The sequence below is a fragment of the Piliocolobus tephrosceles genome, chromosome 7 (genome assembly GCF_002776525.5).
Source record: "Piliocolobus tephrosceles isolate RC106 chromosome 7, ASM277652v3, whole genome shotgun sequence".
NCBI classification, from domain to species: Eukaryota; Metazoa; Chordata; class Mammalia; order Primates; family Cercopithecidae; genus Piliocolobus; species Piliocolobus tephrosceles.
This window is the reverse complement of record NC_045440.1, coordinates 126,823,112-126,951,170: the sequence shown is the minus strand read 5'-3', so window position 1 is coordinate 126,951,170 and position 128,059 is coordinate 126,823,112. Positions and strand designations below refer to the sequence as shown.

The 128,059-nt window shown below is 41.0% G+C and overlaps 1 protein-coding gene and 3 pseudogenes across 2 annotated transcripts; 2 read left to right on the top strand and 2 right to left on the bottom strand.

Annotated features, from left to right (window-relative positions):
• Positions 1-10,474: 10,474 nt before the first annotated feature.
• Positions 10,475-11,990, bottom strand: LOC111549862 (annotated as a pseudogene).
• A 4,849-nt stretch (positions 11,991-16,839) lies between these two features.
• Positions 16,840-94,987, top strand: ATAD2 (ATPase family AAA domain containing 2). The gene is made up of 28 exons (XM_023224399.1): positions 16,840-17,118; positions 31,005-31,153; positions 38,459-38,508; positions 39,324-39,489; positions 40,149-40,251; positions 40,501-40,588; positions 41,422-41,622; positions 42,101-42,218; positions 49,539-49,646; positions 51,505-51,613; positions 51,865-51,980; positions 53,777-53,951; positions 55,049-55,137; positions 62,084-62,243; positions 63,253-63,343; positions 64,106-64,420; positions 64,760-64,892; positions 65,239-65,425; positions 66,443-66,628; positions 74,852-74,987; positions 76,809-77,005; positions 78,146-78,305; positions 80,329-80,451; positions 80,630-80,773; positions 86,026-86,418; positions 88,883-89,016; positions 91,775-91,903; positions 93,670-94,987. The coding sequence occupies exons 1-28, from the start codon at positions 16,948-16,950 to the stop codon at positions 93,709-93,711; spliced, it is 4,173 nt and encodes a 1,390-aa protein (XP_023080167.1). The 5' UTR covers positions 16,840-16,947; the 3' UTR covers positions 93,712-94,987.
• Positions 94,988-104,470: 9,483 nt separating this feature from the next.
• LOC111550802 lies at positions 104,471-105,728 on the top strand (annotated as a pseudogene). The gene has a single exon (XR_002734177.3). The product of XR_002734177.3 is annotated as a 60S ribosomal protein L3 pseudogene (transcript).
• A 6,182-nt stretch (positions 105,729-111,910) lies between these two features.
• Positions 111,911-114,363, bottom strand: LOC111549607 (annotated as a pseudogene).
• Positions 114,364-128,059: the final 13,696 nt, after the last annotated feature.

The window sequence follows — 128,059 nt, the reverse complement described above, 5'->3', positions numbered from 1 at the left end:
GTCTTTACAAAAACAAATTTTTTAAAAATTAGCCAGGCATGGTGGTGCCTGTAGTCCTAGGTACCAAGGAGGCTGAAGCAAAAGAATTGCTTGAGCCCAGGAGTTTGAGGCTGCAGTGAACTATGATTGCACCACTGTAGTCCAGCCTGGGCAGCAGAGTGAGACCCGCATCTCTTAAAAAATAAATAAGTAATTTAAAAAAAAAACTACACAAATTTGCAGTGATGATTATTATCCTCACATAGCTCTGAGCAGGGTATAAGCATTGTAGCTGGCATAAATCCTTGTTGAATTGATATTTTTATTCGAATACAGCTGACATTGCTGTAACAAAGAAACCCAAAAATATTAGTAACTTAGATATTGCATCTCTCATGCCACAGCCTGAGCATATACATTCCAGAGCTGATACAGTGTCTCTGCAATATCTGTTACCCAGGCTCCTGATGTCTTACTGGGGGCCATAACTAGAGTGATGCCCTAGTCCCCATGGCTGAAGATGGCTTGCCACCCTACCTGCTGATTGCATTCTGACTGGTAAGACCAGGGAAAAGGAGTAGTGGGAGGTTCAAGGACAAAATCGGCAAGTTGTGCACATCACTCTGCTCACATTACACTGACCAAAAGATGCTCACGTGATCACATCCAGGTGTAAAGGAGATCAGGAAACATACAGTTTATTCTGAGCAGCGCAGGTATTATTTGAGTGTCTCAAGGAAGAAGGGGAGAATGCATACTGAGAGAGAGCCAGCAGTTTCTAAACTGCCATATTGTGCTTTTTTTTTTCCTGTTTCTAAACTTTCTCTTATAAGCAGGAATTACTTTTTAGATTGAAAAAAATAGATCATAAAAAACATACAGGCTGGGCGCAGTGGCTCACGCCTGTAATCCCAGCACTTTGGGAGGCCAAGGCGAGTGGATCACTTGAGGTCAGGAGTTCAAGACCAGCCTGACCAACATGGAGAAACCCCTGTCTCTACTAAAAATACGAAATTAGCCAGGCATGGTGGTGCATGCGCATAATCCCAGCTACTTGGGAGGCTGAGGCAGGAGAATCGCTTGAACCTGGGAGGTGGAGGTTGCGGTGAGCTGAGAGGGCACCATTGCACTCCAGCCTGGGCAACAAGAGCAAAATTCTGCTAAAAATATAAATAAATAAATAAATAAATAAATAAATAAATAAATAAATAAATAAAATGATCCTACAATAGAAACTATAAAAAGGGATATGGTTTCAGAAGAGTAGGAGGTGGTTAGAACCAGATTCTGACCTACAAATTCCAATGATCTGGTTAAGGAAGAAATATGAGATGCTGCTCAAAGAAACCTGTATCCAGTGAAATTAAGATATTAAAGGGCAAGGATTTAGAAGAGAGATAAATAACAAAGGAAATTATAAGAAAGGCCACAGACATGTAAAAGGAGATCCAGGGAATCTACAGCACACAGTACACTGAGCTTTAAGGGTTTTTTTAAACTTTTTTTTTGGAAGGATGTGCTTTTAATGCTTTTTTTTTTTTTTTTTTTTTTTTTTTTGAGACAGAGTCTTACTCTGTCACACCCAGGCTGGAGTCTACTGGTGTAATCTCGGCTCACTGCAACCTCCACCTTCCAGCTTCAAGCAGTTCTCCTGCCTCAGCCTCCCTAGTAGCTGGGACTACAGGTGTGTGCTATGACACCCAGTTAATTTTTGTATTTTTAGTACAAAACTAAACCAACCCCAGGTGATCCACCCGCCTCAGCCTCCCAAAGTGCTGGGATTATAGACGTGAGCCCCCGTGCCCAGTCAAGGATTATTATTAAAAAACAAAAACTAGAATGGGTGTAGTAGCTCAAGCTTGTAATCCCAGCACTTTGGGAGACTGAGGCAGAAGGATCACCTGAGCCCAGGCGATCAAGGCTGCAGTGAGGTATGAGTCAGCCACCGCATTCCAGCCTGTGTGACAGAGTGAGACCCTGTCTCAAAAGAAAAACAATTTGGCAAAACAAAACAACCAAAACCCTGACATTCCCACTTTACTTTAATTTGCATTTATCTGATTTGCGTTATACTATTTTCCCAAGTTAAAGCGATCATTTCAATCCAAAGCAGTTTGTGCTATGGCAGCAAGGTACTATGTGAACTGAGAGGGTAGAGTCCTGATCGCTGGGGGTGGGAAGTTGGCTGGGTTGAAACACAGTATACGACCCATCCGAATTAGATTGGGGTGGAAAGCAGGTCCATACTTGTGGTATTAGACTCACTGCTGTGTACCATACCTTACATGGGAAAACTGAGAAATTGAACTATACATATTCACGAGAGGTCAATAGAGAGGTAAGGCTTGAAAACCACATTGTAAGAATATATCAGCAGGGCGCCGTGGCTCACACCTGTAACCCCAGCACTTTGGGAGGCAGAGGCGAGTGGATCACCTGAGATCAGGAGTTAGAGATGAGCCTGGCCAACACAGCGAAACCCCATCTGTACTAAAAATACAAAAATTAGCCAGGCATGGTGGCACACGCCTGTAGTCCCAGCTACTGGGGAGGCTGAGCCATGAGAATCGCTTGAACTTGAGAGGCAGAGGTTGCAGTGAGCTGAGATGGTGCCACGGCACTACAGCCTGGGTGATAGAGAGGGACTCCATCTCAAAAAAAAGAATATATTTTCCAGGCTGGGCACGGTGGTTCACGTCTGTAATCCCAGCACTTTGGGAGGCCGAAGCTGGTGGATCACTTGAGGTCAGGAGATTAAGACCAGACTGATCAACATGGTGAAACCCCATTGCTACTAAAAATTCAAAAAATTAGCCACGTGTGGTTGTGGGCGCCTGTAATCCCAGCTACTCGGGAGCCTGAGGCAGGAGAATTGCTTGAAACCAGGAGGCAGAAGTTGTAATGAGCCGAGATTGCACCATTGCACTCTAGACTGGGCGACGAGCAAAACTCTGTCTCAAAAAAACAAAAAACAAAAAACAAAGAATATATCTTCCCTTCTCACTTCCTGTTCCCTTCCTCTCTCTCCTGATCCTCCAACCCCCAAATCTGAAAAGGGTATCTGCCTCACGTGGCCTTCCACCATTAGTTTTGTGGGTGTCTTTTCTAGAAAATACTGGTAAAATTCCTCTTGCAGCCTGAGGTCTCACACTAGTGTTCCTTTTTTTTTTTTTTTTTTTTTTGAGACGGAGTCTTGTTCTGTTGCCCAGGCTGGACTGCAGTGAGGTGATTTCAGCCCACTGCAACCTCTGCCTCCCGGATTCAAGTAATTCCCCTGCCTCAGCCTCCCGAGTAGCTGGAATTACAGGTCCCTGCCACCATGCCCAGCTAATTTTTTTTTTTTAATCTTTATTAAAGATGGGATTTCACCATGTTGGTCAAGCTGGTCTTGAACTCCTAACTTTAGGTGATCCACCTGCTTCAGTCTCCCAAATGTTGGGATCATAGGTGTGAGCCACCATGCCCAGCCACCAGTCACTGTTCTTGGTTGCAAACAACAGAAAGCATTTCTGGCTAACTTAAGCAGAAAAAAAGTTTACTGGAAGGTTGAGGAGGGGAGAATTTGGGTGTGACCTAGAGGAGAGGAAGCACAGCCCAGGTTACACTGAGATAATGCTCCAAACATCTAAGAAACAGTTGGTTAAGATGCCACCATTTGGCATGTGCCTGTAGTCCTAACCACTCAGGAAGCTGAGGCAGGAGGATCTCTTGAGCCCAGGAGTTTGAGGTTACAGTGAGTTATGATTGCACCAGTGGGCTCCAGTGTGGGCAACAGAGAAACACCTTGTCTTTTTTTAAAAAAGAAGGAGGCCGGGTGTGGTGGCTCATGCCTGTAATCCCAGCACTTTGGGAGGCCAAGGCGGGTGGATCGCCTGAGGTCAGGAGTTTGAGATCAGCCTGGCCAACATGGTGAAACCCTGTCTCTACTAAAAATACAAAAAGTAGCCGGGTGTGGTGGCAGGCACCTGTAATCCCAGCTACTTGGGACGCTGAGGCAGGGGAATCGCTTGAACCCTGGAGGCGGAGGTTTCAGTGAGCTGAGAACATGCCATTGCACTCCAGCCTGGGCGACAAGAGTGAAACTTTTTTTGAGAAAGAAAAGAGAACTTTTCTTTCTCAAAAAGAAAAGAGAAACCACCATTAATGCCAGGCCTCTGTATCCTTTGATCTGCCACCAGAAATAATCTCTGTCCCCGCATCTTTGGGTCATTCCTCCCAGAAGCAATAAGTGCCTCAGATAGGAGCAGCCCATTGGCTGGTCCAAGGTCACATGCCTGAGTCCTCATTGCCAGGATTCCAGGGAAATGAAGTGTATTTCCCTGTAGGATTTCCACAGAAGGAGACTGGGCCCTGCCTAAACCAAACCCACCCAAAGAGAAAAATCTTCCAGATAGAAGGGGAATCTGGGATATAGCTAAACATGGAATAGAATAGCTAATATATGGCAAATGTCAATAATGTCTCCCCACCTCCATTCAATTAATGTTTTTTCCTCTCTTGTGGGAAATCAGTAAGATTCGGTATACAATTTAAGTAAGCTCACATCTGCAATATTCCTGAAAGAAATCCCCGTTCCAAACTAATGTGTACTTTCTAATTTTGCTACCAAAGAACAGAGAGGGACCCACCTAGGACCTCATCCCAAATGAGGTAGTGGAATCATGATTAGCTCTTACCTGAGCCTCTTTTCTGTGGCACATGAAGTAAGAACACTTGAGTCTTTTTGAAGCAGTCAGGGGTTGTCAACAAGAACCTCCGTTTTTGTTTTGTTTTGTTTTTTCTTTGTTTGTTTTTTGTTTGAGATGGAGTCTCCCTCCGTTGCCCAAGCTGGAGTGCAGTGGCGCAATCTCGGCTCATGGCAACCTCTGCCTCCTGGGTTCAAGCAATTCTCCTGCCTCAGCCTCCCGAGTAGCTGAGATTATAGTTGTCTGCCACCACACCCAGCTACTTTTTGTATTTTTAGTAGAGACGGGGTTTTGCCGTGTTGGCCAGGTCGAACTCTTGATCTAAAGTGATCCACCTGCCTCGGCCTCCCAAAGTGCTGGGACTACAGGCGCCCACCACCACACCTGGCTAATTCTTGTATTTTTAGTAGAGATGGCGTTTTACCATGTTGGCTCAGCTGGTCTTGAACTCCGACTTCAGATGATCCACCCGCCTCAGCCTCCCAAAGTGCTGGGATTGCAGGTGTGAGCCACCACACCCAGCCTCTACTACCTTTTTTTTTCCCCCTAAATCAAGTCACTCCTAACTAGAATAGTTAAGATTAGAAAAGATAAAATTGGTCACCAACAGAAGACTAATCCCAGACCAACTGTACTGTATACATTTCCCAGGGCTGCTATATGTAACACATTACCACAAACTTGGTAACCTTTAAAAACCAGGAATGTATTCTCTCACAGTTCAAGAGTCCAGAAGTCTGAAATCAAAGCGTCAGCCAGTTGATTCTTTCTAGAGATTTGGAGGAAGAATCTGTTTCATGCTTCTCTCCTGGCTTCTGGTGGTTGCTGGCAAACGTTGGCATTTCTTGGCTTATAAACACATCACTGCAATATCTGCCTGTGTTCACATCACTGCCTTCTCTGTGTCTGTATGCACCAATCTCTCTATCCTTTCCCTTATAAGAACACTAGTCATTGGATTTAGGGTTCATCATAAACCAGAATGATCTCATGTTGAGATTTTAATTACATCTGCAAAGATCGTATTTCCAAATCAGATCACATTCACAAGGGGAGGTTTATATCCTTTATGAGGGCACAGTTCAACTCTCTAATCCAACCAAAAGCTGAAGCCAGTGTGGTAATTTTATTTTTTACTTTTTATTTTTGAGACAGGGTCTTACTCTGTCACCCAGGCTAAAGTGCAGTGGCGAGATCTTGGCTCACTGCAGCCTCCACCTCCCAGGCTCAAGTGATCCTCCTGACTCCGTCTCCCAAGCAGCTGAGAGTACTGGCATGCACCACCACAACCAGCTAATTTTTATATTTTTAGTAGAGATGGGGCTTCGCCATGTTGCCCAGGCTGGTCTTGAACCTCTGGCCTCAAAGGATCCTCCTACCTTGGCCTCCCAAGATGTTGGGTGGGCTAAAGCCACCACACCTGGCCCCAGTGTGGTAATTCCTTAATGTTTAATATTATACAGAGAGAATAAAGGAATAGAAAAAAGCTTTTGGCTGACCATCTGTTAGTGTTCTGGAATTTTGATTTGTTTGCTTAGTTGTGTTTTTTTTTTTTTTTTTTTTTTGAGACAGAATCTCACTCTGTCCCCCAGGCTGGAGTGCAATAGTGCAATCTTCTCAGCTCACTGCAACCTCTGCCTCCCAGTTTCAAGCAATTCTCTTGCTTCAGGCTCCCAGATAGCTGGGATTATAGGCGTGTGCCACCACACCCAACTAATTTTTGTATTTTTAGTAGAGACAGTTTCACTATGTTGACCAGGCTGGTCTCGAACTCCTGGCGTCAAGTGATTCACCCACCTCGACCTTCCAAAGTGCTGGGATTACAGGCATGAGCCACTGAGCCCCGCCTGCCTTCATGTTTGACAACCCCAAGAATAATCAATATTCTCACTTGTAACAGCAAAAGTTAGTTTTATCTGTTTCTGCTTAATATAAAAGGAATTATACATTTTAAAAATCAGGCTCCTTTGGCTTAATATTCTGTTTGCAAGATTTATTCATATTATTGCATCTAGTTGTTGTACATAGTTTTTGACCTAGCCATTGCACTTCTAGAAATTTATTCTACAGATACAATGTAGAAATGATATTTGAACCTATTTATTCATAGCAGTTATGCAATAGCAAGAGAACAGAAACAAATGTTCAGCAAGAAAGGTCTACTTGAATAAAATACAGTGTGTCCACAAAGTGGGCTATGATGTTGCTGAACAAAGGGAGGAAGTTCTTTATGTACTCACAGGGAAAGATCACTAAGACTTAGATAAAGAAGCACAGTACAGAACAGAGTGTACAGTATGCTACATTTGTGTAAACAAGGTGGAAATGAATACCCATGCAAACACATGCTCATACTTACTTGTATAGTATAAATCAGAGGTTAGAAAACTAGCCGGATGTGGTGGTTCATGTCTGTAATCCCACACTTTGGAAGGCCGAGGCGGGCAGATCATCTGAGCTCAGGAGTTGGAGACTAGTTTGTCCAATATGGTGAAACCCCGTCTCTACTAAAAAGACAAAGAAAAAAAAAATAAGCCAGGCATGATGATGCTTGCCTGTAATCCCAGCTACTCAGGAGGCTGAGGCAGAAGAATCACTTGAGCCTGGGAGGCGGAGGTTGCAGTGAGCTGAGTTTGCACCATTGCACTCCAGCCTGGGCAACAAGAGAGAAACTGTGTTTCAAAAAAAAAAAAAAAGAAAGAAAGAAAAAGAAAACTGTGACCTCTTTAGGCCAAATACAGCCTGAGACCTGTTTTTGTCAATAAAGTGTTATTGAAATACAATCATGCCCATTTGTGTCTATATTGTATGTGGCCACTTTTTCACTACTATGGGATTGAGTAATTGCTACAAATATCATACATCCACAAAACCTAGAATATTTACTCTCTGGCTATTTACAGAAAATGTTTGCCAGCCCCTAGAGTAGTGGGTTAAACAGTGGCTCCAAAAAGATATATTCAAGTCCTAACCCCCCTCTTATCTGTCAATGTGATCTGATTTGGAAACCAGGGTCTTTGCAGATATAACTAAGATCTCAAAATGAGCTCATCCTGGATTTAGGGTGTGATCTAAATAGTTCAATGACTGATGTCCTTATAAGAGAAAGGGGGGGCTGGGTGCAGTGGCTCACGCCTGTAATTCCAGCACTTTGGAAGGCCAAGGCAGGAGTTCGAGACCAGCCTGGCCAAGATGGTGAGACCTCATCTCTACTAAAAATACAAAAATTAGCCGGGCATGGTGGCAGGTGCCTATAATCCTAGCTACTCTGGAGGCTGAGGCAGGAGAATCGCTTGAACCCAGGAAGCAGAGGTTGCAGTGAGCTGAGATCGCACCACTGCACCCCAGCCTAGGTGACAGAGTGAGACTCCATCTCAAAAAAAAAAAAAAAAAAAAAAAGAAGGGAGAGATTTGAGTATAAGCACAAAAAGACAGGAAAGAAGGACATATGATGGTGAAAGCAGAGTGTGGACTTACACTCCTACAAGCCAAGAAACTCCAAAGGCTGTCAACAGATACCAGCAGCTGGGAGACAGGCATGGAATAGATTCTCACTCAGAGCCCCCAGAAGGAAGCAACATGGCCAACACCTTGAGTTTGGATTTCTTGCCTCCTGAACCATCAGAGAACAAACTTCTGTTGTTTTAAGCCACCAAGTTTTTGGTAAGTTGTTGCAGCAGCCTCAGGAAATGAACATGCCTGGTATAGATGATCTCTGGAAGGATAACCCAAGAAATGAATAACTTTGGTTGTTGATGGGAAGGGTGACAAGATGGCTAGCAAACGGGCGTATGAAGGAGACTTTTAATCCATATGCTCCTTTGTAACTTAAAACACAACCATGTGAATATACTACATCTTGAAAAATAAATACAATGTAAGTAGAAAAGTTAATAACTCCTAATTGGTCTAGCCCAGGGAAGAGAGTTACCTCTAATTGTAGCAGGTATCTAAAATAATCACTGTAAAGCATGTTGCCTTTTTAGTCTGCTCAGCTCTGACCAGCTAAAATAGCCTCCTGCTGGTGTGGCTTCCTGTGGATGGCCTCACAAGGTCACTTTATGTCAACAGCACACCTAGACAAAGTCCTTCTGCTGAAGGCAGACAGGATCTTCTGTAGGCTGTGATCTGAAATAGATCCCCCATCTGTGTCCATTTCCCTTCTGCTCACTGCTACTAGTCCAGGCCACCATCTTCTCTCACGGGGACAGTGCAGTAAGCTCCTAGTTTTTCATTCTACATCTGTTCTTGCTGCTTCCAATCACTCTCACCAAAGAGCGAATCATGTGACTTCTTGCCTTTGCTGTCCTTTCACAGTTGCTCTTTGCAAATGGATCAAAACAACACTCCCATCCTGGCATGGTAGCGCTTGCCTGTAGTCCCAGCTACTCAGGAGGCTGAGGTGGGAGGATCGGTTGAATCCATGAGTTCGAGGTTGTAGCAAGCTGTGACTGCGCCTGTAAATAGCCACTGCACTGCATCCTGGGCAACGCAGGGAGACCCTGTCTCTAAAATAAATCAATGAATGTTTAAAAAAGAAAAGAAAACCCTCCTGGCTGGGTGCAGTGGCTCACGCCTGTAATCCCACCACATTGGGAGGCCTAAGTGGGCAGATCACCTGAGCTCAGGAGTTCGAGACCAGCCTGGGCAACATGGCAAAACCCCGTCTCCATGAAAAATACAAAAAATTAGCTGGGAGCAGAGGTGTGCCCCTATAGTCCCAGCTACTCCCAGCTACTTGGAGGCTGAGGTGGGAGAATCTCTAGAGCCTGGGAGGTGGAGGTTGCAGTGAGCCAAAATCCTGCCACTGCACTCCAGCCTGGGTGACAGAGTGAGACCCTTTCTCAAAACAACAACAAAACCCCTCTCTGTTGTGCTCTTGAAGCACGCCATCTGGCCTATGCATACCCTTGTATTGCTACTTCTCTAGCAATCAACGCTTTCCTCACCATATTCCAGAACAGCACGACACAAATCACTCTGTGGATAAGAATCACCAGGAGACTTCCTGAAAGCAAGTTTCCAGGCCTTATCTCAGACCCATGAAATCAGGCTCTTTAGAGAAGGCACCTGAAGCTGTGTGTAATATGTTGTTTTTATTATTATTATTATTGGCATTGAGACCTGCTTGATTTATTCTGATTATTTAATATACAATGACGCAACTGTGATCCCAAAGTGTGCAATGTTAAAGCCTTCAACTGCAGCTGAGGAGAGGGCAGGAATGGTACACCTGGGGACGGTGGTGAGTCAGGAATGAGGGGCAGGCGGCCATGACCAGGGCAGCCTTCTCCCCAGGGCCAGAGACGGAAGTGACCTGAGGAGCAGGACCCAAGGGTAGCGCAGGGTTGAGGAAGGGGACAGAGACCTCCCCTTGGCCAAGGTCAGGAGCTCAGAAGTGCCACATGGCTGAGGGAGCAGCGGGCCAGAGGCAGGGCCAGGAGAGCACCATTTTCTGGGGGACTGGGGGCAGGGAGGTGCCCTACAGGAGAAGCCAGTAGGGGCTGCCTGCCCCTGGGGTGGAGACCAGGCTGGAGCAAGACCTGAAGCAGGTGCAGGGCCTGAGAGCCCAGCTGGCTGGGCTCTGGGGGGCTCCCAGGGCAGCCTGGCCCAGGGAACAGTCCTGACTCTGCAGGGGATGCCCAGTGAGGGGCCACAGACCCCTCAGAACTTCCCCCACTCTCTCCCTGGAAAGGAGCTAGGGAACCCATACTGCAAATCTGTGGACCACTCAGTGATGGAGGGAGGCTGTGCCTGAAGGTGGACACTGGGGTTTGCCCCCTCCACCACCTCGGCCTCCACCGCTGTCCTCAGTACAGCCGCTTCTCCTAAGAGTGCAGGCCATGGACGCCACCCTTGATCACACGCTTCTCAAACTTGAGCTCTCCTGAGTACATCATGGACCGAAGGACAGACAGGTTGCGGGCCCTGATATCATGGCAGCCATGCTGGATACCCGCCGTGAGGTAGGGCACGAACTTCTGAATGGACCCTTTGTCCTGGTGGAGCCCAAGACACCCTGTGTGATCTTCACCTTATCCCCCTCGCTGAAGTATCGTTTCTGGCTGCTGCTGCTCTTCTCCATGGCATCCAGGGAGCCTGTGCCCCAGTATTTCTTGAGCCGCACCCCGTCTGAGAAGAAGTACTCACGGGGGGCCTCCAAGGTGGCAGCCAGCAGTTAGCCCATCATCCCTGTGGAGGCACCAAGGACCAGCGCGTTGACGTGCCCCATGGTCAGGATGCCACCATCGGCTACGATGAGCACACCAAAGCGCTGGGCTCAGCCACCTGGTACACAACAGTGCCCTGGGGCCAACCTCAGGCCATCACTTCCTGGGTGATGCAGAGGGAGTCATGGCCCATGCCCATGCGCAGCCTGTCCACACCAGCGTCAGTCAGGTTCTTGGCCTGGGCTGCTGTCACCACGTTCCCCCCAATCACCTGGAGATGGGGTACTTCTGTTTGATGTAATGCACCATGGCAATCTGATACAATGAGTCCCCTTGGGACGAGTCCAAGACTATGACGTTGATGCCCGCCTGGGTGAGCAGGTCCAGGCAGTATTTGTCATCCTCACAGGTGCCCACAGCTGCCCCGCAGAGCAGCTGCCAATGGGAATCCTGGGAGGCCACAGGGTAGTCTCGGTTCTTCTTCAGGTCAGTGCAGGCAATGATGGCCACCAGCTCATCGTGATCATTGACGATAGGCAGCTTCCCTTTCTTGCTATGCTGCAGGATCTCATTTGCCTGTTTCAATATCACTCTTGCTGGAGCCACCACCTGCTTGATCCTTGGCATCATCACCTCACTGAGGAGGGTGGTGTGGTCCTTCTCAGCAAGAAAGTCAATGTCTCAGGAGGTGACAGTGCCCACCAGCTTGCTGCCCGTGGTGCCTGTCTTAGTGATGGGGATGCCAGAGAAGCCATGCCGCATCTTGGCCTCCAGCACATCACCCACAGTGTGCGAGGGTCTCAGCACCACGGGGCCCGTGGTGAAGCCCTGTTCAAACTTGACCTTCCGCACCTCGTTGGCCTGGAACTCTGGGGTGCAGTTGTGGTGAATGAAACCAATACCTCCCATCAGAGCCATTGCGATGGCCATGTTGGCCTCTGTCACAGTGTCCATGGGGGAAGAGGTCAGCGGTGTCTTCAGCGTGATCTTCCGGGTGAGGGCTGAGGTCAGGTCTGCCTCATCAGCTAGGAAGTCTGAATCCTGGGAGAATCAGGAACTCCTAGGTGAGGCCCTGGGCGCTGGTGAAGAGCTGCTGCGCGGTGAGCCCGTCCTTGGGGACATAGCCGGTGCCTCCGCTCATCAGGTAGTCCGCCATGCTGCCGGAGACCCCGTGACCCAACATAAGGCCATCAGCCCGCTGGCGCGGGCCAGGGATGGACTATTTTTATTTTTTGAGATTTTTATTTTATGTTCCTCTGACTGGTTTGTAACTGCTGGGCTCAAGCGATCCTCCCACTTCAGCCTCCCAAGTAGCTGGTACTACAGGCCCGCACCACCACACCTGGCTTTGTGTAGTGTGTTTAATAAGCTCCGTGGGGAATTCTATCTTTGAAGTTCTGGAAGCATTTTCAACTATTTTGGACTTCCTACCTCAGGGCCTTTGTACTTGTTCTTCCCACTCCCTGGAAAACTCTGCCAATTTTTTGAAGGGCTGATTCCTTCTCATGTTTTATGTGTCATCTAAAATGTCACCTCCTCAGACTGACCTTTCTTTTTTATTTATGTATTTTTGAGGCGGAGTCCCACTCTGTCGCAAAGGCTGGAGTGCAGTGCCATGATCTCGGCTCACTGCAACCTCTGCCTCGCTGGTTCAAGCAGTTCTCCTGCCTCAGCCTCCCTAGTAACTGGGATTACAAGCGTGTGCCACCAAGCCTGGCTAATTTTTGTATTTGTAGTAGAGACAAGGTTTTGCCATGTTGGCCAGGCTAGTCTTGAACTCGTGACCTCAAGCAATCTGCCTGCTTCGCTCTCCCAAAATGCTGGGATTACAGGTGTGACACATGCCTGACCTCAGACCCTCCCTTCCTTCCTTCCTTCCTTCCTTCCTTCCTTCCTTCCTTCCTTCCTTCCCTCCCTCCCTCCCTCCTTCCCTCCCTCCCTGCTTCCTTCCTTCTTTTTGAGATGGAGTTTCGTTCTTGTTGCCCAAACTGGAGTGCAGTGACGCGATCTCAGCTCACCACAACCTCCGCCTCCCGGGTTAAAGAGATTCTTATGCCTCAGCCTCCTGAGCAGCTGGGATTACAGGCGCCTGCCACCACGCCTGGCTAATTTTGTATTTTTGGTAGAGACGGGGTTTCTCCAGGTTGGCCAGGCTGGTCTAGAAATCCCAATCTCTTTATTTTTTTGTTTCTACTTTTTTTGAGATGGAGTCTCGCTCTGTCACGCAGGCTGGAGTGCAGTGGCGTGATCTCAGCTCACTGCAAGCTCCGTCTCCCGGGTTTACGCCATTCTCCTGCCTCAGCCTCCGGAGTAGCTGGGACTACAGGCACCCGCCACCTCGCCTGGCTAGTTTTTGTGTATGTTTTTAGTAGAGACGGGGTTTCACCCTGTTAGCCAGGATGGTCTCGATCTCCTGACCTCGTGATCCGCCCGTCTCGGCCTCCCAAAGTGCTGGGATTACAGGCTTGAGCCACCGCGCCTGGCCAGAAATCCCAATCTCAGGTGATACCACCTTGGCCTCCCAAAGTGCTGGGATTACAGGCGTGAGCCACCCTGCCTGGCCTCAGATTGACCTTTCAAGTCCACTATATGTTTCTCTCCTCTTCTTTCAACCACTCTCTGTCACATGACCCTGTTTCATTTTCTTTGTACCACTTGCTATAATGAACTTACCTTGTTTATTTATTTGTTTATTCACTGAGTACCTCTTAGAATGTAAGCTCCATGAAGCTAGGGTTTCTGTTTATGTTGTTCACTGCTTTACTCCTTGCACCTCTAACTATGCTTAGAATAAGATGGGGGCTCAATTAGAATTTCCTGAATAAACAAATCAAATGAGATGGTATATACAGTATATAGTCTTGTGTTTTTTGTTGTTGTTGTTGTTGTTGTTTTGACAGAGTCTCGCTCTGTCGCCAGGCTGGAGTACAGTGGCGCCATCTCAGCTCACTGCAACCTCTGCCTCCCAGGTTCAAGCAATCCTCCTGCCTCGGCCTCCCGAGTAACTGGGGCTACAGGTGTGTGCCACCACGCCCAGCCAATTTTTTGTATTTTTAGTAGAGACGGGGTTTCACCATGTTGACCAAGATGGTCTCAATCTCTTGACGTTGTGATCTGCCCGCCTCGGCCTCCCAAGGTGCTGGGATTACAGGCGTGAGCCACCATGCCCAGCCATATATAGTATTTTAAAACCAAGTAATAGTAAACTCTGCAACTTTTTAATTTTTTAAACTGTGCTACTTTAAATATTTTTCCTTCCTTTTTCACTTGTTGGTTAAACAATTATTTTAAAGTTTTTTCTATTGTAAAAGTGAAACATATTCATGCAAGAAAAATCAGAAAAATTTTGTTTGGGCATAGTGGCTCACACCTGTAATCCCAGGCTTTCGGAGGCTGTGGTGGGAGGATTGCTTGAGACCAGGAGTTTGAGACCAGCCTGGGCAACAGAGTGAGACCGTCTCTAAAAACATATTAGCCACGTGTGATGTGGTCCCAGCTACTAGGGAGGCTGAGGTGGGAAGATTGCTTGAGCCCTGGAGGTCAAGGCTGCAGTGAACCGTGGCTGCGCCACTGCACTCCAGCTTGAGTGACAGAACAATAATCTGTCTTCCTGGGGACAGAGGCTCGCGCCTGTAATCCTAGCACTTTGGGAGGCCAAGACAGGTGGATCACCTGAGGTCAGTAGTTCAAGACCAGCCTGGCCAACATGGCAAGATCCCGTCTCTACTAAAACTACAAAAATTAGCTGGGCATGGTGGTGCACGCCTGTAATACCAGCTACTTTGGAGGCTGAGGCAGGAGAATCACTTGAACCCGGGAGGCAGAGGTTGCAGTGAACTGAGATCATGCCACTGCACTCCAGCCTGGGCAACAGAGCAAGACTCTGTCTGGAAAAAAAAAAAAAAACAAGAACCTGTCTCAAAAAAAAGCAGGACTCCCAGTTAAATGCAAAGTTCAGATAAACCACGAATACTTTTTATATGTCCCCAGACATTGCATTCTTCATTAAGCAGCCACACAGATTATTTTTAAAGTTGGAATAAGTCAAACCTCTGTTCAAAACCCTGAGATGTCTTTTCATCTCAGGGTTTTGAATGGGAATTTGGGGGCTATAATAAAAGCCCTCAAAAGTTTCAAACTAAGACCCAGAGTCCCGTAGGCTTTGCTCCCAGTGGCTCTGTTCTCATTGGCCTTGCCGCTCTCCCCTTCCTGCTTTCCGCTTCTCTCTTCTCCCAGAACCATCTAACCTTTAGGCCTTTGTCAGACTTCTCAGCTAGACCTTCCCTAATCACCCTATTTTAAATTGCACTCTTCCCTCCCCCTTCCCTACTTTATATTTCTCTGTAATGCTTGCCACTTTAAAACTTTTACATTTAGTTTATTGTCTTTCTCCTTCCACTAGAGTTTAAGTTTCATTAGGTCATTTTTGTTCTTTTTATTCACTGCTGCATCCCCACTGCTTAGAATAATGCCTGGTACATAATAGAGTCTCAATATGTATTTAACAAATATTAAATTAATGAACTGCAGTTATCCAAATCAATAAACAGCTTTCATGTATTTCACTAGGATCCCTCGGACATTCTGATCATTCAGCGCGTTATCTATTTCTTTTTTTTTTTTTTTTTTTTTTTTTTTGGAGCCGGGGTTCCCCTTGTCCCCCCGGGTGGAGTGCAGTGGGCTGATCTCAGGCCACTGCAAGCTCTGCCTCCCGGGTTCACGCCATTCTCCTGCCTCAGCCTCCCGAGTAGCTGGGACTACAGGCGCCCGCCAACACGCCCGGCTAATTTTTTGTATTTTAGTAGAGACGGGGTTTCACCGTGTTAGCCAGGATGGTCTCGATCTCCTGACCTCGTGATCCGCCCGTCTCGGCCTCCCAAAGTGCTAGGATTACAGGCTTGAGCCACCGCGCCCGGCCCACGTTATCTATTTCAAAGTAGTCAAGTAACTGCCATCTTAGAGGAGCCATCTTCTGTATTCTATGATAATAGCAAACGCTTATTGAGCACTTATGATGTGCAAGCATGGCTCCAAGGTATAACAATAGTATTTTAGGGCCTTAGGTATTATAATCGGAGTTACTTTCCGAGTATATATACATTCTGAAATACATCTAAAAAGTATTTGTTGTATATCAGAATCACATTTAACTGGGAGTCCTGCTCTCTTTTTTGAGACAGTTTCTTGGTTTTTTTTTGTTTTTTTTTTTTGTTTTTGTTTTTTTTTTTTGAGACAGAGTCTTGCTCTGTTGCCCAGGCTGGAGTGCAGTGGCACGATCTCGGCTGGCTGCAACCTGTGCCTCCTGGCTTCAAGCAATTCTCCTGCCTCAGCCTGTGAGGAAATTAGAACCTGGAGAGGTGAATAATTTGTTCGAGATCTTCTACGTGGGATGTTCAATGGCAAAGATGAGTGCAGAACCCGCGTCCTTAACTAAACGATGGCACTCTGCTGACTTGCTTTTAGCTCCTTGTGTTTTCTTTCTTTTTGGTAGTTAACTTGTTTTCGTTAAGCCCTCAATTAAAAAAAAAAAAAAAAAACTCTTAAGTCTCAAAGTCAAAACCTGTCAAAGGCCAAGTGCTTTATTTACCTCCTTTCAAGGAGTGGGCATTTTGCATTTGAATCCTGGATGGCGGGAAGCAGCAAGCAGGTGTCAACAGGGGTGGGGAGGAGACGCCGGGCCCCGCCAGCCAATCAGGGCGCGCGGAGGCCTCCCTTCCCCCTGCCTCCGTCCCCGCGCCAAAATTCCAAACGGGCTGCGCACCGCTCTCGCCGTCTCCTTCCGCCGGGCTCAGCGAGCCGGAACTATGTGAAGAAAAAGAAGTCAGCGTTGTCCGCCGACTATCTGCTCAGGTCCTCTATACTGTCGGCCTGTGTTCCTCTCCATGTTGGCCCGGCCTCCTTCGCTCTACAAATGGGAGGAGAGTTTCGAGCCTGCTGTTCTATGGTGGCGGCGTGGGCGGGACAGGCGGCGGAGGGATCTTGGGCGCGCGCGCTGCGGCCGCTGGCGCGGAGCTTGTGGCGCCAGAATTCGGAGCGCGGAAGAGCCAGAGCTGCGGCCGCCTGGAGCTGGAGCCCTCTGCAGTCGCGCACACCGAGGCCATTAGGGAGAGAAGATGGTGGTTCTCCGCAGCAGCTTGGAGCTGCACAACCACTCCGCCGCTTCGGCCACGGACTCCTTGGACCTGTCCAATGAGTTCCTCAGTCTGGAGCAGATCGGCCGGAGGCGGCTCCGCTCGGCTGGCGCGGCGCAGAAGCAGCCCGTGGCGACCACAGCCAAAGCGGGCGTGAGTACCGGCCTGAGGCAGGCTCCCTGGGCGGTTCCCGTGGGGACTGCCCGCAGCCCGGCGCCCGGAGGGGCCTGGGGGTGGGCGGCGCCGGTCGGGGTGACAGTTGTCGGGGGAGAAGTGTGATCGAGGACGAGTAAAATGGAAGCTCTGGGGATCGGAGGTGCGGGTCGGGTCGCAGAGCTGAGGCTGGCCGGGAGAGGACTAAGCATTTGGTCACCACCTACTTTTACGCAAGAGGAAATCGAAGCCTGCCACAGCGGAGTGCAGTCTGGGGCCAAGCGGCAGCTGTTCGGCCGCCCCCAAGATCCCCCTCCCTGGCCGATCGATCGCCCAGGCTCCTGCCCTAGGTTTGCATCAACCTGGAGGCAACACGCATCCTCTGACTGCTTTCTGTCTGCGCCATAAACGTTGGGGGGTGGGAGGGAGCACAGGGACGGACAGGTTGTAATTCAGGTTCTCTGACCTCCATTAACGATCCAGAGGGGTTCCGTAATAAGAGCGCAGTGAATAATACCAGGTTGCGTAATGTGGAGGGATGAGGACCAACATTTCCTGTACCCCCCCCCCAAGCCTCATCATAACCCTTTGAGAATGCATAGTTGTGATATCTCTTTGACAGATGAAGAAACGGACTCAAAAAGGTAAACAGTGAGGGGTAGATCTAAAATTGGAACTCAGATTGCCAGCCTCCCAAATCGTTCCCTTTCTCTTCCGTCATGCTGCAGTTACAAACAGTGTCTATAGGGGAAGTTTGGAAGGGAGGAGGGTCCTCTTGAAAGAAGTGCTGCTTCTAGGTCTGAAGTACGGTGAAGGTTTTTGCAGGCCAGAGTTAAAGCTGAGCAGAGTTACTCTCCTCCCATCCACCTCCCCACCCCAGCTGCTGAAAGAGGCCTAGGTGGAAGGGTTTCAGCATTCACAGAAGGTTGAAGAAGTCGAGGAAGCTCGCTAGTAAATTTAGTTAAAGCAGCAAGTAATATAGTTGGATTCAAGGTGTTGAAGTGAGTGAGGGTAGGCATGGAGTAGCAAAAATAGGACCTGAGAGAGGGTTGGGAACTTGGGAGTGAGAATGAGAGGCTCAGGGGAAGTGTCTGGTGGAAGTGACAATGTAATCCTCTTCAGTTCAGCAGACGATTTCAGGGTCTTGTATTAAGTCTCCTATTAAGATCTTGTATTTAGATAACTGTATAAAATTAGTTGCCGGTATCTTTTCTGGGCATCCCATTCTGGTTGCTACTCTGCTGCGGGGAGTGGGTTAAAAACTATAGTCCCTTCCATCTCCGAAATTGTGATTCTGAATTGAAAAGACAAGTAATTTCCTGAGTCAGGATTTGTTTCTCAATCATGTGCCAGGAATTGGCAGAGACCTGGAGAGGCCAAACACTTCCGCACTGAAATTGGTTACTGGACTTATTAACCTGTGTTCAGAAAAGCTATTTCAATACTGATTGATTATTTATGTCCGGGATAACACTAGATCCTATGAACATAATGATACATACTGATGTATTGAATACTGGTTAAATACATAGACTTTTTTTTTTTTTCTTGGAGATAGAGTCTCGCTCTCTCATCCAGGCTGGAGTTCACTAGTGCGATCTCAGCTCACTGCAACCTCTACCCTCCTGGGTTCAAGCAGTTCTCCTGCCTCAGCCTCCCAAGTAGCTGGGATTACAGACTTATTCCTTCACGCCGGGCTAATTTTTATATTTTTAGTAGAGATAGGGTTTCTCTATGTTGGCCAGGCTGGTCTCGAACTCCTGACCTCAGGTAGTCCACTCGCCTCAGCCTCCCCAAATGCTGGGATTACAGATGTGAGCCACCCTGCCTGGCCAGATATACAGCTTCTTAAGAAAACAGTTGTCCAGGCGCGGTGGCTTATGCCTGTAGTCCCAGCACTTTTGGACGCTGAGGTGGGCAGATCGTGAGGTCAGGAGGTTGAGACCATACTGGCTAACACGGTGAAACCCCGTCTCTACTAAAAATACAAAAATTAGCTGGGCATGGTGGCGGGCCCCTGTAGCCCCAGCTACTCGGGAGGCTGAGGCAGGAGAATGGGGTGAACCCAGGAGGAGGCGGTTGCAGTGAACCGAGGTCGCGCCACTGCACTCCAGCCTGGGGGACAGAGCGAGACTCCATCTCAAGAAAAAGAAAACTGTCACTTAGGAATTTCAGTTTCTGCTTCTCAGGTTTACCAATAATCAGCAGGTTTCTACACTTGTTAATTGGGGTGATACCCACCACATTGGTAGTGAGGATTAAATGTGATCATGCATGTAAGGAGAGTAATTGAACAGTTAGCATATAGTTAGGACTCAGTCGTTGTCAGTTATTAAGACCATCGTCAGTTTTAGTTAATGGCCACTCCCGTTTTTTTCAGTTCCTCGGGGAAAAAAACCTTAGGTTATTGTTGACTCCTCACATCCAGTGCATTAGCAAATTCTGTTGGCTCTACTTTCAAAATATATTCTAAGTCTGACCACTTTATATGTCCTCCAGTGTTGCCATGCTGGTTCAAGACATAATCTCTTTCCTGGATTATTTACTTATTTATTATTATTATTTTGAGACAGAATCTTGCTCTGTCACCCAGGCTGGAGTGCAGTGGCATGATCTCAGCTTGCGGCAATTTCCGCCTCCCGGGTTCAAGTGATTCTCCTGCCTCAGCCTCCCAAGTAGCTGGGATTACAGCGCACACCACCACGCCCAGCTAATTTTTGTGTTTTTAGTAGAGATGGCGTTTCACCATGTTGGCCAGTCTGGTCTCAAACTCCTGGTCTTAGGTGATCAGCCCACCTCAACCTCCTGAAGTGCTGGGATTACAGGTGTGAGCCACCACACCTGGCTATCTTTCCTGGATTATTGTAATTCTTGATTGGCCTCCTTCCTGTTTTCTACTGTTTGATGTATATATTATGCCCCCGCCTTCCCTCAACAATCAGTTCTCTTTATGTATTTATTTGTTTTTGAGACAGAGTCTTACTGTGTCACCCAGGTTAGAGTGCAGTGGCACCATCACGGCTTACTGCAGCGTCAACCTCCCAGGATCAAGTGATCCTCCCACCTCAGCCTCCTAAGTAGCTGGAACTACAGGTGCACGCCACCACACCCAGCTCATTTTTAAGTTTTTTTGTAGCGATGGAGTCTCACTGTATTGCTCAGGCTGGTCTCGAACTCCTGGGCTCAAGCAATCCTCCAGTTTCAGCTTCCCAAATTGCTGGGATTAAAGATATGAACCACCATTCCCCACCAATAGTCAGTTCGTAATGCAGTGAATCTTTTTTATTTTTTATTTTTTTTGAGACAGAGTCTCACTGTGTCTCCCAGGCTGGAGTGCAGTGGTGAGATCTTGGCTCCCGAGGTGGAGGTAAGCTCCACCTCCCGGGTTCACGCCATTCTTCTGCTTCGGCCTCCTGAGTAGCTGGGACTACAGGGGCCCGCCAACACACCCGGCTAATTTTTTGTATTTTTAGTCGAGACGGGGTTTCACCGTGCTGGCCAAGGTAGTCTCAATCTCCTGACCTAATGATCCGCCCACCTTGGCCTCCCAAAGTGCTGGGATTACAGGCGTGAGCCACTGCGCCCAGCAAATGCAGTGAATCTTTTAAATTAAAAGTCAAAACAGTTGATCACTCAAAACCCTCTTGAGACTCCCTATTTAAGTGAAAGTCTGTAAGTTTGGGAGCAGCCCTAAGCATCGCTGCCTCCTTTATAATGACATCTTTTTCTACCTCTTTACAAAACCCACTCTTGCAGCCACACAGGCATAGCTACTCCTTTAATACCAGGGCCTTTCCATTTGGTATACCTCTCCTGGAAGTACTCTTCCCTTGGATATCTGCATGACCAATTCTTTTAACCTTGTTTTTTTTTTTTTTGAGACGGAGTCTCGCTCTGTTCCCCAGGCTGGAGTGCAGTGGCCGGATCTCAGCTCACTGCAAGCTCCGCCTCCCAGGTTTACGCCATTCTCCTGCCTCAGCCTCCCGAGTAGCTGGGACTACAGGCGCCCACCACCTCGCCCGGCTAGTTTTTTGTATTTTTTAGTAGAGACGGGGTTTCACCGTGTTAGCCAGGATGGTCTCGATCTCCTGACCTCGTGATCCGCCCGTCTCGGCCTCCCAAAGAGCTGGGATTACAGGCTTGAGCCACCGCGCCCGGCCCCTTTTTTTTTTTTTTAATGTTATTTTAAACCAAAAAACAAAACCTCAGGAGTTATAGTATTTTAATGTGGTCCAGAAATTGTACAAATAAATAACTCAGTCCTTATAACCTTACGTGGTAGATAAGATTTTTTTTTTTATATGAGAAAACCGATGCACAGAGACTTAAATAACTTGCCCAAATTCACCTTATAGTAAGCTGTGTGACTATGATTCAAATTTAGGAGTCTGTCTACCTCAAGTCTTTGCTAAAATTTCACCTTTGCAATGATGCTTACCATAAGCACCATATTTAAAATTACAAACCACTCACCTGACATGCGTCTTTATTCTGCTTTATATTCTCCTAGCACTTACCACCTTTCAACATAATCTATACTTTTGTATTTTTAAATATTTTTCTTCCGGAATCAGAATGTAACTGCACGTGGACTTGGATTTTGACTTTTTGTTTGGCAATGTTATCCCAGCACCTAGAACAGAACCAAGCAGGAAGTGAGTGTATATTAAATATTTGTTGTTGATTGTTCTTACTCTAAAGAGATGGAAGTCTAGCAGAGGAGACCTAACAGCAATATACAGAGACTTTTTGCCATAAATCCCATATTTGTGGTATATGGTGGTTGAGCAATTAGAATGCACTCTGCTGGATGTTGTAGGGTAGAAAGGATTCCCCCCAACCCCCACCACAGTTCCCAGGAGGCATTATACCTTTTTGAGACAAACTACTCCTTCCTTTTATACATCAAGGTGTCTGTGTACACCAAATTATAATCTCAGTGTTACTTCGCATGGGAGTGGGTTAAAATAAATCAGTGGTCTTTAGGGGTAATACATTCATACTGACAAGCCCATCAGTACCAAAAATGAAACATGTCTCTGTAATTGGAATATTTTCTGATTTGGGGACTTTACATTCAGTACATTTGGTTGGATTTCACCTTGCTGTTTTACATCAACCATGCATTTCAGAGACTTCATTCCCTGATCACCCTGATTATATTTGGATATTTCTTAGTTTCCTCAGCCATATATTTATTGACAGAGCATTTCTTAGACTAGGTTACTTTTATGGGTGGTTACATTTATTCATATTAATTCATTAACTTGAATTTTTCCTAATCTCAGGCTGACCTTTCTTTTCAAAACTTCTCCTTTCATTACCTCTGATCAGGCTGACATTATTTTCAAGTTCTGAAGTTACCTATAGTCACCTATTTATTAACAACATTCTGTTTTTACATTTTGAGTATAATCTCATTCAGCTGGGCTTATGGATTTGTGTTTTTGTTTTTTCCTGACTTGTATAGGTTCCCTGAATATTGTGGTGGTAGTGTTCTAAGTTTGTTTTTTGTGGTTTTTTTTTTTTTAACTTTTATTTTCATCCTACCAGCTTTATGACTTTGGATATCTTTTCTGTAGTTTCTTTTTCTTCCAGAATCAGATTAGCCATTGTCTATTTTTGTACTTTCTTTGTTTTCTAAGGTCTAAGGTTTTTTGGTTTCTGTAAATTTAGGGTTGTTTCTCATGTTGAAGAGTCACTTAAGGATAGATAGTAGGGTGTTTTTTGTTAATAGATGATGATCATACTTTACTTTTGGTTTTTTTTTTTCTTTTGAGACTGTGTTTTGCTTTTGTCGCCCAGGCTGGAATGCAATGGCGCAGTCTCCACTCACTGCAACCTCTGCCTCATGGATTCAGGCAATTCTCCTGCCTCAGCCTCCAGAGTAGCTGTAAGCACCTCCCAATTACAGGCGCCTGCCGCCACACACAGCTAATTTTTGTAGTTTTAGTAGGGACAGGGTTTCACCATGTTGGCCAGGCTGGTGTCAAATTCCTGACCTCAGGTGATCTGCCTGCCTCGGCCTCCCAAAGTGCTGGGATTACAGGCATGAGCCCCTGCACCCGGCCTACTTTTGGGTTGTTTACCTACCTTTTTATTTTTCCATGTGTTAGGTAAAATAAAACATTCTTCAGTATGTAGAAGGTACTGTTTTAAACATTGTATGTTTATTTGAAAGTCTGGAAAGATACTCAAAAGTCAGCATGAATATGTGTAACATACAGGAGATTTTAAAAACGTAAAGCATAACACAATACAGAAAAATGAAAAGTATACAGCTTAATGAAGTATCACAAGGCATAGATAGCTTTTGGGTGTGGCAGTGAGTGGTGCTCCCTGGAGTTGGGTGACATGTCAGTTCTGTATTCAGTCATAAGACAGGGCCCTTGATTTTAGGTTTAGAAGTTACAGCTTTGTTTGGGAGACAGTGAAGAGCCAGAAGAGGGATCTGATGAGACAGTGTTTAGGACGGATTATAGTTAACAAATCTAGAGTTAAGGAAGACCAGTTAAAAGATCATAATGTTAGGCTGGGCGTGGTGGGTCATACCTGTAATCCTAGCACTTTGTTTGGGAGGCCAAGGTGGGCAGATCACCTGAGATCAGGAGTTCGAGACCAGCCTGGCCAACATGGTGAAATCCCGTCTCTACTAAAAATACAGAAATTAGCTGGGCATGGCGTTGCACACCTGTAATCCAAGCTACGTGGGAGGATGAGGCAGGAGAATTGCTTGAACCCTGGAGGCGGAGGTTACAGTGAGCCGAGGTTGCACCATTGCACTCCAGCCTGGGCAAGAGAGCGAGACTCTGTCTTTAAAAATAAAAGGATTATAATGATAATAGCTACCACTTACATAGCAGTTGCTATGTGCCAGGCATAGTACTTGATAGATACATATATTTCTCCTGTTTATAAACTATTGTTATCCTCATTACAAGATTCTTAGTATCTAGTATCCATATACTAAGTATTCTAGATTACTAGATCCTTAGTAAATAGAGACTAGATACTAAGGATACTTAGTATATTGATATCCTTAGTATATGGATACTAAGACACCTTATGTAACCTGCACAAGATTACACATCTCTAAGTGATGTGCCAAGAATCAAATCCTAGGCACTCTATCTCTAGAGTTTGGGTTCTTAATTAATGCATTGTTACCACATATACCAAAATAGAGAAAACTAGAGTTTAAATGAAGGTGATATTAGTAGGAATGGAGAAAAATGTCAAGAAATACAGCGCAGGATCTCTGAGAGTTGAACACAGGGAGGGAAGACAGTGTTGTTTCCAGCTAAAGAAGTGAGCAGTAGACCATTGGGAGGTTTTTTTTTTTTTTTTTTTGGTGATGGAGTCTAGCTGTGTTGCCCAGGCTGGAGCAGTAATACAATCTCGGCTCACTGCAAGCTGCGTCTCTCAGGTTCATGCCATTCTCCCGCCTCAGCCTCCCGAGTAGCTGAGACTACAGACGCCTGCCACCGTGCCTGGCTAATTTTTTTTATTTTTAGTAGAGACTGAGTTTTCACCATGTTAGAGGATGGTCTCGATCTCCTGACCTCATGATCCGCCCCCCTCGGCGTCCCAAAGTGCTGGGATTACAGGCATTAGCCACCGCGCCCAGCCGACCATTGGGAGTTTTATGCCAGAATTGCTAAGAGGTTGGGACTGGTTATCTTTGAGGATGAACAGAAAACAGCAAAGCACAGGCCCGGCGCGGTGTAATCCCAGCTGTTGTGGTGGCGGGCACCTGTAATCCCAGCTGTTTGGGAGGCTGAGGCAGGAGAATGGCATGAACCCAGGAGGCAGAGCTTGCAGTGAGCCGAGATCGTTCCACTGCACTTCAGCCTGGGCGACAGGACGAGACTCCGTCTCAACAAAAAAAAAAGAAAACAGCAAAGCACAAAAAGAATTAAGGAGGTCTGAAGCAGTGCCTATATTTTAAAGGTGAGAAGTTGAATCATGGAACCAAGAGTATTATGTAAACCAAGGGATCGAAGCATTTTAAAAAAGTAGAGGCCAGGCACAGTGGCTCACATTTCTAATTCCAGCACTTTGGGAGGCCAAGGTGGGAGGATCACCTGAAGCCAGAAGTTCGAGACCAGCCTGAGCAACATAGTGAGACCCCTCCCCCACCTCTAAAATAAAAAATAAAAATTGACTGAGCACAGTGGCTCACACCTGTAATCCCAGCAGTTTAGGAGGCCGAGGCAGGTGGATAACTTGAACCCAGGAGTTCAAGACCACCCTGGGTAATGTGGCGAAACCCTGTCTCTATAAAAACTAGCTGGGTGTGGTGGCGCCTGCCTGTAGTCCCAGCTACTCAGAAGGCTGAGGGAGAGAATCGCTTGAACCCAGGAGGCAGAGGTTGCAGTGAGCTGAGATTGTGCCGTTGCACTCACTGCACCCCAGCCTGGGCGACAGAGCAAGAATCGTCTCAAAATAATAAAATACATAATCATTAGCCAGGCGTGGTGGCACATGCCTGTAGCCCCAGCTGCTACTGAGGAGGCGGAGGCAGGAGGATCTCTTGAGCTCAGGAAGTTGAGGCTGCAGTGAGCCATGATTGTGCCACTGTACTCCAACCTGGGTGACGGAGCAAGACTGTATCTCCGAAAATAAATAAAGAAGTGATCAGTTCTGTAGAAGTCAGTGAGGTTGAGCAAAGGCTATTGGATTTAGCTATTGGGAGATAGTTGTGAATGTACTGAAAGAGCTGTAGAGGCAGAAACTAAATTGGAGTTTACAGAGTAGATGGTGAGGTGATTTAAACTCATGTTTAAAGACAAAGCTAAGGAAGGATATCACAACTATAGTGTTATAACATGTATATCATTGGGTATTAGAATATACTGCTGTTTAAGTTTTCAAGGAGCCCTAAATTTGTGTTGAGCACATCCTATTTAAAGCTCATTTGTTGATATTTGAATTGACTCATACAACTGACCCCCTGCACCCCCAAACATACTTTTAAAAAAATGAATTTAAAGCTTGAGTAAGCTTGGCCTTCTGTGAAAAATAACGTGGAATATTTTTATTTTGCAACTGTGTCTACACTATGAAAACTTTTTTTTGTCGTTCTATTGCTGCTTTTTCTCTATGCTAACTTACTGATTCTACAAGGTCATGAGAGACTTAAAATTTAACAAAATACTAACATTTCCTCTCTTAAAACTTCACTTTTAAAGAACTATCAGTGCTCTCAATATTTAAGTAGATTTTAGCCAAAGAATAGATGAGAATACTACATCTCTAGGTTAAAATTTCAGATTAAGTTTGTCTTCTCTGTTTTTTACTTTTTAGGAATTTTTTTCTGGTAGTGCATGTGAAAATGTGAAAGATAGAAAGTGAAAGTCCCCATCTCTGTCATCCAGTGTTAATTACTGTTAACAGTGTTGAACTTACCTCTTGGAGATTAGATGACTTCGATTTAATACCTGTGCTAGTCTTCCTTAGGAAATAAGATATATGCAAGATAATTCATCTGGAGATGTTTATAACATCAGAAAAAATTGCAGGCAACCTAAATATAATAGATTCAGCAATTTGTTAAATAGATTCATGTAATGGCTGAAATACTATTCATTAAATTTTTAGAGTAATATTTAATGACATGAAAAATGTTGATATTACCAGAAAAAACTTATAAAACATATATAGTATTATCTCAGTTTTTAAATCATGTAAATATGTTTGCACAGGAAAAAAAATGGTTTTTGCACCAAGAGATTAAAAGAGGTTGTCTGTGGATGGCTGAAATTAAGGGTGACATTTTCATTTTTCCAGTTATAATGGGCATGTATTGCTTTTATTTTTATATTGCTTTTGTTAGAACTGTTTTTGAAAGATACATTTAAAAATTTTTTTAATGTATACTCTATATAGGGGACTCCCCCAAAACATTTTTTTTTCTCCCACATTGTTGAGTCTTTCTTGCTGCCTAGTGCTTATTTGGAGAGAATGATGAGGCATTCACTATGCAAATCAAAGATTCTCTTATATCACTTACAAGATTGTCTTCCAGGTTTCTTAGGAAATGTTTTTTCCTAGTATTATCCCCGCCCACCCCTTTTCTTGTTTTGTAAGGAAACAAAATCTTTTTTTATCCTCAGGAATGTGGTAGCATTTATTTTCTTTTTTAATGTACCAAAATATACATAACATAAAATTGACTGTTTTAACCATTTTTAAGCATATTGTTCATTAAGTACATTCACATTGTTCTGCAACCGTCAGCACCATCCAGCTCCAGAACTTTTTCATCTTCCAGAACTGAAACTCTGTACCCATTCAGAGTATTGAAACTCTGTACTCCCAGTTCCTGTCTCCTTCTAGTCCCTGATAACCCTATTCTTTCTGTCTCTGAATGTGACTGTTCTGTGAATCTCATATTCCTAGACTAATCATATTTGTCTTTTTTTTTGAGACGGAGTCTCGCTCTGTCACCCAGGCTGGAGTGCAGTGGTGCGATCTCTGCTCACTGCAACCTCCGCCTCTCGGGTTCACACCATTCTCCTGCCTCAGCCTCCCGCGTAGCTGGGACCACAGGCGCCCGCCACCTCGCCCGGCTAATTTTTTGTGTTTTTAGTAGAGACGGAGTTTCACTGTGTCAGCAAGGATGGTCTCGATCTCCTAACCTCGTGAACCACCCGCCTTGGTCTCCCAAAGTACTGGGATTACAGGCATGAGCCACCGCACCCAGCCTTGTCTTTTATGACCTGCTTATTTCATTTAATGTATCTTCAGAGTTCATCCATATTATAGCATGTGTTAAAATTTACTTTTTTTAAAAAAAGGAATGATACTCCGTTGTATGGACCACGTTTCGTTGGTCTGTTCATCTGTCAGTGGACACTTGGGTTGCTTCCCCTTTTGGGAATTGTAAATAATGCTGCTATGACTGTGAACATGAATGTACAAATATTTGTGCAAGTCCCTGCATTTGCTTCTTTGGCTATATACCCAAAAGTGGAATTGCTGGATCATATAGAAATTCTGTGTTTAACTTTTTAAGGAATTGCCTTACTATTTTACATTATCACCAGCAACACACAAGGATTGCAGTTTCTCTGCATCCTCACCAGCAATTGTTACTTTCTCCTTTTTTTGTGTGTGTGAATAGCCATCCTAATGTGTGTGAAGTGTTATCTCAATGTGGTTTTGATTTGCGTTTCTCTAATGACTAGTGATGTTGAGCATCTTTTCATGTGTTTATTGGCTATTTGTTTATCTTTGGAGAAGTCTCTAGTCACATCTTTTGCTTACTTTTTGTTTGCTTGTTTTGCAAAGGAGTTCTTTAAATATTCTGGAGACATATATATATATGTATGTGTGTGTGTGTGTGTGTGTGTGTATATATATAAAACCCTGTATACCTTATCAGTATATGATTTGCAATTTTTTTCCTATTCTGTAGGTTGCCTTTTCACTCCATTGATAGTGTTCTCTGTGCATAAAGGGTGCTCATTTTGATGAGGTCTAACTTAACATACTTTTATTTTGTTGTCTGTGCTTTTGGTGTCATCTAAGAAATCATTGCCAAATCCAATGCTGTTTTCTCCTAAGAGTTCCTAAATTGGTTTTTAGTTCTTTATTCTCTCATACAGTTTTAAGTTATCATCTCAACTTCCCCCTCTTTTATTTCTTTCAAAGGATGTAATTTCTGTCATCTTTTGATGTTGATATTAAAAAGAATAAAACTATTATGTCAGACTTTACTTGTATCCACTGCATTCTAAAAACCGGTTAGTTGATATGTTGTGGAACATTTAAAAATAAGAACATGAACAAACTCTTAGCAGACAAAGTTTACCTTCATTCGTTTTTTCTCTCTTTTAATTTGCATTTTCAGTCGACTTAACCCGCTGCATTTTATGTTGATGTGAAATTTTTTTCCATACAAGCCGTTTATTTGAAATGCCAACTATATGTAAGACAGTCAGTGTAAGCATGCTTATCAATAACAATGGAAAAATAGAACCAGTGAAAACATCTGTTTAGCTGTAATGGTACTCAAAAGAGAATTGTATCCTTTAAAAATGTTTTACACAGGTGAATTCAAGTTTGGAGGTACCTAAATAAAAATACTACATATTTCTTTAAAAACTTTTATATGCAAATAAAGTATAAGCAAGTTGTACAAAGTACTGGTTATGCAGGTTGTAGACGACACCTGAATAGGACCTGAAATCAGTTTAAGAAAAATTTCTGAGCCTTAAAGGGCTTCTGAGTGCCAAGAAATAAAACATTTGTGGGTGGAGTTGTTAGAATTAATGCTCTGTCAATCAAAACAACAAGAACATATTATCTACTTGGATTTGAAATGATAAAACATAGAAAGTAAGATTTTTAAAATTATTTCACTAATCTCTGTATCATTCCAATTTTGTGAGCAAGAAAAGTAAGATTTTATTAGCTCTCACATGGTTGAAGTTCCCTTACCCATCCAATTAGTTCCTGTATCTGTGGATGTATCGCAGTTATTGCTAAAGACAGTGCTCTCTTGAAAATGCCTGGCATGGGCCTGGCACATGGGTGCTCATTACATACTCTTGCTTTCTTGCCTCTGGGTTGGGGAGGCACTGCACTGCAAAGGTAGCCCCTCTATTCTGAAGACATTGCTAGGAGAGAATCTGGACTTCTACCTGTGACCAGGGTGAAGGGAAAATTCTTGCCTTGTCAGAGATGGATCAATGACTACGAAAAACCTACCCTGTGATCTTCTTCAGTCTAAGCATTAAAAGCTCCTAAAGCAAAACAAACAAAAAATCAAGACTGTGTTTTTGTGTATCATTTCCATTGTTTTTATAAATGTAAGTATTGTTCATATAAATAAGTAGACAGTAATGAAAGGAGTTATGCTTAGCAGTGCCACTCAGTTTTTTTTTTTTTGTTATGCATCAAAAATCACTTGCCAAAAATGATTTTTAATGTTCTTTTAGCTTTATTAGGTCTCCTTTCAATTTTATTGAAAGCAGAGAATTGAAAACCACCTAATAAGGGAAGGTATTTGTTGCCTTTCTTTAGTCATTCAATTTTTTTTTCTTTCTTTCTTTTCTTTTTTTTTTTTGTGATTTTGTTTCGCTGGAGTTTCACTCTATCACGAGGCTGCAGTGCAGTGGCGTGATCTCAGCTCACTGCAACCTCTGCCTCCCAGGTTCCAGCAATTCTCCTGCCTCAGCCTCCCAAGTAGCTGGCACTACAGGCGTGCGCTGCCACACCGAGCTAATTTTTGTATTTTTTGTACAGATGGGGTTTCACCGTGTTAGCCAAAATGGTCTCTATCTCTTGACCTCGTGATCCGCCCGCCTCAACCTCCCAAAATGCTGGGATTACAGGCATGAGCCACCGTGCCCAGCCCCTAAACAGTTTTTTAATTCAGCTGTTGCATTATCTGGGTTAAACTGGGCAAAATATATAGTAATAACTCTTTTTCATTGTTCAAGCCAAAATTATAAATCTGATGGACCAGTTATTTTGAGGTTGCTGCTGGTGATTAGGTGGCAGTATTTTGTTGAGTCTGTATCTTTCTTAGGTCTTTCTAACTTCTATAGCCTTAAAATAAATGAGTACCTACTATAATAAACTATTACAACTTTTTGTCAGTGGTGGAAAACTTTACTGTCAAGACTACTTTTTATAAAGTGGTTATGAACTATAAACCAGTAAATCTTATATTAGCTGCTTCATAGACATTGCTGATACTTGTTTATCATGAAATAGTTATTCTAGATACTAACTTGTAGTTTCTTGGGGAGATGCAAAATGATTCTATACAAAAAGCAGCTGTTACTAACTTGTAATCAAAGAATACTCTTTGGAGGAATTTAAATTGGGAGTTTCGTAAAGAAAAACTTAGATGGCTTTCTTAATTTTTCTTAAAGGATGGGTCGTCAGTTAAGGAAGTTGGAACCTACCACCAGACACGTGCCTTAAGATCTTTGAGAAAAGATGCACAGAATTCTTCAGATTCTAGTTTTGAGAAGAAAGTGGAAGTAACGGAGCAACTTGCTAATGGCAGGCATTTTACAAGGTAATACAAGATGGTTGAACACTAATTCAAAATAGTTTTAAAGCAGTAATTTAGGATTTGCATTTAATTTTTGAACTGTATTTTTGACTGGTCATCAAGGTTCCAGGGCTATAACATGTAGTTTATTTGAAAATAAATGATCACAAGTGAGTATTACTAAATAAAAAATTAATATGTGACCGGGTGCTGTGGCTCACGCCTGTAATCCCAGCACTTTGGGAGGCCGAGGCGGACGAATCACCTGAGATCAGGAGTTCGAGACCAGCCTGACCAACATTGAGAAACCCCATCTCTCCTAAAAATACAAAATTAACTGGTGGCGCATGCCTGTAATCCCAGCTACTCGAGAGGCTGAGGCGGGAGAATCACTTGAACCCAGGAGGCAGAGGTTGCAGTGAGCTGAGATCATGCCATTGCATTCCAGCCTGGGCAACAAGAGTGAAACTCAGTCTCAAAAAAAAAAAAAATTAATATGTGGCCGGACACAGTGGTTCACACCTCTAATCCCAGCTTTGGGAGACCGAGGCAGGCGGATCACGAAGTCAGGAGTTTGAGACCAGCCAGGCCAATATGGTGAAACCCCATCTCTACTTAAAAAAAAAAAAATTAACTGGGCATGGTGGCACACACCTGAGGTGCCAGCTACTCAGGAGGCTGAGGCAGAAGAATCGCTTGAACCCAGGGGGCAGAGGTTGCAGTGAGCTGAGATCGTGCCACTGTACTTTAGCCTGGGCAACAAAGTGAGATTCCATCTCAAAAAAAAAAAATTTAATATGTACACATTCGTACTTTTATTATTCAAATATGATACTTGTGATATGTATGAGTACAGCTAACAAGGTTGGCTGATGTAGGATCAGTTCTCAGGTATTTGAGTATCTAAAGAGACCTTTTGTGGCTATAACTTAGCTCGTGATTTATGGCTCCACTTAATGGTCTGTACAAAGCCTTCATTCATAATCGTAGTTCTGTTTCTGATTGCTTGCTATAAAGTATTTTTTTTTATCAATTCTGAGTCATTTATGAATTTCTATGTGTTGGTGTAATTTCTAAAGCAGTCTCTACATACGGTTTTTTGGTTTTGTTTTTAGTCTAATGAGGTGGCATGAAATCCATTTTAAACTCAAGAAATCAATTTTAATGGATCAGGTAGTTTGGCTAAATTCATGAAACTGGAATATCTTTGGTTCAGGGCAAAAAGCCCCAGTTAAGAGTAAAGTTTGTTTGATGAAATAATTGTTTTGGCTGGGCACCATGGCTCACACCTGTAATCTTAGCACTTTGGGAGGCCAAGGCAGAGTTTGATACCAGCCTGGGCAACATAACGAGACCCTATCTCTACAAAAAATAAAACAATTATCTGGGCATGGTGGCACACACCTGTAGTCCCAGCTACTGTGGAGGCTGAGGCAGGAGGATCACTTGAGCTGGGGAGTTCAAGGCTGCAGTGAGCTATAATCACACCACTGAGAGTGAGACCCTGTTTCCAAAAACAAAGAAAGAATCGTTCTTAGATTACTTCTTATAAATAAACAATTTGTAATGACTTAGAAGACTGAAATCCTCCTGCTCTTAAATGGAATTTTGATTTTTTTTTTTTTTTTTTTTTGAGACAGAGTCTTGCTCTGTTGCCCATGCTGGAATGCGGTGGCATGATCTCAGTTTACTGCAACCTCCGCCTCCCAGGTTCAAGCGATCCTTCTGCCTCAGCCCACCTAGTAACTGGGATTATAGGCACACACCACCGTGCCCAGCTAATTTTTGTATTTTTAGTAGAGATGGGGTTTCGCCATGTTGGCCAGGCTGGTCTCGAACTCCTGACCTCAGGTGATCCACCCACCTCAGCCTCCCAAAGTGCTGGGATTACAGGCGTGAGCCACCATGCCAGCCTGGAATTTTGATTCTTTTATTTTGTATGCCATATTTTCTAGATAAGCGAGGTTATGCCCTTTTGAGTTTTTGATTTTTTTCTCAGCTATTTCATCATTCTTTTAATACATATTTTTTAATTTGCATCTTATTTCATCCATTATTTAGGGAGTGTTTTATACTGTATTTTATGAAATCAGCAGTTAAAGCATATGACAATGTTTATGGGACACTAAAAAAAAAAACACAGTTGCCATCAATAAGACGCATTCCAATTTCAGAGATGTTAAAATGGGGGAAATGTACAACGATGAAGTACAATATAAACTAGCCCGGTATTTCTGAAATTTGAAGTCTTAAGGTTTATTCTTCTGGGGTAAGGTAGTGGTCCATTAACTGCCTCTGAGAACTTAAAATTGTTTTTCACGATCTGAAGAAAAAAATAAACATTTTAGGCCCCCTAAATTGTTACCTTATAGAGAATTGCCATAAAATTTGATGCCATACATTTGTGTTTACAGTTGAATTGGCATCAAGTAGTACTACATTAGTTATCTTAGATTAATGAGATAAGAACAGAATCAGACTTGAATACATAAATGATCATCTGCTTCTGTATGAAAGGCAATGTGATGTGATAGCATGACATACTATTTAAATAAATGTTTGGCACACTTCCAATAAAGAGAAGTGGATGAGTTGCCTCATCATGGTACCAGCAGTATATAGCAAGTATGATACACAACATGCCAAACTCAAGAGAAACTGATAGCAGTCAATACCACATTCATACACCAAATGGTTATTTCATTTTAGCAAAACCCCTTATTACATTAATTTTTTTATGGTTTTATAGTTTTATTTGTATAAAACTTATAGATGAACTTCTATTTAGTTTGGTTTACATAGTCATACAAAAAAATTAATGTTGGAAGTCCTGTTTTTACTTTTGGAAGGATCTGTACATTATTCAAGTTTATAAAACATTGTGCTTGGCTTTATGTTAGAAAGGTTTTAAGGGAGTATAATAAAATAAATGCTTTCGATCTGGATTTAAAGAGGAATGACTTGGTATTTTTAATTAGATTACTTCTAAAATATAGAATTTCTATCTTTTTTATTAATTATTTTTTTCTTTGTGAAACTATTACCTTGCTCTGTCACCCAGGCTGGAGTGTAGTGGCACGATCATGGCTCACCGTAGCCTCAACCCCCCAGGCTCAAGTGAACCAGTGGTCCTCCCACCTCAGCCTACCAAGTAGCTGGGACTACAAGTTTACACCACCACACCTGGCTCTTTTTTTTTTTTTGGAGACAGAGTCTCATTCTTTTTGCCCAGGCTAGAGTGCAGTGGCACAATCTTGGCTCACTGCAACCTTAGCCCCCTGGCTTCAAGTGATTCTTCTGCCTCACCCTCTGAGTAGCTGAGATTACAGGCATGCCCTACCATACCCAGCTAATTTTTGTATTTTTAGGAGTGATAGGATTTCACCATGTTGGCCAGGCTGGTGTAGAACTCCTGATCTCAAGTGATCTGCCTGCCTTGGCCTCCCAAAGGGCTGGGATTACAGGCGTGAGCCACCACACCCTGCCTCATTTTTAAATTTTTTGTAGAGATGGAGTCTCACCATGTTACCCAGGCTTGTCTTGAACTTTTTTGGACTCAAGCAATCCACCCTGCCTCAGCCTCCCAAAGTGCTGGGATTACAGGCACTAGCCACTGTGCCTGGCCATATTAATTTCTTAATAACAGCTTTATTGAGATATAATTTATACACCATAAAATTCACAATTCTAAAGTGTACAATTCCATGGTGTGTGTGTGTGTGTGTGTGTGTGTATTTTTTTTTGAGATGGAGTCTCGCGCTGTCGACCAGACTGGAGTGGAGTCTTGGCTCACTGCAACCTCTACCTCCCAGGTTTAAGCCATTTTCCTAACTCAGCCTCCTGAGTAGCTGGGATTACAGTCATGTGCCACCATGCCCAGCTTTTTTTTTTTTTTTTTTAGACAGAGTTTTGCTCTTGTCGCCCAGGCTGGAGTGCAATGGCATGATCTCGGCTCACTGCAACCTCCGCCTCCTGGGTCCAAGCGATTCTCCTACCCCAGCCAACCAAGTAGCTGGGATGTGCCACCACGTCCACGGTACAGATTTCCTGTACAAAAATCCTCTCCCTACATTCAGGTCATTATTACAAATAGTGTTGATTATTTTGCATAGTGGTAACATCAGTATCTGTTTGCATAAGGCTTATATAAAAGAGCCTACAGTATTTTTGAGTCCTTTTTCATATACTTTCCCTGTTTCTTTTTCACTGTTGTCAGCATGCCTGACTATAGAAATCTCTTTATTTCCTTCCTTTTCATTCTTTTTTTTACTCTTTGCTTTCAATCTACTTGAGGCTCAAAGACCAGAGGATCAAGATTCTTAGAGAAAGACAGAAGGATATGAGTAACTGTGTCATGAGGGCAGGATCTACATACGTACTTGATCCTGGGGCTCAACTAGGGTACAGTGATTATGTATAGTCTTCGCAGAGGGTACACAAAACCTCTGAAGTAATGTTTAAACTTGTGTATACCATAGCTTTCATCAGATTTGCAGAGGCTGACAAAGTCCAGCTGCATAGTTTTGTAAATAGTTTCCTTGGAACACTGCCATGCCCATTCATTTTGTGTGTGGCTCCTTTCACCCTGTAATGTTAGGTAGCTGTGACAGAGGAGACTGTATGGCTCACAAGCTTAAAATATTTACTGTGTAGCAATCGAAGGAGAAGTTTACCAACCCTTGGAAGGTTGCTTTCCTCCTGCAGGCAAAAAGAAGGCAGTGGGGTGGGTGGTTCAGAAAAATAGTGCTTTAGTCATTCTATTTCTAGCGTCTGAAAGGGGCCTGATTTATAAAATGTATAGACCTACATGGTATAAAGGGAGGAGCTCCTTTATGAGACGAGTCTGTGAGCCTTTGAAGAAACTAAGCCTTTACCTACTCAAAAGTTTGTTTGTTTGTTTGTTTGTTTGTTTTTTGAGATGGACCCCGTGCTCTCGCCCAGGCTAGAATGTAGTGGTGCAATCTTGGCTCACTGCAGCCACTGCCTCCCAGGTTCAAGTGATTCTCCTGCCTCAGCCTTTTGAGTAGGTGGGACTACAGGTACCTGGCTGACCCTTTTTTTTTTTTTTTTTTTTTTTTTTTTTTAAGTAGCAATGGGGTTTCACCATGTTGGCCAGGCTGGTCTTGAACTCCTGATCTCAAGTGATCCACCCACCTCAGCCTCCCAAAGTGCTGGGATAACAGGCATGAGCCAATGTGCCCAGCCAGAAGTTTTTATTTTCTTCTTAATTCTTACCTGTCTTCCAAGAGAGATGAGGAATTAATGAAGACTTACTTTGTTAACGAGAATATATAAGTTAACTCATCTGGGAAAGATGGTTTTATTTTACTTTAAGTTGTAATATTTGAAATTCCACATATAAACCAGCTCACTTGCAAATAGCTTGATACATAGGTCGATTAACAGGTGCAGCCTAAATATGGAAAATTGAGTCACTAAAAACAAATTAATGGCCCATACTGTTTTGCTTAGATTTTTTTTGTTTTTTCCTTTTTTTGTGTGTGGCGGGGTCTCACTATGTCGCCCAGGCTGGAGCGCAGTGGCACAATCTCAGCTCACTGCAAGCTCTGCCTCGCAGGTTCACGCCATTCTCCTGCCTCAGCCTTCCCAGTAGCTGGGACTACAGGCGCCCAGCACCACGCCCGGCTAATTTTTTTGTATTTTTAGTAGAGACGCGGTTTCACCTTGTTGGCCAGGATGGTCTCGATCTCCTGACCTCATGATCCGCCCATCTCGGCCTCCCAAAGTGCTGGGATTACAGGCATGAGCCATCATGCCCGGCCCCCTCATCTTTTCTCTAAAACTCTACTAAGCAGCTGGGTGCGGTGGCTCAGGCCTGTTATCCCAGCACTTTGGGAGGCCGAGGCGGGTGCATCACGAGGTCAAGAGATCGAGACCATCCTCGCTAACACGGTGAAACCCCATCTCTACTGAAAATACAGAAAAAATTAGCCGGGCATGGTGGCGGGCGCCTGTAGTCCCAGCTACTCAGGGAGGCTGAGGCAGGAGAATGGCATGAACCTGGGAGGCAGAGCTTGCAGTGAGCCGAGATCGCGCCACTGCACTCCAGCCTGGATGACAGAGCGAGACTCCGTCTCAAAAAAAAAGATGAAGGGGATATTTTTTATAGGGCTTGGAAGATGTTTCCAGTTCACAGATTGTGTTTGCCAGTTTGTAGATGGAATAGATCATTTATAAATGGGACTATTTCTACATGTGAGTGAAAATCATGCATATAAAGATTGTAGCCAGCAGGTGTTTTTAAAAGACAATTAACATATCACTAAGAGGCATTAGTTGTGTTTATATAGTAATAAATTTCTCAAGGATATGGGACCACTATACCCTTGTGTCATAAAACAGGTCTTGATTTTGCTCGGTTTAGTTCAATGTTTAGTTCAGCTCTACTTAAATATTTAAGGATTTCATTTCATATTTCAACATACTTTTGATACATTCTGTTTAGCTAAGAGTTATTACATATATCATTGAACTTCAAATCAGAGTTCTTAGGCTTTGTTTAAATGTATTTAACCATAACTTATATAAGCATACAGATTGTCAAGCTTTTTTTTTTTTGAAACAGAGTCTCGTTCCATCACCCAGACCAGAGTGCAATGGCGCGATCTCGGCTCACCACAACCTCCACCTCCTAGGTTCAAGCGATTCTCCTGCCTCAGCCTCCGGAGTAGCTGGGATTACAGGCACCAGCCACCACGCCCAGCGAATTTTTGTATTTTTAGTACAGACAGGTTTTCACCATGTTGGTTAGGCTGATCTGGAGCTCCTGACCTCAAGTGATTCACGCACCTCGGCCTCCTAAAGTGCTGGGATTACAGGCGTAAACTACCATACCTGGCCTGTTTTTTTCAGTATATTTTAAGTTTTTAGGTGTCTTAGTATTTGTTCTCCAGGCTGATTTAACTTTTTGTGTTGTTTGTAGTATTATGGAATATAAGAAATACAGTTATGTCAGTTATAGCCAGGTGTGGTGGCTCATGCCTATAATCCTAGCACTTTGGGAGGCTAGGGTGGGAGAATTGCTTGAGGCAAGGAGTTCAAGACCAACCTGGACAAAAAGGCGAGACCTCCCTATCTCTACAAAAAATGTTAAAAGTTAGCTGGGTATAGTGAGGCATGCCTGTAGTTCTACCTACTGGGGAGGCTGAGGTGGGAGGATTGCTTGAGCCCAGCAGTTTGGGGCTGTAGTAAGTCATGATTGTGCCACTGCACTCCTGTTGGACAACGGAGTGAGATCCCATCTAAATAAATAAATAAAAACAAAGTTATGTCAATTGTTTTGAATTAATCTCATTTTTTAAAATATAGGCAGTTGGCCAGACAGCAGGCTGATAAAAAAAAAGAAGAGCGCAGAGAAGGTAAGTACTGTTAAAGGCATTTCAGATCTTAAAATGTGTAATTAATATTCTGTTTACCAGTTTCTTGAGGTACATACAATAAATGTTACATGTTTAAAGTGTATAATTTGTTAGGTTTTAACATAAGTATATGCCATGAAGCCATCACCACAATAAGATAGTGAAGGTAATTATTACCCCCAAAAACTTCCCCAGGCCCTTTTATAATTCCTCCTGGCTCTTCTAGCTTCTTTCCTCACTCTTTGACACTACCCCCCACCAGATTCCTGAGCAAGTAATTTCATTGGAATATAGCTGTGACCATTCATTTTAGAATCTGTTCTCCGTTATTATAGCTTAGTTTATATTATCTAGAGTTTTACATAAATGGAATCATACAGTATTCTTTGTTTGGCTTCTTGCACTCATTGTAATTACTTTGAGAATCCGTGTGGTCGCTTTTTTGTTGCTGAGTAGTATTCCATTATATGGATATTCCATTATATGGATATACCACAATTTATCTCTTCACCTTTTGAAGGACTTGGGTTGTTTCTGGTTTGGGGCTATCACAAAGCTGCTTTGAACATTCATGTACGAGTCTTTGTATTACATATCTTTCCTCTTCTCCTGGGAGTAGATAGGCTCAAACCTCTTATGGTAGGTGAATGTTTTAACTTTATTTTTGTCTTCTAATGTTTTTAAGAAAGCTAAGTTTAAGATACTGTAATTTTGTTACATGAAAGTATAGCTTTTCAATTGTTCATTTCAGAATTGTTTTATAAATACTATTACTTCAAATGTTTCTATTTATTTTTATGTATGCATTTGTGAAGACAAAGTGATTCCAGTTACTCGGTCATTGAGGACTAGAAACATCGTTCAAAGTACAGAACACTTACATGAAGATAATGGTGATGTTGAAGTGCGTCGAAGTTGTAGGATTAGAAGTCGTTATAGTGGTGTAAACCAGTCCATGCTGTTTGACAAACTTATAACTAAGTAAGTAAAAATTCCTTAGATCAAGATGATTTATCTGTCAGAGACTTTTTGTTGGGGAAGAATCATGGATTTCAACCAGCTCAAGCATTTAATGCATTCTACTACGTAAAGCATAGAGGAAAATGATTATTTGTGGTTTTTTGTTTGTTTGTTTGTTTTTGAGACGGAGTCTAGCTCTGTCGCCCAGGCTGGAGTGCAGTGGCATGATCTCGGCTCACTGCAAGCTCTGCCTCCCGGGTTCAAGCCATTCTCCTGCCTCAGCCTTCCGAGTAGCTGGGACTACAGGCACCCACCACTACACCTGCTATTTTTTTTTTTTTGTATTTTTAGTAGAGACAGGGTTTCACCGTGTTTGCCAGTATGGTCTCGATCTCCTGACCTCCTGATCCACCCGCCTTGGCCTCCCAAAGTGTTGGGATTATAGGCGTGAGCCACTGCATCCAGCCCGAGAATGATTATTTGAGGTCTTTTTGACAATTCTATATATGTCTCTATTCTTGGAAAGAAATTTAAAAATATTTTTATACAAGTAAATCAGTGCTTTTTATAAAAATATTTAAAACCTTAGTGCCAAAAGATTGCAGTGGAAGAAAATAAAGGTTTTTAAATTCTGCTACTCTTTTACAATTTTCACTTATATTTGTTATCTTTTTTTAAAGCACTGCTGAAGCTGTACTTCAAAAAATGGATGACATGAAGAAGATGCGTAGACAGCGAATGAGAGAACTTGAAGACTTGGGAGTGTTTAATGAAACAGAAGAAGTAAATATATTCTTCTATTAAGGGAATGATTTAATAATATCCAGTTAAATTTTTTTTTTATAGTACCTAATCTATTTTTGCTTAAACATGACTTTTTCCAGCATTTATTTGATCAGTCAACAGTTACTGCTAGAAATTCAAGAGTTTATGGCTGTAAATATCTTCATTTTGAACAAGATTGGAGGATCCAACTTAATTTTTTTAATAAATAGATTCCAAATGTTAATGGCTTTTATTTAAATATTTTAGAGCAATCTTAATATGTACACAAGAGGAAAACAGAAAGATATTCAAAGAACTGATGAAGAAACAACTGATAATCAAGAAGGCAGTGTGGGTTAGTCTCTTCTCTTATTCTGTCTTCTGGGATTGAATTTAAGAACTTTTTATTTAGTAGAAAATAGCCTTTTTATTTAGAAAGTGTGACATTTATGGTAGTTTGTGAGAGATCAGAGGATTGGTAACTTAAAAGTGGGAACAGGGGAGAGCTTAAAAGGATAGTATATTTTGTTTGGGAAAGTAACTGAAATCAGCAATCTAAAGCAAATAATATTGGTTTGCTTATGTAATACATCTGCTATGGACAACACGCTGTATATCTCTTTTTTAGTTTAAAGGTGATGAAAATTATGTTTTGCTATTCCATTTAGAACTTATTACCATAGTCTGTTAGAACTTATCTTGAGTGAAAATCAGTTTTCTGAAATGCATTTTAAATTTTTGGTGAGCATGTTTTACCATAATCATAAGTAGATTGAGTTATGCAGCATGTAACTCTATGACAGCCAGATGGGCTGGGTGAAATGTCAAACTTAAGTTTAGAAAGCAAAAGCTTAATGAGGAAATTCGAAAACTTGTCAAAAAGTTATATTAACTTGGATGCTTAAGTTTAGTCACCTATATTAATGAAATTCATAGAAAGACTGTAAATTTTAGTTTGGTACTTGCTTAACAGTAGTCTTCAAACTTCTTTCTCTGCTTCTTTTTTTCCTTCCTCTCGTTTTTCTACAGTTTTTTAATGTTGGAAAAGAATTATAAATTCTCCCCATCAACAATCTAGGAGTAGATAAGCTTTAAAAGGGTGGATCTTTCTCTCCCAACTCACCTATGTTAAAAATTGTTAACATTTTGCTGAGTGTCCTTCTGGAAGTAAGTATCTCTTAATCGTAGAATCATCTGAAGAGGGTGAAGACCAGGAACATGAAGATGATGGTGAAGATGAAGATGATGAAGATGATGATGATGAAGATGATGATGATGAAGATGATGATGATGAAGATGATGAAGATGAAGAAGATGGAGAAGATAATCAGAAACGATATTATCTTAGACAGAGAAAAGCTACTGTTTACTACCAGGCTCCACTGGAAAGTAAGTGCTATACATACTCTTTCCAGGAGATGTGATTATATTAGCTTTATATTTGCTGTTTCTCCTCTGTTATTCTTGTCTTTTTGGTATTTTTCATATTTTCATTTTGTTGAATACTCATTACTGTTGTCTTTACCTATCCTAAGTTTGTAACAAATAATTTCTCTGAAGAAAGTTAAACGTTAAGCCTTGACAAAAGCAAATAATTGGGCTGTTTTTGAATTTTAGATCTGTCTTTATTTTAAATTGCACAGCTTTCTACCTTTTGATTTATGTTAATACTATACCACAGTACTTGTGAGCGTGAACATGCAAGGCTGATAATCACCTGTTACACATCTCTACAGTCACAATGGTTGTTTGTGGCCAGTGTGTGTTTTTGGTTGGTTGGTGTCTGTGCTATACATGTTATCAGCTGCAACCCTCTGGACATAAATGACTTAAAATATGAACAGCAAAATATTTTCTTTTTTTTTAGAACCTCGTCACCAGAGAAAGCCCAACATATTTTATAGTGGCCCAGCTTCTCCTGCAAGACCAAGATACCGATTATCTTCTGCAGGACCAAGAAGTCCTTACTGTAAACGAATGAACAGGTTTGGTTCTGAAATAGTGATTGATTTATGACAACATAATTGTTTTTATGTTAGGGCTGGACTTTAGACTTTCAAGATTGGGTGTATTAGGATACAATTCTAGAATTGTATATTTGGGAGAGCTTAGTTTCTATGCCTTTAGTAGTCTAATCCCCAGTACCACTGACTAGTTTTTGCTTTTGCTTCCACTAATAGGAAGTGTTAGTAACTACGTTAATAAGGTAGTTTATTCCATTTTTCCACACTTTAATAATAGAGCAACCATAGACTTAGGGTTTACTGTAGTCCTGTCTCTGTGTTAAGCATTTTACGTAGATTGTTTCATTTAATCTTCACATTAAGTTAGAATATAGGTTTAGTCTTTTCTTTGCATACTATCACAGATGCATTTTCCTGCCATGTCATATGTTCTAAGCTACATGGCCTCTAGACCTTTCATGACTCTGGTTATCTTTTTCTGGATCTATTTTATAATTTGTTCCTCTTCTGTTGTAGGAAACATTTATTTTCTTTGTTCAATATTTGTGGATTTCTTTTCCTTCTACATCCCAACAATTGTTGCTTGTTGGTCAAATTTAAGTCCAAAGAGATAAATCTTCTATTTTTATTTTACTTATTTATTTTGGGGGAGGTGGGGCGGGGTGGAATCTTGCTCTGTTCCCCGGGCCGGAGTGCAGTGGCGCGATCTCGGCTTACTGCAACCTCTGCCTCCTGGGTTCAAGCGATTTTCTTGCCTCAGCCTCCCGTGTAGCTGGGACTACAGGAGCCTGCCACCACGCCCGGCTAATTTTTTTGTATTTTTAGTAGAGACAGGGTTTCACCATGTTGGCCAGACTGTCTCAAATTCCTGACGTCAGGTGATCCACCCGCCTGGGCCTCCCAAGTGCTGGGATTGCAGGCATGAGCTATCGCACCTGGCCTCTTCTCCCATCTTTAATGAACGTATGTTTCTGGAAGTAACATATTTGTTGGTTGACTAACTCTACAGTTACCACCTACAATGTATGTGGGGTTTTTTTTGTTGTTGTTTTTATCCCTTTGATGTTCATGAGTTTCCATATTTGGTTCACAGTGTCTAGTCTTCCCCTGTGGAAAAAGCCTCACATCATTGAGTAGCTCCTTGTTACAGATTTTTTTTTTCTCCCCTAATTATTTGGGTTTTTTTTTTTTTTTTTTCTGACTTTTTTGTTGTTTTGAGACGGAGTCTTGCCTGTTTCCAGGCTGGAGTGCAGTGGTGCAATCTCGGCTCACTGCAACTGCTGTCTCCTGTTTTCAAGTGATTCTCCTGCCGCAGCCTCCCGAGTAGCTGGGATTATAGGCCTGTGCCATCATGCCTGGCTAATTATTTTTAAAGGTAATGTTACCTTTGAATAAGGAAACATAATAGCACAATTGCATCACTAGTATTTCAGTATATTCTTCATCTTTTGTCAAAGAATTAGAACTGGCAAGAAGTTGAAGTTCTTGGTTGGATTCAAAGTGCTAGTCCAGTGTCTGTGGGTGTAGTAAAATGGAGATTGGGGGATGAGCACATGTGGGCCGATATGTGTGTTTAAAACGTTTTTTATTTTTTATTTATTTTATTTTTGGTTTTTGTTTTTCAGATTTAGGACACATTTTCCTATGAAAATAGATTATACTGACTTGTCTCAGCCTCTTTTCCTTTTTTTTTTTTTTAAATTTTTTATTTCCGTAGGTTTTTGGGGAACAGGTGGTATTTGCTTACAGGAGTAAGTTCTTCAATAGTGATTTGTGAGATTTTGGTGTACCCATCACCCAAGCAGTATACATTGAATCCAATTTGTTGTCTTTTATCCCTCACTCCCTTCCCACTCTTTCCCCGTGAGTCCCCACAGTTCATTGTGTCATTCTTATGCCTTTGCATCTTCATAGCTTAGCTCCCACTTATTAGTGAGAACACATGGAACATATGTTCGATTTTCCATTCCTGAGTTACTTCACTTAGAGTAATAGTCTCCAATCCCATCCTAGTAGCTGCGAATGCCATTAATTCATTCCTTTTTATGGCTGAGTAGTATTCTATTGTGTATATATACCACAACTTTTTTTTTTTTTTTTGAGACAGAGTCTCAATATACCACAACTTCTTTATCCACTTGTTGATTGATGGGGATTTGGGTTGGTTCCACATTTTTGCAATTGTGAGTCATACTGCTATAAACATGCGTGTGGAAGTATCTTTTTCGAATAATGACTTCTTTTCCTCTGGGTAGATACCCAGTAGTGGGATTGCTGGATCAAATGGTAGTTCTACTTTTAATTCTTTAAGGAATCTCCACACTGTTTTCCATAGTGGTTGTACTAGTTTACTTTCCCACCAGCAGTGTAGAAGTGGTCACTGTATACACACCAACATCTATTATTTTTTGATTTTTTGATTATAGCCATTTTTGCGGGGGTAAGGTGGTATCGCATTGTGGTTTTGATTTGCATTTCCCTGATCATTAGTGATGCTGAGCATTTTTTCATATGTTTGTTGGCCATTTGTGTATCTTCTTTTAAGAATTTTCTGTTCATGTCCATAGCCCACTTTTTGATGGGATTGTTTTTTTCTTGCTAATTTGTTTGAGTTTGTTGTAGATTCTAGATATTAGTCTTTTGCTAGATGTATAGATTATGAAGATTTTCTCCCATACTGTGCGTTGCCATTTTACTCTGCTGATTCTTCCTTTTGCTGTTCAAAAGCTCTTTAGTTTAATTAAGTCCCACCTGTTTATCTTTGCTTTAATTGTTTTTGCTTTTGGGTTCTTGGTCATGAAAGCCTTGCCTAAGCCAATACCTAGACGGGTTTTCCTGATGTTATCTTCTAGAATTTTTATATAGTTTCAGGTCTTAGATTTAAGTCCTCGATCCATCTTGAGTTGATTTTTGTATAAGGTGAGAGATGGGGAACCAGTTTCATTATCCTACATGTGGCTTGCCAATTATCCCAGCACCATCTGATGAATAGGGTGTCCTTTCCCCACTTTATGTTTGTGTTTGCTTTGTTGAAGATCAGTTGACTGTAAGTATTTGATTTTATTTGTGAGTTCTCTATTCTGTTCCATTTGTCTATGTGCCTATTTTTATACCAGTACTGTGCTGTTTTGGTGATTATGGCCTTATAGCGTAGTTTGAAATCAGGTAATGTAAGGCTTCCAGATTTGTTCTTTTTGCTTAGACTTGCTTTGGCTATGCAGACTCTTTTTTGCTTCCATATGAATTTTAGGATTGTTTTTTCTAGTTCTGTGAAGAATGATAGCTGGTATTTTGATGGGAGTTACGTTGAATTTGTTGCTTCTGGCAGTGTGGTCGTTTTCACAATATTGATTCTACCCGTCCATGAGCATGGGATGTGCTTCCATTTGTTTGTGTCATCTGTGATTTCTTTCAGCAGTGTTTTGTAGTTTTCCTTGTAGAGGTCTTTTGCCTCTTTGGTTAGGTATATTCCTAAGTATTTTATTTTATTTTCAGCTATTGTAAAAAGGGTTGAGTTCTTATTTCACTCTTAGCTTGGCCGCTGTTGGTATATAGTAGAGCTACTACTGATTTGTGTACATTAATTTTGTATCCTGAAACTCTGCTGGATTCTTTTGTCAATTCTAGGAGTTTTTTGCAGGAGTCCTTAGGGTTTTCTAGGTGTACAATCATATAATCAGCAAACAGACAGTTTGACTAACTTTTTACTGACTTGGATGCCCTTTTATTTTTTTCTGTTGTCTGATTGCTGTGGCTAGGACTTCCAGTACTGTGTTGAATAGAAGTGGGGAGAGTGGGCATCCTTGTCTAGTTCCAGTTCTCAGAGGGAATGCTTTTAACCTTTCCCCATTCAGTATTATGTTTCCTGTGGATTTGTCATAGATGACTTTTATTACATCGAAGTATGTTCTTTGTATGGTGACTTTGCAGAGAGCTTTAATCATAAAGGGATGCTGGATTTTGTTGAATGCTTTTTCTGCATCTGTTGAGATCATGTGATTTTTGTTTTTAATTCTGTTTAAGTGGTGTATCACATTTATTGACTTGAGTATGTTAAACCATCCCTGCATCCCTGGTATGAAACCCCCTTGATCATAGAAGATTATCTTTTTGATATGTTGTTGGATTTGATTAGCTAGTATTTTGTTAAGGATTTTAGCATCTATGTTCACAGGGATGTTGGTCTGTAGTTTTCTTTTTTGGTTATGTCCTTTCCTAGTTTTGGTATTAGGGTGATACTGGCTTCATAGAATGATTTGGGGAGGATTCCCTCTTTCTCTACCTTGTGGAGTAGTGTTTACAGTGTTTTTAAACTGAAGTAATGACCTTTCTACAGTATAGAGTAATTAATTGCTAAGAACCTGGACCCATGACTAGGACTGTCTAGGCTTGGAGCTCAGCTCTACTAGTTATTAGTGGCCTTTGGCAAGTTACTTAACTCTGTTTCAGTTTTTTGTTGTTGTTGATTTTTGTTTGTTTGTTTGGTTTTTGTTTTTGTTTTTGTTTTTTTTTTTTTTTGAGACGGAGTTTCGCTCTTTTTGCCCAGGCTGGAATGCAATGGCGCAATCTCAGCTCACCGCAACCTCTGCCTCCCGGGTTCAAGTGATTCTCCTGCCTCGGCCTCTCGAGTAGCTGGGATTGCAAGCATGCGCCACCATGCCTGGCTAATTGTTTGTATTTTTAGTAGAGACGGGGTTTCTCCATGTTGGTCAAGCTGGTCTTAAACTCCCAACCTCAGGTGATCCACCCGCCTCGGCCTCCCAAAGTGCTGGGATTACAGGTGTAAGCCACTGCGCCTGGCCTGTTTCAGTTTTTTTTATCTGTAAAGTGAGGATAGTAGAACCTGTCTCAGTATTGTGAGAATTAGATGAGTTAATACATGTAAAGCATTTAAAGTAGTGTCTACCATACATTAAGTGCTGTATGTATTTGCTGTTATAACTGTACTTTGATGTTTAAAAATAATCTCCATTTTGCAAATCAAACGTCAGAAATTTCACGTTGGCCCACAGGTTGTGTTATTGTTTGCTTTTAACTTTATTGGTTGTGAAATAAAAAACTGGAAATCATCAGTATAGTAATGTATAGAATGCGGATATTTTAAATAAACATATAGGTTTGAATTCTGACAACATCAATGACTAATTCTGATATTTTGAGTAAATTATTTAACCTGGAAGCCACACTGGCCCTAACTGTAAATTGAGCCTACTAATAATCCACTTTTCCTCAATTTTAATTAAGATTAAATCAAGCACACAGTACAGAAAGCAGTCAGTTAATGTTAGTCTTTTTTATTAATCGGGAGGTTAGTCTGAATTCTGTGACTACACATAAAATTATGTGAATACATTAAAGTCTAGTATTCATGGTAATAAGGAAAAAGTTAGTTTTTCATATAAAATTGCAGACTTGTACTGGATATAATAATTTTAGTTTCAGGCTAATCACAAAGATGGTCCTGGGTGTATTTGGGTAGATGGATGGGTGAAAGATTATTTTCTTATTTATTTCTGTGTTTCCACAACCCCTTATCCAAAACGCTTGGAAAACCATTTGTGTTTCAGAATTCAGACATTTTGGCTGGATTTACAGATAACACACAACATATATAGTATGGCAACATTAGCATCTCTAGGGTCTCCAAGCCAGCACTGTGTAGACAAATATATTAATAATTCTGTAGTAAAACATATGAATAATCATAGTAAGTGGGACAAAATATAAACTAAAAATTGCCTTGTACTATGTCCAGTTATGATTTGCTACAAGGGAATAATGGAATAACTTCAGAGTTTTTTGGATATACGTTTCTGGAACTACTATGCTTTTATATTTTTGGAAATAACTACTTACCATCATTGCACTCTGACTCAGAAAAGTTCTAGACCCTGAGCAAGTTAATTAAAGTTCTTCCTAGCCAGACTCTTTCGTTTTTTCTGTGAGTCTTTTGCAACCATTCAAAGGTAGAAGTGATTAAAAATTTTCTTGTATATTTGTAATACCCGGCTTCTTATTTAGTATTACCAACCAGCCTAAGTATTTGATAGTATGTCTTTCTTTTTTGTGAGAAAACTTATGGGTTGAGTAACTCATCCGCATTTACACAGCTGTTAAGTGACAGTTGTGAATTTACAGTGGATGGTATACTGTTGATAAAAGGCCATCTTATTCTTCACTATTTCCTAGCATTTAAAAAGTCTTTCTTGATACCCTTTTGTTTACATAAAATCTCATGTCCTTCTTTTAAAATTGTTTGATATTTTAGGCCGGGCATGATGGCTCACACCTGTAATCCCAACACTTTGGGAGGCTGAGGTGGGAGGATCACAAGGTCAGGAGTTCAAAACTTGCCTGGCCAACATGGTGAAACCCCATCTCTACCAAAAATAAATAAATAAATAAGATACAAAAGTTAGCTGGGCATGGTGGCACGTTCCTGTGGTCCCAGCTGCTTGGGAGGCTAAGGCAGGAGAATTGCTCAACTGGGACCCAGGAGGCAGAGGTTCAGTGAGCTGAGATCACGCCACTGCACTCCAGCCTGGGCTACAGCGTGAGACCTTGTCTCAAAAAAGTTATTTGATATTTTAAAGTAGGTAATTTCCTCCCAAATGTGAATATTATGTATAGTGTAATATTGAAAATAGTTTCAAATTACAGTCCCAAATGCTTTTTTTTTTTTTTTTTTTTTAATAGAGGCAGGGGCTTACTTTATCACCCAGCAGGCTGCAGCTCAGTGGTGCAATCATGGCTTACTACAGCCTCATCCTCTCAGGCTCAAGCAAATCTCCCACCTCAGCCTCCTTAGTATCTAGGACAACATATGTGCACAACCATACCTGTCTAAGCTTTTTGATTTTTAGTAGAGACCAAATCTTGCCAAGTTGCTCAAATGATTTTTAGTTGAGACGAAGTCCCACTGCATTGTTCTCAAACTCCTGTCAAGTGATCCTTCCTACTCGGTCTCCAAAAGTGTTGGGATTACAGGTGTGAGCCAACATGCCTAGCCCCAAATATTCTATTTCTTTATACCTCTTTATACCACCTTTCACTTCAAGAATAACTGGTTTGTGTCAAGACTAAGAAGTCACCCTGCCTTCTGTCTTCATGAACATTTGATATTCAGCTCTGCCACAATCCTCAGTCTTTTTTCCTTTCCTCTCAGTTGTCTTTTATTCCCTTTGAAAGATTCAGCCAACAAAGTTTATGTCAGTGGGTCAGCAGATATAATAATTTTATGATAAACCTTTTTGGAGCATTAGATATTTCTGATGCTTTTCTTATGCCTTTTCTTTTTCCTGCCCTCCCTTATCATGATTTCAATTTTCTTTTTTACTTTAGGCGAAGGCATGCAATCCACAGTAGTGACTCGACTTCATCTTCCTCCTCTGAGGATGAACAGCACTTTGAGAGGCGGAGGAAAAGGAGTCGTAATAGGGCTATCAATAGGTAAGTGCCATATCAATGCCTTTTTAAACTAGCAGATACATTTTTTAAAAATTGATAAAACAATAATTTGGGTATAAGTATAGACTGGCTGATTAAAAAGTTGCACAACAGGTTAATGTATAAACTGGAATGCTGTCTTATTAGAATTACCTACAATTGAAACAGAATAACAGGTTAGAACATATGACTGATTTCTTGCCAAAAATTTTTTTTTTGAGACAGGGCCTGGTTCTGTTGCCCAGGCTGGAGTACAGTGGCACGATCTTGGCTCACTGCAACCACCACCTCCCGGGTTCATACGACTCTCCTGCCTCAGCCTCCTGAGTAGCTGGGACTACAGGTGTGCATCACCACACTCGGCTCATTTTTGTAGTTTTAGTAGAGATGGGGTTTCGCCATGTTGGCCAGGCTGGTCTCGAACTACTGGCCTCAAGTTATCCACCTGCCTCAGCCTCCCAAAGCTTTGGAATTACAGCTGTGAGCCACCATGCCTGGCCCTCTTGCCAAATCATTATATATGGCCCACAGTGGTTCTGGTCAAACAGTGACTTAAGGAAATAACCTTTTCTTTTTCATTTCATGTATATTTTTTCTTAGAATAATGATAAGTTCTGAGGAACTCTTAAGGAAAATGGAAGGCTTTACTCATTTCATAACTCCCTGTAGTATAAGTTCACATATACTAACCAACTTATTTGATTTTCCCAATAATTGTTTAAGGGAGATAGAGCAAGGATTATTTACATTTTAAAGATGTGGTTGAGTAAATGAAAATGCAGTACTTAGGTGCTTGGATTTTTTTTTTTTTTTTTAAATAGAGACAGGTTCTCACTCTGTCACTCAGACTAGAGTAGAAGTGAGGCTGGTCTTGAACTCTTGACCTCAAGTGACTCGGCTGGGATTACTAATAGGCGTGAGCCACCACACTTGGCCGTAACTATCTTTGAATATTTTTGAAAGTAGTTAGGGAACTTCCAGCCTGTCCAACATGGTGAAACCCCATCTCTACTAAAAATACAAAAATTAGCCGGGTGTTGGTGGTGCGCACCTGTAATCCCAGCTCCTCAGGAGGCTGAAGCAGGAGAATTGCTTGAACCCAGGAGGCAGAGATTGCAGTGAGCCGAGATCACACCATTGCACTGCAGCTCACGCCATTGCACTGCAGCCTGGGTGACAGAGTGAGACTCCGTCTCAGAAAAAACGCAAAAGACAAAACAATATAACAAAAAAGGAAGTAGTTAGGGAACTTGCTTGAGAGGATTGGTGTTGGATCCAAATGCTGGTAGACTGTGAATATTTTTTCTGAGAGGTGGTATAGCAGAGTTGTTATAGGTCTAGAGACAGACCACTTGTGTTTGATTCCTGGCCCTGCCATTTACTAGTTGGGTGATCTTGGACAAATCAGTTAATCTTTGTATGCCTTGGTTTTGTTTTAAAATGGGGAAAATAATAATACCTTTCTCATAAGACTGTTGTGAGGATTTATTGACTTAATCCATGTAAAGCACCTAAAACTAAAACAGCGTCTGGCAAATGGTAAATACCCTATGTTAGACACCTCCATTAAAATGTAAGTTGGTACAATCTGATTTCACCACCGTGAATCACTTTACAGTGCCTGTGGCATCTTGATATTTTTATTTGATTATATATCTTTAATTTCAAAATAAAGCTTCAGATATAAAATATTTCTAACACTTAAGTTCTGGACCTATTACAGAAAATTAGAAAATTAAAATACATATCTTAAGATTGCTCCAGTTGAAATTTAGATTTTTTTTTTTAACTTAAATGTTTATATTCAAACATGGAATTTGGGAAGGAGGATGAGTTGATGGGTTTGTGTGGTTTTAAATAGGTGCCTCCCACTAAATTTTCGGAAAGATGAATTAAAAGGCATGTATAAAGATCGAATGAAAATTGGAGCAAGCCTTGCCGATGTTGATCCAATGCAACTAGATTCTTCAGTGAGTATTCTGTTTTGAAACATACTTGAACTATAATGTGCTTTGTTTTAGTTTTAAAGTTAAAAAAAGGAACTGATGATTTTTCTTTTCAGTCAAAACTCTAACCTTTAAAGACGTTTTTTGTTAATCTTAAGGTCACAATTAAGGTATTATTAATTCATTGTGTATGGGTTAGGTATAGTTAAGGTGTGGGGTGACATTTTAATCTGGACTCCAAATCTAAGAATGTAAATGTTCGCTTCCATTACCAGGTACGATTTGATAGTGTTGGTGGCCTGTCTAATCATATAGCAGCTCTAAAAGAGATGGTGGTGTTTCCATTACTTTATCCAGAAGTCTTTGAAAAATTTAAAATTCAACCCCCAAGGTAATTTAATTATATTTTTAATTTTAGCTGAAAATCTGTGCTACTCTTGCCTCTTGTAGTTCTTATACCTTACTAACCCATTTTTAGGCGATGGTCCCCTTTTCCCTTTTCATTATACAACTTTTCTCTCTGAATCACCTTTATAGAAGCAATAATTTAAATAAACTTTTAAAAGTTAATAAAATTCCCCCCATCATAAAAGCAATATACCGGGCCGGGCGCGGTGACTCATGCCTTTATCCTAGCACTTTGGGAGGCCAAGGCGGGTGGATTGCCTGAGCTCAGGAGTTGGAGACCAGCCTGGGCAACATGGTGAAACCCCGTCTCTACTAAAATACAAAAAATTAGCCGGGCCTGGTACCGTGTGCCTGTAGTCCCAGCTACTTGGGAGGCTGAGGCAGAATTGCTTGAACATGGGAGGCGGAAGTTGCAGTGAGCTGAGATTGCGCCACTACACTCCAGCCTGGGTGACAGAGCGAGACACCATCTCCAAAAAAAGAAGTAAATAAATAAGTAATGTACCATATGTCAATCACAGGTAAACATTGGTAGGTTTTAAATTAAATTTTGTAATTTAAAAAATTAGAAAGTGGCCAGGCACAGTGGCTTACGCCTGTAATTCCAGCACTTTGGGAGGCCGAGGTGGGTGGATTACAAGCTCGGGAGTTCAAGACCAGCCTGGCCAACATGTTGAAACCTCGTCTTTACTAAAAATACCCAAAAAATTAGCTGGGCATGGTGGCGGGCGCCTGTTGTCCCAGCTATTTGGGAGACTGAGGCAGGAGAATTGCTTGAACCCGGGATGCAGAGGTTGCAGTGAGCCGAGATGGCACCACTGCACTCCAGCCTGGGCAATGCAGCAAGACTGTCTCCAAAAAAAAAAATTAGAAAGTACCAGGCATGGTGGCTAACACCTGTGATTCCAGTGACTTGGGACACTAAAACAGGAAGATTGCTTTAGCTCAGGAGTTTGAGGTTGCAGTGAGCTAGGATTATGCCACTGCACTCCAGCCTAGCTGACAGTGAGACCCCATCTCTAAAAATAACGCGGAAAGTTATTAATATTAAATAACATTTACTTCTTACAGGAAATGTACGTGCCTAGTTAAAGTAATTTAGTAAATTAAAAAGAAATTTCTTGGCCGGGCGCGGTGGCTCAAGCCTGTAATCCCAGCACTTTGGGAGGCCGAGACGGGCGGATCACGAGGTCAGGAGATCGAGACCATACGTATGGCTAACACGGTGAAACCCCGTCTCTACTAAAAACACAAAAACTAGCCGGGCGAGGTGGCGGGCGCCTGTAGTCCCAGCTACTCCAGAGGCTGAGGCAGGAGAATGGCGTAAACCCGGGAGGTGGAGCTTGCAGTGAGCTGAGATCTGGCCACTGCACTCCAGTCCGGGCGACAGAACGAGACTCCGCCTCAAAAAAAAAAAAAAAAAAGAAATTTCTTGAATTTTCTTTCACATTTCTTCCTTGCAACCCCCATACATACTGAATTACATGATTGTGATATGTGATTCCATATGCAAGGTGAGATAATACGATGAACATGATGAATGAATTGTTAAAATGTTTCAAATAGAGTTTTATTTACAGTTTCAATATTAATTTTACAGTATCAGTATTAACTCCCAGGTTTTAAGTTGTGCTTTGTGGCATGAAACTGTACAATAATTCAGTTGTCTTACACATTTTAATTTTCTAATTAAATGAATCATGAAATTGGTTTCTAATTTTTGTTTTAAAAGTCTGCTTTTTAAATGTAATACTAAAATATTAACGTATTGTTTTACAGAGGTTGTTTGTTTTATGGGCCACCTGGAACTGGAAAGACTCTGGTTGCCAGAGCACTTGCCAATGAGTGCAGTCAAGGGGATAAAAGAGTAGCGTTTTTCATGAGGAAAGGTGCTGATTGTCTAAGTAAATGGGTAGGAGAATCTGAAAGACAGCTACGATTGCTATTTGATCAGGTATGATATTAAAATTTTATATATATGGATAGTTCTGTAATCTAGGCAGATATGTGTGAGGATTAGATAACTCTTACATTTAATCAGTGTTCTAAATAAACCCAGAAGAATTCGACTAAGTATGTAATCTTTCTAGATTATTTTCTTTTATATGTCGAGATGACACTGACCTACAGTGAACAGTTTTATAGTAAGAAGGGAGAGAAATAATTGGATCTTAGTTCTTTGGAGTCTTAGGTCTCATGCCTAGGAAGAGAGTGGTAATCTCTTATTTAGAGATAGTAGTAGTGAATTATGGCTCAGTGTGGGAATTGGAGACTAGTTCTGCCCTGGGGCGGCTTTCATTTTCATATCCCGGATTGTATTGACAGCACATTGTGAGATAATACATTCTGATCTACTGAGGCATATTGCTGCAAATGCTTTTAAATCTCTTTTTGGAACTCTCCTGAGATTCTTTTTTAATTTTATGTTTATGGAAATGGATAAAAACTGTGGCATCTTGCTAAAAAATGTTTTCCCATCCTGACATGGAGGAAGACTATGTCACTGTCTTCTATTCTTTGTCTTGTTTCCATAGGTAGTCTTCAATAGATATTTTTGTGTGTCCAGGAATGATAGCTATATGAAATCTAAGGTATATAACCAGTGGAGTATGTCTTTTGAAGACTTCTAGTCGAAAATGCAATTGAAAATTAAACCATATGTCATTATAATTTAGTTTGAATTCTTAAAACCCAGTTATTGGAACTTACATTTAAATTTATAAATTATAAATAGTTATAAATTATAAATAAATTGAGGCTGAGGCAAGAGAATCACTTGAACCCAGGAGGCAAAGGTTGCAGTGAGCCAGGATCACGCCACTGCACTCCAGCCTGGGTGACAGTGTGAGACTCCATCTAGTAAAAAAAGAAAAATTATATAAATAAATTCTGGTAAGCAAGTTTGAAGAAAAGCTGATTGAAATAGTGTATATTCAGCTTCATAAATTCTGGTAAGCATGTTTGAATGAAAATTGATTAAAATGGTTTATATTAAGTCTACGTGTTTGAGGCTGTTTATGCTAACAAATGACCACTCAATCTGCTTTCTAGGCCTATCAGATGCGCCCGTCAATTATTTTTTTTGATGAAATCGATGGTCTGGCTCCAGTACGGTCAAGCAGGCAAGATCAGATTCACAGGTAAAACTTGCTTGATGGCACTTCAACATTTCTTCCTGTTTCCTGAGTGGTATTGATGTGTGAGAGATAGAATGTTAAATGGTAAAAGAAACTTTATAAGCTAATAGTTCCTTTCTTTGGTAGTAGAACCCTAGTATATAGTACAAAAATAAAAAATGTGGACAGGCGCAGTGACTCATACCTGTAATCCTGGCACTTTGGGAGGCCAAGGTAGGCGGATCACTTGAGGTCAAGAGTTTGAGACCAGCCTGGCCAACATGGTGAAACCCTGTCTCTACTGGGAAAAAAAAAAAAAAAATAGCCGGGTGTGGTGGTGCACACCTATAATCCCAGCTCCTTGGAAGGCTGAGGCAGGAGAATTAGGAGAATCACTTGAACACGGGAGGTGGAGGTTGTAGTGAGCTGAGATTACACCACTGCACTCCAGCCTGGGTAACAGAGTGAGACTCCCTCTCAAAAAAATAAAATAAACCTGCTCCGAGTGTCAGTGTGTTGTAAAGCACGGTTTAAAAATCTTGGTTATAGAAGTTTTTTTTTTGTTTTGTTTTTTGTTTTTTGTTTTTTGAGACGGAGTCTCGCTCTGTCACCCAGGCTGGAGTGCAGTGGCCGGATCTCAGCTCATTGCAAGCTCCGCCTCCCGGGTTTACGCCATTCTCCTGCCTTAGCCTCCCGAGTAGCTGGGACTACAGGCGCCCACCACCTCGCCTGGCTTGTTTTTTGTATTTTTTAGTAGAGACGGGGTTTCACCTTGTTAGCCAGGATGGTCTCGATCTCCTGACCTCGTGATCCGCCCGTCTCGGCCTCCCAAAGTGCTGGGATTACAGGCTTGAGCCACCGTGCCTGGCCTGGTTATAGAAGATTTAACTCATGATAGAAACAAATGTCTGCAGGTCAGTGATGTTAAGCCAGTAGTAAGAGTAGGGCTATAGTGGGGAATGTGACTGAATGTCCTATCACAGGAGCATATCCAGTTGCTTTTATGTCTGACCTGTTACTGATGTGCAGAAGCTTACCCATGCTTGAAAAATCGATTTTGTTCCCTCAGATTTTATGTTCAAATTAAGTATCTTAAATTTTGCCAGCAATTTGGATGCTTTTAAGACATTGCCTGCGCTAAACAAAATCTAACTTAGGGCATTACTACTAGTTTAGGATTCTAATACTAGAGCAATCTCCTCATTTTAAAGATGGGTAAATTGAACCCTCAACCCCGATGATTAGTTGCTTATCCAAGGGAGCACTTTTACTAGTGCTACTGTCCCAAACTGAATCTAAATTGCTTTTAGTCCCAATTCATTTCAGTTTTTTAGAACTTCTTTTTAAATGGTTTCATGAATGACGTGTAATTGCTTAATTCATTTGGAATATCCAGAAGGAAATGTTTGCTTGTCTTTATATATGCTAGTAGTATTGTTTTATATTGTAGATCATGTAGAAGATGAATAAGATATAGTGTGTGATTGATAGGTGGGTTTTGGCTTTTCTAACATCTAACAAGATTTGCTATATTCTAATGGCCTTTTGAACTTGATGATAAACAATTTTGTTTGTTGCTGTGACTAAATTAAAATATATGTTAAGTACCATGGTAAAGTAGTTTTGTCTCTGCATGTCCTATTAGTAATCAGATAAATTTTTTATATGTGACACATTTCATTATCAGTCACACTATTCATTGTGCTAACAGGAAGAAACATATTTAACAATACTTCCATCACTTCATAATCAAGTAAGTTGAGTACTTACTGTGTTTTGGGATAGTTCTAAAGGTATTGGAAGACTTTTGGCAAAAAAATTACAGAGTAATTATAGCAAAACTATGCTATCTCATATATATATTTTTTTTTTTTTTTTTCTTTTTTCTTTTTTTTTGAGACAGAGTCTCGCTCTGTTGCCCAGGCTGGAATGCAGTAGTATGATCTCAGCTCACTGCAACCCCCACCTCCCAGGTTCCAGCAATTCTTCTGCCTCAGCCTCCCAAGTAGTTGGGGCTACAGGTGTGCCCCAGCATGCCCGGCTAAATTTTTGTATTTTAGTAGAGATGGGGTTTCACCATGTTGGCCAGGTCTCAAACTCCTGACCTCAGGTGATCAGCCTGCCTGCGCCTCCCAGAGTGCTGGGATTACATATGTGAGCCACCCTACCCGGCCTGTTCTTTGTATTTTTAGCAGAGACTGGGTTTCGCCATATTAGCCAGGCTGGTCCTGAACTCCTGACCTTGGGTGATCCACCCACCTCTGCCTCCCAAAGTGCTGGGATTACAGGCGTGAGCCACCGTGCCTGACCAAATATAGCTCCATTTTTAAGAGAAATTTAGTATTCAAGTTATTTTAACTAAAAACTTAAACGTTCTGACAGTAAAAATGTATGTTAAATTAAGCTTTTTTAGAATTTAGCACATTGCATGTTGAAGATGATTAAACTGTATTCTGTACCTTAATTTTAGTAATAATACTGTAGAATAATGCAAATAAGTAATTATGTGAGTGTCATTAGGTAATAATATTTCAACCTAAGAGAAAGAAGATACAAATGTGAAATGAAGAAGTCAAATTACCCTAAATTGTTTTTTAAATTTTTTTGTTTGTTTTTTTGAGATGAAGTCTCTCTCTGTCGCCCAGGCTGGAGTGCAGTAGCACAGTCTTGGCTCACTGCAACCTGTGCCTCCCGAGTTCAAGTGATTCTCCTGCCTCAGCCTCCCTAGTAGCTGGGATTACAGGCATGCACCAGCACACTTGGCTGATTTTTCGTATTTTTAGTAGACAGGGTTTCCCCATGTTGGCCAGGCTGGTCTCAAACTGGGCCTCGAACTCCTGATCTCAGGTGATCCACCCGCCTCAGCCTTCCAAAGTACTGGGATTATAGGCATGAGCCACCCACTCTACCTAAAACCCTTATAGTCTTTACTTTGAATTGCAAATATCAATAGAAACTTGTGACGAAGTTTTTTTGTTTGTTTGTTTTTTAAAGAAAAAAAAAATCCTAACTCTGGACACTTTAAAAAGGCCTAGAAGCAATCACAATCCAGTAGCAATTAATGTCCATCCCTGAGTGTGGTCTCTAAATATTAGGACTCAGGAGAGATGGCGGATTGTAACACTGAAGCAGAAATGATCGAGACAAGCCTGAAATACTTTATAATGCCTGAAAGCAATAAAAAAAAAAATTACTGGAATCGTACCAGAATGACATAGGAGCCAATTTTGAGGGATCTCTCACTGGCCGAAGATTAAACAATTTGAGCATCAAAAATAATGACTGCAGTAGATAGAAATATATCAAATATCTAAAAAACATCGGTTTTTTGTGTGTTAGTTTTTTGTTGTTGGTTTTGGTTTGGTTTGTTGTTGTTGTTGTTGTCTTTTTGTGACAGTCTCACTCTGTCACCCAGGCTGGAGTGCAGTGACATGATCTTGGCTCACTGCAACCTCCACCTCCCAGGTTCAAGCGATTCTCGTGTCTCAGCCTCCCCAGTAGCTGGGATTACAGGCATGTGCCACCACTCCTGGCTAATTTTTGTACTTTTAGTAGAGACGGGGTTTTGCCATGTTGGCCAAGCTGGTCTTGAACTCCTGGGCTCAAGAGATCTACCTGCCTTGGCCTCCCAAAGTGCTGGGATTACAGGCGTGACCTACCGCACAAGGCCTTGTTTTTGTTTTATGAGACAGGATCTTACTCTTACCCAGGCTGGAGTGCAGTAGCACGATCACAACTCACTGCAGCTTTGATCTCCTGGGCTCAAGCAATCTTCCCACCTCAACTTCTCAGTAGCTGGAACTACAGGCACGCACTACCACACCCAGCTTGGTTTTTTGGGGGTTTTTTTAAGTAAAGATGAAGTCTCACTCTGTTGCCCAGGCTGGTCTCAAACTCCTGAGCTCAAGTGATCCTTCCACCTCGGGCTCCCAAAGTGCTGGGATTACAGGCATGAGGCACCATGCCCAGCCACCATCAGTTTTTTGTTGTTGTTTTGTTTAAAAAAAAAAAAAAAAAAAAAAAAAAAAAAACGAAAACATCTTATTTGTAAGAAAAAGGTATGATTTCTTAATTTCTGTTCTTAGCATGAATTTTCTTTCCAGTGCAACCAAAACTTCCTGAACCCTTTTCAGCATTTTTGTTCAAAACTTGGAGTTCTATTGCTGGATAAAAAATGCATTCACAAATAAGCTGTGCAATTCGATCACCTTGAAATTTTGACTTCAAACTTTTCTTTGACAGTGTTTCTTCTATACCCTTCATCTAAGACATCCAGCTCCTAAGTGTTTTGCACCCCAGCCAAAATGTAGAGCTAGTCTTCCATAACACCCAGAAGGAAGAGCTATCTGAATGTCTGATAGCTTCCTCCATGGGCAGTATTGTATAATCATATGCACTGTATAGGTCACTGTATAGGCCCTCGGCCTGTGTGGACTCCCAGCTCCCAGGTTGAGTCTGGAACCAGGCAGGGTGGAGCTGCATGCCCCACCCCACCCTCCTCCGCAGGCCAGACCCACTGTGGGGGGAAATGACAGGTGTCTCTTTGGAGCAGGGCATGACAGGGCAAGGAGGTGAGGGGAGGAGATAGCCACGAGAACCAGAAAATACAGAATGAGCCTTCTCCCCATCACCACCACCCTTGCCACTGCTGGCAGGGAACACACCAAGATCTTAAAAATCATCAATTTGTAATAAGTTTTTTAAATTCAACTGGTCACCTAAAGTTGCTGAGTTACTATTTATTACTCTGAAAATTGATAAGAAGAAAAGAATCAGACATTTCTTCCTGTCCTGTACAGGCCATGATTGAGGGCAATTCAGCAGTTGATGAAGTAGTGTAGTTCTTTATATAGGAAAATCACAGGTAATAAATGCAAAAGAAATGATTGAATTAGAAAATCACCATTTTGTAGCCTCTTATGAAATAGTGGATCTAGACCTGTTGTTTTTTGGCTAGGGATGCTGCCATCCCCCTCCCCTCAGGGACAGGTATCTAGAGACAGTTTTGGTTGTCACAACTGGTGAGGACAGCTACTTAGCATCTGGTAGATGAAGGCCAGACATGCTGTTGAACATCCTTCACTTACGGGACAGTTCTCCACAACAAATAATTATCTGGCCCAAAATGTCAGTAGTGCTAATTTGGGAAACCTTTATCTAAACAATAATTATCAATGGCCATTCAAGCAGTAAGATAAAAAAGAAGGTTGATGGGGATATTTATGATGGGTGGAACAAGCTAATAACACCTGACCGAAACTCAACCCACTGATTGACCTTAAATGGGAAGCTGGTATTAGGTGCCTCCTGTGGGGATATAATAGGAATTACATGGTATCTTCCTGTGAAATACGTCATCCGAAATGGTTTAGCCAGCATCCATTAAGCTTCTAGATCTAGGCCAGGTGTGGTGGCTCATGCCTGTAATCCCAGCACTTTGGGAGGCTTAGGCAGGCGGATCACAAGGTCAGAAGATTGAGACCATCCTGGCTAACACGGTGAAACCTCATCTCTACTAAAAATAAAAAAAAAATACAAAAAAATTATCCAGGTGTGGTGGCGGGCACCTGTAGTCCCAGCTACTCAGGAGGCTGAGGCAGGAGAATGGCGTGAACCCGGGAGGCAGAGCTTGCAGTGAGCTGAGATCATGCCACTGCACTCCAGCCTGGGCGACAAAGCGAGACTCTGTCTCAAAAAAAACAAAAAGCTTCTAGATCTAGCTACCAGTTTCCAGGAATTATGAAAGATAGAGGGACAACTTAAGTGACCCTATCAGGAAGCAGTCAGTCCAGTCCGGAATGTGGGAAGGAAATTCTACAAGCCAAATGACCCAGTTTCTTCAACAAATAAATGGCGTGGAAGGAAAAAATGTAAGAGGCACAGTAGGAACTGTCAAGGAATTAAGTGACAAATAATCAAGTGTAGTGTGTGGTTACATTTTGATTAACTAAATCAAATGTAAACAGGTATTTTGAGACAATCAGGAAAAATTGGGTATTAGATATTAAGGAATTAGTCATTCACTTAGGTTGATGACATTGTTGGGTTTGTTGTAAGTCCTTATCTCTTAGAAATACGTATGTGAAGTACTTACATGAAATATTTATGAATTGAACTGTGTCTGAGGTTTTATTTTTCTTTTTAAAAGTGGTCAGGTGAAGACAAAAAAGGCATACTGATAATTGTTGAAGCTTAATGATGGAAATTACTATTCTGTCTTTATAATAAAAAGTTTAAAATTAATGAAAATTCTGTTAAGCTTTGTGTATATTCTATTTTATTTTGGTGTTCTTTGATCATGTATATACAATGGAAATTTTATTATTTTTAGATACTGTGTGTCCTGCCTGGTGCTACCAGCACTTTTTTTCTTTTTCTTTTCTTTTTTATTTTTTTGAGACAAGGTCTTGCTCTGTCTGTCGCCCAGGCTAGAGTGCAGTGGTGCAATCTTGGCTCACTACGTACAACCTCAGCTTCCCCAGTAGTAGGACTACAGGCCCGGGTCATGTCACCATGCTGGCTTTATTTTTTTTATTTTTATTTTTTAATAGAGACGGGGTTTCCCTATGTTGCTGAGGCTGGTCTCAAACTCCTGGCCTCAAGCACTCTTCCCACCTCAGCCCCCAAGTTCTGGGGTTACAGGCGTGAGCCACCATGCCTTGCCTTTTTCTTCTTTTTGATGTTGTATATTGTTTGGGAACTCTTAAGTTCCTTTGTGAAATTATGCTTTATAAAATATCTTCTAGGATTCGTTTGTGGGGGTCTAACGACCATCTTTTTCCATTGATTTCAATTTCTATGTGCCATTTGGTATGTTATTTTACAGATTTTTTTTAATCCATTGGAAATAGTGAGGTGCCCTGAGAAAATTTATTCACATGTAATACATTAAATCTGACCAAAAGAAGAAATATTACTGAATCACTGTGTTCATAGTATTAATCTCTTCTCTCTTATTTTTAAAATTTAGTTCTATTGTTTCCACCCTGCTAGCTCTTATGGATGGATTGGACAGCAGAGGGGAAATTGTGGTCATTGGTGCTACCAACAGACTAGATTCTATAGACCCTGCTTTACGAAGGCCTGGTCGCTTTGACAGAGAATTCCTTTTTAGCCTACCTGATAAAGAGGTAAGAATTTAATGTCACTCAAATTTTGACAAAATATATTGCTGTTTATTAATAATAAGTCTTGGTGTAGTAAAAATTTGGAGATTCTTGAGTTTTGTATCATGGTCTTGTCAAGTGATAGTTGTTAGTGAACAACTCAAATGCGGACAAATTTTTATTCTTTTCTTTAAATATAATAATGCCTTCCTAAAATTACTCTTAAAATTCTTTCAATTTGAGTGTAGCCTTTGGATGTTCTAAGTGTTGCTTCAGAACATGTGGCTTAATGAGTAATTAATCCTTAGCCAGTTTGCTAGCCTTGGCTTTTTCATGAATATCATATAATCCTACCAAGTTTTTTTAAGTCTACTTAATCTTCTGGGAACCAAAGAGGAAAATATATGAAGAGCTGTCTGTACTCTTAAAAACAGCTCTTAACATGCACCAGAATGTATAGCTACTTTAGTAGTTACTTATTTTCTCTTACTTATATTTATGACCAGTATAACTTTAGTGCTATAAATGCAAATATGTTTAATAATGAGACTTAAGTTCATTAAACTCTAAAAAGTACATCTTTTTTCTTATTTTCACTTTCATATTTTGCTTATATTGAGTTTTTTTGTTTGTTTGTTTGAGATGAAGTCTTGCTGTCACTCAGGCTGGGGTGCAGTGGTACAATCTCAACTCACTGCAGCTTCCGCCCCCAGTATTCAAGCAGTTCTCATGCCTCAGACTCCCGAGTAGCTGGGATTACAGGCACATGCTACCACGCCCAGCTAATCTTTGTATTTTTAGCAGAGAGTAGTTTTCACCATGTTGGCCAGACTGGTCTCGAACTTCTGACCTCAAGTGATCCACCTGCCTCGGCCTCCCAAAGTTACAGGTGTGAGCCACTGCACCCGGCCAATATTAAGTACTGATCACTTTAAAATTTTAGGTAATCAAAAGAATTTTTAATTGAAATTAATGTAATCTGAATAGCATTTATTATTATAGTTGTAAAAAATTAAATTGTTTTTATTCATAGGCTCGAAAAGAGATTCTAAAGATTCACACCAGGGATTGGAATCCCAAACCACTGGACACATTTTTAGAAGAGCTAGCAGAAAACTGTGTTGGTAAACATTGTTTTAAGCAATTAAATACTACATTTATTTCAAATATGAAACAAGTTGTATTAGGTTGGTGCAAAAGTAATTGTGGTTTTTGCCTATAAAAGTAATGGCAAAAACCACAATTTCTTTTGCACCAAACTAATAAAGAAATACAAGGTTATATTTGTTTCTTATCTCTTATTTGTGGCATTTTCTTACGAAGTCTTGGTATTAAATAGAGATATTTGACAAATTGGCCATCGGGGCAGAGTAGATAATAATATAATTGTATAAAATACAATATATTATTATATCATAATAATATAATAGCTATTCTTTACTGACCATGTTTTAGTCATCATTTTAAGCATTCTACATATATTATTTCATGTAATTTTCACATCATTCCTGTGATGTAGGTAGCAGTATCTCTACTTTACAGAAATGGCTGGAGAGCATTATGTGAATTTTCTAAGGTCATACAGCTAGTAAATTACAAACTGGAGTTTGAATCTAGTCTGTGTGATTTTAAAACTCTTGCTTTTGACCTCTGTGCTATACTTAGTGCTTGTGTATTGCACTCGTAAAAGTTGATTGATTGTTGGCTATTACTACCCGATAAGTTTACTGGGTAAAAGAGATTTTGGTTTTACTACTTTTAAATATTTGCTAACTATATTGCGAGACTGATTTTTAATTTTCTTTTAACCATGGTCATGCTAATAGAGTTTTGTGTTTCTTTGTTTGGTCGGCTGGTTCTTTTCTTCCCCTGGTTGCTTTGGATAGGATACTGTGGAGCAGATATTAAATCAATATGTGCTGAAGCTGCTTTATGTGCTCTACGACGACGCTACCCACAGATCTATACCACTAGTGAGAAACTACAGTTGGATCTCTCTTCAATTAATATCTCAGCTAAGGATTTTGAGGTAGCTATGCAAAAGATGATACCAGCCTCCCAAAGAGCTGTGACATCACCTGGGCAGGCACTGTCCACCATTGTGAAACCACTCCTGCAAAGCACTGTTGACAAGATCTTAGAAGCCCTGCAGAGAGTATTTCCACATGCAGAGTTCAGAACAAATAAAACATTAGACTCAGGTATAAAACTTGATTGACCATTTAAAGTTAGTTTTTATAATCAGTAAAGTGAAATGTTTCATACATACCAGAAATATTTATTTGTAAAAGAATCTCTTGAAAAAAATTTGGTAAGGCTTTACCTGGGATATTTGAAGGAAATTTAGCCATGGATTGCCCTTAACTTAATTTGCTGTAAGGTTGGGGTGCATTTTTACATTTACTTATTAATTCATATCTACAGAAATACTTTTGATTCTTTGAAAAATTTAATTGAAGTATGCTAACTTGGTAACTGAAGCATTAAAGATTTGCTTTGCAATCCAGAAGTTACTAATACGCAGTGTTTTGGTTTTACAGATATTTCTTGTCCTCTGCTCGAAAGTGACTTGGCTTACAGTGATGATGATGCTCCATCAGTTTATGAAAATGGGCTTTCTCAGAAATCTTCTCATAAGGCAAAAGACAATTTTAATTTTCTTCATTTGAATAGGTATATTTTTCTTGCAAATCAATGTTTTGCATGTGTAAATTTTCTAAAAATAAATGAGATGTGGTTGAAAAAGTAAAAAATGCTAACCAATCTGCTATTTATTTAAATTAAACTACCAGAAATTTTTTGTTGTTATAGTTGTCACAATAGTAGAAATTACAGTCTATAAAAATATTCCTAAAAAGCTTTGGGTATCGGTTGTTGCCAGAAACTATGTGAACCATGTTATGATTGGTTGGCCTTATTGGCAAGACATTTTACTTATGAAAGTTTATAATTGACAATTTAGGGGGAAATTTTAAACTGTTTTTTCTAAAATATAGCTTATTAATGATTTCCCTTTCAGAAATGCTTGTTACCAACCTATGTCTTTTCGACCAAGAATATTGATAGTAGGAGAACCAGGATTTGGGCAAGGTTCTCACTTGGCACCAGCTGTCATTCATGCTTTGGAAAAATTTACTGTATATACATTAGACATTCCTGTTCTTTTTGGAGTTAGTGCTACATCCCCTGAAGAAACATGTGCCCAGGTAATTTGGTGCTCAACTATAAGACAAAACAGCCTTTTGGAAATAAAAGCTAAAATTGCCTCATTTTTTTGCATTGTGGTTTTTTTTTGTCTTTCTGATTTGTAACTTCAGGTTTACAAAACAGAATTATGCATGATTGCTTAGTCATTAAAGAGAATGACTTTAAATCCCACATTCACCCTTAATATCTTTGTGACCTTAGTAAAGTTGTTAGATCTCTCTCATTTTCCCCATTTGGAAAATGGAGATAATAATACTTACCTCATATGGCTGTTGTGAGAATTAAATGAGTAGAGTACTTAAAATGGTGACTGCTCCTTAGTAAGTACTCAGATATTCTGCAGTTTCTGTTTTTGGTATTTGTATATTAACTTTTGTTTGTTTGTTTTTGGTTTTGGTTTTTTTGAGACAGAGTCTCTCTCTGTCATCAGGCTGGAGTGCAGTGGCACGATCTCAGCTCCCTGAAACCTCCGCCTCCAGGGTTCAAGCAATTCTCCTGCCTTACCCTCCCAAGTAGCTGGGACTACAGGTGCATGCCGCCACATCCAGCAAATCTGTTTTTATTTTATTTTATTTATTTATTTGTTTGTATTTTAACAGAGATGAGGTTTCACCATGTTGCCCAGGATGGTCTCGAACTCCTAGGCTCAGGCAGTCCACCCTTCTCGGCCTCCCAAAGTGCGTGGATTATAGGCATGAGCCACCGTGCCTGGCTATATTAACATTTTTAAAATATAAAAATATTTTATATTTGTAGTTTTGTTTACTTTTGATTACAACAGAAAAATCTAGATTTCTCCAACTGTTTTCTAGTTGCTTGAAGAAATTATCTTTTCAAAAAAATGAAACTTTTAAACAACATTTAAAAATAAGGTTGCGGGATTTTGGAGGAACATGTTAAAAACTTGAGGACTTTATATGTTACTTCTGGGAGGTTAAACATTGTTTCAGACTAATAGAACTAGCATTATTAACATGTTGACTCTAACTGAATTTGTTTTGTTCTCGCTCTACTAGGTGATTCGCGAAGCTAAGAGAACAGCACCAAGTATAGTGTATGTTCCCCATATCCACTTGTGGTGGGAAATAGTTGGACCAACACTTAAAGCCACATTTACCACATTATTACAGAATATTCCTTCATTTGCTCCAGTTTTACTACTTGCAACTTCTGACAAACCCCATTCTGCTTTGCCAGAAGAGGTAATTTATGTGGGGGGGGAATCATTATACTTTTAAAAAGAGAGTTGTTTGTACCAAAATAATCATAACTTACTAAAAAAATTCAAATGCTATAGAAGTGAATAAAAGGATACCATTGTTAACTATTTGGTATATGTGCTCATTGGGTAAGATGGTGTATGTATATATTAAGGATACATAAATTTTTTCTCTTAAAAAATGGGATTATATGTCGGGCGCGGTGGCTCACACCTGTAACCCCAGCACTTTGGGATGCCGAGGCGGGTGGATCATGAGGTCAGGAGATCGAGACCATCCTGGCTAACACGGTGAAACCCTGTCTCTACTAAAAATACAAAAAAATTAGCCAGGCATGGTGGCGGGCGTCTGTAGTCCCAGCTACTCTGGAGGCTGAGGCAGGAGAATGGCGTGAACCCAGGAGGCGGAGCTTGCAGTGAGCTGAGTGAGCCACTGCACTCCAGCCTGGGCGACAGAGCAAGACTCCGTCTCAAAAAAAAAAAAGTTTAAAAAAAATGGGATTATATGATACATACTATTCTGCAATTTGCTTTATTCACTTATCAATAAATGTATCTCATATATTTGTTAGTGCTAAAGTCTCCTTAGGAGCTACATGGCTTTTCCACTTTTGATGTAGTATAATTTATTTATCCAAAGCCCTGTTGATAGGTTTTTTGGTTGTTTTCCAGATTTTTTTCTACTGAACTGTTAAAGTGAGGGTCCTTGTATTTTAGTTCGTATGAACACTAGTATGTGGATTTTTCTAGTATTGATTCCTAGAAGTGGAATAGCTGTAGCTGAGTATTTTACATTTACAAGTTTTAACAACACTAAATTACTCATTCAAGTTTGTGCCCATTTAGACAACTGCCAATAGTGAACAAAAGGCCATGCTGCTTCTGACTGGAATACTCTTCTCTTACATATTTGCCTGGCACCATTTTTTATTTTTCTCAAATCTCTGCTCAGATATCATCTCAGGGAGGCCTTCTTTGATCAGAATTTCTCAATAATAGCAATAGCTCGTCTACCCATCACACTCTTTTCCCTTTTCCTACTTTATTTGTATTGCCTCCTGCCATTAAATATTAATTTGCTTGACTCTGTTTCCCCATCAGAAAGTAAAGTACATGAAATTAGGGACTATTTTTTGTCACCTTTGTATCCATAGAGCACATAACAAGCATATTGTAGGCTTCTGTGTATTTTAATGAATTAGTTAAATGTTTTTTTCATACCTTTGACAAAATTGGTTTATGCTTTTTAGTACACTAGTAGGAAGATAAGCTCAAATACTTATTAAAGAAATATTTATTGAGTGCTTATTTTCTCCCAGGCGTGGTTCCAGGCACCGGAGATATAACAGTGACTAAGATAGACAAAAATGTATATCCTTACACATATAGGGCTAGCATTTTAGTTGAGTGGGGGAGAGAAGTTTTTAAAAATTTATAATACTAATTATTGTTGTGAAGAAAGATTTAGCTAAGGAGTACCAAAAGAGTATGGGTAGGTTGCAGTGTTAAATAGGCTACATAAGGCTTCAGCAAGAAGTTGATATTTGGCCGGGTATGGTGGTTCACGCCTGCAATCCTAGCACTTCGGGAGGCCAAGGTGGGCGGATCACCTGAGATCGGGAATTCAAGACCAGCCTGGCCAACATGGTGAAACCCTGTCTCTACAAAATATTAGCGGGATATGGTGATGTGTGTCCGTAATCCCAGCTACTCGGGAGGCTGAGGTGGGAGAATTGCTTGAACCCAGGAGGTGGAGTTTGCAGTGAACCAAGATCCCACCACTGCACTCCAGCCAGGGCGACAAAGCAAAACTCCATCTCAAAAAAAAAAAAAGATGATGATGATATTTGAGGAAAGATGTGGAAAAGGTAAGGTTGTAAACTATTGGAATAGCTGAGGGACAAAAGGTCCTAGCGGAGGAAAAAGCAAATGCAGAGGCTCTGAGGCAGATCTGTGTGTGGCAGCTTGGAAAAATAGCAAGAAGGGCAATGTAGGAGGAAAGGAGGCCAAGGTTATCAAGGGACCAGATTATGTCCCCAGTGACTCTGTATAATCATAATTGATTACAAAACCTGCAAGTTAAATAAGCTAGGAAATGAATATTAAGTATATATTATAAACTCTTTGAGTGGGGGAGGTCCTTAAAGGTTTCCAGTTTAGTTAATTATCTAGTTTCATACTCTGTCACCTTTATGTGGACATCTCACCTATGTTAAAACACTTTCTACACAGTTCTTTTTGTTACTTCTGACTCCTAAAAGTCCAGCTTATTGAGGGAGGCTTTCATTTCTTTTTCTTTTTTTTTAAACCATAAAGGGGTCATGCTAACCTTCTGTATTGTTCTAATTTTAGTATATGTGCTGCTGAAGCGAGCACAAATCTTCCACTTCTTAATCTCCATTCATTTCCCAGATTGCATATAGAACTTGACTAATACATCTTCATCATGACAAGTCTTTGTATATTTGAATACTCTTTTATGTCTTGCTAACCCAGGCCCTTTTCACATTAAACAGGATATGGTATATTCATTAGGGCTATTAATAAAGTAGAAGTTTATTTCTTACTCACTTTAACAATACTAGGCAGGTTGATTACATTGGCAAGTTTGTCTTCTGCTGTGCAGTCATTCAAACACTCAGGCTGAAAGATATTTAATTTTATTTACTTTTTGTTTATTTATTTTTGGAGATGGAGTCGTACTCTGTTGCCTAGGCTGGCAGTGCAGGGGCACTATCTTGGCTCACTGCAGCCTCAGCCTCCTGGGTTTAAGCAATTCTCCTGCCTCAGCCTCCCGAGTAGCTGGGATTACAGGTGTCTGCCACCATGCCCAGCTAATTTTGTATTTGTAGTAGAGATGGGGTTTCACCATGTTGGCCAGGCTGGTCTTGAACTCCTGACCTCAGGTGATCCACTTGCCTTGTCCTACCAAAGTGCTGGGATTACAGGCATGAGCCACCTCGCCTGGCCTGTTTTCTTATTTTCATCATGTAGCCTTCCAGGTCGCTTTCAGTCCAGTCAACTGAAAGGACAGACTCTTGCTTGTGCCTGACTTAGAAGTGGTGTAAATCACTTCCTCTCATATTCCACTGGCTAAAGCTCAGTCACATAGCCATACTTCATTGCAAGCACAGCTAGCAAATCTGACCTAGCTGTGTGCCCAAAGAACAAGAATACAGATTGTGGTAATAGTAGTAGACTTTGTTACACAGCACACCAGGTTGTAGTTTCTTCAAAATTCTAGTCACTCTCCTGAATGTCTTTCTTTTTTCTAGTTCTTTTGGAAGGCCAGAGCCAGAATGAATGAAGTACTCTAGCAGTGTTCTGATAAACACAGTGGAAAGAAAGATTGTTAGCCATAGTATTACTGGCTTCTTATTTTGTCAACTGAAACTATTGATCATTTTGAGATTTGAAATAAAGATAATGGCTTTATGCTCCGGGTAACAAGTAAGACAGACTAGGTGAACTTTGTATGGATGTGGGGAGGTTGAAAAAAAATAATCAATTTAATCTGGGGAAACGTTATCGAGAACGTGGAAATTCTGTACCAAAATTATTTTCTTAAAGGATAGCTTCTCTTAGTTTTTTTCTTAGGATAATGTTTTCTAAGCCTATAATTGCAAATTGGGTAAAATATTTTAATACCACATTCTATCAGTAGGGGAGAATGGGCCTGGGACTAGGAATTGCCTATTTTTAGAAAATGAATAGTCCATAGGCATGCAAATAAGCAAGTTTTCAGTGATTTAGTGATACCATTGATATAACATTAGACTATACTATATGAGTAATACTGTGTAGTCCATTATTAGCCACATTAAAATTTGTCCATCTCAAAACTGCAGTCAGCAAACAACTGTCTATATGCATGAGCACAAGTGGACCCACTCAGGCCAGTATGGAAAGATGAGAAAGAATGCTGTTAGTGGATTCGGAGTTTTCATGAATCCATGAAATGCAAAGTAGTGAGGATTAGATTGATGAAGATGACCACAATTCACAGCATATGCATGAAAGGACTGCTTTGAAAGGCAAGAGTGATTTCTAGCTGAGGATCAGTTCTGTGAAGGAGTTGAAAGAACCTTTGAGCCGGGCGTGGTGGCTCACACCTCTAATCCCAGCACTTCAGGAAGCTGAGGCGGGCAGATCACTTGAGGTCAGGAGTTTGAGTCCAGCCTGGCCAACATGGAGAAACCCCATCTCTACTAAAAATATGAAAATTAGCCAGGCATAGTGGTGCACACCTGTAGTCCCAGGTACTTGGGAAGCTGAGGTATGAGGATCGCTTGAACCCGGGAGGCAGAAGTTGCAGTGAGCCAAGATCGTACCACTGCACTCCAGCCTGGGTGACAGAGCAAGACCCTGTCTCACAACAAAACAAAACAAAAACAGCCTTTGGACAACCCTGGGGTAATTGACTTTCTTCACTTTTAGTCCCTATACCAAGCAGCAGTCAGCAGGGTGGTTTGTCCTCAGCTAGGGCAGTGTGGTTGTGCCCCAGGACTAATGTAACAGAGCCTTATATATGGCTGCTGATATCAGGAGAAATGGGGAGCCCCTGTGCCCACAAGACAAATTGTAGGCACATTTCTGCTTCCAGTATAGACTAGCTTTCATAGTCACTGGAGGGAGAAGCTAGAATAAACAGAAATAGCACCTATGGGCAAACAGATTTAAAAGGCAAACACGTAGTTATAAATAAACATTTGAGGAAGGACAACCTCATGAATAATATCCATGTATCACCAACACAAACTGTGACAAAGAACCAATTAGAGACATTATAAATGAAACAACCCCTGTAAAAAGGAAATAAAATTTTTTATAGGCTGAGAAGGGAGCAGACCCAGATGAAAGGCAAATTAGCAAAGTGGAAGATCATGAGACCAGTAATTCTTAAGTATGTGATACAAAAGTACAAAGACTTGAAAAGTATGAGGAAAAGATTAAAACAAATAGAGGAGATAAAGATCTCATGGGATTTATGGGAGATAAGAAGTGTAGGGAGAAAATATTCACACAGTAGAACATTTTGTACAGTTAAAGAATACTATGAGACTTCTTAAGATTTAAAAGCCCCATGTGTTCCAAGTATGATAAATAACATCACTTAAATAATGCCAAAGGTACAGAGAAAAATCCAAAAATGTTCCAAAAGAAAAAGCATACTAGAAAGGAAGGAAAGTCAAATTGCTTCTATTTTCTCATTGGCAACAATGACCACTAAGGAGACAGTGGAGCAATGTTTTCAATGTTCTGAAGTAAAATAATTTTGACCTATAATTTTCTGTCCACCCAAGTTAGCATTTGCATGAGAGAACAAATAGATATTTTTGAACATGCGATGTTTACAAAACTATGCTTATAAACCCCTGACTGGAATAATTTTTATTTTAGTTTTTGAGACAGTCTCGCTCTGTCACCCAGGCTGGAGTGCAGCAGCACGATCTCAGCCCACTACAACCTCCACCTCCCAGGTTCAAGTGATTCTCCTGCCTCAGCCTCCTGAGTAGCTGGAATTACAGGCACACACCACCATGCCTGGTTTAGTTTTGTATTTTTAGTAGAGAAGGGGTTTCTCCATGTTGCTCAGGCTGATCTTGAACTCCCAACCTCAGATCCGCCTGACTCGGCCTCCCAAAGTCTTGAGATTACAGGCATGAGCCACCACACCCATCGTAGAACTATGTAATCTTGTTAACTATAGTCATCTTACAGTGCTCACACTTGTAATCCCAGCACTTTCGGAGACCAAAGCAGGCAGATCACGTGAGGTCAGGACTTTGAGACCAACCTGGCCAACATAGTGAAGCCCTGTCTCTACTAAAAATACAAAAAAAAAAATATTGCCGGACATGATGGCAAGCATCTGTAATCCCAGCTACTCGGGAGGCTGAGGCAGGAGAATTGCTTGAACTCAGGAGGCAGAGGCTGCAGTGAGCCGCCAAGATTGCGCCACTGCACTCCAGCCTGGGTGACAGAGCAAGACTCTGTCTCTAAAAAAAAAAAAGAACTTACTCCTCCTGACTGTAATTTTGTATCCTTTAACAAATCTTTCCCTATTTCCTTCTTTTCCCCACCTTTCCCAGCCTCTAGTATCTTCTAGTCTACTTTTTAGCTTACACATGTAAAATATACATGACAAAACTGGGAGCCTGAGGTGGACCGATCACTTGAGATCAAGAGTTCAAGACCAGCCTGGCCAACCTGGTGAAACCCAATCTCGACCAAAAAGTACAAAAATTAGATGTGCGTGGTGGTGTGCGCCTATAGTCCCAGCTACTCGGGAGGCTGAAGTGGGGGAACCGCTTGAATCTGGGAGGTGGAGTCTGCAGTGAGTCGAGATTGCACCACTGCACTCCAGCCTAGGTGACAGAGTAAGACCCTGTCTCAAATGAAAGAAAAAAAAAGGACTTATCAACAATTTTTTTAAGCATGTAATATAGTCGCATTAAGTACATTTACAATGTTGGGTAACCATCACCACTATCCAGATCTTTCTTGTTATCCCAAGCAGAAACTCTGTACCTATTAATGGTAATTCCCCCTTTCTGTCTCCCCACAGCCCTTGGTAACTTCTGTTATAATTTGTCTCTGTGAATTATTTATTCTAGGTACCTCATAATTTGAATATATATTTGACTTTTGTATCTTGTTTAGTGTAATGTTTTTAAGGTTCATCCATGTTGTATCTTGTGTCCAAATTTTATTCCTTTTTAGGGTGAATACTTTTCCATTGTATGTATACACCACATTTTGTATCCATTCATCTGGTGACAGACATTTGGGTCATCTTCACCTCCTGACGTTTGTGAATAAAGCTGCTATGATTACTGGAGTACAAATACTCGTTTGAGTTTTTGTTTTCAGTTTTCTTTGATATACCTAGAAGGGGAATTGCCACATCGTATACTAATTCTGTGTTTAAACTTTGAGAAACCACCAAATTGTTTTCCACAGCAGCTATACTATTTTACATTCTTACCAGCAGTCCACTGAGTTTCCAAAATCTCTCTGGTAGCCCACACTTAACTTCTGGCCTTTATTTTGGTTTTTGTTTGTTTGCTTGCTTTTTCTTTTTGAACAACTGCTCTTTCTTATATCGCATCTCATTTGGGGTTGGGAAAATGAATTAATTGATCTCAGCAGACCTTTTAAGTATCAGGGCCAGGCACAGTGGCATATGCGTGTAATCCTAGCACTTTGGGAGGCCAGGGCAGGAGGATCACTTACGCCCAGGAATTTGGGATCAACCTGGGCAACACAAGGAGACCCTATCTCTACAAAAAGTTTAAAAATTAGCTGAGTATGGCGGTGCGTGCTTATAGTCTCAGCTACTCAGGAGGCTGTGACAAGAGGACTGCTTGAGCCCAGTTTGAGGTTGCAGTGAGCTACGATTGTACCAGTGCAATCAGCCTGAGTGACAGAGCGAGACCTTGTCTCTTAAAAGAATGAAAAAAGTAAAATATCAAGTTAGTTCCTGTATTAATTATAGTTTGGATTCTTGAGTTCTCATGAATTTTAGTTCCTTAATCTCTTGTAAACATGGTTTATACATAAATCTAACATTCTTTAAAGACTTGTTTAAAAAATATACAATTTAGCTTGTCATTAAAAATATGTGTATAATAACCTGCTATTGTATTAAATGACTGACACATGTATTTTTTTTTTTTTTTTTTTTTTGAGATGGAGTCTTGCTATGTCGCCCAGGCTAGAGTGCAGTGGCCAGATCTCAGATCACTGCAAGCTCCGCCTCCCGGGTTTACACCATTCTCCTGCCTCAGCCTCCCGAGTAGGTGGGACTACAGGCGCCCGCCACCTCGCCCAGCTAGTTTTTTGTATTTTTTAGTAGACAGGGTTTCACTATTAGCCAAGATGGTCTCGATCTCCTGACCTCGTGATCCGCCTGTCTCGGCCTCCCAAAGTGCTGGGATTACAGGCTTGAGCCACCGCACCCGGCCAACACATGCATTTCATATGCATGTGTGTATATATACTGCATACATCTGTGTATATACTGTACAGATGCTCCTTGACATATGATGGGTTTTTTGGACATAACCCAATTGTAAGTGGAGGGACATACTGAATACATATCACTTTCATGCTGTTGAAAAGTCTAAAAATCATAAATTGAACCATTGTAAGTTGGGGATCATCTGTATATATGATATATATTGCATTTGTTTTCTTTTTTAAGGTGCAAGAGTTGTTTATCCGTGATTATGGAGAGATTTTTAATGTCCAGTTACCGGGTAAAGAAGAACGGACAAAATTTTTTGAAGATTTAATTCTAAAACAAGCTGCTAAGCCTCCTATATCAAAAAAGAAAGCAGGTTAGTTTCTATATCAAAGTTAATATTTAATAATTTTGAGAAAATGGGAATGAAATAGTTAATGACATTGACATGTGTCTGATAACACAAGTTCAAAACCTGAGTCAGGAGGTTGATGCATCTGCTGCTTAAAACTCTCTTTGTTTCCCATTAAAATAGACTGAAGGTCTTAAGGTACACAGGTATTTCATAGTATAGCCCCAATCTTTCTTTCTTTTTTTTTTTGAGATGGAGTCTTGCTCTGTTGGCCAGGTTGGAGTGCAGTGGCACCATCTCGGCTCACTGCAAGCTCCCCCTCCTGAGTTCACGCCATTCTCCTGCCTCAGCCTCCTGAGTAGCTGGGACTACAGGCGCCCACCACCATGCCCGGATAAATTTTTGTATTTTTAGTAGAGACAGGGTTTCACCGTGGTCTCAATTTCCTGACCTCGTGATCCACCCGCCTCAGCCTCCCAAAGTGCTGGGATTACAGGCGCGAGCCACCACACCTGACCCCCCCAATCTATCTTTCTAAGCTCATTTTGAGCACTTGTGTTCTGCTCAGCCCTCCACCCCCACATTTTTTCTTATAAAACACTATCTTTAAACCATATGTAACATAATTTTACCTTTTCACTATTTTATTAATTCTTGCTCTCTTGTTAGTAAAGCTTCTATCTCTATCCCTCATCTCTGTCTAAAGAACTACTTATTATTTTATTTTTATTTTTTGAGACAGGGTCTGTGTCACCCACTGGAGTGAAGGGGCATGATCGAGGCTCACTGCAGCCTCAACCTCCTGGGCTCAAGCTTACTCCCACCTCAGCCTCCCAAGTAGCTAGGACTACAGGCTCATGCCACCATGCCTGGCTAAATACTTGTCCTTTTAGTATACTTCATTTATTCTTTATTATGAAGCCTTTCTTAACTTATATGGGCAAAATGAATTGCTTCTGCCTTTATGACCCATCATACTTTTAAAATACTACTAATATGGCTTTACGATTATATAATTATGCCTCTTACTCCGTTAGTAGATTGTCAGCTCATTGTGGCAGGACTGTAATAATCCTTTTTTTATCCTGAGTACTCATTGGATATCTATTTAAACAAAATAACTTTTTGTTATATTTGAAACATATTACTCATTTTCATTAGTTCAAAACTAGTAAAGAAGGCTTTTTTATAGTTAGAATATTTTTGTCCTGGAAATAATGCAATTTCGAAGTTTAATAACCTCTTAAATTATCTGGATGTGTGTTTGTTTGTTTGTTTGTTTGTTTGTTTGTTTGTTTGTTTGTTTGAGACGGAGTCCCTCTCTGTCACCCAGGCTGTAGTGCAGTGGCACGATCTTGGCTCACTGCAAGCTCTGCCTCCCGGGTTCATGCCATTCTCCTGCCTCAACCTCCTGAGTAGCTGGGACTACAGGCGCATGCCACGAGGCCCGGCTAATTTTTTGTGTTTTTAATAGAGACAGGGTTCCACTGTGTTAGCCAGGATGGTCTCGATCTCCTGACCTCGTGATCCTCCCACCTCGGGCTCCCAAAGTAATGGGATTACAGGTGTAAGCCACTGCGCCTGGCCGCCTCTTAAATTATCTTAAAATGGAACAGAGGTAATGACTTGTAGGAATTAGCATTCCAAATTATAAAGTGGGCTAATGATTTCTAGAGGGGATGTAGGGTTAGAGATTATGGTAGTACTTTTATATTCCAAATCTTTGGATTCCTTGCATATGTAAGGAAGATAATCCCTCAAATCCTGACTCTGTTTTCACTAAATCACTTGTTAACCCTCAGGGTTATGGAGGAGCAATAACTAAACTCTTCCATTCATGTGAAGTTTTGCAGGCTTTGGAGGTACTCCCAGTAGCACCACCACCTGAGCCAAGATCGCTGACAGCAGAAGAAGTGAAACAACTAGAAGAACAAGAAGAAGATACATTTAGAGAACTGAGGATTTTCTTAAGAAATGTTACACATAGGCTTGCTATTGATAAACGATTCCGAGTGTTTACTAAGCCTGTTGACCCTGATGAGGTATTAATTTAATCTTTGGATCAAGTGTATTCTAGGCTATAATGCTTCACAATCAAAGGATATTTGAAGAGTTTATGTGGTTCTGCCTATACTCTGAACTAGTTTTATCTATTTGGAAACATGTACCGGATTAGTGTCCTAAGCACATGGAGACTTTAAGAGCAGGGTAACACATTTTCCTTTCCTACAGACAATTAACTTTGTCTCCCCAACCTAAACACTCCAGAAGTAATTGAGAATGTCTTATTTTATTTTTATTTTTTTGAGACACAGTTTTGCTCCTGTTGCCCAGACCAGAGTGCAATGGCACGATCTCGGCTCATTGCAGCTTCCACCTACCAGGTTCAAGCAATTCTCCTGCCTCAGCCTCCCAAGTAGCTGGGACTACAGGCGTGTGCCACCACGCCCAGCTAATTTTTGTATTTTTAGTAGAGACAGTTTCTCCATGTTGGCGAGGCTGGTCTCAAACTCCTGACCTCAGGTGATCCACCTGCCTCGGCTTCTGAAAGTGCTGGGATGACAGGCATGAGCCACCATTCCCGGCCCTTTTTTTCTTGTGTGGTTTTTTTTTTTTTTGGTGTTTTGTTTTGTTTTGTTTTGTTTTGTTTTGTTTTGTTTTTGTAGTAAGGGTTGGGGCCTCACTCTGTTGCCCAGGCTGGAGTGCAGTGACACAATCATCTTTCACTGCAACCTGGTAGAGATAGGGTCTTGCTATGTTGCCCAGCCTAGTCTCAAACTCTTGGCCTCAAGCAATCTTCCTGTTTCAGCCTCCCAAAGTGCTGGGGATAACAGGCATGATATTATTATGACCTGCACAGTTGGAAGAGACCTGGAGAGCCAGGTCTTAAGTTGCCCTGAAGGATGGGTGGCAATTGGATGAGGAAAGAATATAGGCTGTTACTGGAGAACACAGCTGCCCAAGGATAAGAAACAATTAGTGGAGAATACAGCTGCCCAAGGATAAGAAACAAATACAAAACAATAACAGCCTTAGATCAAGTCAAAGGTTTTATGTTAAATATATTATCATAATCTCTTACGTATTTATTCTCTATCTCCTATATTGCCTGGCAGAGAAACTTGACTCACATGTTATGTTTAGAGTTAATTTTGTGATTTGATCATTTGCTTGAATTTTAGGTTCCTGATTATGTCACTGTAATAAAGCAACCAATGGACCTTTCATCTGTAATCAGCAAAATTGATCTACACAAGTATCTGACTGTGAAAGACTATTTGAGAGATATTGATCTAATCTGTAGTAATGCCTTAGAATACAATCCAGATAGAGATCCTGGAGGTGAGCATTAGTGAATTTTTTTTCAGGGGGTGGAGTTGGGGGGCAGCTAACATTTAGAGTTGATTTTTGTGTCAGGTGCTATATTATAAACATAATCAAAATACTATTTAATCCTCACAACAACCTTATCCCCATTTTACAAATGGTAAAAATGAAGTTTAGAAAGGTGAAAAACATTGCTCAAGGTCACACTTCCACGAAGGGGCAGAGTGAGAATTGGAATGCAGGTTTCTTTCATTCCCAAATCCCTGTTTATTAACAATTGAATGATAGATCCTCTAATGAGACACAAAATGGCTTGTATAAATTTTTGCATATCAGTGCTTTTCCTCAAAGTGGAAAAGTAGGCACTCTGTAATGAAATGGTTTTTAAAATATTCTATTAGTTAAGACCATTATACTTTTTATTACAAAAGCAATATAATATAGGACTTGCTAATAGTAATATTAAAAAAAATCTAGTCCCCCATTTCCTTTCTCCAAAGGCAGACACTGTTTGAGGATATCTTTCCAGACCTTTTTCTATGCATATACCCCTTCTGCTCTCACCTATCCTCTCTATTAATATAAAATTTAATGGGTGCAATGTATGTTATTTGGGTGGTGGATACCCCCAAAGCCCTGACTTCATGTGCAGTCTGTGCCTGTAACAGAATTACACTTGCACCCCTTAAATTTTTACAAATTTTTAAAAAGAAAATGTATAAAGGATTTTTAATGATATGTTTGTTCTGCAGTTTGTCCATTTCCAAGAAATGTTCTTTCTTGGGTGCTTATTTAATTTTTTGATAGCTTCCTGTTCTTACGGATGCAGAGTTCTTTAACTCTCACCAGTGGATAAAAAGATACATTTTTAAAATGGTTGTTTTCTGTATTAATTTCCCCTCCAGTACATTGGCTTTCTGTTTTTAAATTGGTGGTTCTTGTTAGATAGATTGATTAGTATAGGAAACTACTGAAAATGTTTTCAACAATTGAAAAGCTTACTATTCTTTCCCTCCCAGTCCTCTAGCTCACCTTCCCTAGGCATATCCCTATAGTTCAGAGTTCTGGAGTTAACCACTGGGAAACAGACTAACAAGATGAGAACACTCCATTGTACCTAGGAAGAAGGAACGAGGTACCCTGGAGGCAGAGGGCTTTCACTGTTGCATTACAGTCATGCTGCTGCTGCTCCCTTTCTGTCTATTGTGGCAGTCTAAAATTACTTCAGGCTAGTGGTGTCAAATGTTAGTGGACATCACAGTCTCCTAAAGGACTTCATAAAATACGGATCACTGGACCCCATCTCTAGGGTTTCTGATTCTGTAGGTGTGGACCCTGAGAATTTGCATTTCCAGTGAGTTTCCCTGTGACACTGATGCTGCTGGGTTCAGGAATCACTACTTAGACCTTGCCCTGACTTTCTTCAGGCCCAAATGCCATTTTAGAAAGCCCACTTCAACATTCTGCGTGTAATATACTGTATAACCTGGGAGTGAATTTTGCAGACTCATGGCCTTTGAGGAGTATTGATGTGGCTCAAGCAATCCTGCATTCACTTATTCCGTCTTCTGCCTCAAATCATATTCCAGTTTGTAGTATTCATACTCTGAGCTTAGGATTTTCCCAGTGTTTCCTGTGGAGGGTTGCTTTTTCATTGTCTTTGTCTAGTTTCTTTGTCAATGCAATAACAACCTCTATATACCTCTTGCAAAATTCTTTCACATTCCTTGTTCACTAATGACACTGATAGCCTTCTCTTTTAATTTTTGTTATTGTTTGATTTCTTGCTATTGATTGATATTTTTTTTTTTTTTTCTGATATTTCAAAGGGATCTAAACAGGACAGACAGTAAAATTGTTTGGGTTTAGTCTGCCGTATTGAATCAGATGTCCAGAACATTAGATTAGCACCAGAAACAGAATAGGACAAAAAGGAATTGTAAGAGCTACTACTATCTTAGCCCAATGTGCTGAGTTTATTTTTGTTATATTATTGAAAGGGGGAAATTAAAAATTTTAATTTTTATTCACTTCATAGATCGTCTTATTAGGCATAGAGCATGTGCTTTAAGAGATACTGCCTATGCCATAATTAAAGAAGAACTTGATGAAGACTTTGAGCAGCTCTGTGAAGAAATTCAGGAATCTAGAAAGAAAAGAGGTAGGAAAGTGATTTGGTTGATTTGTACCAACCTAATATTATGAATGAATTTCAGAATATATGAATTTCAGAAGCATCTGAAAAGGATGCTTCAGATGTATTTTGTACTTTTAGTTAATCCTTCATGTAATTTTGAAATCTGGAAATCCTTTTGACATCCCACATATCTATTTATAAGGTTGTAGCTCCTCCAAATATGCCCCGTCTTACTACCATGTAATGCCAAAGCAAAATTCCACTCTTGCTGGTGACAAAAGATCAGACCCAGAGCAGAATGAAAAGCTAAAGACACCAAGTACTCCCATGGCTTGCAGCACTCCTGGTAAGTACTCGAGTAGTTTTCATTTATGAAATTATAACTTTATTATTTACTAATGCCATTCACTTTCTCCCTTATTTTCCTTTATTTGTGTTAAAGCAATGAATTACATTGATTTTCTTACTATTAAGACAACTTTGCATTCTTGAAATAAATCCAAGTTTATAATGTACCACTTGTAACCCAAAAGTCACCATCTAATTGTGGACTGACTGGATTTGAAACTGATGTCTGTAAATTCTGGTCTATTTCCTACTCTCCCTTATTCTTAAGAGGTAACTCCAGAGATTACCAATTCAAAGCCTGTAGGGTTTTCTGAGGCCTGCCTTCCTTGGCAGACTTTTAATTCCAATTTTTGTTCTTTAAGCCCCATTGTCAGACTCTGCTCAGCTTCTTAGCCTCTGTTATTCATTTGTTTTCCCAGATTTTGGCACTGTAATTCCTCACTACTTTTTTTTTTTTTTTTTTTTTTTTGAGACAGAGTCTCGCTCTGTCACTCAGGCTGGAGTGCGGTGGCGCAATCTCGGCTCACTGCAACCGCTGCGTCCCGGGTTCCTGCCTCAGCCTCCCAAGTAGCTGCGACTATAGGTGCCTGCCACCAAGCCTGGCTGATTTTTTTTTTTTTTTAGATGGGTTTTCAACATGTTAGCCAGGATTGTCTCGATCTCCTGATCTCATGATCTGCCTGCCTCAGCCTCCCAAAGTGCTTGGATTACAGGCGTGAGCCACCGCGCCCGGCCATTCCTCACTACCTTTTTAGATCTCTGTATGCGTGTTAAGGTTAGGGTTAGCGGTGTTTGCTGGGGTTAGAACCTTCTATTGCAAGTTTGTCCATCCTCGGGTAACTGATATGAGATAGAGAAAGAGTAAACCCTTCTTTTGAAGAAATGGGAGGAGGCAGCTGGGAAAGGAAAGATAAGAGAAGAAAATAGCAAGAGGCCTTCAGTACCAGAATGCTGACAGTCAAATCAACTTTAAGCAAGAATATATATGTGTGGAAATTAATTACATGGAGATTGGCTCCCTTAAAGCAATCGTTTGATAGATTACCCAACAGGATTACATATTTTGTATCCACCAAAAAACATGTACAAGAATATTCAGAGAAGCAGTACTCATAATATTAGGTTGGTACAAAAGTGGTTGCAGTTTTGCTATTAAAAGTCATGGTTCAACACTGGGAGTAGCTCAAATGCCCATTACCAGTAGAATGGAAAGATATGAATTATTATACAATGAGAATCCTTAAACGTTAACTACATACAACAGCATAGATGAACCTCCCAATGTTGAGTGAATCCTAGATACATTCACATGTGACATAAAATTTATGTATGAAGTCAAAAATGGACAAAACTAATCCATGCTGTTATAAATCAGGATACTGTTTACCTTTTAGGACATTATGACTAGAATTAGAATAACATTCCAAATAGATTTGGAATGTTAGTATATATTCTGTTTCTCAATCTGGGTGCCGATTATGTGAGTTTCTTCTGTTTGTGGATATTCATTTCATGTTTATGTTCTGAGTACAATTGACCCTTGAATAATACGAGTTTGAGGTGCACAGGTCCACATATGTGTGGATTTTTTTCAATAAATATCTTGGAAATTTTTTTGGACTTTGCAACAGTTTGAAAAATCTTGCAGATTGAATTGCATAGCCTAGAAATAGTGAAAAAATTAGATATGTCACAGATGCATACAATATGTATAGACAGTAGTCAATTTTATCACTTACCACTATAAAATATACACAAGTCTATTTTTAAAAGTTAAGATTTATCAAAACTTAACACACAAACACAGATCGTACATAGCACCATTTGCGGTCAAGAGAAATGTAAACAAATGTAAAGATTCAGTATTAAATGACAACTAGGTCAGGGGCAGTGGCTCACGCCTGTAATCCCAGCACTTTGGGAGGCCAAGGCAGGCAGATCACGAGGTCAGGAGATCAAGACCACCCTGGCTAATACAGTGAAACCCCGTCTCTACTAAAAATCCAAAAAATTAGCTGGGCATGGTGGCGGGCGCCTGTAGTCCCAGCTACTTGGGAGGCTGAGGCAGGAGAATGGCGTGAACCCGGGAGGCGGAGCTTGCAGTGAGCTGAGATCACACCACTGCACTCCTGCCTGAGCAACAGAGCGAGACTCCGTCTCAAAAAAATAAGAGATAAATAAATCATAACTGCATAAAATTAACTGTAGTACATAACTGTACTACATAATTTCGGAGCCACCTCCTGTTGCTGTTGTGGTGAGCTCAAGTTTTGTGAATATCTGCTTAAAACGATGTGTGATGTGGTGAGCAGTTGGCCTCTCCAGTAAATTGCTTATTGCAGTAGAAAGTGATTTGCAGTTCTCAAGTATTTTTTATTGTGTTTAGCATAGTACAAAAAACCTTGAGTAACACCATAGGACACATAGGAAGTGCCACTAGTAATGCTGGAAGTGCTCCCAAGAAGCAGAGAAAGTCATAACTTTCTAAGATGAAGTTGAATTGCTTGATACGTGCCATAGATTGAGGTCTGCAGCTCTAGTATCCTGCCCTTTCAAGACAAATGAATCCAGTGTAAGGACCATTGAAAACAACAATAATAATAATAAAGAGCCAGGCATGGTGGCTCACGCCTGTAAACCCAGCACTTTGGGAGGCTGAGGTGGGTGGATCACTTGAGGTCAAGAATTTGAAACAAGCCTGGTCAACATGATGAAACCCCGTCTCTACTACAAATTTTAAAAATTAGCCAGGTGTGGTAGAGAGTGCCTGTAATCCCAGCCACTAGGGAGGCTGAGGCACAAGAATCACTTGAACCCAGGAGGTGGAGTTTGCAGTGAGCCAGATTGCATCACTGCACTGCAGCCTGGCTAACGAAGCGAGACCCTTGTCTCAAAAGAAAGAAAAGAATAATGTGTGCAGTGGCTCACACGTGTAATCCCAGCACTTTGGGAGGTCAAGGTGGGCAGATCGCCTGAGGTCAGGAGCTCAAGACCAGCCTGACCAACATGGTGAAACCCCGTCACTACTAAAAATACAACAACTAACTGGGCATGGTGGTGCGCACCTGTTGTAATCCCAGCTCCTCCTGTAATCTCAGCTCCTCGGGGGACTGAGGCAAGAGAATTGCTTGAACCCGGCGGGGCGGAGGTTGCAGTGAGCCGAGATCACACCACTGCCTTCCAGCCTGGGCAATAGAGCAAGACTGTCTCAAAAAATAAAGAAAGAAAAGAAGAAAATTTGTGAAGCTGTTGTTGCAGCTACACTAGCAGATGCAAAAACTTTGTACTTTTTGTGAAATACCTTTTGTCTGATATTGAAAATGCAGCTTTTATCCGGATGCAAGATTGCTATAAGAAAGGCATACCTGTAGATTCTAATACAATTCTAGAAAAAATGAAGTCATTATATGGCAAAGCAGAAGGAATTTAATGCCAGCAAAAGATGGTTTGATAATTTTAGAAAGGTCTGGCTTTAAAAATATCAAGATAGGGCCAGGCGCGGTGGCTCACGCCTGTAATCCCAGCAGTTTGGGAGGCCAGGGTGGGCGAATCACGAGGTCAGGTGATCAAGACCATCCTGGCTAACACGGTGAAACCCCATCACTACTAAAAATACAAAAAATTAGCCAGGCATGGTGGTGGGCACCTATAGTACAGCTACTTGGGAGGCTGAGGCAGAAGAATGGCGTGAACCCGGGAGCTGGAGCTTGCAGTGAGCCGAGATTGCGCCACAGCACTCCAGCCTGGGGGACAGAGTGAGACTCCATCTCAAAAAAAAAAAAAAGAAATCAAGATAACGAGAGAAGCAGCTTCTGACAACCAAGAGGCAGCAGACAAGCTCCCAGACACCATTAAGAAAATCACTGGACAGAGGCCAGGCACTGTGGCTCGTGTCTGCAATCCCAGCACTTTGGGAGGCCAAGATGGTAGGATTGCTTGAGGCAAGGAGTTTAAGGCCAGCCTGGACAGCAGAGCAAGACCCCATCTCTAAAAAGCCAAACAAACAAAACACTAGCCAGGCATGGTGGCACACATTTGTAGCCCTACCTTCTTGGGAGACTGAGGCAGGATGATTGCTTAAGCCCAGGAGTTCAAGGCTGCAGTGAGCTATTGATTATGCCACAGCACTCCAGCCTGGGTGACAGAGCAAGACCCCGTCTCAAAAAAAGAAAGAAAGAAGTAAAGGAAAAAAACGACTGGGGAGAAAGGTAATCTTTCATTGTCCTTTGTCATTTCTACTACCTAAAAGTTTTACCACTTCTTTCCAGGTCTTCTGCTGTGTGGTTATACTGCATCTAGTCTAGACAGAATATTTAACCTCTCTGTACCTTAGTTTCTTCATCTGTAAACTGACGATGATAATGGTAGCAAACTTCATTGGGTTAAAGTGAAATTTTTGTTTTTGTTTTTGTTTTTGAGACAGAGTCTTGCTCTGTTGCCCAGGCTGGAGTGCAGTGACATGATCTCGACTCGCTGCAAGCTCCGCCTCCCGGGTTCACACCATTCTCCTGCGAGTAGCTGGGACTACAGGCGCCCGCTACCATGCCCAGCAAATTTTTTTTGTATTTTTAGTAGCGATGGGGTTTCACCATGTTAGCCAGGATGGTCTTGATCTGACCTCGTGATCCGCCCGCCTCAGCCTCCCAAAGTGCTGGGATTACAGGCGTGAGCCACCACGCCTGGCCGGGTTAAAGTGAAATTTTAATGAGCAAGCATACATAAGGGACTTAGAAGAATTCCTAGTATATGCTTGATGCAGTGGGATACGCCTGTAGTTGTAGCTACTCAGGTGGCTGAGGTAGGAGGATCGCTTGAGCCCAGGAGTTTAGGGTTGTAGTGCGCCATGACTATGCTTGTGTATAGCCATTGCACTCCAGTCTAGGCAATGTAGTAAGATAGTTTCTAGTATATGATAGATGCTCACTCAATAAGTGTAGCCTATTTCAGGTTTGGCCCTTCTTCCAGTCCATTTTTCATACTGCTGCCAAAGTAATGTTTGCAAAATATGCATCAGACAGATCATGTCAGTACCCTCCTTAAAATTATTCAAGATTAAAAGTATTCAAGATAAAATAATTTTTACCATTTTATGATCTGGGCCTTACCCACTTCCTCCACCTTCTCACAGTATGCTCTATTCTTGTTTCTGTATTTTAACCATACAAAACTACTGTGGTTGGGTTTTTCACTCTTTGAATTTTAGAAAATGGTTGAATGTTCTTTCATCATTTTTCTTTAAATTTCTTGAAGCTCAGTTGAAGAGGAAAATTCGCAAAAAGTCAAAATGGTACTTAGGCACCATAAGAAAGCGAAGGAGGATTTCACAGGCAAAGGATGATAGCCAGAATGCCATGGATCACAAAATTGAGAGTGATACAGAGGAAACTCAAGACACAAGTGTAGATCATAATGAGACCGGAAACACAGGAGAGTCTTCAGTGGAAGAAAACGAAAAGCAGCAAAATGCCTCTGAAAACAAACTGGAATTGAGAAATAATTCAAATACTTGTAATATCGAGAATGAGCTTGAAGACTCTAGGAAGACTACAGCATGTACAGAATTAAGGAGAGAGAAGACTGCTTGCAATGGAGATGCTTCTAGCTCTCAGATAATACATAGTTCTGATGAAAATGAAGGAAAAGGTACATCTTTTTCAATTAAAATAATTTACTAATTTTAAAAGATATTTCAAAGTTTCTAAACAACAAATTGCATCTTAGTTTACTGCTTTTTGCTTGCCTTTCAGAGCGCAGATGTTAGTTAATTAGAAAACAATAGCAGTATGTTTACTATTGAGCTAGTAAGGATAGTTACAAGCTGTGGCATCAAACAGACCTAGATTTGAGCCTCCAATTCACTACTTAGTAGCTTGTGACCTTTGGCAAGATACTTAACTTGTTAGTCTGTTTGCTCATCTGCAAAAGTGGGGCAGATAGACAGTTGCTTGGTAATGAGATATTTTGAAGATTAAATGTAACAAACTAAAGCATATGATACCCTTTCATTTTTAAGCAAAATAAGAGTCTGCTATGATTCTTGCTGAGTGGCATGAACAACTCTTACCCACCCTGATCATTTTTCTATCCCTTATTGTAGGTTAAGTTCAAGATTTTTTATATTTATTCCACGGATCCTGCTCCGCAAATTTTCTATTTAGAATTGTCCTCATTTGAATCTTCTGGAACCCTTGACAGTAGGTTTGTTTGGATTTTAGAAAAGCCAAACATTATTTAATCATATAAAGCAGGCCGGGCGCGGTGGCTCAAGCCTGTAATCCCAGCACTTTGGGAGGCCAAGACGGGTGGATCACGAGGTCAGGAGATCGAGAGCATCCTGGGTAACACGGTGAAACCCCGTCTCTACTAAAAAATACAAAAAAACTAGCCGGGCGCGGTGGCGGGCGCCTGTAGTCCCAGTTACTCTGGAGGCGTAAACCCGGGAGGCGGAGCTTGCAGTGAGCTGAGATCCGGCCACTGCACTCCAACCTGGGCCACAGAGTGAGACTCCATCTCAAAAAAAAAAAAAAAAAACATACAAAGCAAAATAGTGGATAGTGGGGCCAAAAATTTATTTTGGTCAAAAATAAGCATTGACTAAGTTAATGGACTTTTTTTTTTTCTCCAGTGACTGATACACTGAATGGAAGCCTTTTGCAAGGGCTTCTTTGACATGAGTTCTAAGTGTATTTGAGTAATTAGCAATAGTAGTCTCGGATATACTTTCTAGTGTGAATATTTTAAATGTTAATCTTCTGGCTGTATAATATGTTTTGGTTTGAATCAGATTTGCTTTATTTTACTTATATCGTTTTCTTTTTAACAAGAATACTATTTAGTGGTACAGGTACTTGCTTAGATATCAAGAAATCTGGGTTCTTATCCTGGCTCTCACAACAATTAGACGTATATCCTTAGAAAAGTATCTTCACAGCCGGGCACGGTAGCTCATGCCTGTAATCCCAGCCCTTTGGGAGGCTGAGGTGGGTGGATCACGAGGTCAGGAGTTCGAGACCAGCCTGGCCAATATGGTGAAACCCCGTCTCTACTAAAAATACAAAAATTAGCTGGGCGTGGTAGTACACGCCTGTAGTTCCACCTGCACCGGAGGCTGAGGCAGGAGAATCGCTTGAACCCGGGAGGCGGAGGTGGAGGTTGCAGTGAGCCGAGATCATGCCACTGCACTCCAACCTGGGTGACAAAAAGACTCCATCTCAAAAAAAGAAAGAAAGAAAGAAAGAAAAGTCTCTTCACCTCTCCTAGCCTTATTTTTCTCATTTATCATTGAGTGTATTGGTCTAAGTCATGGATCAGCAGACTTCTTATTTAAAGAACCAAATACCAGATAGTTAAATACTTTAGCCTACACAGGGGCCCATACAATCTTGGTCTCTGTGACAACTACTCAACCCTGCTGGGAAAACTACATTGACAGTAGATAAAATTGATGTGGCTGGGTTGGTTGGTTTGTTTTGAGACAGAGTCTTCCTCTGTCATCCAGGCTGGATTTCAGTGGCATGATCTCTGCTCACTGCAACTTCTGCCTCTTGGGCTCAAACAATCCTCCAACCTCAGCCTCCCAAGCAGCTGGGACTATAGGCATGTACCACCATGCACAGCTATTTTTTTTTCTTATGAGACGGGGTTTTTCCATGTTGCCCAGGCTGGTCTTGAACTCCTGGACTCAAGGGATTCACCTGCCTTGGCCTCCCAAAGTGCTGGAATTACTGGCAGGCTGTGTTCTAATAAAACTTAATTTACAGTGATAGGCCAGATTTTGACCATGGATGGTATTTTACAACCCCTGTTCTAGATTATTGAGGTCCCTTCTAGCTTTTCAGTTCTATGTCTCTTGTGCCCAAGTAGAAGACATTCTAGCCTGTTGAGAATCCCCTTCAAATACTCAGTATGAAACACACGTCTCAAACTGTCCTTAATTTTTGAGTGTATGAGTGGCGGTATCTCAATCTTACGACAGAACGAGTTAATAAGCCAGAATTGCTGTTTATATCCTTAGTAAACATGCCCTGTTTAATCTGCCTATTATTATTATTTATTTTAGGCATCATATGTATGGACCAAATAATAATTACTTGATTTTTCATTCTAGAAATGTGTGTTCTGCGAATGACTCGAGCTAGACGTTCCCAGGTAGAACAGCAGCAGCTCATCAGTGTTGAAAAGGCTTTGGCAATTCTTTCTCAGCCGACACCTTCACTTGTTGTGGATCATGAGCAATTAAAAGTATGTAAATTGAAATCATAATGCTTTTACTCTGCAGATTAGTAATCCCCAAACACTGGCTTGTGACTAGTAGCATTCTGGCTACATGGGATTTACATGAAAAAGTAAAACGTTTTTTCCTCCAAGCTTCCCTTTACTGTTCTTCTCCTTCCCCTGTTCCAAATTAAGAATAGGTCAGGCACTGTGGCTCACGCCTGTAACCCCAGCATTTTGGGAGGCCAAGGTGGGCAGATCACCTGAGGTCAGGAGTTCAAGACCAGCCTGGCCAACAGTGCGAAACCCTGTTTTTACTAAAAATAAAAAATTAGGCTGGGCGCAGTGACTCATGCCTGCAATCCCACCCATCTCTACTAAAAGTACAAAAACAAAATTAGCTGGGCATGGTAGCAGGCCCCTGTAGTCCCACCTACCCAGGAGACTGAGGCAGGAGAATGGCGTGAACCCAGGAGGTGGAGCTTACAGTAAGCCGAGATCGCACCACTGCACTCCAGCCTGGGTGACAGAGTGAGACTCTGTCTCAAAATGAACAAATAAATAATAGATAAAATAAAATAAAAAATTAGTTGGGTGTGGTGGTGGGCACCTGTATTCCCAGCTACTGGGGAGGCTGAGGCAGGAGAATCACTTGAAACTGGAGGTGGAGGTTGCAGTGAGCCAAGATCGTGCCACTGCACTCCAGCCTGGGTGACAAGAGCAAAACTCTATATCTAAAAAAGAAAAAAATTATTACTATTATTTTTTAATATAAAATAGATTTTTATTTCTTAAAAAAAAAAAAAAAAAGACAAAGTCTCACTATGTTGCCCAGTTTGGTCTTGAACTCCTGAGCTCAAGTAATCCTCCCGCCTCAGCCTCCCAAAGTGCTAGGATTATAGGCATGAGCCACCATGCCTGGCCCAAAATTAAGAATTATATCCAAGGATCCGTGGTAGGAATCAAAAGGAAAATAAAATAGCTAAGTGATTCTTATAGCTGCCATGTTACCTGTTGCTCATTCTTTTCCCCTGCCTATTCCCCTAAATTCAATTTTCAACGTAAGCACTGTAATAAAATGACATCCTAATAGCTAATAATACTTGCCTTTGTTAAACTGAACTCTTCTTGCCATATCTGTAACAGTTGACACTATAGATAATTCTTCTTCCTTAACTATTGTGTCCTTAAATCATCCTTGCCTTCAACTACTTTTGTAAGCGTCTCAGGGTTTTTCTGATCATTTGCTCTGTTATTCTTTACTTTTGGAATAGCCATCACCTCTGTAAGGGTGATCCTACATCTGGAACTCCACACCCTGACACACCTAAACAACAGTCTTATCTCCTCAACCAACAACTTGGATGTGTTACAGTTGCCTTAACATATTTGAAATAAGATTGATTTCTTGCCCTTTTCCTTCAAAAGTAAAAACATTTTGCATCTCAATTCCAATTTACCTGTTTTATTTTGGCCACATTTCAAGTCTGAGAACATTATACATTTATCAAAGATACATTATTTGTAATACAGATAAGAGTTTTGGCATTTTAGAGGGAAATCTGCCCTGTTTAAGTACAAAGTGAACCTGTTAGTACTAATGAACTTAAGAAAGCCTTTCTCTTGAATGTAGCAGAGCTAATAAGAACTCAATGTCTACACTTCTTAGAGAAGGAAGCAGCAATATTCCTGGAGTAGTTTCTCTCAAAAAACTGTAGTCTTTCTGAAAAACTCTGTTAAAAAGTATGTGTGGAACTGAAAGTCCATATAAATCTCATGACAGTAAAATGGTATTCCTAGTGCTGAAACAGGAACTTGTGTGTAAGTTCACCGTGTTATGTTGTTTGGGGTTAAGAGTAGCAATTACTATTCTACTTAATTGTTATAAATTTTACAGCTTTGTTCTGCTCAGTATACATGTATGTCATTCAGAGTCAATTCATTACTGAGACTATTTCAATTTTTACTTTTTCTGATAATATAACCCATCAAAATGGACTGTGTAATAGTACAGTATATCCATTAGGCATGCAATAAATAATGGCCTTTTATCAGAGGATATACTTGCTATAGAATAATCTGCATAAAAGATGTAGTTGGAGGTGACTATTTAATGTATTAAATTGCAGCTTTTAACATGCAGTTTTTAACAATGTATTGGTCCCATACATTGTTTTTATGACCATTACCTGTAGCCATTTTAGTTGGTTGTTACTTAACTATAATGGTGTGTTTTTGTTAATTATGAGGTAACGGCAGCTTATTCTGGTAGGGCCAGACTTGAAGAATTACAGAAATCCAGTAAGTCCACCATTTTAGTCATGAGAAAAAAACACTTAGCAGATGGAAAATCCTTTTTATATAAGAACCCTGAAGTGGTGAGGTAGTTCACCATTTATGTAGTATCTTTTTTAGTTTCACATAATAAAATTAGTTAAAATGTACTTATACTATCATAAAATCTCCTGCAAAAAAGCTTTGCTTTTCTCCTGTTAATCTAAATTGAGGTTAGTTTTTAATTTGTAGATGCTTATGGCTAGACTTAGAATTGGCAATCCCCTCAGCTCTAGTTTTTAGAATAGGAGTTACTCATGGTCAAGGCCAGGATTATAGATAGATTTAAGTACATTTAAATGTCAGAGCCACTGCCAGAGGCTGTCCTGTCATCAGATGACTTGGTCTGCCCTCTGTCAGGCTTTTAATAATTCCCCAAACCTTCTAAGTTAAATATCTTGTCTGAGGAAGTTTCTCTCTCACACATATTGACACTCATATTTTCTTCTAGAATCTTTTGAAGACTGTTGTTAAAAAAAGTCGAAACTACAATATATTTCAGTTGGAAAATTTGTATGCAGTAATCAGCCAATGTATTTATCAGCATCGCAAGGACTATGATAAAACATCACTTATTCAGGTAAACTCTTGAGTGGAAACTTTTTACAAATGCTCTTATGGTCACATTAATATATCACTTATGTAGGATTGTTGAGGCTTTATTTAATGTGTAAGAAACTGATTGTAAGAACTTAAAGACCATCTTTCTATTTCCAAAATTGATGTCCCATTCCATAAAGATCATTTTTAATATGTGGATTATGAATTATTTCTAAATGCAAGAGAGTTTAGTATTTTTCTAATCTAGGACTTAGTTTGTGTATTTGTTTATTTATTTAGAGACAGGGTCTCTGTCTCCCAGGCTGGAGTGCAGTGGTGTGATCTCAACTCACTGCAACCTCTCCACCTCCTGGGTTCAAGTGATCCTCCTGCCTCAGCCTCCTAAGTATCTGGGACCACAGGTGCCTGCCATCTTGCCCAGCTAATTTTTGTGTTTTTTGTAGAGATAAGGTTTTGCTGTGTCGCCCACTCTGATCTTGAGCTCCTGAGCTCAAGCCATCCACCCGCCTCAGCCTCCCAAAGTACTGGAATTACAAACATCAGCCACTACACCCAGCCAATAGTTTGTGTCTTTAATAAATAGTGGAACATAAATTATGAATACCCTTTTTGTGTGTGTGTATTAATGAAGAATAATAGCTTCTTTTAAGACTTGTCAGCCAGGTACAGTGGCTCATGCCTGTAATCCTAGCACTTTGGGAAGCCAAGGCGAGTGGATTGCTTGAGGCCAGGAGTTCAAGACTAGCCTGGCCAACATGGTGAAACCCCATCTACTAAAACAACAAAAATTAGCCAGATGTGGTGGCGTGCACCCATAGTCCTAGCTACTTGGGTGGCTGAGGCATGAGAATCACTTGAACCTGGGAGGCAGAGGTTGCAGTGAGCCGAGATCAAGCCACTGCACTCCAGCCTGGACAACAGAGTAAGACTCTGTCTTTAAAAAAAAAGACTTGTGTACTTAATCTTCCTTTATAGTAGGTATTAGAGTGTTAATTATAGCATTATTTATTTTTGAGACAGGATCTTTCTCTGTCACCCAGGCTGGAGTTCAGTGGCAAGAACATAGCTCACTATAACCTGGAACTCCTGAGCTCAGGCAATCCTGCCTCAGCTTTCCAAGTAGCTGAGATTATAGGCAAGCGCCACCACACTGGGCTAATTTTTAAATTTCTTATAGAGATGGAGGTTTTGCTATGTTGCCTAGGATGGTCCCAAATTCCTAGCTTCAAGCAGTCCTCCCGCCTCAGCCTCTCAAAGTGCTAGCATTAACAGGCAGGAGCCACCATGCCTGGCCTTATTATTTTTAATAACAGATCATTTCACCAGATAGAGTGCTAAATTTAAAAAAAAAAAGATATTACTTACCTATGCATATTATTGGTAACTACAGAATATAAAAATGATACCCATTAGTATATATACAGTATTTAGTATACCTACTAAAGTATACTATGTAGTATAATATATATAATATTGATATCTACAAAGTGTAAAATACTAAACTCTTTAACTACATCAGTACCTTGATGAATACTATTTGAATTTAACATAAGATGAATACACCCCAGACTCATTTCAAAGTTATTTAAATAATGAAGTCCTACAGGTAAAATCAGTTTATGTAGCAGTCTTAAATATTGAACTGAATATTTATTTTCACTATCAAATATATACATGACTATTAATATTCTTAAGGTTGTTTACTGAAAAAAAACAGTAATGAAATGTTTCTTTAGCTTATTCCATATTGAAACTTACTATTTGCTCTTCCTCCCCTTTATCTAGAAAATGGAGCAAGAGGTAGAAAACTTCAGTTGTTCCAGATGATGATGTCATGGTATCGAGTATTCTTTATATTCAGTTCCTATTTAAGTCATTTTTGTCATGTCCGCCTAATTGATGTAGTATGAAACCCTGCATCTTTAAGGAAAAGATTAAAATAGTAAAATAAAAGTATTTAAACTTTCTTATTTATGTACATATTAAGATAAATGTCTTGTGTAAGATAACTGATAAATATTGGAACTTTGCTAGAACAAGATCCTGTAGTAATAGTAATAATAGTTGAAGTTTGTCCAATTCTTAATAAAGTTATTTTGTTAACTAATGTTTTATGGCACTTAAGAGTAATTAGCAGCATTAAATTTTGTTGGTATTAAGCACTTTTAATTTTATCCTTCCTAAAAATAGTTTATTGTATCAAACAAGAAACTTAACCATTGTGTCCTTCCCATCTTTTTTGTCATCTTTGTTTTCTTTAATGCCCTCCTGCCATCTGCCTTGAGATTCCCTTGTCTTCACTTAAAAGCCAGAGTGCAAGTCATGATTTGCGGGAGGGCTCTTGAACAACTTCTGGCTGCACCACAATTCTGTACTTGAGTATCACAGTTATTGTTTTTGAGACAAACATTTTTATAATTCTAATTTGGGTTAATAAAGATTTTAAATATTTCTTGGTTTACTTTTGTAATTATATACACAACAAATGTATTAATAACTACCTTGTTAAACACCTTTTAATAGCACAAAGTTTTTATATTTGCCAGCTGTTGATATCTTTCTAAAATTGTGTTTAGGTTATATTCTATTGATACTTTTTATATGCAATTTTATAAATATAAATACTATAATTTTATATTAATGATACCAAAAATACATTTCTTAAGGTTAAAAGCATGCACTTCCATGCATACTTGCTTTTGGGGAGAGTGGGGAGAAGACATTCTAATAATTAGTTTGTAAAATAGCTTCTGTTGGAAACCTTTTGAGGGGAATAAGGAATGGTCATCTAAAATGAGAGATTCTGGATTTTAATGCAGTTCAAAGTTGAGCTGTATTTTTGTTGTTGATTTATCTGGATATTGTTTTTAAAGCCTTCTAAAACCCAGTACATTTGATACCTTAATTAGTAGATACTGTCTTATGTAATGCATAAAGCAGTGCCAGTCACTGAGGACATTTAAATATGTCTATATTTCTGGAGATATACATTCTCGTTTTTGTTGGTTTATTATAAATTATTCTTCTAGATGCATCTTTTATAACTAGGATTTCATTTTGTGTGTATAGCTTATGTAATAAATTCTAAAGGTGAAAACTGTCTCTAAAATTTGTTTCTATTTCTTATGTATTTTAAAACATACCAAAGATAATTCAGAGCACAAGAAGTGTAAAATCTGTTCTTTCATGTATTGCTGTGCAAATTTAAAGTGCTGTTGACATTGGAATGTTTATATGGTGCATGTATTTTAGGTACAAAGACTAAAGTGCTTCCTGAAATGTCTTCTACAGATTTTAGAAGTGTTATGGCTACATTCCTATGTAGAGTTTGAAAACCATGCTGTAATTGCCGTGTTGAATGTTATCTCTCATTTGTTGCTCAAAAGTGCAGTTTAGGCAAGAAAAACAAAAGGAACTCAGAATAGAAAGGGAAAAGTGAAACTCTCTTTATTTACAAATGACATGATTTTATACGTAGGAAATCCTTTTTTGAGACATAGTCTCATTCTGTCGCCTAGGCTGGAGTGCAGTGGTATGATCTCGGCTCAGTGCAACCTCTTCCTTCCGGGTTCAAACAATTCTCCCACCTCAACCTCTTGAGTAGTTGGGACCACAGGCGCATACCACCACACCCGGCTAATTTTTGTATTATGTAGGAAATCCTAAAGAATCCACAAAAAATCTGTTAGAGGTAATAAAAGAATTCAGCAGGTTGGGTGTGGTGGCACATGCCTGTAATCCCAGAACTTTGGGAGGCCAACATGGGTGGATCACTTAAGCTCAGGAGTTCAAGGCCAGCCTGGACAACATGGTGAAACCCTGTCTCTACAAAAAAAAATGCAGTCATTAGCTGGGCATGGTGACACACACTTGTAGTCCCAGCTATTCCCTGGGAGGCTGAGGCAGCAGGTCAGAGCTTGAGCCCAGGAGGTCAAAGCTGCAGTGAGCCAAGATTGCATTACTGTACTTCAGCCTGGGTGGCAGAGTGAGACTCTGTCCTTTAAAAAAAAATAAATAAATAAATAAGCAGAGTTACAAGATAGAAAACATACTAAAATCAGTTGTATTTCTATATACTAGCAATGAACAGTCCAAAAGGGAAATTATGAAAGCAATTGTATTTACAATATCTAAAACAGTAAACACTTAGGAATAAATTTAAGCAAGGATATGTAAGAACTTACATACTGATAATTTCAAACTGTTGCCAAAAGAAATTAATAAGACCTAAATAAACAGAAAGACAGTCTGTATTCATGGTTTGGAAGACAGTACTGCTAAGATGACAGTAATCCCCAAAGCAGTCTACAGATTCAATGCAATTTCTATCAAAATCCCAGTGGCCTTTTTTTGAGAAATAGGAAAGTAAATCCTAAAAATTATATGGTATTACAAGGTACCCTGAATAGCCCAAAAAATCTTGAAAAAGGAGAGAACTCACTTCCTCCTGACTTTGAAACTTACTACAAAGCTACATATATCAAAGCAGTATAATACAGGCGTAAGGTTAAACATATAGGTCAATAGAATAGAAAGTCCAGAAATAAACCATTATGTCTAAGGTCATTTGATTTTCAACAAGAGTGTCCACATCTATTCAATAGGAAAGAACCATTTCTTCAACAGATGGTGCTGGGACAACTGGATATCCACATGCAAAAGAATGAAGTTAGATCCCTACCTGAGAATAGCTAATGCGTGCTGGGCCTAATACCTAGGTAATGGGTTGATCTGTGCAGCAAACCACCATGGGACACATTGACCTGTGTAACAAACCTGCACATCTTGCACATTTACCCTGGAACTTAAAAGTTGATTTAAAAAAAAAAAAAGGATTAAAGACCTAAGTTGAATAGCTAAAAGTAAAATTCTTAGAAGAACTCAAGGATATTTTCATGACCTTGAGTTTGGCAATTAGATAAATTGGACTTCATCAAAATTTTAAAATTTTATGCTTCAATAAATAATATAAATAACTCCTAAAACTCAACAACAAAAAGACAACCCAATGGATGTGGATGTTTTTGATGACATTACCAATATTTAGGATACCAGGCAAATATTTTGGAATAGTCTAATGTTTTTCTCATGACCAGACCAGGATTATGGGTTTGGGGAAGGAAGATCACAGAGGCAAAGTGGTCACATCAAGGTTGCATACTAGTGATGTGATTTTTGCCTATTGGTTGACTTTGATCACCAAGTGAAGTAGTATTTCTCAGGTTTCTCCATGGAAAAATTAATCTTTTCTGAACTATACTTCTCTCATGAACTGTACTCTGAAAAGAAGTCACACAATGGACAGCCCACTCTTAAGGAGTGAGGAGTTACACTCTGCCATTTATTTTTAGGCCAGTTCTATCAGTGATCCCTAAAATGTACGCATTGTAGAGTTAATTGAGCTTATTTTAGACTTGTGTCTTCTCCCTACTACTCCCCACCTTATACACAGAGTATTTTATTGTTCAAAGTAATGTAATTAAGAGATTGCTCCCTGACATTGAGGAAAAGATTGCCAGCTTGCCTCCTAATACCCATTCTTCCATTATTTGTAACGAAGTCCCATTTGGAAAATTATGTTTCACGCATTGCAGCAAAATATGGCCACGTGACTAAATTCTAGCCAATGAGATAGGGAAGTTGCACAGTTTCTAGGAAGCTCTCTGGAAGGGCAAGGATGAGAGTACTTTCTGCCTTCTGAGCTTCCTATACACACAGACACATATATATACATATGTACAGTTAAGAAGCATCTCTGTGTGTGTGCATGATAATTTTAGGGATTCTTGAGTGGATCTCTGTTACTGATAGTGGAACGTAATTCTTAACCAGTAAAAGCATATAAAATAAATATGTGTTTTTTTCAACTTTCATTTCCTATAAGCAGCAGATCCTGAGCAAGGTCTTCAGAGACCCTTAAGCATAAAACATAATGTCTCCAATTCTTATATGTATTTCTTTCTTTATTGTTAACAGCTTTATTGAGGTATAATTTATATATCTCAAAATTCACTGATCTTAACAGTACAATTTAATGATTGTTAGTAAATTTACAGAGTTGTGCAACAATCAGCATGAATCAGTTTTAGAACATTTCTGTCTCCCCAAAAGAGAGATTTCCAGTCTCTTCCTCGTGCCCATTTGCAGTCAGTCCTCCTACCTCCAACCCCAGGCATTCCCTAACCTACTTTCTGTCTCTATAGATTTGCATTTTCTGGACATTTCATGTAAATGAAATAGTCTTTTACATCTGGATTCTTTCACTTAACATAATGTTTTTGAAATTCATCAGTGTTGTAGCATGTACCAGTAATTTGTTATATTGTATTGTGGAACAGTATTTCATTGTATGGATATGCCCTTTTGCCTATTCATACAGTTAATGGACATTTGGATTGCCTCACATTTTGTCTAATATGAATAGTACTGGTGTGAACATTTACATACATGTGTGACTCATGTTTTCATTTCTCTTAGATACCTGGGACTAGAATTGCAGAATTATATGGTAAATTTGTGATTATCTTAAACTGCTCTCCAAAGAGCTTCCTCCATTTTACATTTCCATTGGCACTATATGAGGGTTCCAGCTTGTCCACATTCTTACCACCTTTGTTATCATCTGTCCTGTTTTTGTTGTTTGCCCTTTTTTGTGTGTGTGAGACAGAGTCTTGCTCTAACACCCAGGCTGGAGTGCAGTGGTGCAATCTTAGCTCATTGCAACCTCCGCCTCCTGGGTTCAAGCATTTCTCCTGCTTCAGCCTCCTGAGTAGCTGATACCACAGGCTGTCACCACCATGCCCAGCTAATTTGTGTATTTTCACTAGAGACAGGGTTTTGCCATGTTTGTCAGGCGGGTCTCGAACTCCTTGCCTCAAGTGATCCTCCTGCCTCAGCCTCCCAAAGTGCTGGGGTTACAAGGCATGAGCCACCAGGCCTGGCCTTGTCTGCTTTTAATAACCATGCAGTTGGGTACAAAGTGGTACTCTTTGTGGTTGTTAACTGCATTGCTCTAATGATTAATGATGTTGAGAACATTTTTCATGTACTTATTAGCCATTCGTGTATCATCTTTGTTGAAATGGCCTTTTGAACATTTTAACCTTTTTTAATTGTTTCCTTATTATTGAGTTATAAGAGTTCTTTATATATTCACTTATTTTCAAGAGAGTTGCCAAGACAGTTGGGAAAGAATAGTTATTTCTTAACAAATGATGCTGGATTAATTGGATATTCACATGCAAAAAAAAAAAAAAGGTGAAATTAGATCCTTACCTCACAATGCATAAAATATTAACTCAAAATGGATCAGAAACCTGTCTATAAAAGCTAAAACTATAAAACTTAAGAGAAGGTAAGAGAAAATCATCATTATCTTTCTTTTTTCTTTTCTTTTTTTTTTTTTTTGAGACAGAGTTTTGCTCTTGTTGCCCAGTCTGGAGTGCAATGGTGTGATCTCAGCTCACTGCAACCCCCATCTCCCAGGTTCAAGTGAGTCTCCTGCCTCAGCCTCCCAAGTAGCTGGGATTACAGACATGTGCCACCACGCCCAGCTAATTTTTTGGATTTTTAGTAGAGACAGGATTTCTCCATGTTGGTCAGGCTGGTCTCAAACTCTTGACCTCAGGTGATCCACCCACCTCGGCCTCCCCAGAGTGCTGGGATTACAGGCATGAGCCACCGCACCCAGCCGATTTTTCTTTTTTCTATAGCTTCATATTTGAAGTAACACATCATGATCTTAAGTTAGGCAGAAAGTTCTTAGATACACTAAAATCACAATCCATAAAAAAACAAAAAATGATCAATTGGACTTCATCAAAATTAAAACCATTTGCACTCTGTCGGTATTTTCTGTATATATGTAGATGGTCCTCGGCAATGACATTAAAAGAGAAAAGTTGCCAGTTTCAGCTATTAGTTGATTACAGTTGGAAATATCTGGATTTCAGGTAATGTAGGGATGCTGTCGAGGCAGAAGAGAATAGTTTTTTGAGACGGAGTCTCACTCTGTCACCCAGGCTGCAGTGCAGTGGCACAATCTCGGCTCACTGCAAACTTCACCTCCCTGTTCAAGCTATTTTCCTGCCTCAGCTTCTCGAGTAGCTGGGATTACAGGTGTGTGCCACCACACCTGGCTAATTTTTGTATTTTTAGTAGAGATAGGGTTTAACCATGTTGGCCAGGCTAGTTTCAAACTCCTGACCTCAGGTGATCCACCCACCTCGGCCTCTTAAAGTGCTGGGATTACAGGCGTGAGCCACCACACCCAGCTCAGAAGAGTGTTTTTACAGTCCGTATTTTGCACATAACCTTTGTAGTAAGCTGAGAAATGACCCCCTCCCCCACTCCCAAAGATACCTTTGTCCTAATCCCTGAAAACTGTGAGTGTTACATTATATGGCAAAACAAAAAAGAAGGAAGGGTTTCTTTTAGATTTTGAGATCTTGAAATGGGAGATTATCCTGGATTATCTCTGTGGGCCCCAGATCAATCACATGTATCCTTATGAAAGAGCAGAGGGAGATTTTACACAGAAGGGAGAAGGCTGTGAAACCAGAGTCGGAGATCGGTGTCCTGCAGCCACAAGCCAAGGTAATGTCAGCAACCAGCCACCAGAAGCTGAAGAAGCACACAACATTCTTTCCTAGATCCTCCAGAGTTGTGCAGCCCTGTGAATCCCTAGATTTTGGCCTAATGATACTGATTTCAGATTTCTGCCTCCAGAACTGTGAAAGAATTTTTTAAACCACCAAGATTGTGGTAACTTGTTAATAACATTTACAGAAAACTAATACAACCTTATACCAACACAAAATTGCCATTTTATAAACAATGCCTTTTCTGGAACATGTATCCCAGAACTTAAAGTATAATTTTAAAAAATAATAATAAAAGAAAATGCCTTTTCTCTCCTCAGGGCCTTTTTGTTCAGGCTATATCCTCTGCCAGCAATAATTTTTCTCACTCACCCTCAACTCTCCTTTCACTTGACTACTTTAGGCATCAGAGATGGTCCAGGAAGATCTTAATTCCCCAGGCTAAGTTAGGACCTTCTTCTAATTTCGCATAGCTTCCTGTATAAGTCCCCTCCACTTTTAAATTTAACTTCAAGTATACAGAATTAATCAGCTTGCATCGTGACACACTCGTCATTGATTCATGCATGCCCCACCTTTTGAAAGTTTATTTTTTAAAATAATAAATGCCCATAAAACCTGTTTCTCAAAAGGAACTAACCAAATCACCTATTGGACACATTAATCCACTATAATTATAATCCTCAATCACTCATCATTCTTTGCTTTCTATTGTATGTATTTTATTGCATCTGTGTGTTCCTACAAATCACGTTTTAAGTATCAGATTTTTACCATAGTGGTATTATGCTACTGCATGTATGATATCTTCTGGAGCTTCCTTTTTTCACATTGCTAAAATTTTTTATACGATTGCATATTGTACATCATTTGACTGCTATGTAATCCATTTTGTGAGTAAACCACAGTTTATCAATCCACTTTACCGTGGGGCATTTAGAATTTTTCCAGGTTTTGATGATTATAAACTGTTTTAAGGACATTCTTGCACCTTCTGTCTGTTGTACGTGTTGTGCTAGAGATCCACTTAGGCATTAGGAAACACCATACTGAAGATAAAATAAGGAAAGATTATTGGTGTAGGGGAATGTCAAGTAGTAACTTGGCCCTAGTTACCTTTCCTAGGCTGTAATGGATGAGGAGTGGCTGTTGAAACCCAAAGGAAGTTGCGTGTGGTCTGCCACCTTGAGAAAAGCAGTGATCTGCAGTTACAGCGTCAAGTCAGCCCCAGGCAACATTACATCACAGAGGGAACCAGGAAAACAAGTGCTCTGACTTCACAGCTTACACGCAATTTGTTGGAGTCGGAGTGGGGAGAAAGGACCCTGTCCTCCAAATATCAGGGATCTGTGCTCTGATTGCTGCTCCTGATTACACAGGTGCAGATGAAGGTGGACGGCCTTTGTTTCACTTCCCTCGAATGTTGCAAGTCTTTTTCCTGTGGCTCTCGGGGTATTTAATTACCCTGGTCAGTACAGTAATTGCTGTCTTTGCCAGTTGGTTCAGTGGCATGGGGACCTAAAAGAGGCCAATCAGTTGGAACCATGATCATGTTCTCTGGTGAGAGTTTCTTCCTTGAGCACTAAGATAAGATTCTAAAGTCTCTGATCTCAAGGTCTTAGGAATGGGAAGCAAAAATTCCAGTGGGTTATTAAATGCAGTGGTGAGAGGGGACACAAGTTATCTCTACCCTTACCTTTCTATTGCATTTTGGAATGTGAGGGAGATGGAATAAAATACTGCTGGTTAACACATATACTGCAAAGTTTCTGGAAAGATGGTGGAGTGGGAAGTACCAGGAATTTGTCTCCCCACCTAGAAGACAAATGTACTGGCAAAATCAGTCTGATGTTACTATTTTGGAATTCTAGGGTCTGTTGAAGGCTTGGAACTTCCAGGGGAAGGCTTGGACACTAAATTGTGGTTAATTCAGCCAATTTCAGCTTTTAGCACAGTAGTAGTTACCCACACTCAGCCCTGTGACAGGCAGCTGTGCACGTATTCCTGCAGCAGCTTACACACAATTTGTTGGAGTCGGAGTGGGGAGAAAGGACCCTGTCCTCCAAATATCAGGGATCTGTGCTCTGATTGCTGCTCCTGATTACACAGGTGCAGATGAAGGTGGATGGCCTTTGTTTCACTTCCCTCCAATGTTGCAAGTCTTTTTCCTGTGGCTCTCGGGGTATTTAAAAGTCTGGCACCCTTTTTCCCTTTTGGGAGCCAGACATTAAGACTAGACCATTCAAAAACAACTGTATATATTGTCAGATGTGGTGGCTCATGCCTGTATCCCAGATCCTTGAGAGACCAAGGAGGGAGGATCACTTGAGCCCAGGAGTTTGAGACTGCAGTAAGACATGATTGTGCCACTGCACTCCAACCTGGGTAACACAGACCCTGTCTAAAAAAAAGTGAAGAGAAAAGCCTCAACAACTGCATATGCAGGGAAAATAAGAAAGTGACTGCATGCCCAAAGAGGCTCAGAGAAGCTGAAAAGATCTTAAGTTTACAGCTCAGACTGATTCTTGGCACAGAGACAAAAATTAAAAAAAAAAAAAAAAAGTAAAAACAATAACAAAAACAGCAAGCCCTGGGGAAAGAGAAGAATCTGATTTCCAGAGTTAATACAGTAATATATTTAAATGTTCAGTTTCCAACAACAACAACAAAAATCACAAGGCTTACAAAGAAACAGGAAAGTACGGTCCATTTAAAGTAAAAAAAAAATAATAATCAACAAAAACTTTCTGAAAAAGACCTGATGGCAGATAAACCAGGTGAAGACTCTTTCAAAAACTGTCTTATACTAAGACATGTAGTATGAAGGAAAAAAAAAACTGTCTTAAAGAGCTCAAAGAACTAAAGGAAAATGTGGAGAAAGTAAACTGTGTTATTTATTTTATTGCTTTTACTATTATTAATAAAAAGACTCTACAAAGAAATCAGAAAGAAATTCTGGAGCTGAAAAGTATAATAACTAAAATGACAAATTTAGTAAAGAGATTTAAAAACATAGTTGAACAGAAATCTGCAGAAGAATCAGCAAATTTGAAGATAGGATATTGGGAAGTACGGAGTCCGGGGAACAGAAAAAAAAACAATTAAAAAAAATGAACGGAGCTTAAAGAACCTGTGGAACACAATAAAGTAGACTAACATACACACTGTGGGAGTTCCATAAGGGGAAGAAAGAAAGCAGCAGAGATAGTTGGAGAAATAATGGCTGAAAACTTCCCAAATGTGATGAAAGACATGAATATAAACATCCAAGAAATTCAGTCTCCATTAGTCCCTCAAAACAATGATATAAATAAGTCTGTACAACCTAGCATAGAATAAAAAACAGAAACCAAGATTCCCAACGTTTTTCATAGCAGCCGGGCACGCTTTGGTGACCCCAACGAGAACCCTCTTGGCAGCAGCCAGGAGCTGTTCACCTTCCGAAAGCAGGACCTGTGGCAGCCTGACAGGGAGAGGCCACGGGGCCCAAAAAACTCAATGCGTCTCAAGGCAAACCTGAGGGAGGAACTCGGTCAGGGAGGAAGAGAGCACTCATTCCTCACCCAGCCCAGACACTGGAGTGTCAGGAAAGCACTGAGCTGTTGGGGCACTTGTAACATATAATATTAGCGAAACCATGGAATTATATGAAAATTATACATGAGAAATAAGGAAACTATTCTGCTGATTGTAAATTTTTGTGGGAAATTTTGTGATAACTTGAGAATTATACTTGTTTGAATCAAAAAAGAAAGAAAGAAAGAAATTCAGTCTCCAAGTAAGATTATCTGAAGAAGATCCACACCAAGACACACAATCAAACTTTTGAAAGGCAAAAGAATCTTGAAAGCAGCAAGAGAGAGGCAGCTCATCACATATGAAGGATACCTCATGGGATTATCAACAAATTTCTCATCAGAAACATTGGAATATCAAAGGCAGTTAGCTAAAATGCTAAAAAACAAAAATCAAATAAAAAACTGTCAACTGCTCTACCGGCGGGATTTGATGGCGTGATGTCTCACAGAAAGTTCTCTGCTCCCAGACATGGGTCCCTCGGCTTCCTGCCCCGGAAGCACAGCAGCAGGCATCGTGGGAAGGTTAAGAGCTTCCCTAAGGATGATCCGTCTAAGCCAGTCCACCTCACAGCCTTCCTGGGATACAAGGCTGGCATGACCCACATCGTGCGGGAAGTCGACAGGCCAGGATCTAAGGTGAACAAGAAGGAGGTGGTGGAGGCTGTAACCATTGTGGAGACGCCACCCATGGTGGTTGTGGGCATTGTGGGCTACGTGGAAACCCCTCAAGGCCTCCGGACCTTCAAGACTGTCTTCGCTGAGCACATCAGTGATGAATGCAAGAGGCGTTTCTATAAGAACTGGCATAAATCTAAGAAGAAGGCCTTTACCAAGTACTGCAAGAAATGGCAGGATGAGGATGGCAAGAAGCAGCTGGAGAAGGACTTCAGCAGCATGAAGAAGTACTGCCAAGTCATCCGTGTCATTGCCCACACCCAGATGCGCCTGCTTCCTCTGCGCCAGAAGAAGGCCCACCTGATGGAGATCCAGGTGAACGGAGGCACCGTGGCCGAGAAACTGGACTGGGCCCGCGAGAGGCTCGAGCAGCAGGTACCTGTGAACCAAGTGTTTGGGCAGGATGAGATGATCGACGTCATCGGGGTGACCAAGGGCAAAGGTTACAAAGGGGTCACCAGTCGTTGGCACACCAAGAAGCTGCCCCGCAAGACCCACCGAGGCCTGCGCAAGGTGGCCTGCATTGGGGCATGGCATCCTGCTCGTGTGGCCTTCTCTGTGGCACGTGCTGGGCAGAAAGGCTACCATCATCGCACTGAGATCAATAAGAAGATCTATAAGATTGGCCAGGGCTACCTTATCAAGGACGGCAAGCTGATCAAGAACAATGCCTCCACTGACTATGACCTGTCTGACAAGAGCATCAACCCTCTGGGTGGCTTTGTCCACTATGGTGAAGTGACCAATGACTTTGTCATGCTGAAAGGCTGTGTGGTGGGAACCAAGAAGCGGGTGCTCACCCTCCGCAAGTCCTTGCTGGTGTAGATGAAGCGGCGGGCTCTGGAGAAGATTGACCTTAAGTTCATTGACACCACCTCCAAGTTTGGCCATGGCCGCTTCCAGACCATGGAAGAGAAGAAAGCATTCATGGGACCACTCAAGAAAGACCGAATTGCAAAGGAAGAAGGAGCTTAATGCCAGGAGCTGATTTTGCAGCTGGTGGGGTCTCAATAAACGTTATTTTCTACTGAAAAAAAAAAAAAACTGTCAACCGAAGATCTTATATCTGGCAAAAGCTGTCCTACAAAAATGAGGGAGAAATTAAGACATTTTAAGATAAACAGGCGTGAGCTACCATGCCTGGCCTGATTTCTGACTTTAGTAATGTGTCTTCTCTCATCTTTTCCTAGTCCATCCAGCTAAAACTTTGTTGATTGAATTATTTCAAAGAACCAATGTTTAGTTTCATTAATTTTCTCTGTTGTTTTTCTATTCTTTATGTTGTTTTTCTCTGCTCTAATCTTTAATATTTCTTTCTTTCTGTTAGCTTTTGGTTGTTTGCTCTTTTTCTTCTAGTTCTTTAAGTTGTAAAGCTAGTTTATTGATATGAGATCTTTCTTGTTTTTCAATAGAAGTTGTTTATAGTCATAAAGTAGCCCCTTAGCACTGCTTCACTGTGTCACATAAGCTTTGATACGTTGTTTGCATCTTCACTTGTCTCTATTTTCTAATTCCCCTTATGATGTTTTCTCTGATCCATTGGTTAAGAGTGTGTTGTTTAATTTCACAAGTTGTGAATTTTCCAGTTTTACTTCTATTAGTAATTTCTAATTTCATCCTAATGTGATCAGAGAAGCTACTTCGTATCTTTTTACATGTATTCGGACTTAAATTGTGAAATATGGTGTATCCTGGAAGATGTCCCATGTTGCACTTGAGAAGAATGTGTATGCTGTTGTTGGGTAGAACATTCTGTATATGACTCTTACATTAGTTGGTTTCTATTTATTTGCTTATCTTCTGTGTGGTTGTTGTATCCATTATTGAGAGTGGGGTATTGAAGTCTCCAAATGTCATTGTAGAATCATCTATTTTCTTTCTTCAATTCTGTCAATTTTTGCTTGATATATTCTGATGGACTGTCATTATGTGTGTGTGATGGTTATAATGTTTCTATCTTCCTGCTGTATTGAATCTTTATTAATAAAAGTCATTTCTTTGGTCTGTAAACTTTTCTTGTTCCTTAAAGAGTCTTTTGAATAATTTACACATTTAAGATCTTCCCGTTAACCTGCTTTCCATCAGCATACATAAACAAAAGTTAGATATAGTTTTCATTAAAGAGAAAAATTAAGTGAGAGACTAACAGACAAAAGGAGAGGACAGACAAAAGCAGGGTTGGAGGAGAACAGATGGATGTAAGGAGAAACATTTATTGAATGCATTCTGTGAGTTTATTTCTCGTAAACTTTTTAAAACTAAAATCTAGTTTGTCTTATAGTCACCCTGCTTTTCTTTTGGTTACCATTTGCATGAAACATTTTTTGCTACCCTTTCACTTTCATTTTGTCAATCTCTATATTTTGACTGGACAGTTGACAAAATGGATAAAAACTCATGATTCAACTATATGCTGTCTACAGGAGACTCACTTTAGGTCCAGACACAAATATGCCTGTAATACCACTTTGGGAGGCCAAGACAGGTGGATCACTTGAGGTCAGGAGTTCGAGACCAGCCTGACCAACATGGTGAAACCCTGTCTCTACTAAAAATACAAAAATTAGCCAGGTGTGGTGGTGGGTACCTGTAATCCCAACTACTCAGGAGGCTGAGGCAGGAGAATTGCTTGAACCTGGGAGGTGGAGGTTACATTCACATATAGCATGATCATCTGTGTAGAAAATAGAATCTACAAAAAAAAAAAAAAAGAAAAGCCTCTAGTACTAATAGTTGAGTTTAACAAGGTTTTAAAATACAAGTTTAACATAAGAAAATTGTCTTTCTGACTTAAATGTAAAATCTAAAACTATAAAAACCCTGGAAGGGCTGGGCGCAGTGGCTCACGCCTGTAATCCCGGCACTTTGGGAGGCTGAGGCGGTTGGATCACCTGAGGTCAGCAGTTCAAGACCAGCCTGGCCAACATAGTGAAACCCCGTCTCTACTAAAAATAAAATACAAAAAAATTAGCCGGGTGTGGTGGTGCACAGCTGTAGTCTCAGCTACTTTGGAGGCTGAGGGAAGAGAATTGCTTGAACCCAGGAAGCGGAGGTTACAGTGAGCTGAGATTGCACCACTGAACTCCAGCCTGGGTCACAGAGCAAGACTCCATCTCAAAAAAAAAAGATCCTGCTTCCAGGCCAGGCATAGTGGCTCATGTCTGTAATCCCAGCACTTTGGGAGGGCAAGGCGGGCAGATCATTGGAGTTCAGAAGTTTGAGACCAGCATGGCCGACATAGTGAACCCTCGTCTCTACTAAAAAATACAAAAATTAGCCAGGCATGGTGGTGCACACCTGTAATCTCAGCTACTCAGGAGGCTGAGGCAGGGAAAATTTCCTGAACCCAGGAGGCGAGGTTGTGGTGAGCCGAAATCCCGCCACTGCACTCCAGCCTGGGTGACAGAGCAAGACACCATCTGAAAAATAAAAAAAAATATATCCTGCTTTCAATTTATTTTATTTTACTTTATTAATTTTTATTAATTTTTGAGACAGGGTCTTACTCCATCACCCAGGCTGGAGTACAGTGGTGTGACTATGGCTCACTGCAACCTTGACCTCCCCAGGCTCAGGTGATCCTCCCACCTCAGCCTCCAGAGTAGGTGAGACCACAGGTGCATGCTACCACACCTAATTTTGTATTTTTCTGTAGAGACGGTGTTTTACCATGTTGCCCAGGCTGGTCTGGAACTCCTGGGCTCAAGCAATCCACCCTCCTGAACCTCCCAAAGTGCTAGACTAACAGTCGTGATATACTGTGTCCGGCCCTGCTTTCAATTCTTTTGAGTATATACCTAGAAGTGAAATTGATGGATCAAATAATAATGCTATTTTTAATTTTTGAAGAACTGCCATACTGTTTTTCATAGCAGCTATATCATTTTACATTCACAACAGAGCACAAGCGTTTGAATATATGACTAACCCAGTTCCGGAATCCTATTTTGAGAAGTTTCTTTGTTTTTTTTTTTGTTTGTTTGTTTTAACCTAGGTCTGGTGTCAATTACTGTATCAATCAGTGTCTTAGCATGCAATAGTACCCGCGAAGAGCATTTATTTACAAATGTGTAGGTGCATGGTGCTAGTTACTAAACCCTGAGCCCAAAGGAACAAGGGCGGGGAATAGTTACTGAAACCTGGAAAGAGAGAGAGTCATGTAGATTCTGCTACCCTGAGGGAAGCAGTAACCATCAGATGAGGGATATGGGCACCCCACAGCAACCTCACAGAGGGAACTGGAATAAATGCCCTAACCTCACTCTCACTCTTTTCCTGCTGTTGCTCCCCAGTAGCTAACCCAACCAGAAGCAATGGTGTATGGGATCCCGTTGATGCAATCCATATACGTCAGACACCTTAGTGGAAAACAGGATGAAGAAGGGCAGAAAGCAGATCTGGAGGGACAAACAGAAAGTATCTAACACTGCTGTATATACCTAGAGTCATAAGGCATGTGAGTGTCCAACTTTAGGAGGTGATGTCAAACGGTTTTCAAAATGGCCACAGAACTTCCACTCCACTTGTAGTGTACAAGAGACTTTGTGAATGCATGTCTCCTCCTCCAAAATTTGAAAATGTCAAACTTGGTAACATTTATCTATTAAATGGTGTAAAATGGCATCTTACTGTGGCTTTGTTTCCACTGGCCCAGTCATCAATAATTTTATACATGTTTACAGTCCATAAGGAATTCCTCTCAGTAAAATACTTGTTTATATCTATATCATACCACTATCTCTGTTTATTCTAGGAATCTATAAGCTCCTTGAGAATAAATACTGTGTCTTTGTATTTCTACTGATAAAAGTACTTGTTAAATAATTGAATTATTGCTAGAGGCAAATGCTAGAACCAACGTTTCACTCAACAGAAAACTGGTGGAGTTATGAATGCCTGGAAGTAATGATGGAAAGAAAGAACAGGCATTTTAAGTTCCTCCCCTTGAAGTGGATCTTCCTCATAAGATGGGGAGGTTTTCATGTGAGAATAAGGTCAGGAAGGAAATGAAAGAGGTTTTGAATTGATTTTATGTGAAGGAGAATTTCTCACCTTGGAGTGGGAGTGCTACAAATTTCAAAGTAAAATGCAGGAGAATGGTTTTTGCTTTTTAAAATTTTTGGTCAGGGAGAAGAGCATGATTGGAATAGGGCATAGCAAGTTGCAAGAACACTTCTTCAAATTAGTCTAAGGGGATCAGTGACAGCCATGTGGCCGGAGCAGTGTGCACTTTTTTAGTCTTTTTTTATTTTCTGCCACTTAGCATCATTCCACAAAATTCAGCATCATTCCACGAAATACAGCATACAGCTTTCCTGAAACAAATTTTTTCTTCTGCCTGCTTTCTTATGCCTACTCTACACTCATGTGGTTTTTCCTCCAGATTCTATGGCTGTTCTTTTGTTCTTAAACATTTTGTCTTTTTTTTTTTTTTTTTTTTTTTTTGATTGAGGTGGAGTCTCCCTCTGTGACCCAGGCTGGAGTGCAGTGGCATGATCTTGGCTCACTGCAACCTCCGTCTCCCGGATTCAAGCAATTCTCCTGCCTCAGCCTCTCGAATAGCTGGATTACAGGTGCCTGCCACCACACCCGGCTAATTTTTTGTATTTTTAGTAGAGACGGGGTTTCACCATGTTGACCAGGCTGGTCTTGAACTCCTGGCCTCAGGGAATCTGCCCGCCTCAGCCTCTCAAAGTGCTGGGATTACAGGTGTAAGCCACCGCACCCAGCCTTTCTGCCTTTTTGATAGCATCCTCCTCTACCTTTAGCTTCATGTTGTTCTACAGTTTTGGTGTGGGGTTCTGTTCCCTTACCAGTCAACACTGTTTTCCAAGGTGGTGTTTTCTACTCGCAAGGCTTTAAAGATCATCTGTATACAACTGCTCCCAAATTTCTATCTCTAGGTCATATCATTTTTCTGAACTACAAGCCCATGTATCTTGATCTTCCCCTGAAACTTGCTGCTCCTCCAAAGTTCCTTATATCAATAAATTCCACTACCATCCATCTAAATGCTGAAACCAGAAACAGCTTCCCTCTTTTTTTTTTTTTTTTTTGAAACCAGAAACAGCTTCCCTTCTTTTTTTTTTTTTTTTGTTTTTTTGTTTTTTTTGGAGATGGAGCTTCACTCTTGTTGCCCAAGCAGGAGTGCAATGGCACAATCTCAGCTCACTGCAACCTCCGCCTCCCAGGTTCAAGCAATTCTGCCCCCTCAGCCTTCAGAGTAGCTAGGATTACAGGTACCTGCCACCATGCCTGACTAATTTTTTTGTATTTTTAATAGAAACGGGGTTTCACCATGTTAGCCAGGCTGGTCTCGAACTCCTGACCTCAGGTGATCCACCCACCTTGGCCTCCCAAAGTGCTGGGATTACAGGCGTGAGCCACTGCGTCCGGCCTACACTTGGCCTTTTTAGTTATTTTTCTTACCTCTGGGCACTTTGATACACTGTTCCTTTTGTCTAGAATGCTCTTTCCTTCTCCTACACCTATCTAACCTCTATTCCTTATCCTTCATTTATCAGCATAGAAGTCACTGTCTTAGAGAAGTTTTTCTTACCTCTGGAATCTAAACAAGACTTCGTATTTTAACCTCTCATTTAATGTACAATATTCCTGCATTACATATTTCATGATTTCCAACTAGGTATTTTTTATTTTTTAAAGGTATCAGAGTGGTCTTTATTCATTTAATTTTCCTTTTAACTTTTATAAATGCTATCACAAATTCTAAAGAATCTAGATGAGTGAAAATTTTTTATTATGAAGACGCAGATCTAAGAACAGAAGGATAACGATATGCTAGCTTATATATAGTTCCTTGCAAAAATAATGATACACTAAAAAAATAGTAGAAAATAAAAATCTGGGCTGGGCGCAGTGGCTGACACCTGTAATCCCAACACTTTGGAAGGCCAAGGCAGGTGGATCACCTGAGGTTGGGAGTTCAAGACCAGCCTGAACAACATGGAGAAACCACATCTCTACTAAAAATACGAAAATTAGCTGGGTGTGGTGGTGTATGCCTATAATCCCTGCTACTCAAGAGGCTGAGGCAGGAGAATCGTTTGAACCCAGGAGGTGAGGTTGTAGTGAGCCCAGATTGTGCCCTTGCACTCTAGCCTAGGCAACAAGAGCGAAATTGTCTCGAAAAAAAAAAAAAAATCCGAAAAGTTATCGACATCTGAAAATGGTAAGTAACTTCCTCTGCATCTTAGTTCTGATCACTTCTGCAGAAGAATCAAGCATATTTGGGTGAAGAGAGTAATTATTCTATTTTTATTAATAATATAGTGTGCCCTTCAGAACTTGGTGTAGTCTTTTTTTTCTTTTTCTTTTTTTGAGCCTGAGTCTCACTCTGTCACCCAGAGTGGAGTGCAGTGGTGCAATCTCAGCTCATCGCAACCTCCGCCTCCCGGGTTCAAGCAATTCTCCTGCCTCAGCCTCCTGAGTAGCTGGGATTACAGGCATCCGCCCCCATGTCCAGCTAATTTTTGTATTTTTAGTGGAGACGGGGTTTCACCATGTTGGTCAGGCTGGTCTCGAACTCCTGACCTCGTGATCCACCTACCTCAACCTCCCAAAGTGCTGGGATTACAGGCATGAGCCACCCGCGCACAGCCAGAACCTGGTATAGTCTTTAAGAATCATCTGAAGTTTCTGGCTCAGCACAATGTTCCCTCTGGCCTTCAGTCTGCCAGTAACAGATGCCTTCTGAGGTTCAAGCTTGCCTAGAACGACCTCCATGAAATCTCCATCTGAAAGTATGATGATTGCATCAGCAAAACCTTTTCCAGGTTCTTGATACACTTTTCCAGAACCACTTTTCAGGTCACTTAGCTGCAATATTTCCACCTTTATTAATATGTCACTCAAATACAGCATTTTACTTTCTTTGCCATCTCACACCCAACATCCTTAAGGCTGTGAACTTTTTCCTCAAATACAAGAGTATTCTGAAGTTCCTCACCTTCAGAGGGTGTCTTAGCTGAAATATCAGATGTTGGCATAAGATTCACACATGCATTTGAAATGACAGTGTCTCTAGTTCCTTGGACCTTGGTTTGAAAGTGAATTCTGTTTCCTTCCTTCCACATCTCAGTTTGTAGAGTTTGCCCTGGATATACTGGTTTTGCAAAACAAGTCCTAATCATCTTGAATCTTTGACACATTATAAAACATGCCTGGCAAAAAATCTAAATGTACATAATCCATGTACACATGTCAAAACATGCTAGGTTAGCAAAGTTAGGATCAACGTGTAACAGATTCCAGTCTCTGCTGAGGCAGTACAAAGCAGCCTGATTAAGAGTGGTGGTATCTGTAAGTACAGCGTCAGGTGGTCTATTAGGTGTGGCTACAGTTACCTTGACTTTCAGGTCCAATTTCCACCAAAGCCTCCAGAGCCAACGAGAAAGAGAAAGAACTGATTATAGTACATAAATTCCTTCTCAGAATAAGAATAGACATCCATAAGAATTACTACACCAGATCCTTTATCTAGGACATCAGCAACAACTGTTTCACATTTCCATTTTCCTGCTCTAGGAAGTGGTTTATATAACTGCATGTATTGCTCCCCATAAAGAACCTTTGCAAAGTTCCTTGAAAGCCCAGGAACTTCTGCTAATTCTCCACCCATTATAGATTTCTGACTTATGATAACTCCAAAGGCAGGCAAACAGAAGAACTCAGAGCTTCCTCCATGAACAAATTTAAAATCTTTTGGATCCTTGATTGATGCTCCCACTCCCAGGGCATACATAATAGCTTCCAGTTCTGTGTAAGCAGAAGAAAATGGAGGGAGTGTATGGCCAATAGCTCCAGCAAATCCTGATGTTCCTGTAGATGTTGCATGGCAGATATGATTTGTTGAAACTCCTCCTTCTGAATCTATTTTACTTAGAACTACAATTACACTGCCAGTTGATTTTTGGATACTCCAAGGCTTGCTGGCATTCTCGAAGTCACACGTCTTCTTCCAGTTATCCTTCACTGCTTCAGGAGTCACTGGCTGATTTTGTCTTACAACCACTACAAGGGTCTGGTCCCAGAATAGGACCAGCGATGCTACCTAATCTGGCTTTGGGGCTTCCACAAAATCTTCAGGCATAATTGAGTCCACCCTGATTCAGCATTAGGAGAAGTAGTTTTACAGTGAATGTTGCTTTTCCTGCCTTCAACTGCAATAGAATTTGCAAGGACCAGAAGACCCAACTTTGCAGCACTATAATTTGCCTGGCCAAAGCTGCCATATATTCCTGAAGCTGATGAAGTTATAATGATCCTTCCATTTTTCTGCTTCTTCATGTGATCCCACACTTCCCAGGGTCATTTGGAATGAGCCCCGCAAGTGAACTCTGTGGATGATATCCCAGTCTTCATCACTTATCCTAGCAAAAGAATGGTCCCTCAGAATTCCAGCACTGTTGACCACAACATCTATTCTAAAAGCATCCGGTGCTGTCTTTACAATCTTCTCTCCTGTTTTCACTGAATCATAGTTGGCCACCACTTTTCCACCTTTGTTTATTATTTCTTCAACAACCTTATCAGCAACTAAGGAGCCTTTACAAACTCCCTCTTAAATAATTCACAACAACTAGTGCTCCTTTTTCTACAAAAGCCAGGGCACGAGGCTGCACTCATGGTCTCACCACTGAGTTTCAACAGCTGGTGATACTGGTCACTGGTGTAGGGGAGGACACATACCCATGCCTATGCAGTGACACATACCTTGACTAGGGTTTTTTTGGTTTTTTTTTTGAGACGAAGTCTCGTTCTTGTTTCCCAGGCTGGAGTGCAATGGCATGCTCTCAGCTCACTGCAACCTCTGCTTCCTGGGTTCAAGTGATTCTTCTGCCTCAGCCTCCCAAGTAGCTGGGATTACAGGTGCCTGCCACCACGCCTGGCTAATTTCTGTATTTTTAGTAGAGATGGCATTTCACATGTTGGCCAGGCTGGTCTCGAACACCTGACCTCAGGTGATCCACCTGCCTCAGCCTCCCAGCGTGCTGGGATTACAGGCGTGAGCCACTGTGCCCGGCGACTAGGTATTTTTTAATGCTTATTTATTTAATATTGGTCTCACTAAGAGATCATAGGCTCTTTAAGGTTAGGAACGATGTTTTGTTTTGTTTTCTTTTGTTTTATGATTATAGATCTAGCACCTACCACAATCAGTTCACAGTTGGCACTAAATAAGTATCAGTTGACTTAATTGCTGGATAAATAGATAAGAAGAGGATCAAGAAAGTAGAGTAGAAAGACATGAGTTTAACAAGAGATGGAGGCACATATGGCTACAGTGAAGGGAAGCCCATACTTCAGAAAAGAAGGATCTTGCTCATAATGGCTTATTTTTAAAAAGATACAAGATCATCTTGATTATATTTTTAGAAGCTGCTTCTGTTAGATTTATCTCATTCCAAGGCCATGAAAGAACAAATTTTCAGTTTGATTTTCTCAGTTAATTGTTTACATATTGGGCACCTTCATGAGATTGAAATCCATTTAGTTATGACTGTATATTCTAAGCTTTGCATAGTCAGTCAGCAAAATAACTGCAGAAAGGACTGAAAGGTTGTGGGAGTTTTGTTTTGTTTTCTACTAGCTCTGGGAACAAGTATAAAATACCAAGAAATATTATATTTATATATAAATATTGATAAAAGAAGAGAGCATTCAGCAGTTAATTAATTAGGTTAAAAACAGATGGGGCCAGGTGCAGTGACTCACACCTGTAATCCCAGCATGTTGGGAGGCTGAAGCAGGCCGACCACCTGAGGTCAGGAGTTCAAGACCAGCCTGGCCAACATGATGAAACCCCATCTCCACTAAAAATACAAAAATTAGCTAGACATGGTGGCGCATGCCTGTAATTCCAGCTACTCAGGAATTTGCACCTGGGAGGTGGAAGTTTCGGTGAGCCGAGATCGCACCACTGCACTCCAGCCTGGGCGACAGGGTGAGACTCTGTCTCAAATAAATAGATAAAATAAAATAAAAACAGATGGATTTTTGCTGGACACAGTGGCTCATGCCTGTAATCCTAGCTTTTTGGGAGGCCAAGGCGGTAGGATCGCTTGAGGCCATGATTTTGAGACCAGCTTGGGCAACATAGCAAGACCCCATCTCTACAAAAATAATAATAATAATAATAATAATAATAATAATAATAATAATAATTCGCCAGGTGTAGCGGCACATGCCTGTAGTCCCAGCTACTCGGGAGGCTGAGGTAGGGGCATCACTTGAGCCCAGGAGTTTGAGACTTCAGTGAGTCATGATTGCCCTACCACGCTTCAGCCTAAAATACAGCTCTGAAAAATAACACAAATAAAAAACAGATGGGTTTTATTGGTTAAGATTCTTTGGTTGTAAGTAACAGAAATCCTCTTTCTAACTTCAGCAAAAAGGCACATTTTTGAAAGGATGTAAATTACCTCATGGATGGTTAGAACAACCAAACGTCAATGAGAGGGAACTAGTCCTGCTCCAAGCCCTTGGCTGAAGTTCCTAAAATAGTTGCCATTAATGTGACTCGACAAAGACAAAGCCACCAAGCCTCAGTGATTCTCTGTTCTAGACTTCATAGTATCCTCTCGGCTCCAAAGAATTGGATTGGTCCTGATGTCCACCCTAGTTCCTTCCAGAGACCGATAGCACATAATTTAGACATTATTAGGGGAAACCTATATTATAAGAAAGTGTGACCCTCGCAGGCAACCCGGGAGTTGTCTGCCACAAAAGTTTAACAGACAAAATTTGCTGACTTACTCTCTCATGTCCATTTGAGCCAATTATTTGATACATATGGTGAACACTCACCTTGTGTGCAGATTATAGACAGTATCTCACTTATACTTACAATGCCATAAAAGGCCTAGTAGGTAGGTTCTAGTATTATTTTTATTTTACAAATAAAGAAATGGACGCTGAGACTAATTAAGTCATTTACTCACTATCACACATAAGTGGCAGAAGCAGGACTTAAATGAGGTCTCTGTGACTCGAAACCCATGTTCTTAACCACCTTCCTTGAACAAACACTGTCTGGCTTTGGCACTCAGCATTCCAGTACGTGCCAATGGCAATTTCCTGCGAATGTTTGTAACCCTCCACCTGAGGGTTTTCTCATGACTCACGCTGGAGGTGGTCTTGAAGTGACAAATAGTTAACACCTCTGTGAATAGTTTCTGGCTAGACATAGATGGGAGTTGGTGAATAATACCCCTGTTCCCTTGGCCCTTTGGTGGGATACCTCTGAGGTGTGTTCTATACCTTATCTCTAGGTTCTCCATTACAGTTGAGCACTAGATCCCACAGCAGCAACCTGCTTGAAACTGTACCGTTGCTAGCTTCCTTCCCTTCCCTTTCTTATATCCCCACTCCCCTACTCATTCTTCTTGGCTTCACCTCCCAAATGAACCACTTGCCCTCATATCCTTTACTCAGTGTCTGTTTTAGGGGCAGCCCAACCTAAGACATCCATTCTCTTTAAAAAATAAAAGTAGAAAAAAATGAAATACTCCAACAACAACTTTTTAACGGTTTCTCAGCGACCAAACCTCACAAACCAGCATTAATATCCCCAATATTTTATTGTGACAGCATTGCAATTTTATTTTCAAATTTCTTCCCATTTTAAAGATTGTTTTATTTGTGGCAATGTTAAGTTGTGCTTCTAAGAGGAAAAATCTGGAACTTTTGTGTTTAGGCTATGTACTTTTAGTGTGCAAAGGTTGGAAATGAAATCACTACATTTGAGCCATCAACCCTGCCAACATCCAAGCTCTGGCTGGGAGTCAGAGAACAGCACTTAACATGCAGCGAGAGGGCTCCTGAAATACTTCTACCTTCAGAGCACATGCTGAATCAAAATGATTTAAATGCCCAAAAGATATGGAACTAAAACATTTAATAGATCAAAGGGAGCCAGACATGCGTACCTGGGACAGACAGACACTGTGAACTACAAGTATTGATTTAAAGGACCATTGTGAAACTTCAGCTGGCTTGAAGATTGACTTGTGAGGAAAAAAGGGGGGCTCAATGCAAGAGATAATGTATTCATGAAATAATTTGGAAACTGATTACGTGTGATGAATCCTAATTATAGCTATTTACTGTGGTGAATATTTAGGAAAATCAGGATCTTAAAAAAAGACACAAGCTTTTGCTTTAATTATTTAGGAATAAAAATAAGTTACCTCCAATTTTATGTTTTATAATTTTTTTTCATTGAGTTTACATGTTTTATATTTAGGACCACTACATATGTCTCTTTTCTGTTTCTTCCTTAAATTTTTCTTAAGTCTTTTTTCCCATCCCACTAGGGAGAAAATGTAAATTACCATCAACCAAACGAATTCCCTGGTTTCTTCTGAACCTTCACCTCACAGCTGTTGCATGAAATATAATCACTAAAATACTAGCTAAATGAAAATGTCTATCCAAAAAGACATTTAAAAAATACTCTTAGACCAAATAACCTTGCAGGAGAATAGTCAGAGACAACTACACATTTTCTTTCACCTAAAAATAGCCAGTTTGGAAATACACTAAAATGCTAATAGTGGCTAGGAAGGGAGAAACGTAGATGGATTCTCGTCTCTATTTTTTAATGTTTCTATAGTGAAGATATTCCTTCGTTCATACAAATGTTTTATAAAAATTTAAAAATTGCTTTTAAGCAAAAATTCTTTTTTTGTTATAAAACCTGAAATATCTTAAAGGTGAGCCGAAAAAGATCAGAAAAAAAAATCCTTGTGTTTGTAAACTGAAAAATTTAAAAATATAAAATAAATTTAAATATAAAAAGTACAAACAATAAAATTTAAATATAAAATATAAAAAATTATTATATTTTTATGTTATCCCTCAAGTGTCTTTGGGCGAGTATTTTTCAAGCAAGTTGTTAAAAGTCTGCAAATCTATCTGTATGATCAGAAAGGTGTTTAACATTTGGGTATATGTGTAACATAAGCACAGCAATATATTATCTTGTTGGCTATAAATTGCATACTTGCAGTTTCATAGCTGGATGCATAAGCTATGAAACAGGAGGGAAATAAATGTGTGAGTAGACTACAAATTGAGAAATTAACTTAGTGAGAAGTCCAAGCTAATCAGTCTATATTTTTAAAAATTTTTTTTAATATTCTAAAAGCGTATGTAGTAACACCTAGGTCTATATTTTCAATTTTTAACATTCATAACTAAAATAAGATCAAGGTAGCTAAAACATATTACAATTTTTTTTTTTGTTTTTTGAGACAGGGTCTTGGTCTGTCACCCAGGCTGGAGTGCAATGGCGTGATCACTGCTCACTGCAGCCTTGACATCACCACGCCCGGCTAATTTTTGTATTTTTTGTAGAGATGGGGTTTTGCCATGTTGGCCAGGCTGGTCTCGAACTCCTGACCTCAGGTGATCTGCCTGCTTCAGCCTCCCAGAGTGCTGGGATTACAGGTGTCTGCCACCACGCCTGACCTGCCTTGACTTTTTTAATAATCCAAGGCACAGAAGGATGGACCGTAAGCTTTACTGTGTGGTGGAAAAGGAGGGCCTGTGGAGTCAAACGTGCATTTCAATCTTCTTCAATAGGTTCTCCAAAAGAGATGCCTTTTGGTAAGGTAACATAGAAGAAACATTTACTGCTCACCAAAATACCTATTTACTCTACCACATTTCCTGTACCTAGCCACATTTCTTGTATATGGCCAAAAAGAGGAAGCAGCCTGGGTCCCTGAGTCACCACTTAGAGGCGAATTGCCCTAGAGAATCACTGAGGGCCCAAAGAAGCCTCGATGGCTGAAAAGTTATGTTAAGACTGGGTATTGGGGGTTTGTTACAGCAGCATAGCCTAGTCTGTTCAGACAAATAGAGATAATGTATTCACATGATGGTTGTCGACCTTCTGATGGAAAAATCTCCAGCCCTACCAGGGTCCTGCAACCCATTATTTGAACTTCTGCCTCCACAACTTGTGGAACTTGAGCAAATAAATCTTACGCCCCAATTTTTTTATCTACAAAATGGGGGATGTAGTATTAATACTCATAGGATTGCTCTGAAAATTACATTAGATTATATAGAAAAGTACTGACCTCAGAACCTGGCAGGTAGAGGTTCTTCGTAAGAGTTGGTTACCTCCTTTCCCCCTTGCCTGAGGCCAGTGGTTCTCAAAACTGACTGCATTTTGGAATCATTTGGGAAGCTTTTTAAAAACAGAACAGTGCCTGTAGCTCATCATAAACTGAATAAATCAGAATCTTCAGGGGTAGAGCTGGGGGCATAGATTTTTTTTCTTTCTTTGAACAGACCAATAAAAAATAGATGTTTTTAGAAAACACCAGGTGATTCTATTGTCTAGCTGAAAACCATTGCCTTCGGCAATGTGTAAACAAAACGCTATTTGATTAAACATAACATAAACTCGCCACAATATAAAAAGCTTTCAAAAAGTATCCAGTATGATCACCCTTTTCATAGACTTGGAACTTTAAAAAATTACAGACCACAGAGAGTCAGTTAAGTAGTTACTGAATATTCTTAGGGACTGAAAGACATTCCGAAATGCAGAACTGTGGATAAGCCCAGGAAAGAACAGGCTGAGATACTACTTGCATTTTGTAGTTTATAGTGATGACTGTTTTCCTCCTGCTACGGGCTGAATTGTGACTCCCTCAGAATTCATATGTTAAAGCCCTAACCCCCAGTGCCTTAGAACGTGACCAAGGTTGGACATAGGGTATTTGCAGAGGTCATTTAAAATGAGGTCAGGAGGGTAGATCCTAATCGTATGTACTGGTGTCCTTATAAGAAAAGCAAATTTTGGCCGGGCGCGGTGGCTCAAGCCTGTAATCCCAGCACTTTGGGAGGCCGAGATGGGTGGATCACGAGGTCAGGAGATCGAGACCATCCTGGCTAACACGGTGAAACCCCGTCTCTACTAAAAAAATACAAAAAACTAGCCGGGCGAGGTGGCGGGCGCCTGTAGTCCCAGCCGCTCGGCAGGCTGAGGCAGGAGAATGGCGTAAACCCGGGAGGCGGAGCTTGCAGTGAGCTGAGGTCCGGCCACTGCACTCCAGCCTGGGCGACAGAGGGAGACTCCGTCTCAAAAAAAAAAAGAAAAAAAAAAAGAAAAAAAAAAAAAAAAAAAGAAAAGCAAATTTGAACACCAGCATATACAGAGGGAAGATGATGTGGAGATGCAGGGAGAAGATGGCCATCTGTAAGTCAAGAAGATAGGCATGGAAAAGATCCTTCCCTGACAGCCCTCAGAAAAAAACCCCAGCCCTGGCTAGGCGCAGTGGCTCATGCATGTATTCCCAGAATTTTGGGAGGCCAAGCAGGAGGATTCCTTGAGGCCAGGAGTTGGAGACCAACCTGGGCAACAGAGTGAGACCTCTGTGTCTACAAAAACTTAAAAAATAAAATAAAATATATAAAAAAAGGAACCAACTCTGCCAACACCTTGATTTCAGATACTTGGTTTCCAGAACTGCGAGAAAAATAAATTTCTGTTGTTTAAGCCACCCAGTCTGTGGCACTTTTTTTGACAGCAGTCCTAGCATAATATGCCTATGTTAGAGCTAAGGCATGAAAATGACAGACCATAATATGCAGTCCTAGCATAATACGCCTATGTTAGAGCTAAAGCATGAGGTAGCTATTTGGTGAGTGGGTGGGAGAAATAGCCCCCTGCATCCACTTTATTAAGAAATGTAGAGAGAGGAGATGGATTTTATAAGGTCCTTGAAGTTGAGTCCTTTCACTGTTTGATGGAAAGGTAAATTCCAATCGTAGAGAAGGCGACATATGTCCAGGAGATGTAAAGCATTGTCTTTGCTGGCTCACAGCCATCTTCTGAAGGAACTGTCCTTGCTTGCAGCCTCTGCTGTCCAAGTAAAGCTGCTCTTTCCCCACAAGACTGGCTTCCCTCCTAACCTGGCAGATTGCACTAAGCTGACCTTTTAAGAAGAAACGTGCTGGACCAATCAGGTTCTCTCTTTAGATTTGGGAATTGGTGCATTAGCTCTAATGAACAGAGCTCAACAGTCATATTGGACTCCTTGGTTGAGGCTAGTTGGCCAGGCCATGTTCTCAAGGAGACTTAAAAGGAGTCAAGAGGCCAGGCGCGGCGGCTCATGCCTGTAATCCCAGCACTTTGGGAGGCCGAGGCGGGCAGATCACATGAGGTCGGGAGATCGAGACCAGCCGGACCAACATGGAGAAACCCCAGCTCTACTAAAAATACAAAATTAGCAGGGCGTGCTGACCAATGCCTGTAATCCCAGCTACTCAGGAGGCTGAGGCAGGAGAATCACTTGAACCTGGGAGGCAGAGGTTGCAGTGAGCCGAGATTGCGCCATTGCACTCCAGCCTGGGCAACAGGAGTGAAAACTCTGTCTTAAAAAAAAAAATCTGTTTAAAAGGGAGTCAAGAGGGGAGAGGATGGAATAGATCCGCAGGGTCAAAGAGTAGCTTTCGTTCCTGGATTGAGCTAGTTTACGAGAGTTTCTGTACCTTACAACCAGAACTGTGTTGACTGGAACAGTATGAAATCAAGAGTGAGAAAATCGGGGCCAACGTCCTTCCCTGAGGAGCCACATAAATCAGTCTGGTCTCTCTTCCACGCAAATTCATAAGACTTTCAGGCTGGAAAGACCGTAGAGAGCATCACCAGGCTGATATTTTCTGGGCAGTTAAGGTAAGCCAGGTGCTTTTCATGAACTATTAACCCTTTGAGCTAGGACACAACAATTGTAATGTTATCTTCATTTTACAGATGAGTGAAACATAGACAGGTTAAGAAACCTGCCTTCAGTCACATAGTGTGGTAACTCAATGACAGAAATAGCCACAATTGTTTGCCGTTCCTGTAACCTCATCCTTTGCGATGTGACTTTGCAGCTGCTTTCAAGAGGTGGGATCAAGCTGAAAATGGCAGTGCATGCCTGTAGTCCTAGCTACTCGGGAGGCTGAGGCGGTAGGATGCCTTGAACCTAGGAGTTCAAGGCTGCAGTGAGCTGTGATTGCGCCACTGCACTTCAGCCTGGGCGACAGCAAGACCCTGTCTCTCTCTTTAAAAAAAAAAAAAAAGGAGGTAGAATCAGGGCTTGCTCTGTGATTAGCCTTGGTCAGCAAAATGTGGCAGAAACGAGTTATGTCAGCTCTGAGCCTAGGCTTCAAGAGACCTTAAAGTCTGCTTCTGGCTTTCTTGGAATCCTCTGGTTGCTTATGAATGAGTCCAGGCTATTCTACTGGAAGATGAGACATGTGGCCCAGTTCCCGCTGTGATCAACAGCCAACCATCCACTGAAGGTGTGGCTGAAGCCGTCCTGCATAAGCCAGCCCCTGGACATATGAATGCAGCTGTCCTAGACCAGGCAGCCCCCAGACAGCCCACCTGCTGACCACAGATGCCTGAGCAAGTCCAGCTGAGATCGGCCAAACCTGCTCCAGTTCAGAACCATCCAGATTAGCAGACTCACTCTGATGACCCACAGACCTCTGAGGTAAATAATTGCTTCACTTTTTAAGCCACTAAATTTTGGTGGGTTTGCACTTGCTGATACAGTTAGCAAGTGGCAGAGAATCTGGGATTTGACAGTGACCATCTGACAATGACAGTGAAAGGTCTCAAATCCAGTGCACACTGTAGCTTGGCTAATGCAATGCCTTCTTTCTTAGAAGCAGTGTATGTAACATCTTTATTAGGATTTAGGACTGGTCAGGATGGATTCAAAATCCAGCTTACTTATCCTGGGTAGCTTAATGTCTCCAAACTTTAGCTTCCTCATATGTTAACTGCAAACAATACCCACTATCTCACAGAGATACCAGGAGGATAACATATCTAAAGTGCTCTGAGTTTAATGACCTTTCCTAGAATATGGAAAGTCTGCAATGGGTCCGAAAGTTCTTAATGACTGAAGGCATTTCCTTTCCAGTGTTGATGTCCACGCAACTGACAATTTTAGGAACGGTATCTCTTCTCAGAGTTTTTGTAGTTTGTAACCCTTGGTTATTTCTACAAGAAATTTTTCCTTAATTATAAGCATTTGTTTAGACGAGTATTTCTCAAAGTCTGCAGCTGCATGTCAAATGTAGATTCATGACCTCATCCGAGACCCACTGAATTAGACTCTCCCAGGAGTGGGGTCTGAGAATCTATTTTTAAAGAAAGTTCTCCATAATTTTCATGAATGTTAAAATTTAAGGACTGCTACTTAGACTTCTCTGCAAAGACTGAAACACAGTGAATTACTGCATTTTCTCACTCTAGTGTTGTTTTCTGGTAGGGTGTTCCCTAGGGTTATTCATATGGTAAGTTTTTAGGTTAAAAGATATATACTGCCACTTTTTCCTTAGAAGTCATGCTGATATAGCCACCAAGGTTTTTTGGATTGCTTGTTTGTTTTGAGATGGAGTCTCACTCTGTCACCCGGGCTGGAGTGCAGTGGTGCAATCTTCTTGGCTCACTGCAATCTCTGCCTCCTGGGTTCAAGTGATTCTCCTGCCTCAGCCTCCTGAGTAGCTGGGACTATAGGCGCACGCCACCACACTCAGCTAATTTTTGTATTTTTAGTAGAGACAGGGTTTCACCATGTTGGCCAGGATGGTCTCGATCTCCTAACCTTGTGATCCACCTGCCTCAGCCTCCCAAAGTGCTGGGATTACAGGCATGAGGCACCCTGCCTGGGCCAAGACACGAAGCTTTGGTGGATATAGAGTTACACGCCAATGAATGAGTCAACCCAGATGACACTATGATTAAAATATAACGTGTATCAATGTGTTACTCTTTGAATGAATACTGGAAAATCAGTTTTCCTCTCTGTTTTCCTTGTTTTGCATCTATAGTCCTGTAGTCCTATATATGGTCCTATGCTAGAAGTAAAGGGAAAGAGTGGAGGGAAGGAATTTCACAAGTACCAAGAATATTGACTTGTTTTTACTGTTGTTATTACCAGTAACATTATTATTTTCACAGAGCAAGCACTAAGAGAAACAGGAAATGGCTTGACCCCCAAACTGACTTAGAAAGTTTGTTCAGCCTGAATTAGTTTTAGTAGGAACATTTTTGTTCACCTTCCAATGTAGCCATTAGAGAAAATGGTGGGAGCACTTCACTAGGGCTAAATTCTTAAGTCCGCCTAACTATAGTCAAAAGTTTAAAGTGTCTTAGTTTGATGTCTTTTTTGACGGTTCTATTTCATGGTATCATGTTTTTAAAAAGACTTTTTCACAAAAAGTAGAAAAAGGAAAAATAATAACAGAAGGGAGCTACTACAAAAAGTGCTGTTGGAAGCCGATTCCTCTTCAGATGACACCAGAGCTTAGAACTTTTCATCCAAAGCTCTTCATTTCCTACCAATATTTTTTTTCACTGTTCCAAAGGTGGAAGAGGCTCTGAATAGCAAAAGTGCTGTGCTTTTTAAAACCTGCTGAACAACTTCTATCTCTAAGAGTACTGAAGTTTTGCCATACCAGTTTGAGTATGACAAACTGCAAAACATATGCATAAAAAAATCTAGACTATTCTAATTGTGCCAATCCATGGTTAAAAAAAAAAAAAAAAAAAAAACTCTAGAGCCACGCAGCTGTTAAAATCCATCATATTTACAATTTTTATAAATGAATTTATTTTAATAAAAACAAGTTACTCTGTGAGGCTGATCTCTAAGCAGATTTATGTGGGCTGGCACAATCTGCTATGCTAAACATATATTCATATTGCTTAAGTCTGCAACCAGTTTTTTTTTTTTTTTTTTTTTTTTGAGTGGTGATGATAACAGTCTTGCTTTGTAGAAGGATACCAAGTAATTGGCAGCAATTCAGCTAAGGATATTGTTCTCAGCACTGTGTTTTCTTGGACAGAATTGCCCTGTGGGCATGACCCTAAACTGGGAGAATTCTGGGCTGCTGGCATTGGGCAGTGAACCAGGGAGACAGCTTATAGGAGGAGGAGTGACTCCATAAACTAGTGCTAAAGAAGAGGAGGAGGAAGAAGAAAGCAAGGGAGGAAGTGGGGGTAAAATGTGAAGTTGCAGTCAATGGCTCCACGTCCCTAAAGGGGTCTCTTCTTACCTTTCACTTGAGACATCTTTATGCTCCTGTTTTTGCTTGGCTACTAGGTTGTACATTCCTGGAAGACAGGAATGTTGCCTAACTCAGCCGTACATCTCCCACAGTGCCTGGCATACACTGGCACACACAAAAACTGGTCATCGGCCTGGTGCAGTGGCTCACACCTGTAATCCTAGCACTTTGGGAGGCTGAGGAGGGCAGATCACGAGGTCAGGAGTTCGAGACCAGCCTGACCAACATGGTGAAACCCTGTTTGTACTAAAAATACAAAAATTAGCCAGGCGTGGTGGTGCGTGCCTGTAATCCCAGCTACTCAAGAGGCTGAGGCAGAAGAATGGCTTGAACCCGGGAGGCAGAGGTTGCAGTGAGCCGAAATCACGCCACTGCACTCCAGCCTGGGAGACAGAACAAGACTCAGTCTCAAACAAATCAACCAACAAAAACAAACGAACAAAAGAAAACTTGTCATTAAATGTGTAGACAAAAGAATGAATTTCTCTATTTGAAGCATTTCCAGACCCTTCCTTGGTCTAAAGAGGTTCCCAGTGAGGGCAGTACTGGCCCTTGGGGGTGTACTGAAATTTTGCGGGGGCAGTTTTTGTTTTGCATTGTATTGGTGGCAGAGTATTCGCATTGTGAAAACTCTGTTATTTTAAAATTTTTCTTGATATTAGTACATATTTTATTATAAACTACTTTCTATTTTTTCATCTTTATTAGAACATTACATTGGTTTCTCGAAATCATTTGTAGAGATAGTATGCATTAGGAATTTAATTTCAGAGGAGTAAAGCAGTGTTATATTTTTTGTTGTAAATACAGGGCGTGGAATGTGGCAGGGTTGAATACCTTTGCTTATAAGATTAAGCCTCATCCTACACAAGTTTTAGGATTCTAAGATGAAACCTATAAATAAAAAGAACGTTGTAGAACACTGATTTCAACAGATTCCACGGGCAGGCGCGGTATCTCACTCCTGTAATCCCAGCACTTTGGGGGGCCGAGGCAGGCGGATCACTTGAGGTCAGGAGTTCGAGACCAGCCTGGCCAACATGGGGAAACCGTCTCTACTAAAAATACAAAAATTAGCCCGGCGTCAGGTGATGGGCGCCTGTAATCCCAGCTACTCGGGAGGCTGAGGCAGAAGAAACGCTTGAACCTGGGAAGCGGAGGTTGCAGTGAGCCGAGATCGCGCCATTGCACTTCAGCCTGAGCGACAGCACGAGACTCCGTCTCAAAAAAAAAAAAAAAAAATCATATTTCCACTTGAAACAACTGCATCTTTTAGGATTAATGTGGCTCAGCGGAGCTCTGCTGTGCTTTTAGGATTAATGTGGCTCAGCAGAGCTCTGCACAAAGGGTCCGCAACTGGGATGGGGGTGGGGAGTGAACGTCAAGGGGCCCAGGAGCGCTCGAGCGTCCAGGGCCCGGGTGTGGAGCGGCTGGAGGGTGAGTTGCCGCTCTCCGCTTTGGTTCTGTTCCTCCTCGTTCTGACGGCGGTGCGGGGGAAAGGGAAAGTGAGTGGAGAGGGGCGGCGACGCTGGGCGGTGTTCCCGAAAGCCCGGGCACTCGCTGACCCCGCTGCAGGGCTGGTTCCCTGGAAGCCGTCGGGATGTGAAGCCCTCGACTCGGAAAGAAGTCTGGGGAAGAGAGAGTGGCTGTTCGAGGGGAGGAGGGCGGCTGAGGGACAGAGGGCGGGTCCGCCTTGCCCGGCGGTTCCAAGTGCGGCTGAACTGAACTTTCGGTGTCAGCGGGTGGAGCTGCGGCCCGCGGAGGAGCGAGGAGAGGTGGAGCTACCGCTGACAAGGGGCGCGGCGACATCTGTCAGGACACGGGGCTCCCAGCCGGACTCGCGGCGGTCTCCGAGGGGCGGGGCTTCCGCCCAAAGGGGCGGGGCCTGGGTCGTGTCTCCCCTGGGGATGGGCGTGTGACGACAAGGGGCGTTTCAGTAGAAGCCAGCATGCTTACCTCTCACGATCCAGCAGTGACATTAGGAAGGCGGAGCGCAAGGAAGGCGGGACTGCCGTCTGTGCTGACCCGAGAGAAGACTAGGCGTCCGTCGACAGTGGGCGGAGCGATCGCCGGCAAAGGGCGGGGCCATTTCGAGCCCTGGGAAGGCCGGGCTTCTCCTGACAGGGGGCGGAGCTTCCGCAGCCTGGGGCGGGGCTTCTGTTGACAGGGGGGCGGGGCGGCTCCCTACCTCCCGCGGTGCGCCAATCCCCG

What these genes read in the sequence shown, in the direction of transcription:
- ATAD2 (XM_023224399.1), top strand. Translation starts at nt 16,948, where the DNA reads ATGGTGGTTCTCCGCAGCAGCTTGGAGCTGCACAACCACTCCGCCGCT. An exon ending in AAAAGAAGAGCGCAGAGAAG is followed by an intron (nt 38,509 to 39,323) that starts GTAAGTACTGTT and finishes GCATTTGTGAAG; the next exon opens with ACAAAGTGATTCCAGTTACT. An exon ending in TTTGACAAACTTATAACTAA is followed by an intron (nt 39,490 to 40,148) that starts GTAAGTAAAAAT and finishes CTTTTTTTAAAG; the next exon opens with CACTGCTGAAGCTGTACTTC.